The sequence below is a fragment of the Manis javanica genome, chromosome 7 (assembly GCF_040802235.1).
Source record: "Manis javanica isolate MJ-LG chromosome 7, MJ_LKY, whole genome shotgun sequence".
NCBI classification, from domain to species: domain Eukaryota; kingdom Metazoa; phylum Chordata; class Mammalia; order Pholidota; family Manidae; genus Manis; species Manis javanica.
The window spans coordinates 12,229,521-12,373,699 of NC_133162.1; the positions used below are offsets into that span (position 1 = coordinate 12,229,521).

At 39.5% G+C, this 144,179-nt stretch overlaps 2 protein-coding genes across 6 annotated transcripts; both read left to right on the plus strand.

Moving 5' to 3' along the window:
* The first annotated feature begins 38,968 nt into the window (after nt 1-38,968).
* LOC108389651 (uncharacterized) lies at nt 38,969-41,617 on the plus strand. Its single transcript, XM_017648099.3, has one exon. The coding sequence runs from the start codon at nt 39,959-39,961 to the stop codon at nt 41,615-41,617; it is 1,659 nt and encodes a 552-aa protein (XP_017503588.2). The 5' UTR covers nt 38,969-39,958.
* A 6,627-nt stretch (nt 41,618-48,244) lies between these two features.
* Nucleotides 48,245-89,952, plus strand: RAB11FIP2 (RAB11 family interacting protein 2). 5 transcript variants are annotated; one of them, XR_012132994.1, is made up of 7 exons: nt 48,247-49,180; nt 54,920-55,362; nt 56,071-56,539; nt 66,965-67,008; nt 80,037-80,082; nt 85,780-85,923; nt 89,621-89,952. XR_012132994.1 is itself a non-coding variant. In XM_073240328.1 (6 exons), the coding sequence occupies exons 1-5, from the start codon at nt 48,828-48,830 to the stop codon at nt 77,041-77,043; spliced, it is 1,338 nt and encodes a 445-aa protein (XP_073096429.1). In that variant the 5' UTR covers nt 48,245-48,827; the 3' UTR covers nt 77,044-77,075; nt 80,037-80,055. The 5 variants fall into 5 exon arrangements, 4 of the variants coding, with proteins under 4 accessions (XP_073096429.1, XP_073096426.1, XP_073096427.1 ...); XM_073240328.1 differs by lacking the exons at nt 85,780-85,923; nt 89,621-89,952 and adding an exon at nt 77,015-77,075 and having other exon boundaries at nt 48,245-49,180; nt 80,037-80,055; XM_073240326.1 differs by lacking the exon at nt 66,965-67,008 and having other exon boundaries at nt 48,255-49,180; nt 85,780-85,929.
* Nucleotides 89,953-144,179: the final 54,227 nt, after the last annotated feature.

The following is a 144,179-nucleotide window of genomic DNA, read 5'->3' on the forward strand; positions in this document are numbered from 1 at the left end:
GTAAACTGATTTTACCATTTCTTATTTTTTTATATATATTCAGACGCCTGGAGAAATTCAAGTGACTTGATTGTGGCTTTATTCTTGGTTTCTGGATATGTGCACATAGATGATCATCAGAGACCCATGAAAACTGGGATGTTTGAATATTTCACTCACTGCTATAATTTCAGGGCCTAAAACAGTCCCTGGCACACAGTAACACTCAATCCAAATTTGACAAATAAATGAATGAACGAATGAAGAGGATGGGTATTTTTTCAAATTTGTGCTCTGAATATGTCCATCCTCCGTCTCTCTCAACTGGACTTGGGGAAAACCTGCAGGGATTAACTGAAAAACAATGTAATCTTTTAGTCTTTCTATAGAATATCTCTCAAATTGTGTCCTCATCTTTAAGACAGCAAAAGGTGAATGAGCAAATACTCAAAATAAGTTAGGCAGTGGCAGAAAATAGATAGCCAAATAAATAAGGATGTAATTCTTCCTTCTTGACTCTTGAATTCTCCCATACCCAAGGCTATTTATACTAGGCAGAAGAAAATGAATGAATGAATGAAGCTGGGAAAAGCTATTTTATCTCCCCTTTGGAAACTTAATGATTATATTAATACTGCTAATTACTACTATAATCTAAAATGTACAAGTTGCTTATTTTGTGTCAGGCTCTGTTCTCAAGGCTTCATATGTATTGACCCAAGTAATTCTTCCAACTACCCTGAGAGAGATGCCCTTTCTGGCTCTATTTTGTGGATGTGGAAACTGAAATACAGAGAAATGAAGTGACTTGACAGTCAGTGGTGGAATCAGGATTCAAAGCAAGCAGGGACTGTGGACTCTACATTCTCAACCACTCTGGTCTACTGCCTCCGAGACCCAGCAAAGAAACATCTGTAGCTCTCTTTAATCCAGTTTCCCAAACTTATTTGACCACAGTATACCTATCAATGTGTCTGGAACATAATTTGGCAAACACTGAGGCAGAATATTTCTTTGGTGTCTTACAAGTCAGAATGCTGTAATAAGAAAATGAGTTTAATCAGAAATGTTCTGATTTCAGGAGAAAGTTAACAGGGGCATTTGAATTCTTATGTTCTCCATGCCACATTACTCGCCTATCAAACAAGGGAAGGAAGCTAAATGTTCTTTGCCAGTTTTTAACAATGAAACTTCCTTGACCAATATTTGTGAGATACATACCGAATAGAACTATTCAAAATGTGCATCCCTGTCAAAACAATGTGACAAATGATACCGTGAAGGTCATGAGGAAATAATGCTAAGAAATATTCAGTTCTCCAAAGTAATTGAAACCTGGGCTTTGCCATGAGCCATTCAAGCTGCCAGGGTCCTTCTCCCAGCCACCAGCAGGATCTAAATGGACCCCAGTGCAAAGTCTAATGCAGAAACTGATGGCTTGCACACGCCTGCATGTGAGCTTAAGTAAGGGAAGTGGGTGTGGCTAGGTAAGGATGTATTTCTTCAGAGAGTGAGGAAGGTGAGCTCGCCCTTCTGAAAGACACACAGTCCAGGTCTGCTGCTGAGAACAGGGAGTTTTGAGCATCTTGGGCTGTATTTTGAATAAGATTGAGTTTAAGGTGGGGAAGGGTGACAGGTGGGAATGATGGAAGAGAAAGGCCCACAGGTAGGAAAGGAAGCTGCCAAGTCGCTGTACCTTCACTCTCAGCTACCCAAGATGGACATCAATGCCAGCCTTGTCCTAAATGGAAGATCTGGTCAAGCAAAGCCTCTTGCAACACACGGATGGCTTTGACTTAGTTACACCATTACTCACAAGGGAAGGAATGTGGATTCACAAGGAAAGGGCTTAGTGAGCTGAGGTTGTCTGAGTTTTCCTTGGAGCTTTTTTATTAAAGTTCTGATTGTTGCTGGTCTACATGTCAGAAGCCAGAATATACATCTATGTTTTGTAAAGCACAGCATGCACACTGGACTGCGAACCATGTTTTTTCAAATAAGGAGTAGAGGAAAACTGGTTTTTAATTATTTCACTACTACGCTCTAAAGTTTATTTTACTAAATAACACTTTTAATGTTATAAATTGACATAACTTTTGAACAAAGGAAATATGTTGATGACTGTGAAGAATCACACGCATATCCATTCTCATAGTCTTCCAAAGATAAAGGTACAATATGAGACACATCACTGGAATAATACATAATGGAATCCTTGAATGGTTCAATGGATGGCTTGAATTAATAAAAGCATAGGGAAATTATTCTTTAAAACCATGAATTTACAACTACAAAGCCTATTTTGCCTTGCTATTATTAATACAATAAGAGGTTTTACTTTGACCTTAGAATCATAAACGTGGAAAACATTAGCAGTATTATATTGACATACTCTGAGCCTCTCTTTTTCTGCATTAAACTGAGGCTTCTGATAAGTTTGGAGGAGCCCCTGTGGCACCAAATAAAACTAAACAATTCGTACAGACCAAGATCAAGGAGGTCTAGTGAACCAAAAGATCCCAGCTCCTCGATAAAAGAAGTCTGTCTGAAACACTGGCAATTATTAATGTTTTAAAAATGTTTAATTTAGGAAATCATTCTTTGTAAAAATAAATATTAACCTTTTAGAAAATCTTCCCTGTATAATAAGCTATACAGCAGGGTTTTCAAAGACATTTCAGACTCACGTTGATAAAAATGTCTTCAGATTATTAACTTAGCCTTTTTCCTTCAGCCAGGACACATTTAAACTGTCCAAGAATGAATTAGAAGGCTATAGGTGTTTTTAATATAATAGTACATCCCCTATAATAACTAAGCCACCTTTTAAAACATTATGATTTTTCCTAGAGATATTTAATACTTAAGTTTGGGTTTTGGCAACATAAAATAAAATGAAATTTTTGTCCTCCAGATTGTCAATTAGTCTCTTCTGGAGCAATACAGTGGCAACTTGCTGGGAGCTGGGAGTTTTGCAAGGCTACTCGGTAACATTGCAACAGGAAAAACGCATGTGGAGTCATAGATTGAAGAGGAAGACACAGTGCTGCCTTTCTCCGGCTTTTCAGTCTATAGGCCAATAGCCATGAATCATGCCTGGGATGGACCATACTCCACAGACAGGTTTATACAAAGAGACGTAGCTAGGAAGCACTTGTAACTGGTCATTTGGTGGTGATATCCCATTTAATGCTAGCCTTCTCCAAATAGGATAACAGGATAGAAACTTGGTTTGAAGCCTGTCACTGTCTGAAAAGAACTCACACAGATCCAAATGCCTGTAAATGTTGCTGACCACCCTTCAGCTCAGTCTTTTGACATCACATTTTCTTAGACTTCCTGCTGAAGGTACCACTTCTAGTATTCTTTAAGGATTTGTTACCAAGTTGCTCTTTTTTGCATAATTCTTTTTGTATGGCTAATGTATTTTGAACCTGAGTTTCTCCTCACAGTTAGTATAGGAATCCTCTCTCAGCATCTTCACTTCACTTCCGCACATTGACATACAGTTCAGAGGACATAGTCCTGTGATTCCTATGAAAAAGGAGGATTTCAGCAAATCATGTGGTTGAAGTGTTTTAAACAGTTTATCAAAGTTTGGCTTTTTGTTCAGTTTTAATTCTCTGTTCCCTTTGCCCTATAGCTATTTACTGCTGACAGGTCAGTGCAGTTCAATTATGTGTCAATTCATTGAGCACTTCTCAAAAGTTTAAAACACATGCAAATGTTCATATTGTGGTGGGCTGATTAACTAAGGGGTGAATTAGGCAAAACAGAAGGCTGGATTGAAAATATGTTAGGAGAAAAACCCATCTCATTGTTTATAAAGCACAAGACAGTCTACAATTACATTTGTGGCTTGAAATATGCAAGTTACAAGATATTTTTATTCTGTAAAGTCAGAATATGGTGAAACCTATGACATTGTGGTCTGGCTAATCACTGCAGTTGCAGATAAACTGAAGGTAAATGAAAGCTTTAAGAGAAAAAAAAAAAATCCCTAAACTGTGGGAACCATCTCATGCATCCTGGTCATTGATAGTATTAGACAAAATTAATGGAAACTATTTGATTTTTAGTAAATTGCTTATTTGACAGATTGGTTTTCTAGCAAGCTGATTTTTCCCCTTTCCCTTTCTGAATCTGTGTACCACAAATATAAATCAATGTAGAAGTTCAAGCAAGAAGGTAAGCACATTGGGGAACTGTGAGTTATTCAATTGCATATCATCTCCACTGTTGAAAATTAGGGACAACCTCTCAGTCAGATAACATGATACGCTTGCCATCTGAAGAGATGTTCAAGTTGGAAAAATTTTGAGCTTAACTGAGGTTACTAGTGACAAATCTAATCTCTATGGGAACATTTTTTTGTGTTATGTATTAACTAGAAGGATAGCTTTATTCAGCTGGACATTTTAAAGCACTCAGTAAAACAGCTACTTGACATTTAACATTTTTCCCTCTTGAAAACAAATTTATCTTTATAAGGGTTTGAAGTGATAAATATACTGAATGTAAATGAATACTTCACAGTGACTTCACATGGTTATCCAGCCTGCAGCATTAATGTGTAATAAATAGATGTTTTAAATATTTGCTCCTAGAGGTCTCTTCTTGAACTTAAGCATAAGTTATCTAAACAGTTGAAAAAAGATTTATAGTTATGAAGAGGCCTGTATGTCAGGGAAAGTTTTATGATATGTTCCATAATAAATTAGCAATAAATGGATGCAGGTGACTGTGGAATTTATGACCTTTAATGTTTTAATACTGCACTAAAGAAAAACTAATTATTAAGGTCCTAAAGGGTAATATAAGAATACCATCTACAAATTGTCAAATTAAGCCGTTAGTGCTAGGTATTTGAGATAGATGCTTTTTATGTGGCTCAACCACGGAGGAGATGCAAATAAATACAAGAAAACTCAATGCCATTTTGTAGAAAAGCAACAGGTCAGATTTTCTAGCTGAAGCTAAAGAATTACTTCCAAAATTTCTTCTTCGGCTTGAAACTAATCATTATTTCAACACTTCAGTGAACTACTATTTATACTGCAAAAAATGGCTAATTTCATTAGATTATTTCACAGCACTTATTGCACATTTCCCCCCACGTGCCCATGAAGATGTTTGAATATAAAGAGGTTTCCAGAAAAAGTTATCTGACTAAAAATCAAATTTAAGCTACTTGCAGGTTCTCAACTGTCCTTTCCGTAAGAAATTTCAATTAAAGCCCATGTTGTGGTAAGGCATCTCCACTTTCATCTTTAGTTTCTCATAAGAAAAAAAGAACTCACCCTTTTATGCCTAATTTGAACCTCACCAGGAGGTAGATGAGTTTATTTCCTAGAGGGAAGAGGCTATTGTAAAAGTCAGCCGCTAAAGCAATCTTCCGGTTTCCAATCTCCCAGTTTTTTAATCCATTCTCCACACTGACACCAGAATGGTCTTTATTTTTAGGGGAAAATGTGATTATATCACATCTCTACTTAAAATCCTTTAACAGGCTCCAACTGCCTAACCCCAGCCGTAAGCACAGCCAGTCCCCTGGGACCCGGTCCCACCCGTCTCTCCGGACTCATTCCCTCCCGGACGTTGGGTGTGTGACGGGTCACAGGCCTGGCCTGCGTGGCTTGCCCAAGGCTCTGAGTGATTTCACCCTTTGCTTCTACGAACTGAACACCCTTTCTCTTCATTCTTCCATTTCTTTCAAGGGCCAGCTCAAGCACCACTTGCTGTGACCTGTCACAGATACAACAATCGTCCCATCAGATCCATTGCTTTCTCAGTGTCTCCATGTCATTGTTTTCCTTGCATTATGGAAAATTGTGTTGGTGTTTGTCTTGTTACTAAATTGAAAACCATGGAAGGCAGGGACCTCCTTTTTCTGCGTCTTTTCATTTGCAGCATCTGAGTGTGCAGGGATGTCATAATGCTCTGCTCAGTTTTATTGAAGTAAAAAGCTGAGGAAAGTGACTTGAAGAGGGAGAGGTGATGGGGGGTGATTATGAGCCTAAGACACGGGTCAGCAAATCTTATTTCCTTGTCAGCCCAGAGTTCAGGGGAAGTCTTGTACAGAAACCAAGTTAGCCCTTTTTTGTCTGCTTCCCCATTTCCTTTAGAGGCTACTAAATAAAAGCATAGAAAAGAATATACATTATCTGAGATGGAAAAGTATTTATGTGTGGAGAAATTAATAAGGAAATTTTAACTATATTAATAGGAAAAATCAGGTGAGGTCTTTAAATCTGTAAGACTGCTGTTTTACAGAGAAAAGGATTTCAAACTAGAATCAGTAGACTGAGGTGGAATTTCCCCTTACTCTACTGTCTGGTGGAAAGTGTTTGCTTATTCTTACTGTTCCCACTTCTGTAAAAATGGGGATAATAATTGATACTAACCAATGTTTCTATGTGTATTAAAGAAGATAATATAAGTGAAATTGTAACAATACCAAGAATTTATTGAAGATATATGTTTTAAATACTATATGTGCTTTATATAAATTATCTTAATTTCTAAAAGTGTACATGTATTTATAGCCATCCTGTTTATCACACAGATATTCGTGCTTTTTCTAAACAGGCATGCGTAGTTTGACTTCTTCAGGCTTTGTAATATCAGATTCTGAGGCATGAGGCGCGCTTACTGGATGTCTTTTCCTTAGACAAAAAACACCCCATAAACGATTCTAGTGAATGCAAGTGGCTAGTGTTTAGCATTTTAGCCATATGCTTCCTTAAATACAGGCCAGCTTTAGTCAAAACTGTGAAAAAGGCAAAGATTGATGTCATTTCCCTACTGTGGTCCCTCTCTCCCTTGTACCCACTGGCAAGACCAAAGTGTCTGTGCCCCAGGAGCCTTCCTGGCCCACACAAGGATTCCATATCTGGTGCTTGAAAATGGCCTCTTCTTTCCCCGACCTAGTAAATGATCCAGAGAAGCTGATGAAACTAATTCACCCCATGGCAAACTGTAGCTGTCTTTCTGGATGGGAATTTATAAGTTTAAAGAAGGATACAAATGAAATAATCTATTTAGTTAAAAGTTCTTAGTTTAAGACTAATCCAGAGGGAGAATTTATTGTGAATTGATGACACTACACCTTTATTATCCTTCATTCTCTTGATCCTCTTTCTAAAGGAATTTTTACCCAAATCATTTATGTTTTAGGCCCCTTAAAACTTGGAATAACCCCTAAACGAGTCTTATCTAAAAGGTTCTGGCACCATTCTTCTCTGCAGGTGGCTTTGTCTTTGGGATTGGTTCACTTCCTTCCCAACCATTTCCCACGACGATCTTTGATTCACCGTACATGCCTTGGGTAAATCTAAGGACTTACAGGGCAGTAATGGTTATCACCAGACAGGCCAAATATTACACCAGCTCTCACTGGCTCAAAGCGCACCCTCCAACTCCAACTCCTGGAAAATTCCATCCTTTGCCTCTGAGTTTAAAAGAATATGTTTATGATCACTCTGCTAATAAAATAAATTATTAAAAATATACAATGCAACCTTGTATGTTTCTTTGTAGTGATGGAGCAGCTCTTTGTAGGATGGAGATGGTGGTTGTATGAATCTGCACATATGATTAAATTTCATAATATTATACACCAAAAAAACACGTGCATATAAAAACCGATAAAATCTGAATAGGGTCTCTAGTTTAGTTAATAACATTGTACACAAATATCAGGGTCATGAGGTACTGTGGTTATAAAAATTGTTCTTTGGGGAAAGACAAGTGAACTCTCTCTACTAATTTTATAACTTCTTGTGATTCTTAAATGATAGAAATATAAAAGATTGAGAATGTATAATGGATTATTTCTAAACTTATCTGAATAGTCTTTTCAAGTTTGGGGCTTAGTTGGCAAAACTGACTAACTGGGAGAAACCGGTGTTAAGACACTGGCTTCACTCTACTAAGGCTGCTGCCCTCTTCCAAAAAATGGAAGACTGAACAACAAATAATGTCAAAAACTCTCCATTTTTAAGAACACATTGTTTTAATTGATATTCCAATGTACAATAAGAAGTCTGATTTTCTTGCACACATCTGCCTTTCCCTAAGTGCCAGAAAGGTGGATGGCAAATTTGGGGGGGAATCTCCTGCTGCCACCCACTTTCTCACCTATCACGAAGTACATGCAAGAGTCAGGAAGCTCTCTGAAGGCTGGAGGTGCAACAGGCAGATCTTATGTGAGGTGGTTCAAAGAGGATGCTTCTACTGAGCAGAAGGTTAGACTAGCTCTGTGATTTCTAAGACACACAGATGGTGCTGCCATGATATGAAGATTTCTGCTGCCTGCTGCTAGATAAGGAAAGCAAGAAGAATAACGTTTTATGAAATGGTGATAGTAGTAGATAATTGTTTAAACTTCTTGGCAAAATCAAAACCTGGCATTTCTAAGTCACTGTCCCCATTTGTTTTCCTTCCAATCTCACTGATTTGTAAAATTCAATATCCAAGAACTGAATTAAATGTCTTTAAAGCATTTTTAAATTCTAATCATTGTTCATTTGCTTAGTTGTTTATTTGGGGGCCTATTGTTTGCAAGGCGCACTCTTGGGCATTATGGGATTCTTCCCTCCGAACACTAAAGATAAGACAAGTGTAGCAGTAACGGTAATACAAGGTGGGAAGTGAAATGTGCTGTGCAAAGTTTGGAAAATGAGCTGAAAATTTATTCTGACACCTATAAATAGAGACAAAGCCAGAAAAACTGAGAACGGAGATGCCAAGTGGCATGAAATTCACTGGCTAGACCTTTTGATGGAAAGGGAGCCTCGTATCAAGGCTGACAGGACTGAAGGCTGCAGGAAGGCAAAGGTTGGCCAGCTTGGAATAAACACGCACTATTCTGGAGCAAGTTTAAAGGGGCTCAGACATGAACCAGAACATGTGTCTTCTGGGAATCCTCATAGCACAAAGGAATTAAAGTCATTTATCTCTGTACCTTCATGCAGTTTAGCAAGGACACTTTTTTACACGCTGAATTTGCAAAAAATACTGAGTACAACCACAGAATTATTTGATGGTAGATTTTTTAAAGTTGAGTCCTTAGTGACAGTAAAACTTCTTAAAAAAGCAGCATCTCAATACAGAGATTTGTATAAATGAGCAAAAGGAAAAAGAAAAGCAAGCAAGCAAGAAAATATGAAAGGAAAAACAAATCACCAAAGTACCGCTGCAAGACTAGGGGGAGGAGAGCAGAGAAGGGTTGATGATGGAAGAGAGAGTCAGAAATTCATGCTGTTGAGTGGAAGGGTTGGTTTTCTCACTTCTGATTGTCATTTACAGCCTTGTTCATGAACTTGTAAACAGCTGTGAGTTTGGAAGTTCCAATGTAGTGGTTGTATTTGTTTTAGTGTCTACACAAGTGAAATTCCAATAGTCAGACATTAATTATGCTCAATATTTTGTCCAGTACATTTCTAGGAGTTTCAAAGCTTAGTCTGTTGGTTTCCCTCAGTTTCTGAGGCTTACAATCTTGAAGCTATGTTACAGAGGCTATGTTATAATCATAACTATTTCCTATATCACTGAGCATCATACTCTATAATACGTCTTTCTACTATGGTTATTTATAGTGCCAGGAACTGGTAATTCAGTTCTCTACTCATAACTTTTGTCCCTAATGACATCTAGGTCTATTTCAAATGTGTGGGCAGTATTTCTTATCTATTGCTGTGTAACAAACTACTGCAAGTGTAGCAGCTTAACACAATGCACATTTATTATCTTAACCCTAAGGACATTCTTGTGGTTTGGGAGTCTGGATATAGCTTCTCTGGATCCGCTGTTAAGAGTCTAGCAAAGCTCAAATTAAAGTATAGGCCCGGCTGAGTTCTCATCTGGAAATCTGACTGAGGAAGAATTTGCTTCCATGCTCATTCAGGTTGTTGGAGAATTCATTTCCTGGCCTATGTGACCAGGCCCTCAGTTCTTAGAAAGAACAACAACAAAAAGAACAGACTGAGAGAAAATACTGGCAACATATTTAACAGGGAGAGAATGAATATCTAAAATACACAAAAAGCTTCAACAAATCACTAAGGGAAAAAACAAACAACCCCACCCGCCCGCCAAAATGGACAAAATATGAACAGGCAATTCACAAAGAACTTGTATATTCAATACAGAGCTAAATCATCAATTGGCCTAGTAAATAAGTAAATAAATGAACAAAATAGCAATAAGATATAAATATCTATTCATGCTTGTAAAGATAAAACAAAAAAAAATCGGAAATTTTCAAGAATTTTCAAGGATGTGAGAAGATGGGCACTTACAGTTTGTGAAAAAATAAGCTTTTGGAAGGCAATTTAGCAAAAACATATACATTTTTAAAAAATGTTTACTATTTGACCCAGCAATTTCATTTCTGGGAAACTATCCTTAAGAAATACTCCCACTGTTTACAAAGTAATACAGAAGGAAGTTCACTGTTGGCTTTTTATCAGTAAAATACTGGAAATAACTTGAATGTATTATGATAGAAAACAGAATTACGATAGAGCCATGCTATGAAATTCTATTAGCTGATAATAGCAAAGCAGTTGATGTGTACTTGCCTAAAAACTGCTCTATGACATATTGAGTGAAAAATACCTGAAGAACAACATATAAATTACGATCTTCTGTATATGACAACAAGATATGTATAGACATGTACATATATGGGAGAAACACACCGAAAGGAGGCAGAAAGCATGTACCACCAGCTGGGGACCACCCACGCCTTTCAGCGAGATGGAAGAGTAGGGGGTGATTATGCTTTGTCTTGTGTGACTTGATTTCGCTTGGCTCATGCGCACGGAGCATGCACAATGAGAACAGAAATAAATGAGATGCAAAAAACATTTCAATAATTAGAAAATAATTAATATTTTAAAAACCAACCACCTAAATTTACTTTTGTCTTGCTGATTCAGCTAATTTTGTGGCATATGATAAATGTAAACAAGTGATTTAAAATTAAGGGGAAAGTTCTAGTATCTGTCAATCAATCACCTCTCTCTCTACCTAATGATTCTCTACCCCCACTATTTATATTCTTGGCCGTTCCTAAGTATTTGTACAGCCCTTCATGCCAGTTCTAAAATGTATCTGTTTTCCCCTTCAGAAGGTTTATTTTTCAAAATCCTGAAGTGACAAGAATAGAATGGAAAACAACGAGAATACACTAACAAACATAACAATAAAAATAGAACCCCTGTGTCAAAATATGGCTTCAGAATTTCGGCATCATCTGAAAAACCTTTTTGCCTGCGTGTCACTTTCATGCATGAAAGGCTCAGTAGCTCTGTTTTCTTAGCAAAATGATAAGCTGCAAGGGGTTCACTATATAATTCTGATTTATGTGACAAATTTTTTAACATGACACTTTTGGCTGAGATGAGTGTTCATTGCTATGGTTGGTGCATTCTATTATGATACAAGCAACATTTTTTTAAAAGCTAATATTTCTTTTATATCAAAAAATGCAACTAAAGAGCTTAAAAATTAAACAAAAAATTAGAAACATATGGCTTTGGGTCTTTGGATTTGATTGGGTAAATATGTATATAAATTATACTTAGACCTGACGGTCCTCTTTGAGCATTTTTCCTTTATGATTACCTCAAGCCAGTGTAGTGCCTTGTAAAAATGTACCTTTGCTGCAGCCATTCCATAAACTCTGTGAAATAAAACACATCTTTCGAGCTCAGTGAAGCTCAGAAAATCTGGGTCTTCGCTCCTATAAATGTATCATATTGCATTTACTGGCTAATAAAGTCTCAAAGAACAAGATTGCCCTTCTTTTCACAACTTGATCCTTTACAAATTTACAAATGTAATGCTTTAACCTACTTGAACTCAACTCTGGCTCCCCGAGGGAAGATGCTAACCAAGTGTATGTGTCTGTTCTGGGTTAGCTGGGCCTGGGCGAGCGGCGGCCAGCCAGTGTCAGGAGAGGGTGGCCAGATGCCTGAGGGATTCAGCTGGCCTCCTGGTCTCCTCAGCTGGCCTCCTGGTCTCCGCTAGGGGTTTGCGTAGCCTGAGGTAATGAGTCAAAACAAGAAGGCCAAAGGAGAGAGTGGATACTGAGGAGACAAAAACAAGGACCTGGTACTGGCATGTTAGGTCACAGGCAAGGGCAAGCGCTTATCAAGGTGGAGGCCAGCTCCTAGAAAGCCAAACAGAGATAAAATGAAACAAATAGGTGACATTCTTCAGAACCAAGGTATTTGTTCCTTCTTAGCCATCAAATTCTTGGAGAAAAATTTCTCTGCAGAACTTCCGTATTTAAAAAATCCTACCCATCTTACACCTGAAGAGGGGTGTGACATTCAGGTGACCTTGTGTGTGGGGGGGTGGGGGGTCTTGTAACAAAAAGCTCTTAGTGAAAGCCCACTTAGAACAAGTCATTTCAGTTTACTTCTTGTTCAAAGGTATAGTTAAGGAAAAAAGACTCCAAAGGAGGTAAATATATGAGAAACTGTAACAACATTGCAGGCAGCGACTTGAATGTGACCTTGTCTAAAAATGGAAATTTCTTTATCAAGTGGTGAAATGTTTTGTCTACACTAGTCCAAGCACTCTGAAGTTGAAACATTAAAACAATGAGTTTGCACAGGAAGTAGAGGGTAGGTGGAGGAAAGTAAAGACCAAAGAGAGAAGAAATGAGGAAGAAAAGGGAAGGCTCAAGCATTGGCTCTCAGAAGCAGCGGCACCTGTCCCTGCTACAACCTTAAAGGTTTGAAAATTATCCTCGTGTGAGACTATATATTTTCTGAATTTCCTGGATGTTTGAGATTGAGTCCATTCACTTAGTAAAATGGGTAATGAAAGCTGTTTACTAAATAATTCAAGTTATTGCTTTGGTTTCGACAATACCACACAAATGCAATACTTACATTACCTTGGTAATTTCAAATCAAAGCATTTGTATCTAAAATAATTACCTACTTTCCCTTTCAGCTCATTAGTTGATCCTCACTGGGAAAAGAACAAATGTGTTCTTAGGGTCTAAAATGATACCCCATTTGCAATGAAGTTTTTAACTGGGCAGATGCACCCATCCATTACTTTGGTTAGGAGCCACCTCTAACTACCTTGCTGTCCCCTCAAGATAAAAGAAACCCACAATCACCATCAAAATGCTGACAATAAAATCTGTTTCAAAACCTGGCAAAGACCCCACAAAAAAGAAAATTACAGACCAATATCCCTGAGGAACATAAATGCAAAAATACTCAACAAAATATTAGCAAACTGAATTCAAAAATATATCAAGAGGATCATACACCATGACCAAGTGGGATTCATCCCAGGGATGCAAGGACGGTACAACATTAGAAAATCCATCAACATCATCCACCACATCAACAAAAAGAAGGACAAAAACCACATGAGCATTTCCATAGATGCTGAAAAAGCATTTGACAAAATTCAACATCCATTCATGATAAAAACCCTCAACAAAATGGGTATAGAGGGCAAGTACCTCAACATAATAGAGGCCATATATGACAAACCCACAGCCAACATCATACTTAACAGTGAGAAGCTGAAAGCTTTTCTGCTAAGATCAGGAACAAGACAGAGATGCCCACTCTCCCCACTTTTATTCAACATAGTACTGGAGATCCTAGCCACGGCAATCAGACAAAACAAAGAAATAAAAGGCATCCAGATTGGTAAGAAGAAGTCAAACTGTTACTATTTGCAGATGACATGATATTGTACATAAAAAACCCCTAAAGAATCCACTCCAAACTATAAGAACTAATATCTGAATTCAGCAAATTTGTAGGATACAAAATTAATACACAGAAATCTGTTGCATTCCTATATACTAACGATGAACTAGCAGAAAGAGAAATCAGGAAAACAATTTCATCAAAAAGAGTAAAATACCTAGGAATAAACCTAACCAAAGAAATGAAAGACCTATACCCAGGAATTTCACTCCTAAGAATTTACCCAAAGAATGCAAGTTCTCAGATTCAAAAAGACATATGCACCCCTATGTTTATTGCAACACTATTTACAATAGCCAAGAAATGGAAGCAACCTAAGTGTCCATCAGTAGATGAATGGATAAAGAAGATGTGGCACATATACACAATGGAATATTCAGCCATAAGAAGAAAACAATCCTACCATTTGCAACAACATGGATGGAGCTAGAGGGTATTATGCTCAGTGAAATAAGTCAGGTGGAAAAAGACAAGTATCGAATGATTTCACTCATCTGTAGAGCATAAGAACAAAGAAAAAACTGAAGGAACAAAACAGCAGCAGACTCACAGAACCCCAGAATGGACTAACAGTTACCAAAGGGAAAGGAACTGGGGAGGATGGGTGGGAAGGGAGCAATAAGGGGGAAAAGGGGCATTACGATTAGTACACATAATGTAGGGGGGTGGAGCACAGGGAAGGCAGTATAACACAGAGAAGACAAGTAGTGACTCTATAGCATCTTACTATGCTGATGGACAGTGACTGTAATGGGGTATGTGGTGGGGACTTGATAATGGGGGAAGTCTAGTAACCATAATGTTGCTCACATAATTGTACATTAATGATACCAAAAAAAAAAGATGAAAAAAAATCTGTTTCACTGCACTTCAAAATAAACCACCTAAAGCACTTGATGACCATTGGCCACCTTGTGCTATTTTTTTTCCTCTTTTAACCAATTAAAATCTATGGAAGGCAAGTAATTTTCATCAGAATGATTGCAGCTCTGGCTGTCCCTTGGATGAACATGCAGCCCTGACGAAATAACATTGCATAAGGTCCCCAGTTGCCAACATTTTAACCCAGGTGAAAAATCAAGTTACACCAGTCTTTGTGGCAAACCTAAAGAATAAAAAGGAGGTCAGCTTGAAGGTGTTCTGTGGGGGTGAGGAGAGGCAGGCGAGGAAATATTGAAAGGCCACAGGTTCAGAAGAATGTTCTCAGGAAAACATGCCCCTGACCACCACCGTCTTTTCAATCCCCACTCTACTCCCTGTGATATGAGATGTTTCACTTTTTCCTTCCCTTCCCTTTTCTTTCCTTTTTAGCATATATGAAGTATCAACTTCACCATACCCTGAGTTGCTCTCTTAGACCTGCAGGGCAGGGGGCTGAAACAACCATCTTTGATTAACATATGGAGAACAAAATTCACCTTATGTTTTGAGCTGAAATGCTGGCTGGTTGGTCTTTGTTTTACAAATGTTTCTGTCATTTTATCTTCATTTCTGATCCAGTTGGGACACAGTGATTTTCTTTTAAACTTTTTGAACATAGGAGAAAAGATTTCCAGTGAAAAATCTTTTTGCAGTGGTAATGTGCTTGCCTGAACATTTTGGGAAATATTTGCTTATTCTGCACAACGAATATTGGACAGAACAACTGTATCTTAAAAGGTAATTTTAAAACTCTGCAGTGGAGAGACTATTATCTGAGGATGGTAAACATTTCAATTCAACTCAATGTAGCATTGAGTTCTTAATCTCTGCTTGGCACACTCTAAGTGATGGATGATACACAAGAAGTGTAAGAAAGAGTTTCAGCTTTTTTTGTAATGTTATTAAAGAGAAAAGATAGAAATAACACACTGTTAGAGAACATATAATTAAGCACCAACATGTGTCATGCCAAGAACGTATTCTTGTCTTAACATTAAAGGAAAAAATAAATAGTACTGAAGCTCTGCTAAGAAAAATGGCTAAGCCCTGCCTTCTTTGGAGGCAGTGGGGTAGAGTGGGGGAAAAAAAAGCCACAGAACTTAAAGTCAGACAGTGCCAATCCAGGTAATCAGTGGGGTGCAAATATCTCTCAGATCTGGGTTTGATTCCTGACTCCTCCACTTAGTTTTGTGACTTTGGACACGTTTTTAACCTCTTTGAGCTTCTGGTTGCAAATGAGGAATAATGACTTAGTGTAATTTATTTATTTCAAAATCTCAATGAAATGGCTTATGAACATCAAGTGATACAATTTTTGTCCAATCACTACTTTTAATACTGTTGGAAAAGTCTACCTTTCTCATGTGAGACAGAATCCCTTACAATTTACCATGCCTGCAACAAGCAGTGGTGAGACCAGGAATGCTCTCCTGTCCCTGTGGTAAACAATACTGAGATCAAGCAAAATAATTGGCTGCTTGATCCAGAAAACAGTGTTGCTGGAAGATCATACTATAAACCCATCCTGGAAGATAAGGCTGCAAACTGAACAACTTGCTGATCAAACCTAGCAACTTGTTCAACAAGATTCACTTGAAGTTCCAGCCTTGTTTTGCACTTAATCCACAGCTATAATGTCACAAGCTGTCCAACTTCCAAAAACCCCAACTCCTGCCCTGCAACAGTCCCTCAATGTCACCTGCCCAGACCCTCATATGCTTGCCCGACTTCCCCACTTTGAGGCACTGCTGAGACTGTGTCAAGGTGGTACTCACCCTTACTGCAATAGATCTAATAAACTTCTCTTGGCTTGACCACCTGGTTTTTCTGGTGGTTTTTAGACATTAATGGTCAACACATCCCTTAATAATATCCTCATTAGGTTTCATAATATTCTGTCCCCTCTGGAATTAAAACACATTCATTCCTACCTGGTCTGGCTTACAAAGTTCAATTTACATTCTCTTCAAAGCATTCACTCAGCCTTACCTCACCCCAGAAATGTGGCTCAAAGATCTTGGGGTGGGGAGGCAGGTTGGCCTTCTCTTTACATGAGGTTGAGACAGGAAGGGAGGGAATGTGTGGTTTGAGAAGACCCTACCCCGTTTGAAGACTTAACACCTTAGTGGGGGAAGGATCTTCCTGGGCAACTGGTCACTGGTCAGCAGTAGGGAGTGATTCATTGTTTTTTTCTGGTTGGTTCCCTATGTAGCTATGTCCACCAGTATGGCTGCACTCCTGTAGATGGTACACATGGCTTTTTCTGGGCTTAGTCGGCAGTGTACTGACCCCTCTATTACTGATACCCCACCCAAAGAGGATCATCTTCTCCATCAGTTCCTGGCTCCAAAACCTTTCTTGGAACAGTGTTGCCCTGTTCTGCCCCCTCTTGTAAACCTTGTGCTCCTTCCAAAGGAGCCATAGGAACCACAGAGAAAATGAGAATAAAGCGTTTAATTCTAACATTGTAGTAAGAATTAAACACACTGCTAATATATGTGGCCCACAGACAATTACTAGTAATCTTTCTTCTCGATTATATGCAGTGTATTGTGTTGGCGACACTATTGCAATTAAGAATGAAATGTGAGAATATTGCGTAAATGTATTATTTTTAACTGTATAAGAAAAGGTGTGTATTTATACTTCACAACCAAAAACTAACCTGCTTCAAGTCTATCAAACTACAAACTAATGCAAGTTTCCCATCAAGTATTTTAAAATCCTAGTCCAGACCAATAAGGAAGAAAATTTTGATGCCAGAGTGACACTCTGTTTTGACTTTTTTTGTTGTTGTCACCTCTTAATGTTTAATTTGGTGTCTTAAAAAGAGATACTTCATTGTTAATGTGGTTAGACTCTATTCAAGGTGTGAAATTATTATGAACCAATGCAAAAAGGGGATATTTCTCTTAACATTCTCCATGACATATCTGAAAGACTATCACTATTTGGGGGAGTCCCGAAATAGCTGAGTGAGAAATATTTATGGCATATGAGTGTAATAAAAAATGTAATCTTGAACAAACAATACATTAAACTTGTAGGACACAGTTTACTTTAGATCACAGGAATGAATATCAAAAATACAGTCAATATTTTTGAAAAAACACTCAGCAGTGAAAAATTTATTTATAATACAAACCAGACATAGCAAAATAATTTGTGGTTTACTTAATTCTTACCATTCATCCTATATTCTTTTGAATAAGCTGAAGGAAGGCACCCGAGTAACTACCTCAGCTGTTTTTGATTTGATTCTGAATTTTCAGTGAGATGAAAACACTCTATATAACAAAGAGAGACGGCATGTGATTTTTAGAAATTTGGAATTTTTCCCCCTCACTGTAGATATACATTAAAAGTATTACAATAAATTATTACACTTCCAAATTGTCTCATTATTTCTGAGCAAACAATAATTGCATATAAATTCTGCAATTATCACATTGCATCTTTTGTGCTCTGCAATATACACTTATAGAATATCATTACAGTAACAAAAACAGCTGCATGAAGTAGAGAGGAAATGATTTACAATGTTACCATGAGAAACTCCTTTATATTATCTTGAAAATAACAGAACTGAATATCTGCAGGACAAACAGAAGAATCCAGGAAATTCCAAATGCAACTCAGCTGCTTTTTAAAAAAAAATAGGTATTAATGCTGCAAGGTGATTTGAAAGGCTACTACTTTAGAAAATATTAGCAATTATCATTTGCAGTCATTATTAGTCCAATTGAAAGAAAAAATATACAAACATTACTATAGAAAGACATACTTGTAGTAATATGGGCTTCTACCACACAACATCTTGTTACAAGAACTTACACTAGTGGTTTTGAACACTTCATTTCATTTACACAGATAAGTAAACTGCATTTGTGTTTCTAAATGAAGCTTGACCCTGAAATGTGTATCTCACCTGAAGTCTTCAGTGTCTGTGTTTGAACATGATCTATATGCCAGTCATCTCATCTGCCTGGTGACAGCCCAGTCCAAGTGAACTGGCCCCACACCCCCACCTAATAAAGGAGGATCTTATGCAGACACCAGATCTCCAGCTTTCTCTCTGCACATGGCCCAAGACGTAGGTGAAGGAGCCAGAGCTCCTATGAGATGGCCTGCCTCAAAAATTTGAGCTGAGCCTGTAAGACTTCCTCTCAGCCATGAAGTTCAGTTCTGGCAAAGAGAGAGAGCATTAAGATAAAGAGGCAGAAGGTGAGTAGGAAAAGCTGTGAGGCAGAGATAAGACACTGAGTCCAGGGAAAGAGTGAGTAGATGGCCATACAGGGAGAAGCAGAAAGAACCTGCAGAGAGAGGCGTGCAATGGGGATTCCCCCATCTAATCCAGGAACTCCAGCCACCAAGGATCCCAAACCTCCCAAGGTCCAGGAGGACCCTGAGCCTGGAACTGGCTCCTGGGATTAAATACCCATGCAATTCCATCTCCCTAATGTTGTTCCACAAGTATCAGAGCAATAAAACCATCCTAAACAAATTAAATGGTCTGAGTCCCATGTTCCTGCAGCCAAAAAATCCCTATAAAATATATACATATGTGTAAGATTATACACATTAACTATATATAGCCTGTAAGTATATAATAATTTCATATTACATCATGTAATTACTTGTTTTATATTTATAATATAGTGTAGTATAATATTTATATATATTTATAATAATCTCTGATAGTAAACATATAGTAATCACATATATATGCTATACATTATATAGAACATTGTAGGTTACTATATATATATATCACCAACCAGAGAAAGGTCCCAGGACCCAAATATTTATGCTTGAAGTCCAAACTCCAAGTCCCTTGTTAGAGCTATTAAATTAGAATTCTTTTTAATGATCATACTTTTTAGGGAAGGAACTAGCTTAATTCATCCAATAAATGTTATTGTGGGAGTAGTGGATGAATATAAGACATATTTTAAACATAATTGGGAAAATATACTGAATGACTACAGTAAAATGGATCTTGGTTTATGTTTTCATTTCTTATCATCAGTTGTCACCATGACATTACAATACACAACTACTACAGCAGAGTAGGCCATCATTCTGAACCTTGGTGTTCTTCTCTGATGTCATTGCTTTATGAATTCATGCTTGAACACCAATTTTATCTAATGGATGAAAGATGTAAGTGATTAACTGTATCAAGTGCTGCTAATCGGCCAAATAAGATGAGGCCTGAAAATCGACCCTGGCAATATGTTAGGTATGCACTGGTAAAGACAAAAATCTGATTGGAACATGTTGAAGATAAAATGGGAAACAGAGGGAGCAAGTATGGACAGGTCTTTCAGGAAGTTTTTCTCCAAAAGAAACAGAAAAACGGGGTAATAGCTGGAGGGAATATTGGGTTAAATGAGCTGTTGTTTAATATTAGGGAATGGCTATGTTGATGAGAAGAAAAGTAGAGAAGAAAATAATTACGGATGCAGGAGAGAGAAGGGATAATGGCAGATACAAAATCTTGAGACAACGAGAAGAGGTGAGACTCATCACCTGTGCAGGGGAACTGTCCTCACATGGGAGCACAGAAGGTGGGCCACTGCCACAGGAGAGGAAAGGGAAGAAGAGAAGTGGGACACCTTTAGGGACTGTATTTCCATTAATGCAACCAAAATTTGCATTAACTTTGCAGGAAGCCTCGATATCAATTTCTACTGCAGGTAGAAGCACCCAAGGCCCCAGATGCTTTCCTTGTATGCTGTTCAGAGGTCGTTCAATCCACCTGCAGATGATTTTTAAAACCAGGTTCACTAGAGACATCACTTCAGGTTAATACATTTTAATATGTGTTACAAATGTTAATACATTTTATCATTTAGTCTTAATGTACCATGATAAACTGATGGAAAGGGGATCCAACATCATTTTACAATATCATGGAGAAACCCCTCAATTCCCTGAACTCTGGCAATCACCCCACTTTGCTTATACTGTATTATCTCTTTGTAGCAGGTATAGCATTTCAGGCTACATACTTAGAAATGTAACTCTGTTTTCCTATTAGTCAACTTCATCTCTATTTTGATTCCTCCATTTCTATTCCTCTCAAGATTCATCCAGAAAACATCGTAACTATAAAAACCCAAGTCATTTCAGCTTTTAAACTCAATAAGTAAGAATTTCTGCCCCCCTATCCTTCTGCCTAGAACAGGACTGGAGTTGAAAGGCTGCCCAGAGTTAAGGCCTGCGGGGAGGAGCCAGACTGAGTCTACCGCTGTCAGCATCTATTCCCTCTGGCACCTCTTTGTGAGCAAAAATACGTGTAGGTCCCATCATGGGCAGTTCCTGGTCCTCGATCCTTGTGTTCCAAATCTTCTCAATCCTAGGAGGCTCATTTTGGCCTTCCTGCGTTTTCTTAGTCATTTTCATACCTTTCTGCAGAAGATGAAATTCTCAAGGTTTTCTGGAGCCCCTCTGATGACAGGAGGTTCAGGGGGTGGCCTCAGATCTCTGCCTAAGCTCTTCCTGCCCTGCTATTCTAGGCCGCTGTTGCTGTTCCATGTCAGCACAGTGCAAGGGACAAGAGAGAACTCAAGGACCTTGCTCACTTTCAAGGACCTCCTGGGAGATAAGACACAGATGACAACTGCTTTGGGTGCCCAAATTGGTCTGGAGGCTTCATCAATAATTTGCCCAGTTCTCATGATCAATAGGGAGGGAAGGGAAATGTCTTGGAGGCATTCACACATACCCAACAAGCTTGGCCTTCTCTACCAGTCTCCTTTCTGCCCCTTCTCCCTTGACCGGTGAAATCTTTGTCATCAATTGAATTCTTTTAAAATTCTTCATTTGCTGCATAAATGTTGGCTTTTGTTGCCTTTATCCTTACTGGCTACTTTGAAATGGCAGCACTGAGAATGGACCCTGGAGCAGCCAGTCTGGCTTGCTGCCTGAAACCTGGAGGCAAGTCACAAGGAGACCTAGTATTATTCGGAATGTAATTATTATCAACATATTATCAACCTTACAACTACATGAGCTTGTTAAGGTGTGTGTTTCCAAGAAGGCACAGGGATTTTCATTCCACAATGAATTTTGTGTGCCTTAATACAGTATAGTCTGTTCTGTAATACTCAGTTTTGACCCATGACGTGTATTTATCTACTTAGTTGTCAAGTTCTTATTATTCATTACCTTATAAAGCTGGTTGGATTTAACAAGATTGAATGGCGGTGGTAAAGTAGAATTATATTGCTTTTACAACTGTCCAACTCTTATCATTTAAACATCTATTGATGCCACAGGAAAAAGTGTGAATGCTAACAAATATACATTTAATAGATTAAAGCCTAAAAATTATGATAAAATTTAATATTTGTACAATTATTTATTGTTCACAAATGCCTTTACTTACATTACTGTGTTTTACTCTCCAGCAAATAAAATAAACATAACTGGTAGATTGAGGTGGCATGTGAGCCTTGGGTCTCCTGAATGAAAACCCATTATTTTTTCCACAAGAGAGACTATTAGCATTTTTGTCCTTTGTTATGAAAGCACAAGAATTCAGTGACGTCAGAAGTGATTTCTTTTTTCAATGTATAATGTTCCCTAATACATTTAAACCCCTCTGCTGTTTATGAATTGCCAAACACCACAGTACAGGCTGCTGCTTCACCGAGAATGCTGGTAAATTGCAAAGCAGATCAATTGTCTTTTGCTTGTCTGCACTTACACCAAAGCAGTGTTAGGCTCTGGGATTGTGTGGAAGATGCTATGATAATACTTAAAGCCAACTGAAGCACGAGATTGTTCAATATGAAGGATTTGGTTTCCAAGTTTCCTGCCTCATCCTGATGTGAGCAATGCCTAAAGAGGAGAGTTCCCATACAATCTTTTTCACTCTTTGTGATGGGATAGGAAAAAACAATGGTAATGTTTGTGTTGGCTGTAGTTTTATCTCTTTCAAATGAAATATTGTGATGTTAACGCTTTAAGCATAAGGTGAGCAATCAGCAAATATTAGCTGTTATTATTATTAAAATAGAGATAACATGCTTAAAATTAGAGTGTTACAAGGGAGTTAGAAAACGGTGATTAGTTGCTGAATGTTTGTTACTAGGTGAACCAAAGGGTGTCATAATTTTGTTTTAAATTCTTCACAACTCTAAGTGAAAATCTAGTATATTAAAATATCTGCAGTATAATGTATTACTTAATTTCTAATTCAGCTCTGTGGAGATGGAAAGTATATAATTTAGGGAGTCCTTGTTATCTTTCTGCAGCTCAAGAATCTGATTAATTCTTAGAAAGTTATTAATATGATACTTTAAAAAGTCATTGTTAAATTTTAAATGAAGGTTTGAAATACTCTTACGGGATTATTTAAAAAAAATTTTTGTTTGGAAAAAGTGTGTAAGAACATTGGGCCTGGCTTGACTCAAAAGTAACTCAGGGTCTCCATTTGTTGGCTCTCACCAGCTTGGTTAGGGAGGCACCTGCTGCAGCCCCAGACCTTAATTACTTGTGAAGAACAGCCCAAAACTGTGCTGCCTAGTTTTTGCATTTAGATAAGATGAAAGCAGTTGTGAAGAGAGATGGAATTCCAACAATCACTCAATAGCAATAAACATCTTTTGACTACTTCGTATGTGCCAGGCTCGCTGTACGCTTTACCTGACCCCTCATTTAATCCTCCCAACAACCCATTTTGTAGATGAGCAACATACATTTAGAGAGTGAACATAATTTGCCCAAGGTTACACTGGTAGTTAGTGCCCAAGGGACAAAACCTAACCTGAGATGGGCACACAACAAAAGTTGAGTTGAGTACTTCTAAGTGAACATCTGTATCCCAGGAACTTTGGGAAGAAAACCTTGTTTTAGAAAATGTTGCAAGCCCTTGATTCCAGAGGTATCCATTGCACCGGACTTCACTTTTATAAAGCTGGTTTGCTTCATTCATTTCCAGTGTCTAAGTATATACGCAAAAGGGAAACAAAACCCCTTGAAATTACAAAGGTGATTTAGTTACAATTTTAACTTAGAAACTCATACAATGCACTTCATACTTAGAATAGGAGATTTTTTAACAACTGCTTTAATTTTTCTTTCTTTTTTTTTTTTTGAGGGCATCTCTCATATTTATTGATCAAATGGTTGTTAACAACAATAAAATTCTGTATAGGGGGGTCAATGCTCAATGCACAATCATTAATCCATCTCAAGCCTAATTCTCGTCAGTCTCCAATCTTCTGAAGCATAACGAACAAGTTCTTACATGGTGAACGAATCTTACATAGTGAATAAGTTCTTACATGGTGAACAGTACAAGGGCAGTCATCACAGAAACTTTCGGTTTTGATCACGCATCATGAACTATAAACAATCAGGTCAAATATGATTATTCGTTTGATTTTTATACTTGATTTATATGTGGATCCCACATTTCTCCCTTTATTATTATTATTATTTTTATTTTTAATAAAATGCTGAAGTGGTAGGTAGATGCAAGATAAAGCTAGAAAACATAGTTTAGTGTTGTAAGAGAGCAATTGTAGATGATCAGGTGTGTGCCTGTAGACTATGTGCTAATCCGAGCTAGACAAGGGCAATAAAACATCCACGGATGCAGAAGATTTCTCTCAAAACAGGGGGGGTGAGGTTCTAAGCTTCACCACTATTGTTCCCCAATTTCTCACCTGATGGCCCCCCTGCGACTGTGCCTGTCTCAGGTTGTTCCTCCCTTGAGGAATCTTACCCGTCTCTGGCTAACCAGTCATCTTCCGGGGCCATACAGGGAAATGTAAAGTTGGTAAGTGAGAGAAAAGCCATATTGTTTGAAAAGGTTAGCTGTTTACTTCTTTGCAGATTTATGCCCTTTGGCTTCTATGCCCAGCACTTGTCTCGAGGTATCTTTACCACCTGGAGGAATTATGATACTCCGTAAATTCGATATGAGGCACGAATTCTATTTAAGGGTTGTAATTAGGAAGGAAGAAGAAAAGCTGTAGAGGTAGCATATGGAAGAAAACCTGGGAGGATTGATTATTTCTTTGACATATCTTCTTGTAGAGTAACTTAAGCATGTATAGGTTTTAAACTACTAACTAACTTGTGCACACATATTAACATAATAGGAATACGGTGACATAAACAAAGCAAATCTATAATTACCAGCCATCTCCAGTGAAGCCAAGAAAACCATTTAGGCACCCTAGGCATTTGTGAAAATTTATCTATGATATGATGGATATTGTCCAACTGTACTTGAACAGTCTGAAGAAATCAGACAAATTAAAGCAACCCATTTCTGGGATCTGTTCACATCCCATATGTTCTTTTAACAGTAGATAGTCTATAGTTGTAAGATTTTGGAGTGCTACAACTTGCACCCCTCCCAACTCCTGGTTGAGTTCCAACAGTACAGATCTGGTCAAATTTGTTGTCTCACTGTATGCACATGCCAGCTTAGACATCTCCCTCCTCATTCCTATGGCAGGTCCAGGAAACGGTGGGCTGGACGCGGCCACAACCGCAGCATCACCCGGATCCCTGTGGAGGCTTTTTGATGATCATCCCCCGGCACGAGTCCTCCAGAGAGTGCTGAAGCCGGAAGCTCCTCCTCATATCTTATCTTAGTTCATTTTCTGGGTAGCCAAGCTAGGCCTTGATCTTCTGCATAGAAACAAACAGACCCTTTGCCCACACTTTGACATGCCCTCTATACCACTGTGTAGAACTCACTGGAGGTCAACACACAGGAACTGATTTTTTTTTTTGAATCTTTAATCTACACTTACATGAAGAATACTATGTTTACTATGCTCTCCCCTATGTCAGGTCTCCCCTAAAAACCACATTACGGTCACTGTCCATCAGCATAGCAAAATGTAGAATCACTACTTGTCCTCTCTGTGTTGTACAGCTCTCCCTCCCCTTTCTCCCTCCCCCCAACATGCATGCTAATCTTAATACCCCCCTTCTTCTTCCCCCCCTTGTACCCCCCTGCCCACCCATTCTCCCAGTTCCTTTCCCTTTGGTACCTGTTAGTCCATTTTTGGGTTCTGTAATTCCACTGCTGTTTTGTTCCTTCAGTTTTTCCTTTGTTCCTATACTCCTCGGATGAGTGAAATCATTTGGTATTTCTCTTTCTCTGCTTGGCTTATTTCACTGAGCATAATACTCTCCAGCTCCATCCATGTTGCTGCAAATGGTAGGATTTTTCCTCTTCTTATGGCTGAGTAGTATTCCATTGTGTATATGTACCACATCTTCTTTATCCATTCATCTACCGATGGACATTTAGGTTGCTTCCAATTCTTGGCTATTGTAAATAGCGCTGTGATAAACATAGGGGTGCATCTGTCTTTCTCAAACTTGATTGCTGCATTCTTAGGGTAAATTCCTAGGAGTGGAATTCCTGGGTCAAATGGTAGGTCTGTTTTGAGCAGTTTGATGAACCTCCATACTGCTTTCCACAATGGTTGAACTAATTTACATTCCCACCAGCAGTGTAGGAGGGTTCCCCTTTCTCCACAGCCTTGCCAACATTTGTTGTTGTTTGTCTTTTGGATGGCAGCTATCCTTACTGGTGTGAGGTGATACCTCACTGTAGTTTTAATTTGCATTTCTCTGATAATTAGCGATGTGGAGCATCTTTTCATGTGTCTGTTGGCCATCTGTATTTCTTTTTTAGAGAACTGTCTGTTCAGTTCCTCTGCCCATTTTTTAATTGGGTTATTTGGTTTTTGTTTGTTGAGGCGTGTGAGATCTTTATATATTCTGGACGTCAAGCCTTTATCGGATCTGTCATTTTCAAATATATTCTCCCATACTGTAGGGTTCCTTTTTGTTCTATTGATGGTGTCTTTCGCTGTACAGAAGCTTTTCAGCTTAATGTAGTCCCACTTGCTCATTTTTGCTGTTGTTTTCCTTGCCCGGGGAGATATGTTCAAGAAGAGGTCACTCATGTTTATGTCTAAGAGGTTTTTGCCTATGTTTTTTTCCAAGAGTTTAATGGTTTCATGACTTACATTCAGGTCTTTGATCCATTTTGAGTTTACCTTTGTATATGGGGTGAGACAATGGTCCAGTTTCATTCTCCTACATGTAGCTGTCCAGTTTTGCCAGCACCATCTGTTGAAGAGACTGTCATTTTGCCATTGTATGTCCATGGCTCCTTTATCAAATATTAATTGACCATATATGTTTGGGTTAATGTCTGGAGTCTCTAATCTGTTCCACTGGTCTGTGGCTCTGTTCTTGTGCCAGTACCAGATTGTCTTGATTACTATGGCTTTGTAGTAGAGCTTGAAGTTGGGGAGTGAGATCCCCCCTACCTTATTCTTCTTTTTCAGGATTGCTTTGGCTATTTGGGGTCTTTGGTGTTTCCATATGAATTTTTGAATTATTTGTTCCAATTCATTGAAGAATGTTGCTGGTAATTTGAGAGGGATTGCATCAAATCTGTATATTGCTTTGGGCAGGATGGCCATTTTGATGATATTAATTCTTCCTAGCCATGAGCATGGGATGAGTTTCCATTTATTAGTGTCCCCTTTAATTTCTCTTAAGAGTGACTTGTAGTTTTCAGAGTATAAGTCTTTCACTTCTTTGGTTAGGTTTATTCCTAGGTATTTTATTCTTTTTGATGCAATGGTGAATGGAATTGTTTTCCTGATTTCTCTTTCTATTGGTTCATTGTTAGTGTATAGGAAAGCTACAGATTTCTGTGTGTTAATTTTGTATCCTGCAACTTTGCTGTATTCCGATATCAGTTCTAGTAGTTTTGGAGTGGAGTCTTTAGGGTTTTTTATGTACAGTATCATATCATCTGCAAATAGTGACAGTTTTACTTCTTTTTTACCAATCTGGATTCCTTGTATTTCTTTGTTTTTTCTGATTGCCGTGGTTGGACCTCCAGTAGTATGTTAAATAACAGTGGGGAGAGTGGGCATCCCTGTCTGGTTCCCGATCTCAGAGGAAATGCTTTCAGCTTCTCGCTGTTCAGTATAATGATGGCTGTGGGTTTATCATATATGGCCTCTATTATGTTGAGGTACTTGCCCTCTATACCCATTTTGCTGAGAGTTTTATCATGAATGGATGTTGAACTCTGTCGAATGATTTTTCAGCATCTATGGAGATGATCATGTGGTTTTTGTCTTTCTTTTTGTTGATGTGGTGGATGATGTTGATGGATTTTCGAATGTTGTACCATCCTTGCATCCCTGGGATGAATCCCACTTGGTCATGGTGTATGATCCTTTTGATATATTTTTGAATTTGGTTTGCTAATATTTTATTGAGTATATTTGCATCTACATTCATCAGGGATATTGGTCTGTAATTTTCTTTTTTGGTGGGGTCTTTGCCTGGTTTTGGTATTAGGGTGATGTTGGCCTCATAGAATGAGTTTGGAGTATTCCCTCTTCTTCTATTTTTGGAACACTTTAAGGAGAATGTGTATTATGTCTTCTCTGTGTGTCTGATAAAATTCCGAGGTAAATCCGTCCAGCCCCGGGGTTTTGTTCTTGGGTAGTTTTTTGATTACCGTTTCAATTTCTTTGCTTGTAATTGGTTTGTTTAACTTTTGTGTTTCTTCCTTGGTCAGTCTTGGGAGGTTGTATTTTTCTAGGAAGTTGTGCATTTCTTCTAGGTTTTCCAGCTTGTTGGCATATAGGTTTTCATAGTAGTCTTTAATAATTCTTTGTATTTCTGTGGAGTCTGTCGTGATTTTTCCATTCTCATTTCTGATTATGTTGATTCGTGTTGCTTCTCTTTTTCTCTTAATAAGTTGGGCTAGAGGCTTATCTATTTTGTTTATTTTCTCAAAGAACCAGCTCTTGGTTTCGTTGATTTTTGCTCTTGTTTTATTCTTCTCCATTTTATTTATTTCTTCTCTGATCTTTATTATGTCCCTCCTTCTGCTGACTTTAGGCCTCATTTGTTCTTCTTTTTCCAGTTTCGATAATTGTGATGTTAGACTATTCATTTGGGATTGTTCTTCCTTCTTCAGGTGTGCCTGGATCGCTATATACTTTCATTTTAAGACTGCTTTTGCTGCGTCCCACAGAAGTTGGGGCTTTGTGTTGTTCTTGTCATTTGTTTCTATATATTCCTTGATCTCTATTTTGATTGTTCATTGATCCATTGATTATTTAGAAGCATGTTGTTAAGCCTCCATGTGTTTGTGAGCCTTTTTGTTTTCTTTGTAGAATTTATTTCTACTTTTATACTTTTGTGGTCTGAAAAATTGGTTGGTAGAATTTCAATATTTTGGAGTTTACTGAGGCTCTTTTTGTGAGCTAGTATGTGGTCTATTCTGGAGAATGTTCCATGTGCACTTGAGAAGAATGTATATCCTGTTGCTTTTGGATGTAGAGTTCTATAGATGTCTGTTAGGTCCATCTGTTCTAGTGTGTTGTTCAATGCCTGTGTGTCCTTACTTATTTTCTGCCTGGTGGATCTATCCTTTGGGGTGAGTGGTGTGTTGAAGTCTCCTAAGATGAATGCATTGCAGTCTATTTCCCTCTTTAGTTCTGTTAGTATTTGTTTCATAAATGCTGGTGCTCCTGTGTTGGGTGCATATATATTTAGAATGGTTATATCCTCTTGTTGGACTGAGCCCTTTATCATTATGTAGCGTCCTTTTTTATCTTTTGTTACTTTCTTTGTTTTGAAGTCTATTTTGTCTGATATTAGTACTGCAACCCCTGCTTTCTTCTCACTGTTGTTTGCCTGAAATATGTTTTTCCATCCCTTGACTTTTAGTCTGTGCTTGTCTTTGGGTTTGAGGTGAGTTTCTTGTAAGTAGCATATAGACGGGTCTTGCTTTTTTATCCATTCTATTACTCTGTGTCTTTTGATTGGTGCATTAAGTCCATTTACATTTAGGGTGACTATTGAGAGATATGTACTTATTGACATTGCAGGCTTTAGATTCATGGTTACCAAAGGTTCAAGGTTAGCCTCTTTAGTATCTTACTGCCTACCTTAGCTCGCTTATTGAGCTGTTATATACACTGGAGATTCTTTTCTTCTCTCCCTTCTTATTCCTCCTCCTCCATTTTTCATATGTTGTATGTTTTGTTCTGTGCTCTTTTTAGGAGTGCTCCCATCTAGAACAGTCCCTGTAGGATGCACTGTAGATGTGGTTTGTGGGAAGCAAATTCCCTCAGCTTTTGCTTGTGTGGAAATTGTTTAATCCCGCCATCATATTTAAATGATAGTCGTGCTGGATACAGTATCCTTGGTTCAAGGCCCTTCTGTTTCATTGTATTAAATATATCATGCCATTCTCTTCTGGCCTGTACGGTTTCTGTTGAGAAGTCTGATGTTAGCCTGATGGGTTTTCCTTTATAGGTGACCTTTTTCTCTCTAGCTGCCTTTAAAACTCTTTCCTTGTCCTTGATCCTTGCCGTTTTAATTATTATGTGTCTTGGTGTTGTGTTCCTTGGATCCTTTCTATTGGGGGTTCTGTGTATTTCCGTGGTCTGTTCGATTATTTCCTCCCCCAGTTTGGGGAAGTTTTCAGCAATTATTTCTTCAAAGAGACTTTTTATCCCTTTTCCTCTTACTTCCTCTTCTGGTACCCCTATAATATGAATATTATTCCTTTTGGATTGGTCACATAGTTCTTTTAGTGTTGTTTCATTCCTGGAGATCCTTTTATCTCTCTCTATGTCAGCTTCTATACGTTCCTGTTCTCTGGTTTCTATTCCTTCAATGGCCTCTTGCATCTTATCCATTCTGCTTATAAATCCTTCCAGGGATTGTTTCACTTCTGTGATCTCCTTCCTGACATCTGTGATCTCCCTCTGGACTTCATCCCAGTGCTCTTGCATTTTTCTCTGCATCTCATCCCATTGCTCTTGCATTTTTCTCTGCATCTCTGTCAGCATGTTCATGATTTTTATTTTGAATTCTTTTTTAGGAGGACTGGTTAGGTCTGTCTCCTTCTCAGGTGTTGTCTCTGTGATCTTTGTCTGCCTGTAGTTTTGCCTTTTCATGGTGATAGAGATAGTTTGCAGAGCTGGTATGAGTGACCACTGGAATAGCTTTCCTTCTTATTGGTTTGTGGCCTTCCTCTCCTGGGAGAATAGCGACCTCTAGTGGCCTATGCTTGGCAGCTGTGTGCAGACAGAACTTCTGCTACCTGCCCATTTGCTATGGAGTTTATCTCTGCTGTTGCTGTGGGCGTGGCCCGGCTGGGGCCGCTCCTCCAAAATGGTGGAGCCCCGTTGTAGGGGGAGTGGATGGGAGGCTATTTATCTCCGTAAGGGGTCTCTGTGCTCCCTGTTGTCCAGGGGGTTAGAGTGCCCAGAGATCCCCAGATTCTGGGCCTCTGGTGTAAGTGTCCTGTCCTGCCCCTTTAAGACTTCCAAAAAGCACTCTCCAAACCATAACAACAACAGCAACAATGAAAGAGGAAAAAAAAAAAAGGAAAAAACGCGCGATTTTCTATGTCCTCAGGCGCCAGTCCCAGGCACCCACTCACCGGTCCTGCTGCCCTGCCTCCCTAGCACCGGGGTCCCTGTCCATTCACGGCTTCCAATAAGCATCTGCCAAAAAAAAAAGGGGAAAACCCGCGATATTGTTTGTCCTCAGGCGCCGGTCCCAGGCACCCGCACCCCGGCCCTGCCACCCTGCCTCCCTAGCACTGGGGTCCCTGTCCCCCTAAGGCCTCCAAAAAGCACTAGCCAAAAAGAAAAAAAAAGGGAGAAATGTGTGATTTTCTTTGTCCGCCAGGCACCTGCCCACTGCTCTTGCTGCCCTGCCTTCTTGGATTTGGGGTCCCCGTCCCTCCAAGGCTTCCAAAAAGCACTGGCCCAAAAAAAAGGGAAAAACGCACGATTTTCTTTGTCCTCAGGCACCGGTCCCAGGCACCCGCTCACCGGTCCTGCCTCCCTTCCTCCCTCGCATTGGGGTCCCTGTCCCTTTAAGGCTTCCAAAAAGCACTCACCAAAAGAAAGAAAAAAAAAGGGAAAACCCCCCGATATTCTTTGTCCGGCGCCGGCCCCAGGCACCCGCCCACTGGTCCTGCCACCCTGCCTCCCTATTATTGGGAAAAGTGCGCGATTTTCTTTGTCCCCAGGCGCCGGTATCAGGCACCCGCTCACCAGTCTTGCTGCCCTGTTTCCCTGGTATTGGGGTCCCTGTCCCTTTAAGGCTTCCAAAAAGCACTCGCCAAAAAGAAAAAAAAAGGGAAAAATGCGCGATTTTCCCTGTCCCCAGGCGCCGGTCTCAGGCACCCGCTCACCGGTCCTGCCACCCTGCCTCCCCAGTACTGGGAAAAACACGCGATTTTCTTTGTCCTCAGGTGTCTCAGGCACCCGCTCACCTGTCTTGCTGCCCTGTTTCACTGGTATTGGGGTCCCTGTCCCTTTAAGGCTTCTAAAAAAAAAAAAAACCGCTCAGGTTTATTTCCACCTGCTGGGAGCCGGGGGGAGGGGTGCTCAGGTCCCGCAGGGCTGGGGCTTGTATCTTACCCCCTTCGCAAGGCGCTGGGTTCTTGCAGGTGTGGATGTGGTCTGGATGTTGTCCTGTGTCCTCTGGTCTCTATTTTAGGAAGAGTTTTCTTTGTTATATTTTCATAGATCTATGTGGTTTTGGGAGGAGATTTCCACTGCTCTACTCATGCCGCCATCTTGGCTCCACCTCCCCTTTAATTTTTCTTAATACCTTAGGTTACAAGAACACAGTTACAGGCACAAATTGCACAATCTAAGTACTTTATCCTTCTGCATAAACCTGATATGATAAACAACCACAGTAAAAACCAGTTGCTCATTGACGTGAGTCTACTGAAAAGCTGTTCTGGATAATTTGAGATTGAAGTTTGGAGGTAAAATAAATTCACAAATTGCTCTTTTACTGAGGAAGAATTAAAGTTGCTCAAGGTCATACACTCCATTAGTTGGTTGAGCCAGATGAGTTCTTTCAGTTCAATTCTCCTTCCATTACACCACTTAATTTCCTCGAAGCAGGTATTTCTTTTATATTTACTTGCCAAGTTAAGTCCTCGGATGAATTATGGCTATGTAGATGATTAATGATTATTCCAATAACTAGAAAATGATTACAGCACCATTTTGCAACAGTCCTTCCCTGTATCATAACCTGTAGGTTCTCTGAAGGTGACCTAATGCAAACTCTGTGAAAGATAAGCCTCCAGTTCTAAGCCAAAACTATTTTTATTATCAGATACTCAAATGGATTAAAACGTTGTTCAGGTTCGTTGAAAACTTCTTAGCCAAAATGGTTTAATTCTGATCCTGGATCAAAAGAATTGGATCTATCCGTCAAAATCATTTTTTCCCCAGGGCTTTATACCAAACACACAAAATACAACAAACACTTTTAATGTCCTTCATTTCATTTAGCATAGATTAAATAAGGAGAAAGGGGGACAGTACTAGATCTTAGGTAGGGAGTAAAAAACTCTGCCACTAAATGTTTTTGCCAGCTGCTTACCAGTTCAATGCTTTCCAAATGAACATATATATTAGCTCCACAAATAATATAATTCTTTAGCATTTAGATCTAAAATATTCTCCATCTTGGATTTTAACTGAACATGAACAAATGTTAACAGGTATTTAGAAAGTACATGGCTGATAAGCTTAAATAACTCTGATAAACACTTCTTTCAGTAATAATCAAAATCATCTAGTCCTTTTTAACCTCCACATGAATCCATACAAGTAACAATGTTCTAGAAGATTTCAGACTCATGACAATGAGACAGTTGAGTCCTGAAGACAACCAAGTATTCATAAAATCTTTTTCCAATAACAATAATCTTTGCTTTTCAGTAAATTGGTTCATGTTCTGTGCATTAACATGCATTGATTTTGTTAGGGGAACAAAAATTGCACAACATAACAGTATGATACCATGAAGAGGAAAGAAAGATATCCATACAAAATATCCTTCCTTATGTGCAAGTATGTATTCTGGTCTTTAAATTCTTATTCCCCTCATCATGTCTTTATAGCCTGAAAAGCTACAAATAATATGAATGGGAATTATGTTTATGACTACAAGTGAAAAGTTTAAGGCTTTTCAAAACCACTAACACTTAGATATAAAATTTCTTCCAAATATTAAGCTGTTAGTGTCAATTTCCTCATAAAAGGTCTATTAACAAAAATTATATTTACTTCCTTTCTATAATGATTTTCCTTTGGGAGAAAAAGCTCTCAGGACATTTTGAAGATTTTTTTCTCCTGATTAGAAGATCCTTCAATAGTAAGTTATATAAAAAGGGAATCTGCTTTAGTATAGGGACCAAATTCAATTAGATAACTATAATGCAATTTGTTTCTTTGTGTTGAGGATGTACTATAAGAATTATTAAATGTTAGAGAATGCTTTCGTGGTTCCTATTATAGACTCTTATTTTATAGATGAGGAAGTAGAGGTCAAAGAAGGAAAATTACTTTCCTAAAGATATGTAGCTAGTAACAGGCAGACCTCGGATTAAGACCTGAGCTCTTTATAGTTCATACCATATGCTTCTTGTGCATCACGAACTGTCCATACACTGCCCAGTCCCAGGAGACAAATTAAGCAATCCAGTGATGAAAACAAAATAATGGCCAAATACTGGTTGATTGTGATTATAGTTTCGGATCAACTTGCCAAATGCTTTTTTTAATTTTTGACTGTATGTGGAGATTAATCTATGTATGTATCTGTAACATAACTCTGGAGTTTTGCCATATGTGTATATGTATACATATTATATATAGTTGAGTTGTATATGTGTGTGTGTGTGTGTGTGTGTGTGTGAAATATGTGGGTGTGTATCTGAAGTCTGAAGATTGTAATAATACTTTGGGAATGCTTCTTGTTGCCCTTATGTCTCTGAACCTCTCCAACTGGAAAATAATTAATATCTGTTCCATGAAGTACATGGGAGTGTTAACACTCTTGACCTGGTGGGTTATCTAAATACTAAGAGCATTATAATTGTCCTGCAATAGATTTGCAAGTTGTGATTTTTAGAGATGCTGACACCCAAAGGGGAAAAAAAATCTTTCCCAGTGCTCAGAATAAGTCTCCTTAAGGGACTTTACCTGAAGGTACAGCACTTTAGTGAAATAGTCACAATAGTGAAATATTTGCAATAGTGAAAGCCTCCACCATTGGAAAACAAATATTGATTCTTTTTACTTTCTTGTCAAATTGTTCTTCTTCATTGCAGCAGGCATTGTAACAGTTTAGAATTAGAAATTTCAGCATTTTTCTTCTTTTTCTTATTAAGGTATTATTGATATACACTCTTATGAAGGTTTCACATGAAAAAATGTAGTACTACATTCACCCATATTATCATGTCCCCACATACCCCAGTTACTGCCCATCAGTGTAGTAAGATGCCACAGAGTCACTATTTGCCTTCTCTGTGCTACACTGTCTTCCCATGATCCCGCCACAGCATGTGTGCCAATCATAAAACCCCTCAATCCCCTTCTCCCTCCTTCCCCACCTGCCCTCCCCACCTTTGGTAACCACCAGTCCCTTCTTGGAGTCTGTTAGTCTGTTGCTGTTTTGTTGCTTCAGTTTTGCTTCGTGGTTATACTCCACAAATGAGGCAAATCATTTGCTACTTGTCCTTCCCCGCCTGGCTTAGTTCACTGAGCATAATACCCTCTAGCTCCATCCATGTTGTTGCAAATGGTAGGATTTGTTTCTGATGGACACTTAGGTTGCTTCCATATCTTGGCTATTGTAAATAGTGCTGCAATAAACATAGGGGTGCATATGTCTTTTTGAATCTGAGAACTTGTTTTCTTTGGGTAAATTCCTAGGAGTGGAATTCCTGGGTCAAATGGTATTTCTATCTTTAGTTTTTTGAGGAACCTCCATATTGTTTTCCACAATGGTTGAACTAGCTTACATTCCCACTAGCAGTGTAGGAGGGTTCTCCTTTCTCTGCATTCCCCCCAGCATTTGTTGTTAGTCTTTTCCATGCTGGCCATCCTCACTGGTGAGAGGTGATATTTCATTGTGGTTTTAATTTGCATTTCTCTGATGATTAGCGATTGGAGCATCTTTTCATGTGCCTGTTGGCCATCTGAATTTCTTCTTTGGACAATTGTCTGTTCATATCATCTACCCATTTTTTAATTGGGTTATTTGCTTTTTGGTTGTTGAGGCATGTGGGTTCTTTATATATTTTGGATGTTAACCCCTTGTTTGATATGTCATTTACAAATATATTCTCCCATACTGTAGGATGCCTTTTTGTTCTGTTGATGGTATCCTTTGCTGTACAGAAGCTTTTTAGTTTGATGTAGTCCCATATGTTAATTTTAGCTTTTGTTTCCCTTGCTTGAGGAGATGCGTTCAGGAAAAAGTTGCTCATGGAGAATTTTGCCTATGCTATCTTCTAAGAGTTTCACGGTTTCATGACTTACATTCAGGTCTGTGATCCATTTCAAGTTTACTTTTGTGTATGGGGTTAGACAATAATCCAGTTTCATTCTCTTGCATGTAGCTGTCCAGTTTTGCCAACACCAGTTGTTGAAGAGGCTGTCATATCCCCATTGTATGTCCATGGCTCCTTTATCATATATTAATTGACCATATACAGCATTTTTCTTCTTTAAGATGAATTATTTCCCCAAGCCCTTGACTTTGGAATTATACCAAACATTTCTGGACATATCATTAGTCATAGGGTAATAAAAAAAGTGACTCTCTTCAATTCTGGTATGTTGTCCTTATATATATAATCCTTCTTCCTATTTTAAATTACTGTCCATGTATACCTTAAAATTAAGTAAGAATTTTTAAAACTTTAAGACAATAAACAATTTTGCAGAACCACTTTGATCCAAGATCTTATATAATTGCCATTATTTTTCACTCCAAGCCAACCATATATTTGACCCAACTGACATGCTTTTACTCTCTTAATACAAATAATCAAAAAAGAAAAACATTTCCTTATAGGAAATCATTTAACTTTCACAATGCAATTCTGAATTCTATATAGTTCAATTTTTTTTATCCAATCCTCTTTTTTCTCAGCTCATTTTTTGTTGTTGTTTATTTGCTTTCCTGGTGCAAAAATATGCTATTTTCTTATTTTAGCTTACAAACATTAAGTCGTAATTTCTGATCTTGCCAGATAGTAAAATGAAACAATTTTGGCTCTAGCCAGGTTTTGGGAAAACTCCAAAGTAATTTAGGTGGGACAGGAAGAGAGGTTAGTAATTCCAGCTGTTCAGCCCCTTCCTTTTAGAGTATTCCCTGAATTGTGTAGGAATATGTATGTTATTTTATTGCTGTGAACTAGTGATGCCAGTTTCCACCCTAGAGATGGCTGTATTTCAGAGATGAGTGACTTGATACTTGTAAACAAGTTCATAATCATTAATAAAGCTTACCAAACAATTTAAGCTCTTTAGAAACACACATCCACTATTATAATTAATTGCCTAGTATTTATTTAATTATACCCTTTAATAGAGGCATGAAGACTTTTACAATGCAATTTATAAAAATTCTAAACTTCATTAAATTTGTTTTCATGATGCTTATTTTGTTTTTGTGAGTTTCAGATGTCAAATTATTTCTCCCTGGGGAGCCGGGTTGTAATTCCACCACTATTTCGATGCACCCTTTAAAAATCCCTATCAATATTTTTCTTTAAAGTTGACAACTGCCCAGTCTGGGATCCAGATGCTGTATTCACAGGGCAATGATTTTGTTGTTTTCCACACATGGCCTTTTCCTACACTGTCTCTCAGAGATGGAAAATTCTGCCTCTTTTTTTTTTTTTTTAACATTTTACAGGAAACTTTCATTAAAATGACCTAAAGCCAGGTCCTTTCATTCTGTATGGTATCTAGCTCAGGAGTACTCAAACTTCGTCTGTAATTTGTTTCCCTGAAAATCTTGGTGGTAAATTAATCCAATGTTTCTTTTTGGAATGTCTACTTCAAACAGAACTCACACCAGCCACTGTGCTTAAACCACACTAAAAAACTGGAAGTTTCCAATAACTGAAAGGAAATCTACAGACACAGTGTCAGTGGGTCCCCAAAAGAATGTGCTAGAATCTGGGAGGTCTTTGAGGTTTGTGGTGTTATCCTTTAGAGACAGGGAAGTATCTTCCTTCTATAAGATTAAAATAATGCATGATATCTCCTCTCTCCCAAGGTTTTTCATCTCTTTGGCTGTGCTTCTGATACAAATATATTGGGCCCTGACATACCTCAGTTCAAAAAATACTTAATGAGAAGACCTTTGTTTTAGTTTTAAGTGCTGCAGGTAGCATTCCTATAAACATGGGACACTAAGAAAAACACAGAGACATAATACCCTCCTCAAATGGAATAGGTTTAAACCTTGCCTGAAAATAATAAACACAATGCCTTACACTTTTTGGCTGTTTTAAGTTGGAAAGCATATGCACATCTATCATGTTGTTTTACTCTCAAAATCAGTCTCTCAAAAATGGACACAAGGCATTAAGTCATTCAATATGTTGTGCCTACTGCGTGCTAGGCAGTGTGAAGGGATGGAGGATCCATGATACACAGGCAGACCAAAGAACAGAGAATTTCCTTGGGAAGATAAAACAAAACAGAAATAAATTCAATAAAGGTAGTATGTAAATATCTCTTGTAACTGAGAACTAGAGGGGCAAAGGGAGACTTAGAATTATGTGCTATACTGTGCATTACCTCATAACCATTCCTCCTAACTCTTTAAATAGCTATTTATAGGCTCCTGAAATCTAAGTTGTTCGCCTCAGGAAGTTGAATGCCCATCACCAGCTATGTACTGATTTTCCGACAGAGCCAGGACATCAAGCAAAGCTCCTGACTCATCAGCATTACGCATACTTTTCCCACTAGGTCAGGCTGGGTCGGAAAACGGGCAGTATTAACGAAAGTATCCCTGATTTCTCCTCTCAACAGTTCTTCCATTCGCACAGCGCTGGTGTCTCTCAGGCGCAGGTCAGGCAATGTCTGTTGCCTTTGATGAAAGAGGCTCTTTGCTTTTCTTAGCAGACACAATATAGGCAGAATTGTTTCTGGGTTTGACTTTCAAGTTGTGTAGCCTACCAGACTGTGAGTGCCCAGGCAGTTCTTTTGGCCTTGAGGTCCACAGAGTTGCAATGGCGTTTCAGGAGTCTTCTTACCTATGAGGAAATGCCATAGGAATCATGCAAGAGAAATGATTTGCCCAAGGTCACACAGACCAATGGTGGCAGATTTGGGATTGGAAGCAGGTCTTCCGATTCCAGTCCAGTGCCTCCCACGGCCTTTATCAATTCCTGTTTGAAATCTTTGCTTCCCTCACCCTTAGTGTGGGGGGATGGGGGTCATTCTGAAAGACCCCCTGAGAGATCCCTCACACCCACACTCGCAGTAACGCCATTTCGTCCCCCAGCTAGCAAGGACAAGATATTCTCAACACCAGGCCAGGCCCTACCCCGGGAAGAGGGCCAAACAGGATATCGGCGGTTAAGCACCTGGACCCGTTTCCAGGAACAGAAACCAGCTACATCCTGGATAAACAGACCCTTACCGCCCTCCCGAGTTCTCGGAAAGTCCCCTCTGAGCTCAAACCCTGTATTGTTTAAACCATCCAATGAAACCCCTGTAACCATGCTTCTCGCTTCTGTACCCGCGCTTTTAGCTACCCTATAAAAACTCCCTGCTTCCTAGCTGGGGGGAGTCTTCCTCGAGACTCCGCCGTCCCAGGTACCTGTGTGACTGAATAAAAATCCCTCTTGCTGATTGCAACCGGAACGTGAGCTCGCTGATCCTTGGGAGGGTCTCCTCAGATAAAGACACCACACTAAGTGAGGTCTTTCATTTGGGGGCTCGTCCGGGATCGAGACTCCTACCCAGGGACCACCGACCCCTCACCGGGAGGTAAGCTGGCCAGCATCTGTGTCGTGTGTTTAGTTGTCTCCGCCTCGTTTTCGTGTTCGCGCTCGCCTCTTAGTCTCTGTAGGTTGTCAGCTGACCAGGTATCTGTATCTGGCGGTTCCGTGGAGGAGCTGACGAGCTCGTACTCCCGGCCGCAGCCCTGGGAGACGTCCCAAGGGCATCTGGGGTCCGATCCGGGGCCCAATCAGCCAGTGTCTAAGACACAGTCTGTGTCAGACCGATAGGTTTTGTCCTAGTCTGACAGATCCGAATTTTTCTTAGAGCGAGAAAGTTCCGGACTCTCAAACCTTACTTTCTCTTTGGCACCTCGCCCGCGCTGCGATATTTCAGTGTTATTATATTGTCTCCTAACCCCTTGTCTAAGTTTCATTGTTTCCATTCCTATTTTTGTAAACCAAGAGTATGGGTCAATCCATAACCACCCCCCTGACTTTAACCTTACAGAATTGGCGAGATGTCCAAAATACCGCAAACAACCTGTCAGTGGACATTCGAAGAAAAAGATGGGCTACTCTCTGTTCATCCGAATGGCCTACGTTTAGCGTAGGCTGGCCCAGAGACGGTACATTTGACCAAAAAATTATCTTACAGGTGAAAGCCAAAGTGATGAACCCCGGCCCTTCCGGGCACCCGGATCAGGTCGCGTACGTCATCACTTGGGAAGCACTAGTCTCAGACCCTCTGCCTTGGGTCAGACCCTTCATCCTACCTAAACCCCCTCTTCCCCCGTCCGCTCCGCCACTTTCCCCCCCCCTCCTCCCAACCCCAGCGAGGCCTCCGTCCCGCTCCTCCTTATTCCCAGCCCAAACCGATCCTCGAAAACCGAAACTTTCTTCACAGGTCCTGCCCCCGGAAGAAAACCTATTAGTAGACCTCCTCAGTGAAGAACCCCCCCCATACCCCGAGCCAAATCCCCCGCCCCCGGTGGCTGACTCAACCGATGAGAGACCAGCCGAGGCAGCGCCAGCAGCACCATCCCCCATGGCGGGCCGATTGCGGGGGCGGCGGTCCCCCATGGCAGCCCGTCTAGGGGGCCGAGGAGACCAGCCGCTGACGGCAGACTCTACGGTCTCACAGACCCTCCCGCTCCGAGTAGGAGGAACCGGTCAGCTCCAATATTGGCCGTTCTCGTCCTCCGACCTCTATAATTGGAAAAATAATAACCCTTCCTTTTCCGACGACCCAATCAGACTCACTGCCCTGATTGAGTCCGTCCTAGTTACCCATCAGCCGACCTGGGACGACTGCCAGCAGTTACTCCAGGCCTTGTTGACCTCGGACGAGAGGCAAAGAGTCCTCCTAGAGGCTCGGAAAGCAGTCCGAGGGCCAGATGGGCGTCTCACCCAATTACCAAACGAGGTCGACTCAGCCTTTCCCCTTGACCGACCCACCTGGGATTACACCACGCAAGAAGGTAGGAATCACCTAACTCTCTATCGCCAGTTGCTTATAGCGGGTCTCCAAGGGGCTGGCCGACGCCCCACTAATCTAGCTAAAGTAAAGCAAGTCTTGCAAGAATCAGGAGAAGCTCCCTCTGCCTTCCTAGAGCGGCTCAAAGAAGCTTATCGCAGGTATACCCCCTATGACCCTGAAGATCCAGGGCAAGAAACTAGTGTGTCCATGTCTTTTATCTGGCAATCTGCTCCTGATATTAGACGCAAGCTCGAGCGCTTAGAAGACTTAAGGGAAAGTAAGCTTGCAGACTTACTGAAAGAGGCAGAGAAAATCTTTAATAAAAGAGAAACCCCAGAAGAGAGAGAAGATCGGTTTAGGAGAGAGGCAGAAGAAAGAGATAATCGGCTAAGAAAAGAAGCCGAAGAGAGAGAGAGAGAAAGAGACAAGAGAAGGCATAGAGAAATGAGCAAACTCCTGACCACCGTAGTGTCAGGACAGGCACAGGACAGACAGGGGGGAGACCCAAGGAGGCCCGGACCCCGAGTAGAGAAAGACCAATGCGCGTACTGTAAAGAAAAAGGACATTGGGTTAAAGATTGTCCCAAAAGACCCAAGGGGCCCCGGAAGCCGAAGCCCCAGACCCCCCTCCTGACATTAGACGACTAGGGAGGCCCGGGTCAGGAGCCTCCCCCTGAACCCAGGGTAACCTTTAACGTCGGGGGGCAGCCAGTCACCTTCCTAGTAGATACCGGAGCTCAGCATTCTGTGCTGACCCACAACCTCGGACCCTTGAGCGATCGATCCGCTTGGGTCCAAGGAGCCACCGGAGGAAAGCGATACCGATGGACAACCGACCGCAAAGTTCAACTGGCTACCGGTAAGGTCACCCACTCTTTCCTCCATGTTCCGGACTGCCCGTATCCGTTGCTAGGGAGAGACTTATTAACCAAACTAAAAGCTCAAATATACTTTGAAAACTCCGGAGTGCGGATCACAGGACCGCAAGGGCAACCCCTGCACGTGCTAACTCTCAGCTTAGAAAATGAATACCGGCTCCACGAGCCAACTGAAGAGCCCAGCCCAACATCTGACCCCGCCGCCTGGCTGGCTGAGTTCCCTCAGGCATGGGCAGAGACTGGAGGTATGGGATTAGCCACACAACAGGCCCCCATACTCATCCCGCTAAAAGCTGCTGCCACCCCGATCTCCATCAAGCAGTACCCCATGTCACTAGCGGCCATAGAAGGGATAAAGCCCCACCTCAAAAGGCTTCTAGATCAGGGGATACTAATCCCCTGCCGCTCTCCCTGGAATACCCCGTTATTACCCATAAAGAAGCCCGGTACGGGAGACTACCGACCTGTTCAGGATTTGAGGGAAGTTAACAAACGGGCAGAAGACATTCACCCTACCGTGCCCAACCCCTATAGTCTGCTCAGCGGGCTCCCTCCGTCTCACCGCTGGTATACAGTGATAGATCTAAAAGATGCTTTCTTCTGTCTCAGACTTCACCCTGAGAGTCAGCCCCTATTTGCCTTCCAGTGGAAAGATCCAGACCTAGGCATCTCAGGACAGTTAACCTGGACTCGGCTCCCTCAAGGGTTTAAAAACAGCCCAACCCTGTTTGACGAGGCATTACACAGAGACTTAGCAGATTTTCGGATCCACCATCCAGCGTTGATATTGCTTCAATATGTAGATGACCTCTTACTAGCCGCCCACTCCCGGCAAGAATGCGAGGAAGGCACAAAAGCCCTTTTGCTAGCCTTAGGTAGTCTTGGTTATCGGGCCTCCGCAAAAAAAGCCCAAATCTGCCAAGAACAAGTTACCTACCTCGGCTATCTAATCAAAGATGGGCAAAGGTGGCTGACCAGAGCTCGGAAAGAAACAGTCATGAGCATACCAGTGCCCAAAACCCCTCGCCAGCTAAGAGAGTTCCTAGGAACTGCGGGATTTTGTCGGTTGTGGGTTCCAGGGTTTGCTGAGATGGCAGCCCCCTTATATCCCCTTACAAAGGAAAACACCCTGTTCACCTGGGGCAAAGACCAGCAAAAAGCCTACCAAGACATCAAACAAGCCCTACTCTCTGCCCCCGCCTTAGGACTCCCAGATCTGGCTAAACCATTTGAACTGTATGTAGATGAGAAGCAAGGGTATGCCAAGGGAGTCCTGACACAGAAGCTAGGCCCCTGGCGGCGCCCTGTAGCCTACCTATCTAAGAAACTAGACCCAGTGGCCTCCGGATGGCCCCCATGCCTCCGAATGGTGGCCGCAATAGCGGTCTTAGCCAGAGATGCCGGAAAATTAACCTTAGGGCAATCTCTCACCATCTTAGCCCCCCACGCAGTAGAAGCCTTAGTCAAACAGCCCCCTGCTCGATGGCTCTCAAATGCACGCATGACCCACTATCAAGCTATGCTCCTAGATGTAGACCGCATCCGTTTTGGGCCCATCACAATCTTAAACCCTGCCACCCTTCTCCCCTTACCCGAGAAGGCAAGTGAACAGCATGACTGCCTTGAGATTCTTGCTGAGATGCACGGGACCAGACCAGACCTGACTGATCACCCTCTTCAAAATGCTGACTTCACCTGGTACACGGACGGAAGCAGCTTCCTGCAAGACGGCCAGAGGAAAGCAGGGGCCGCAGTCACCACAGAAACAGAAGTAGTTTGGACTGAGACCCTTCCAGCAGGAACCTCCGCCCAACGAGCAGAGCTCGTCGCGCTCACCAAAGCGCTCCAGCTGGCAGAAGGTAAAAACCTCAATGTTTACACCGATAGCCGTTATGCCTTCGCCACCGCCCATGTCCATGGAGAAATTTACAGGCGCAGAGGGCTCCTGACCTCCGAAGGGAAAGACATTAAAAATAAAGCTGAAATCCTAAACTTGCTGCAAGCCTTGTTCCTGCCTAAAAAGCTCAGCATAATCCACTGTCCCGGGCACCAAAAAGGAGAGAACCCCGAAGCAAGAGGAAACCGGATGGCCGACAAAGCAGCCCGAGAGGCAGCCATGCGCACACCCGTGAGTAACTCCCAGGCCCTCACCCTCACGCCGGACCTCACTCAGCCTTCCCATCCCGTTCAGTACACCCGAGAAGACACTGACTTATTAAAAACCATAGGAGCTTCACATGACCCCAACAGACAGTGTTGGGTTTTCAAAGGCAAGGTAGTAGCACCCATGAAACAGACTCGTGAATTTATAACTTACCTACATAAATTCACCCACCTCAGTCCTAAGAAAATGAAAGCCCTCTTAGACAGAGAAGAGAGCATTCACTACTTGCTAAGGCGAGACAAGATCATACAGCAAGTAGTAGACGCTTGTAAAGCCTGTGCCCAGGTCAATGCCGGACAAACCAAGTTCGGGGCAGGAGCCCGAATGAGAGGAAACCGACCAGGAGCTCATTGGGAAGTTGACTTCACTGAAATTAAACCTGGACAATACGGGTACAAGTATCTGCTAGTGTTTGTTGACACCTTTTCCGGATGGGTAGAAGCCTTCCCAACCAAGCAAGAAACAGCTAAAACAGTGACAAAAAAATTGTTAGAAGAAATCTTCCCCAGATATGGTATGCCCCAAGTGCTGGGGACCGATAATGGGCCTGCCTTCGTCTCCCAGGTAAGTCAGCTGGTGGCCAGGCTATTGGGGATTAATTGGAAATTACATTGTGCCTACAGACCCCAAAGTTCAGGACAGGTAGAGCGAATGAATAGAACCATAAAGGAGACTTTAACCAAATTAACGCTGGCAACTGGCACTAGAGATTGGGTACTCCTACTACCCCTAGCTCTCTACCGAGCCCGTAATACCCCAGGACCTCACGGGCTCACTCCCTTTGAAATATTATATGGCGCACCCCCGCCCATTGTCAATCTTAGTGACCCCAACATTTCAAGCTTTGCTAACAAACCCTCTCTACAAGCTCACTTGCAGGCACTCCAAATCGTGCAGAAAGAAGTCTGGAAACCGCTTGCAGCCGCCTACAGAGAACAATTAGACAAACCTGTAGTTCCCCATAACTACCAGATCGGCGACACAGTTTGGGTCCGCAGACATCAGACCAGAAACCTAGAACCTCGCTGGAAAGGACCGTACACTGTGTTGCTGACCACCCCGACGGCACTCAAAGTTGACGGTGTCGCAGCCTGGATCCACGCCTCCCACGTGAAAGCAGCTCAGCCCGACGCAACCACACCCACCTCAACATGGAAAGCCCAGCGATCTCAAAACCCTCTAAAGATAAGACTCTTGCGTTCGTGACCTATCTGCTGTTATCACTAATGCCAGAACCGATCGCCCCCTCCCCCTCTCCCCATATCGTAGGAACCAGTAATTGGACCCTTACCGTAGCAGGGACAGATGTCACCCTCAGCGCCTCCTCCAAAACAGGGCACAACAATATAGGATGCCCCAGTGAAATGAAAGTTGACCTAAGAACCTTATTCCAGGCAGTAGGAAATCCCGTCCGAGGTGTCGCAGCCGACTGGTATGCATGTCCTGGAAAACCCGCCTACCAACGCTGCTCACGCAGCACTGCAGCCCAGTATTATTGTGACTCTTGGGGCTGCGAAACCTCCTCCTGGGGGTCCCTAGCTGCCAAATGGAATACCCCCAGGGGTAGAGACCCCCTACTGATAACCTACTGGGACTCAGAGCCTTATCCGCACGGCCCTTACATAAAACTAACCTTCACTGAGTGCAGTGACATTCCCCCTGCGGTGGCGGGATCGTGGGGAATCCGGCATTACGACCCCACTGGCCCCGACTTAGGAGCAATAATTACCCTCAGCTACAAGTTCACCCCAAGCGCGCCGTCCCAATCAGTAGGGCCCAATAAAGCCCTCAAAGACCAGCAGCCCCCAGCCCGCCAAGCTACCCCAGCACCACCAGTGTCGAATTCCACCAGAAACCTAAATCTTACTAGCCCCCCCCCCCAAATACCAGGCTCCGGGAACAGACTATTCGATCTAGTACAGGGAGCGTACCTAGCCCTAAACCTAACTTACCCTAACAAAACCAAAGAATGCTGGCTTTGCCTTCAATCCAGTCCCCCTTACTATGAAGGAATAGCCATATCTGGAAACTACTCCAACCACACCAGCCCACCCACTCAGTGCTCTAACATACCCCAGCACAAATTAACTTTGTCTGAAGTCTCAGGGGCGGGGCTATGCCTTGGGACAATCCCCCCCTCACACAAACCCCTCTGCAACACCACCCTAAATCTGCCCCCAGGCAAATACTATCTAGTCCCACTAAATGACAATTATTGGGCATGCAGCACCGGACTCACCCCTTGCGTATCCTCTTCAATCCTCAATGTAACCTCAGATTTTTGCGTACTAGTTGAGTTATGGCCCAAAATCGGCTATCATGACCCAGAATATATTTATCATCACTTTGAACAGCGCCCACGAATGAAAAGAGAGCCCGTTTCCCTAACCTTAGCCATTCTCTTAGGGGGGCTCACAGCAGGGGGAATCACCGCTGGGATCGGGACTGGAGCAACAGCCCTCGCAGCAACTCAACAATTTAGACACCTTCAAAAGGCCATGCACACCGATATTAAAGCCTTAGAAGAAGCAGTCAGTGCCCTAGAAAAATCTTTAACCTCACTATCAGAAGTAGTTCTACAGAATAGAAGAGGACTAGACATCTTGTTCCTACAAGAAGGTGGCTTATGCGCCGCTCTCAGAGAAGAATGCTGCTTCTATGCAGACCACACAGGGTTAGTAAGAGATAGTATGGCAAAGCTTAGAGAAAGACTCAATCAGAGACAGCAGCTCTTCGAGTCAGAGCTAGGCTGGTTTGAAGGAATGTTCAACACATCCCCATGGCTTACCACTCTAATTTCCTCCATTGTAGGGCCATTACTTCTCCTCTTGCTGGTCCTGATTCTTGGACCTTGCATCCTCAATCGATTAGTTCAATTCATAAAGAGCCGGCTATCCGTCATACAAACCATGGTTCTGACCCACCAATACCACCAGCTCCAACAAATTGACCCTGAAACCACCAGAACAGAATCAGCTGAATAAAAGATTTTATTCAGTATAAAGAAAAAGGGAGGAATGAAAGACCCCCTGAGAGATCCCTCACACCCACACTCGCAGTAACGCCATTTCGTCCCCCAGCTAGCAAGGACAAGATATTCTCAACACCAGGCCAGGCCCTACCCCGGGAAGAGGGCCAAACAAGATATCGGCGGTTAAGCACCTGGACCCGTTTCCAGGAACAGAAACCAGCTACATCCTGGATAAACAGACCCTTACCGCCCTCCCGAGTTCTCGGAAAGTCCCCTCTGAGCTCAAACCCTGTATTGTTTAAACCATCCAATGAAACCCCTGTAACCATGCTTCTCGCTTCTGTACCCGCGCTTTTAGCTACCCTATAAAAACTCCCTGCTTCCTAGCTGGGGGGAGTCTTCCTCGAGACTCCGCCGTCCCAGGTACCTGTGTGACTGAATAAAAATCCCTCTTGCTGATTGCAACCGGAACGTGAGCTCGCTGATCCTTGGGAGGGTCTCCTCAGATAAAGACACCACACTAAGTGAGGTCTTTCAATTCCAGTCAAATAACAGCTTTCTCTCCTTTGCAAAAGAAAGAGTGGGTAAGGGCTTTGGGAGAAGTATGTTTTCGGTCAGTGAAGGGGACTGATTAATTCCACCACCATTTAGTGAACTTCCTGCCCGCTCTGTGCCAGGCTCCGGGCATCCAGGCTCCAGCAAAGCCAGCTTCCAGTGATTGAACTTGGGTCTCTCCCTAGGTCCGGCAGGTCCGGGGCTTTGACTGCCACCTCTCAAGGACTGTCCCCCAATCCGCACCAGGCTCTTCTGCCGGCCGGAGCAGGCCCACACGTCCCTGGTGGACAGCGCTGTGCCTGGTTGCAGCAGCGGGCGCTAAATCACGCGAGCAGCACGCTTGCATTGGGCGGGGAGCTCGCGTCGCGCGCCCGCGGTCGTCACGGCAACCGGGGAGGTGCTGACCCCTGACCCCCAGGCCCCGCCCCCTCGCGTTCCCGAGATCCACATGGAGAAAGCCATCCCGGAAGTGCCGCCGCTGCCGTCCGCCAGGTGCTAGGAGCCGCCGGTCGGCGAAGACAAGCTCGGTGCTCGCCGCCCTGTAGCCTGCGGACCGCCCCGCGGTCGGCCCGCACCGGGGCGGCCGCGTCCCCCGCCCCCTGGCCCACTCCGCCCCCAGGCGCCCCGCCCCTGCCCCCGCCCGAGAGGAGGAGTCGAGGCGAGGGGGAGGAGGAGGAGGGAGAGGTTTGCGCGAGGGAGTAAGGCCGAGCGGGCCGCCGGCGGTTCGTATTACCGGGGTCGAAGGAGGAGCCCGGCCGGGCCCGCCAGCGCGCTCAGGGTGGGCGGGAGTCGCGGGCGAGGCGGGGGCGACCCAGCCGCGAGGAGGCAAGCGGGGCTCCGGGGGCTGCAAATTTGGGCGAGTGAGCTCTGGTCTGTAGGGCGGGGAGGTGCCCCCCGCCACCTCCTCAGCCCTCCGCCTGGCCCTGGAGGCCAGGCTTCACTTGCCCGCAGGCCCGGGAGCCGCTGCCGCCGCCGAGGGCCCGTCTCCGGGCCTGCGGAGCGTGAAGGGGCGGACGCTAGGCGCGGGGGTCTGCGCGGAGGCCTGGACGGCGCGGCCAGGTGATGGTGGGCCCCTGTGCTTCTCCAGAGGAAAGGGGACCCCCAGAGCAGCCGTGCCCCCGGGCTGCCCCAGTGAGTTTTGACATCAGCTCTAGGGAAGTCGGGCACTTGTGAGTTTGCCTCTCGCGCTTAAGCGTACTTTAGGATGCAGTGATTGAGGAATTAGGCTCTCCCGGCCCCGGGAGGGGCACTGCCTGTGCATCTGAACTCAGTGTAGAGAAGCAGGACGGAATGATGCTGTCCGAGCCAGCCCCAAAGTGGTTTCCCACCCACGTGCAGGTCACAGTGCTCCAAGCCAAAGATCTAAAGCCAAAAGGCAAAAGTGGCACCAATGACACATACACTATAATTCAGCTGGGCAAGGAAAAGTACTCCACCTCTGTAGCTGAGAAAACCCTTGAGCCAGTCTGGAAGGAAGAGGCTTCTTTTGAACTACCTGGATTGTTAATGCAGGGGAATCCAGAGAAATACGTTCTTTTCCTCATAGTTATGCACAGGTCCCTGGTGGGTCTGGATAAGTTTTTAGGGCAGGTGGCAATCAATCTCAATGACATCTTTGAGGACAAACAAAGAAGGAAAACAGAGTAAGTTACGTAATTTATTTTGAATTGGGGGGAGATTAACAATATCTTATGGAGTTTCTGTTCTTGGAAATTATTTGTATAGCTGGGGCATTGGTTTTTGGATTGAAATATGACCCAGTTTTAAGCACCATATTTGCATGAATCTAAAGTAAAAATAGTCCTTGTGTAGAAACATTTTTTAAGTGGAGTCATTAATGATCCATTTCTCATTTCTATTTAAGTTAAACGTCTTAAACAGTTGAGTATTTTGCACTGGATTTTTAGTACATTTAAATTGTTTCACTACTTAAAAGAGATCTGGACCACAGTGTTCACCACCTAAAACTTAAGAGTAAATTGTTAACAATCATTAAACATAATAGTTTTCCAGGAAATGGGAACATCAGAAAATTAAATCTGCCAATATAACATGTATATATAGAATTCTGAAGCTGTCAAAAGTAAATTACCAAATTTAGGACTCACTGTTTCATTTGAGCATTGTAACACATTTGGCTCTTCGTTTAGCCTAACCATTTTTTAGGATCGGCACATCTTGAAGTCTAAAGCTGTTAAAAAAAAGTTTCAAAAGTATGTACAAATGTTCTCAACCTTGAATACACTAACATATTCCCTTGAGTTTTCAATCTGTTGGCTAGTGCATTCAGATTTTTTTCTGCAAAACTAGTGTGTTTTGACCACATTGAGTGCTGTCAGATTGGAGACATTAAATTCTTGTGATGAAATGGTTTAATGACATTGTCAATGAAAACATGGCTTTTTAAATATGACTTTCAAGTTTAGGGGAGATATATTCTAGGAAAACCTTAATATAAATATTAACGCTAGGATATTTGTGTACTAAATTGAAAAGCAGTGTGTTTTCAGAGATAGGTATACTCACCCTGTCCTTCAAATTATAATTTTTTTAGTCCAAGAGAACTTTAAGATTGAATTAGTGAGAGAAAAATTTATGTTGAATTTATCAGAGAACTTCATATTTCCAAAATAGCTTTGGTGTTTCTTTCAGTCAAAACTGAAATTTATTTACCCTGTTGAAAACTTTTTTATAATGGTAATGTTCTTGAAGTTCATGTCAGTTTCTCTATTTCAAAACATCCATCCTTTGTTATTTTTTATACAGGTCTTCCTGCAAGCTTCTGTGGAGTTTATGTTTTCATTAAAAATTTTTTCAGAACATAAAGTCTTTACCTAAAGATTAATATATATAGGATAAAAGGGTAGAGAGATACAAAATACTATATATTCAAGAGGAAAAATGGTAAATATTTAAACTAATTGAGATGAAAGTATTTTAAGAAAAATGAATGAAAAGGGTTCAAAGGAAGTGAAGTTGAATATGTATCGATGAAACTAATAAAACTGATTCCCTACAAAGTAGCATTCACTTTTCCCTGAGGGGCTCTTTATTTAATTTAAAATGAAAAATGGATAATTACCAAATAATTTGTTTCAGATTGCCAATTTTGGGTGACACTTCCTATATAATATTTAAAGTGTTTTGAATATAAACTTTTAAGTATGTTGTAGCTTCAGACTGCATACTACATTTTCAGTACTTTTAATGGTAGTGAATGAAGGATTACAGGCTTTCTCTGAAATAGAAATTTTCCAAGTAAAACTAGGCCCTGCTGTGGACCCAGAGATTCTGAGGGTGAAATAAGCTTTTAAAGTTTCCTCCTCTTTTACTTCTTATCTTTGGCAGCATCACAATTACAGTAAATTTGGCTGTAAGCAATACTCTAATATCATAGTCTCCCTACAGAAATTCTCTGGGCTACTATATAAAACCGATTAGAAGTTTTAGGGGAAAAATGCTTTTAAATGTTATCAACAGAGCTTGTGATGTTATTGCATTCAAAGTGATTTTCATATGTTATTAAATCCCTAACATTTTCTTTGTGAATAAATGGGGACCACGTATTTGATGAAGTATCTTTATTGGTAATATTTCTGGCTTTTTAATATATTTAATAGCTTCCTTTTCCAGCACAGCTGTACATATGGCACAGTAAGAGACAGAGTTGAGCCACCAGTGTATTGCAAGAAAGATATTTAATATTCTGCATGTTGCTGAACCTTGTCAGCATATTCCCATGTGCTTTTTGGAAAACCAGTATGAGTGATGAAGGCTAGCTATCAGATGATTTAGAAGTCCCACGAAGCTGCTGGGTGTGACACTTTTTACTTTTGACACTGAAGAAAAGTATTTACAGCTTGTCTTCTAGTTGTGTCTTGATAGGCAAAGAAGTGTGGTGGCTAAAACTATTATTTTATTATTTTTATACCTTGAAATTAAATGCCTTTTTTTTTTCTCTTAAGAAGAGGGGAAAAAGGGCCTGAGCCAGAACACTTTGAGTGGGGCATGGAAAGAGAACTTCTGTATCTCTCACTTTTAATGGGTGTCTGGGCAGGTTCTGGCACAAGATTTAAGGAAATAATACACTGTTTAATAATAAAATGGTTAAATTGTTCATGCTGTTAGGTAATACCAATTTTTTTTTTTTACAACAGCAGTGGGTGATGTTGATTTTTTTTTTTTTTGGAATGCTCGTGTAAAGTAATAGCAATCAGAGTCCCTAGAGTAGGTATGACTCAAACACAAGCAGATTTTGGTACTTTTGTGTGGGTCTCTGCTTTGCACCTGTGTTCTGGCCTCTGGCACTCTCACTGCCAATCTTGTTCCATTTCTGACCACACAGTACCAATTGCTTAGGAATAGTTCCCACATGTGTGGTGGTTTTTGAACATGGACCTGTGCCCACTAAAGATTGAACAGAGGCCATATACAGTTTAAATCCAGCACTCCAGAGGTGAAAAAAGTCAGCATTAATCCACTAAGCCCCAAATGCTGTGTCTTCATTTTATCTTTTCGAAGCCTGTGAAAACAAGTGCTATCTCTGGAATGATTCTTGAAGGTCTCATTAAGACTTCCCTATTAACGTTACTTTCAAAACAAAGCAGCTAAAGTTATTTGTCACACCACATTTTAAATTAGTGTATTTGTTAAAGTTCTTTGCAGTTTTTTCTTTTTTTTTTGAAGGGGGAAGGATAGGAAATATACTGTATTTACAGTTTGTATTCAAACACTTACTTTGTTCTTTAAAGCTTACCTAAGTCTTTAGCATTCCCAACATAAAACAAAAGAATGAAGAACACACACAGAGTTGTAACTTGGCTGTTTTAAGAATATTTTAGAAATAAAAATTCAGTGAACATTTATTTAGTGCAAGGCCAAGTGCCTTCAAGAAGTATACGCCCTAGCAGAAGACCTGCATTGCCTTTCTCTTTGGCTGTCATGTCTCCTGATTAAATACAGTGTCTTGTAATATATGATCAGCGATGCATTTAACCTTATTAACATGTGGTTCATCAGGTAGGAAAGAATTATTTTCATACAGATGTTAGTCATCAACTTTGGTTGTTTTCCTTACTAACTTTAATCTGATATTGGGAATCTTTGCCTCAGTTTCTTCATCTGTGCAATAAGGATGTTTAAGTAGTTGATTTATTTGGTCTTATATCTGAAATCGTGTGAATTTTGATTATCCTCATCTCCCCTTTCATTTATTGGGTTATCGGTTTTTGTTTTTGTTTTTTCCTTAAGTTTGCTTTGATGTGTCAGATACATGGAAATTCTACATGCTGGGGTTTTTTGTTTTGTTTTGTCTTTGGTATATTGCTTGCCAAGTGTATTCACTGTTTTTTGTAAAACCTGAGAGATGTTAGAGTATTTCTCATGTTCCATTCACCAGAAGTACTTCTCTCCCCTTAAAAATGTCTCTGTTTTCCAATAACTGGGCACTAACCTTGTTTGATTTCCAGGCTTTTCTAAGAAGTGCTTATTTTTGTGTTGGTCTGGGTCCTCTATTCCACAGGGTTGACTGCTGTCATTTCTTCTTCTAAGTCCTGTGTCTTCAGATTTCAGTGTTTGCTTCAGATGAGGGCTTTTCCCAGTTTAGGTTCTCAGCTTAATGCTTTCTATCATAAAATATTTTATTTTAAAAAATTGCTTGTTTTCGTGCAACTAGGTCTTAATAGATTGAATTACCCTAAATTAATCAAAGAAATATTTCCCTGTGTGTTACTGGCTAAGGTATAGCTGGTATACATATACTACATGCTAGTGTTCTTTCCTGCTTAGCAATACTTGTGCACTGCCTCCCACTTGATGTATAGTAAATGTAAGCTGCTTCTGGCATATCATGTTGGTAACAATGAGAGAAAACTAATGAAAAATTAGACCAGAGTTCTTTTGTAGCTATGAAAATTTGTTACATTTGAGTAGAGCTGTATTTAAATAATAATCTGTCTCCAGGAATGGGTAATATGCTTCATCGTTAAGCAATGTGAAACATTGTAGGAACTCTCTTCTAGGCTTGGTTTTGTAATTTTTGGCTGTTTTTCCTGTAGAATGACCTCTTATGACACCAACTGCCCTCTCATGGATAAAAATACTATAAACAAAACTAAAATAAACTGCTTCTTATAATCATCCCCCCTTATCCATGGGGAACAGGTTCCTAGACCACTAATGGATGCCTGAAACCAAGAATAGTACCAAACCATATTATATATACCATGTTCTTCCTATGTACATACACATATCTATGATAAAGTTTATTAGGTACAGTAAGAGATTAACAATAATTAAAAATAGAACAGTTATATTCTGTAATAGTAGTCATGTGAATGTGGTCTCCTCCTCCTCCTCTCAAAATATCTTACTCTGTGCTCACCTTTCTTTTTCTTGTGATGTGAGATGGTAAAATCCCTAGGTGATAAGATGAAGTGAGGTGGCTGATGTGGTGTAATGTTAGGCTACCTTCTGATGACATGTCAGATGAAGGATCATCTGCTTCTCCACCACAGTTGACAGTGTGTAACTGACAACATGGAAGCGGAAGCCTTGGATAAGGGGGAACTGCTGTACATCTTTTAACAATGGTCAGTGTAATACAGAGAAGTGACTGCAGAATACATTTGGCTCCAATTAAAATAATTGTTATTTGATATTGTCACAGTAGCAGTAGTCAGTGAAGCACATAGATTCCAACAGGAAGCGTGTAAGCTTGCTTTTTTCGTCAAAAACTCTACAAGATGACTATCTCATTTTCTGTACTTTATTCATGTTGCATTTTTTTGTTCAGGTAAAGGCTTTACCCATTTTATATGAATCTAAGCATATGAAATTTTTTTTGATTAGCAAACTATGTATTGGTCTCCAATATTAAAATTAATTTAAACATTTTTTACAGAAGAAATATTTTGGGGTGGGGCTAGATATTTATTAAAGATGTGGTCATTTTCATTTTATAGTGCTCAAAAATAGTTTGCATTTATGAATACGGTCAGAGTCTTAACCTCTGCCTCTTTCAAGTTAAGAAATGTTCTTAGGCCATTACCAACACTTATCCCAGGTGGAAACATAATGGCTGTCGTTGGTTAGAAACTTTTGATGATGAATGACTTTCAAATCCTGAAGGAGGTTATCTAAAAACTTTTTCAAACTTACTAAACCCATTCCTTTAGTATCTGTCACCACAGATACAGTGATGAGTTTTTTTAAAATTAAACATTGAGTAAAACCAGGAGTACTCTGGCTAACAGAGGCTCACTTATCCAGTGCTTAGATTGCTTTGATGTATAGTAGCTTTACCTAAATAGCTATTTGTATATAACAAAGCTCGATACCCTCTTCATTACATGTTACAAACCTAGTTTTTCCTTCTCTTTAAGGTGGTTTAGATTAGAATCCAAACAAGGAAAAAGAGCCAAAAACAGGGGTGAGATAAAGGTCAATATTCAATTCATGAGGAACAATATGACAGCGAGTATGTTTGACTTATCAATGAAGGACAAAACAAGATCTCCTTTTGCAAAATTAAAAGATAAGATGAAAGGTAGAAAAAATGATGGGACATTTTCTGACACGTCTTCTGCAATCATTCCAAGTTCTCACACACCTGATGCCAATACTGAATTTCCAAGTGGTGAGGTACCGATGAAATCCAAACCAAAAAAGCCTTTCCTTTTGGGTCCTCAGCGACTCTCTTCAGCACATTCAATGTCTGATTTAACTGGGGCCCACATGTCTTCTGAGAAACTGAAGTCTGGCATCGTTGGTCAATCACATCTTCTCGGACGCCAGATAGATTCCTTTGGAGCAGTTCCTGAAAGTGGTAAGTGCCACGTTCTTTCTAATTGTATCCTCAGTGGTCTACATTGCCCTTTTAATTTTAAAATTTAACTTCTAACATTAGGAAATAAAAATTGTAATTTTCTTGGTAGTGTTTTCTAAATTCAGCCATCAAATAGTTGAGTACCTACTACACTCAGAATTGATGTTTATTAAAGGCAGCACTTGTCTGCATTCCGTATTTTATTTATATTATTGGATAATAAAAATTGATTCCTAGTCACTTTTCATGGCCTGGCTGCTTTTCTTACTATTGTTTCTCTTGTCTCAAAAGTCTGATGCATAAAAGAATATTCCATTCAATCAGAAAATTCCCAGGAAAAAACCTTTTATTCAGAAGTGAGAAAGCAAATTTAATCCTAATGATGTAAAGACGTCTTTGAGAATTTATAGCACTGTTATGCCAAGCAGACCGTCTGGTTTTGACATTGTAGTTTGTTTTTGTGGTTGTTTCTTTCTGAGCTGAGTAAATTACTGATTATCTAGCAATATGCTAATTGTTACTAGCCTACGTTCTTAGGACTGCTACACCTTAGTATTTTAAGATTGTTTTCCTTGATTATTTTAAAGGTTAATATCTTTAAATAGCTAATTGCTCTCATTCTAAAAGCAGCAGTATGCACACAGAATGTGTCAAACAATGTGATGTAATGTGTCACTGATTATGTACTAACTACAAAATTGTTTGCAGGAAGTCTCAAATCTCCACACAGAAGAACATTAAGCTTTGATACTTCTAAAATGAACCAACCTGACAGTAGTGTGGATGAAGGTGAATCGTCTTTTGGAAGACGAAATGACCCATTTACAAATGTAACTGCTTCATTACCCCAAAAATTTGCAACACTGCCAAGGAAGAAAAATCCATTTGAAGAAAGCAGTGAATCATGGGACAGCAGCATGAATTTATTTACAAAATCAGTTGAAGTAAGAAAAGAAAATAAGAGAGAGAAAAGGGAGAAAGTTAGCCTGTTTGAAAGAGTGACTGGAAAAAAAGATAGCAGAAGATCTGATAAACTTAACAATGGGGGATCTGATAGCCCTTGTGACTTGAAATCACCCAATGCATTTAGTGAAAACCAGCAGGACTATTTTGATTATGAGTCAACTAATCCGTTTACAGCAAAATTCAGGGCTGCAAATATAATGCCATCTTCAAGGTAAGCTTCACATGGAAGTTGTGCTATTTTGAAAAATACTGCACTTGAAAGTATCCAGTATCTCTTTTCAATCCTTGAATGTTTTCAATTGCTTTTATTTTACTTGAAAAAAATCTTATCTTACTTTCATAATTAATTATGGAGCCAGGAAGCTTTGCATACATCTTTGGAATCAACCTTTTTTATCTTAGAAGGATAAAAGATTCTTAATCCCTATCCTAGTCTGTTTCTTTTTATGTAAAGAGCCAGAAGAAACTTGCTGAAACTTATGGAGAGAATGGCATAGCTTTTGATGAGACATAGAGGAAGTCACCAGTGAGTGTTAATTCGACCCAGAAATTTAGGTGACATGTTATGTTTCTAGATATTATTTTCCAGGGATCTGTTTATGGACTCTCTGGAGAGGATTAGTGGACTAATAGCAGCCCATGGGCTATCATTTAAGAAATAAGTTAAGTATTAATGATTTTCTTAATAGGTCTTACTATCCTTATTAAATGGCTATTTAGAAGTAGTTTTTATTTGCAAAGTTTATTGGAGTTCAGTGACCCTTGTGGGTACTATGAATACACCAAGGAGTAACTAACTGTATGATGATTTCTAGTCACAGGAATAATAATAAGATTTTTAAAATCTGAATTTTTGATTACATATATAGTGGTACTCCGTAGTACAAGTTGGAAGTCTATACATTTAAATAAAATTTGGATTTGTGGAAGTGAACAGTGGAATAGCTAATTAAGGAAACCTCAAGCAAAGAACGAGATAAATTTATTGGAATCTTAAGCAATTATAGAAGAAAGAGCCTGGCAGAATGTTGGTCATATAACAGGAGTTTTTCTTCGAGGCAATATTGTATAGTACACAGACCCGAGTGGCAGTCCTGTCTTAAGTAGCTTCATGATTTCTGTAGACCTTAGCATCTCCATCTTTGAACAAAGGAAGTGAATACCTACTTGGTAGAATTGGGTAATGATACGATAAATTATAAAATACATGGTACAATACCAGGCCCCAAATAGGGAGCCCATAAATGGTGGCTGATACTATATTTTATATACGGTCATGTCATATTTTATTCGAAAACTGTGTTTTGTCTCACTATAAACAGAAAATAGAGTATTAACAGTCACCCTTTTAGGCTGTTATCTCTGTCTTCTGACCTTTCAATGATGCATGAAAACATATATTTAAATTTTTCAAAGGGAAGTGTGTATTTTGTTTTGCTTTTAGCAATAAATGAGTATTTGCTATGGCTTTAAAATGTTTTCTTTATAGACTGCATTCTAAAGAAACACATTTTTATCATACGGTATTAATATTTTATTAAAGAATCCATAGTTCTGGTGTGTTGTTCTGAAATGTTTTATGTTGATATTATGCATAGTATACTTCATATTGCATCAAGTTCTAAATTATAGAGGTAAATAGAAATACATTTGCTTTTTCCCCTTTACTGAACTTTTTTTGAAAAACAATTGTAGAAAGCACCTGTATGAGAGATTAGGTAATTTATATTAGAGTCAAAATAAAAAAAAATGGGAACTGGTAAGGAAACAATATTTTTAACTTATGGCAGCCTATGGAAAAATAAGTATCCTCAGATCTTAAATTGCCTTACACTTGGGCTATTTTACATGGCTACCATGGGTTTATGAATGTGGTGTTTGCTACATCTAGACTTTGTTTTTTGATTACTTCAGTATTAGCACTGTTTTTATCAAAATTAGAGCTGTTATTGGTATGTGTATAAAATGACTGCAAAATAATAGATTTAAAAATTTTTAGATTTTCTCTTCATATTCTTTCATTTTCATATTCTATGAGTTGCCAGATATGCGGACTGAAACATTTATAGATTCTTGGGAAGTTACTCTTCCTTTTTGTCACAAACCGTCTTTGTGGTAAATGTAGAACATTTGCAAGAAGGAGTAGCTATAATTAATTGTATTAAAATAAGATTGAAGGATGCAAATGCAGTTCACATTTTTGGAAAGCAACTTTATCTTGAGTGGAATGTGGGAGGCTATGGTCAAGGTAATGTTGTCTTTACATAACTTGCACTCCTACCTATTTTCCCGTTAGCATCCCTTCGGTGTATGGGACAGATTAGGTTTCTCAATTAGCATCTACACCGAATACATTTTTGAAGCTATAGACTAGCACACATGCTGTGAATCTTTTTTTCCAGTAGTGCTAAATAGGTCTGTTTATAGAGTCTCCTGGACTCTTGTGACTGATGTTTGTGAGAATGCCTAACAAAGTTAAGGGTAAAATCTGTAGCAGTGAAACTGGATTTTGTTCTTTGTGAGTGACCTGGCTCAGCTGTGATTGCAGGTGCACGGGAACCATGTCCTTATACTCTGAGTGACTAATGTGTGTGATTAAAACTGGATAATTTTCCTTATGCCAAAAATTTTTAAAGTACTCAAGAACACTTTTCTTAGAAGTTAGAGTTTTTATTTTATAGTATAAGTTAAACCATCTGAAGAAACAACCTTAAAAGTCACAAAAAATACTGTATTTTGCTTCTGTTCTTGGAATAAATCCTGTAGTCGTGAATAAAACTGAAAGAGGAAATGAATCAGGCTTTTTGTTGGGTTACTTAACAAAGAACAGGGCTCTTGAAACACTTTTCCCTGCTAATAGCTACTAGATACTGACTCTCAGTCTCCTTCCATGCACCGCCTTCTCTGAAGCCTGTCCTGCCCTTGGAGGGGTTCGGAGCTGTCTTGGGTTGCGCCCTTTCCTACATGAGTCTTGCTTGCTTATGGGGCATCACCTTGTTGACTAATAGACCAGCCACATTTTTCCCTCCAGCCACCATGAACAACTTGAAGGCAGTGCCTGCATTTCATTCATCTTTCTGCCTTAATCTCCAACATGATGCCTGGTAGGTAGTAGGTGCTAGAAAAAGAGTTTTGAACAAATGAATACAGTATAGTGGACCTATTTCTTAAAATGCTGTTTTCATTCCCTTAGTCTCCTGCTTCCAGCCCAGTGTGGGTTGTGAAGATCTTTCTAATAGACTGAATAAAGGCAAATTTGTACACTTCTGTGTATAATTAAACATCATTAAATGTCGAAGTGAGTTTTAAAGGACTCTTAAAAGTTAGTATTCATACCCTAAACAGCATATTTCTGGAATTTATTAGAATTCTGTTTTAAGATAGGTTATCAACTGTGATAAAGAACCCCAGATCTCAGTGACTTGTCACAGTTAAAGTTGATTGCTCATTTTCACAACCTAATTCACCATGATGGGGAAGAGAGAAGTGGGTGCTTTGCTGTATGCATACAGTCACTCAGCTCCCCACGTTATCCAGGAACCAGGCTCCTTCCTTGTCTTAAAGCCACCATTTAACACCTGACCCCCAAGGTGGTGCAGTAGGGAGAATGGAGGATCCACACAGGCCGTCTTGGTGGCCAGGCCTAGCAGTGGTATGCATTACTTCCACATATGTCCCATTGGCCAGAGCTCAGGTATGTCCCAGCCTCAGTACAGCCAGGTAAGAAATAGGATTCACTATGGACCCAGAGGAAACAATCAGGTGCAGTGAGCTCAGTGTTCTGCTTGCCATAGATGCTGGTTCTAAGAAGTCCACACACTGTCTCACACGTGGCATGCAGCAGAACTCCTGCCACACTTGTAATGAAAGTGTAGTTGGGATTCTTGTACTTTTCAGTTAAATGTTTCATCAGTTCATTATTGGTATCGAGTTTGTGTTTTAAAATTGCTGCTGTTCTTTTTCATTGTAAATCACTGGTAGTTTAGCATCATCACTATCAACTATTTTGTTGTGTGGTTAACCCCACAATTTGTAAATACTGTTTTTTGCACCAGCAGTATATAATTTTTCAAAACCAAATATACCTGGATGTATGTTACATTTGTCATATCATTTTCAGTAATTTGTGCACAACCAGTTCTTTAACACTGGACTGTTTTTTCACTGGAAAGTGGAAATGTGTGTTCAGAAACCAAATTGTCATTCTTTTTTTTAACAGACACAGCTACACTCTTAGATGGAGACTCAACTAAGTTCTGGCTTATTATTGAGGAGTTAGTGGAGGAGATGTATTCTGCTTCCAGGTCTGGGTCCTGAAAACCTCCTTCACAAGCCTCCATTTTGCCTCTTTCTCCCTATCCTAGACCAGGGGTTGGCAAACAAGGCTTTGGGATCAGGTCTGACTTGCTGCCTGTTTTTGTAAATAACATTTCACAGCCCACCCATTTGTTTATGGTTCCTGTTGTGTTATGATAGTAGAGCAGAGACTATATGGCCTGCAAAGCCAAAAATATTATTTGGCCTTATACAGAAATAGTTTGCTGAACTTTTCACTAGCTGAATGGAGATCTTTATGAAGGGCAGACAGACAAGGTAGGAACAGCTATCTATTCTGGGTCCCTGAATATATGTGGAAGGCCGTCTAACCAAGGGTAACCTGTTAAACCTTGTGTAATTGATAGGTTCTCAAAATATTAAGTTAGTGCAGTTTTTGCATTTATTTATTTATGGCACTGAGCCTTACTGTTATTTAGCATGTAGGGCACAGCTACCATAGTACCTCTTGTTCTAAGAATGCCTAGTTCAAAAAAGTTTAAAAACTATAAACTTGCAACACCAAATCTCCACTCTTCTTTCTAATCTTCAAGGCTTGTTGAATGTTAGGCTTTTCTTACTTATCCAACTTTGTTCTATTCCTCATGTTCCGGTTCTAGCTCATTTCCTTATTCCTCCTCCACCCTGAGGCCCTGGCGATCTCCATGCCTCAGCTCACTGGTGGTGTGTGTGCTCTCTCGACCTGTCTGAGTGGCCAGGCCTGTCTTGCCTTGATGCTAAAATCTCTTTAATTCTTTCTTGATTAATATGATGTTTCCCTTCTTTGGATTTCTGCTGATACTGAAGAACATGATCGCTGTATGATGTTTATTGTGTCTTGGTTTTAGTCTTCCTTGTTAAACTATGTAAGCTTCGTAATTGTTTTGCTGAGTCTTCTCTTCTGAGTGGCCATGGCAGCCAGATCAATACATGTCTTCAGTGCTGATCATCGATGGCTCCTGGGGAGTTCTTGAGCTACAGCTTGTTGGGTCCTACCTCACACTGAGTTAGAATCTTCAGTGAATGGGCACCGAAATAAAAATCAACATTTAAAAACTTCCCACTGACTCTCAGGCAGGTTTTAAAATTGCTGAGCTAAATTATATTGTCTATTTCATGAGAGTTAAGTAAATAAATGCATAGCGATGAATAGGAATCAGGCAGTATGTGGGTAAACAGAAGAGACAACTTAGTCCCATTGGCTTTGCTTATAGGGGCCTAACTAAGGTGGAGGACGCAGTATGGAGATCAGCTTGACTAAAACAGGGATGTGGGGAGGAGTTTGAGAGCCCGCTGAATAGCTAAGAAACATCTAAATTATATATAGCCATTGAAGACCAGGCAGAAATGTCTATTAAATATTCATGGCATCTGTGGATGAATTGTCTCAGGATATATGTAAAACCTAGGCATCAGTAGTGATTAATAATACTTAAAGCATTAAAATAATGCTTGTTTTTGTATGCCACCTATAATGAATTGAAGAGAAACTATCTTTGTAATGTATTATTCTGAGGCTCCATGAACACGTTTAGGATGGAAGAACCTCTGCCTACTTCAGGGAATTCATTAATATAAGGAGAAACTTGGTTGTGTATGTCTTATGCTGAAATTAAAAAATAGTCAATAACATTGGCATACTCCATATGATGAGCTTAATGTTGCTTGAGGTTAGAGGGGCAGCTCATGGGAGAGCAAGAATTTATGGGAGATATTTTTTCCATAGAATTTTGTTTTTGGAACATCCTTTTACTTGTGCCTCTCAGAAAGAACATGCTTGCCCTTCATTATTTCCTGCCTTATTGTAATTGTGAATACCATGTAGCAAACTCTTAGTTGCTCTGTGATAACTTAATATTGTGTTTTATAATGTTCCTAGTATTACTGATTTTATTAGAGCATATATGCTCATATTTCCATAGGCTGTGGAAGAACCTGTCTACTTAGCTGATGAACCTAGGGCAGCTAGTTACTTTTTAGGGCAGTACAGAATTAGTGTACTATCAAGGAATTAGTGTCTAGGTAAGACCTCATATTTATCACTAGTATTTTATAATTTTGACATGATAGCATTCTTTTACTTTTGGGATCAGATTGACCTACTTACCTTTTTCCCCTCTGCCCTGCCTCCTTTTCTTTCCTTTAGTTAATTCCCACCTATGGTTGTATCATACCTTTCTTAGAAGCTACAAAAAACTGGTTACCTAGAATGTGTACTTAAGTGTGTTTTTAATTCTTACAAATCAAAAATCACTATAGGCTTATAAGTGTGCACCATTATATGAAGTTATATAACATGTCCATTAAAAAATGATAGACTGTTTACTATAGGTTTACATTTTGATTTTAAAAAGTTATAGTAAACAAATGATCCAAAGAAAAAATCCTGTTCATAGTTTTAAAATCTTCATCTTTATAATGTTCTTTATGGACTTTATTTTTCCTGTGTAAATTTAAAGCTCAGTCTTTGGCACAATAAATCTTAACATGCATAAGGTTTATTTTAATAGCTGTATTAATAGCAATATAATTTTTTGTTCATATCTGTCTAATACTAAACATAATTTGCTTATTCATGGTAGGCTATAAATCTTTTACACAGCTGAAAATTTGTAGCTTCATTTATGAGATAGAAAACAAAAACTTTTGAGATGATTTTTAGACTCATTAATTCATTAGTGCCCAGGGATTTACAGAATGTATCCAATGAAACAGTGACTGGGAACATGGAATATGCAGTGTGATTAGTTCCCTTAACACTAACTAGAACTTTTATGCTTAGCTCCCCAGATACTAGAAACTTTTTTACCCTTTGTCATCCTAATGCTCATTAGAATAGCTCTCATTAATTGGTACATCTCCCAATGGGTTAATTTGCAGATACCAACCATGCCATCCTTTTGCTAACTCACTAATGCAAATTGATATTTATAGACTTCAAAATTGAAAACAAAAAAAGCTCTATAACAGAAAAAGACAAACTTTGCTAAGTTGTTGTTATTATTATTTTGAGCTGAGAGATTGAGATACCGAGAGATTCTGTGAGAGAAGAAAAGCAGCCTAAAAAATCCACAAAAACTGTAGGCTAATAAACTGATGTGAAAATTTCTCAATTTACAGCACTTGACAGGTGCTAAAAGAAAAGCATCTTTAATTTTAATGTGTTGTTAGGACCTCTTTAGAGAGACTGTACAAGTTATTAACAAGGTCCTCTGAGACAGGAGACGGGTAATTAACAAGACCTATGGAGATATAGTTTAGGTAATTAACGAGCTCTTAGGACTGGACACAGGATAACACAGTGAGTCCAATAGTTAAAGAACAGGTTGTTATATTATGATCAAATTCCACATATAATATGTAAGTCCTCTTGAGGTTTCTGATAGGAAAGTATTAAGATTATATTCCAGTGACCCAATGTACTAATTTTTATATATCAATATGTAAATTTTTTAGTTTAACTTTTAAGATAGGATTTGAGAGGGTTTTTTCTTTGCAAAGCCAATAAGCAGCTAAGCTTGTTATATGCAGATTAATAATCTTTGTTAATTGCAATTAGTGAACATATGTATTTTGAGAACAGCACTTTGGAAAGATGTAAATTAATACGATTCTAAGTTGTTTTAGACCTTTACTGTTGTGTTTTTCACCTGTGGCCTGTTGGCTAAAATTGCCTACTCTAAATTGACCTAACGTTGCCGGGCCCCTTTAAAACTTTCAGGCTTGAGGCCAGAGAGGAGACTGTCCTTCACCAGCTTATTTTCTACGTCATATGCATGGATACCTCCACTCGTGCTATGGAACCTTCGAGTCTGAGACTTGGTATTCCCAATTTCAAATATTTGGTTTAGTTATTTTCTGTGTAAATTTGAAATTGTTGGGCTATGAATCGAGTTTTGGCTCAGAAAACTCCCAGCATCAGCAAACCTTTATCATAGACAAGTTATACTCTGAAGATTAAAGAGTATAAAGGAAGCCCTTGCAGTTCTGATTCATTCCATTCCCTCCTCAGTTTGACTGCTCTAGTCCTTCAAAATGATTTTTTGTCTCAATTTCAGATCTGATAATCAAATGATACTTTCATTTCCATTAGTTTTAGAATATTTACTAGGAAATCAGAAGTTATTAAGACATAAATCCTGTTCCCAGAGCTCATATAGACAGGCATGTAAATATTACGTCTGGGTTGTATGCTGTGGACTGGCCATTGGAGAACCTTGGAAGAGTTTTAAGTTGGATTGTGATACTATCAAAAAAGTAACTTAGATAGCCCTGTAGCACGGAGAATCTGCTAGGGACAGGAGTGGGAAGGGGAGGAGAGGACTCGGGGCAGGAAAACTAGGAAGTTAGTGTGATTGTTGAGGTAAGAGTTGATGAAGGTCACTTGGCAGTGAGAATGGAAGAAAAGAGAGTATCTGTAAGATATTCCTGGGCTAAACTAGACAACACTGTAAAAACTACACAGATTGCCTCAGATTTAGGATTTTTCCTTTTTTATGATGTCAAAGTGATAGGCATTCACTAGAAACCATACTTGCAGATTTTGAATTTGGATCTTTTACTGTGCTTGTGATTGTGTGATGCTCTCATAACTCCAAGCAGCAGCACTGAGCCCCAGTGTCAGCCATGCAATCACGAGGACAAACAACCAATATACTAACAACCATTCTGCTTTTCACTTTTAGTATAGTATTCAATAAATTACATGATATTGAACACTTTATTGTAAAACTGGCTTTGTGTTAGATGATTTTGCTTATCTGTAGACTAATGTGTATTCTGAACGTGTTTAAGGTAGGCTACTGAGCTATGATGTTCGGCAGGTTAGATATATTAAATGTATTTTCACTTATGGTATTTTCAGTTTTCAGTAGGTTTTTTGGGATATAACCCCAGTAATCTCATCATAAGCTGAGGAAGCTCTGTATTACCACATCAGGTCTGTAGTGTTTGAATTGAAGTTGGTGTTTTAGTCTTGATGGAGAGATTTGAGTTCTTTGTTTTTGTATTTAATGAGTTGCTGTCTTTTTAGAGTTTTGTTTTAGAGAATAGTTATTATGTGTTTTGAGTTGCTTGAGACAAGCAAGTTAGTATCAGCACAATAACGGTTCTTGAGTGTTTCTGAACAGTGAAAGACGTTTTGGCTTCCCTGAAACAAGAATGCACATTTTTGTAACTGCTTATGGATTCAATGCACTTAAAGTGTGTTCACCTTAACACTGTAGTTACTACATGTATTTCTCCTCAGTGGTGTTGACTTTACAAAGCTTTGTCCCTTGTTGGACACTTTCTCTTAGTGTCTCATCAAGAGAATAGCTTTTCCTTCTTCTACACTCAGCTCTTACTTCTATGTACATCACTTTTTCAGGCCTCCTACTTCTGTGTTTAGTATATTTCCTTTTGGGCCACTCATATTTAGAACATTTCCTTTTTGACCACATCACCTGGGGTTACCTGTTTTCATAACATCTAAGCTTAAACTTTGGAAATACAGGTGTTGTTTCTACATTTTTAATAAAAGTGGGTAGTGTTACCTATGGGCAGCATGTTTTAAATAGCTTCTGGCAATAAGAACTAAAGCAATTAATTATGAAATGATTTTCTTTATATGCATTTAACTAAGAATATTAGGATCCAGACATTGGACAGTTGTCTTCTTGAACTTGTAGTTTAAGAATAAATTATTTCTCTTTGATTTGATGTGTTAATTATAATACAAATATTAAAATACACAAATATTTATTGCATATTAAATATACATCAGATAAAAATGTTTTTAGAGTATCTGTTTTCAGTTTAGAAATCATTCTGACAAAGTGCTAATACCACTGAAATAGTAATTACATGTATTAGCTTGGCCTAGACTAAAACTTAATTCAAATTGCAGTTGTTAAAATTATTCTAACAAATAGGTATGTAAACCTCTACTAGGCCTATAGGGGAGGGTGGGTTGAATATAGGATTCATAGAGAACTGAAGTCCCAGTAGTCACACAAGCTGGTGAGGGGGATATGTCAGCAATGACCTGTAGTTCAAGCAGAATGAACTATGTTGAACTTCGAGTTGGAAATGTAGAGAGGAACAGTTTGCTGGGAATTGGGAAATGCTTCTTCAAGGAAGAGGCCTTTGAGCTTGCTCTTGACCACTGAACTTGATTTTATTAGTTGGAGAATGAATAAATAGGCAATTGCTAAGTAAATAGCAAGAAAGCTCATTTTAAAAATTGTGAGGTACACTATAAAGGAATATGTTCTGTGGCTATGTATTATTGTATCATTAGCCCTTTACTAACTACTTAGTAATTTTACCATTTCTTCTCTAGTTGGAGTCATGGAGCTGTCCTCTGTGTCTGTCATTCCCTGCCTGGTAGGTTCCCGGGGAAGTATATTTCCTACTTTAGGCTACCAAGGAGCCAATTAGTGAATGCCCTGCAGGGGCTCTGCATTAAGTATAATGACCTCTTTGTTATGCATCTTGGTGTGGGAATGGGGTGTTCAGGTTAATCACATATTTTGTTTACTTGAGGCTACAGTATATTTGCTTTATATAGTTTTTTTTCATTTTCAAAGAAATTAAGTGCCCGAAATAAGTTGGAAATCATACTGAACATAATTTAATATTTCATTCAGTAAATATATTTGATGCATTCTTCTTCCACCCAAGAATTTTATAGTGTGACATGAAAAAATAAAAATACAGTAATAGTATATTCTGAAGGGATTATAGGATAGGTATTAAGAGTTCAGTGTTAGGACTCAGGTCTGGATTTGAGGCTGCTGAATAGGTGTTTGACCATACTTAAACTTTCTAAGCCTCTTTTTTTCAACTGTAAAATGGAATAACAACCTTGGTGTTGTGGAAGAGATTAAATAATGTAATATGCATAAAGTGTTGAGGCTAGTATTTGCCACATAGTCTAGCAGTGGTAGCTTTCACTATGATCTTACAATGCAGCATCTACAGAATATATAACAATTGCTTTAAATAAGTTAAATGAAATCAGTTGCAAGTAATATATTCTCAACTTAAAGAAAAATCTTAAATAAAAGTAGAATTTAGGAGCTCATGCTTTCACTGGTCTATAAAGGACATATATATCGACAGAAAGCAGTGAAACATGATAGTTTTTCTAGTTTCTTTCAAGATGTATGTTCAGTAATAATCTTTGATGAAATAAACTAAACCACGTTGAAATTTAAAAGTATTCCCTGTATTAAATAGGAAATTAATTTTATTACTTTACAAGGCAAAGGCATTATAACCAATATTGCTGTTAAATTCTGTGTTCAGAAATTCTTGCATAGCACCGAAAAGGACATTGCAGGGTAGATATCTAAGCTTTGGCTTCACTTTAAAGCACAATGAATATTTCCTAAACTCATATCGTTGAGCTCAGATAAATTGTTGAAGAAGGCAGTTCAAACTATCATACTAAGCAGGATAAATGCTGTTTATGGAAAACTCAGAACATTTCAAAGCCCTTTTGGGAAGAGGGCCCCTGCCTCAGGAAGTTCACACAGGCACCAGTGTATCTCTTCTGACCAAGACTTGGAGGTTGCCTCCTTCATTTCTTTGTCAGTGAAAGTACCCTCTTCTTCTTTGTTTTTCACCAAGAGTATAAGATTCTACTTGAGTGGCCTGACTCAACAAGGTTCTTTATATGCCTGAAATAATGTTAATTGTATTTGCAATATTCTATCATTCTGGTTTAAAAAATACTCTTCACTTAACAGAAAAAAATATATAACCAAAACTTAAATGTAAGAAATTTTTGGAATATCGTCCATTTATTTTATGGACTATCTCTTGTCCTTACAGAGATAGGTAGGGTCTTAATAAAAAAATAAAAAATGAGTGATGTGATGAAAGTAAAATTTTAGGAAAACCCAGAGAACAGTGACATTGCTATTATATATGCGATAATGGACCTGAATAGGAAGAGACACACCTGAAGTCAAACCAGAAAGACTACATTTCTAAGTGCAATTTTAGATTCAGAACAAAATTTTTGCAATAAAAAGTGATTTTAATTATATAGCTTATAGGAAAAAGACAATGGGGAAATTATTATGGCATCAGAAATTTGCAGATATTACAAGGTACATTCTTTAAATCGGTGTGTACCTGTGTTTTAAATATTCTTGAGTAGTTTTTTCTTTTTTTGTAAAGAACCATTCAGAAAGAGCTGGCTGAAAGATACAGTATAATGTACAGTTTCCCATAGAATTATATAACCATCTAATGGGGTGGCTGGAGAGTGTATTTTTATACAAAATAATAATCTTTTCCTGCAAAGTTTATAATTTCATGGCCCTGCAAAACCAGCTCTTCATCGCCAAGAATGTTTTAAGGGTAGGCTTCTCAGCTTAGGGTGTGGAGTGGCCAGAAGTCTCCCAGTTGCCCCATCAGCTCTGCTTTCAAGGAGAAGCAGTCTGGGGTTTGTGTCGCCCAGTGGAGGGGCCCTGAGAAATCAGGCTGTCGTGGTGTCTCCCTTGGAGGAGCCACAGAAATGACTGTGCTTTCCGGCCAGGAGCCTTATTGTAGGCTGTTCTTCAACACCTGAGGCCTTCCTGATGACCAGAGGGCACCATGGCTTCATCTCCGGAACTTGGCTTTGTCCCAGGAACAGAGCCAACTTGGGTTACTCTTGGCTGAGGGGCATTGTGGGCTCTCTGGACTTTTTCTCCTAGTCCAGAGGGACCCAGGGCTAACTTGCCTCACCCCACCTCCTGGAAGAGTTCCTTTAACAGGTTGTCCTCGGCCTCTCCTCACAGAAAAAGGCTGATCAAGAGACAGACATGCTGTCTTGATGACAGAGACAGATGGAGCCTTTGCAGGGCCTGTCCCTGAATAGGGGCCTGGTGCCTGTTCTCATCACTCCTTCCAGAGTCACTGTTTACTTCTGAAATAAACAGCACTAGAGCCCCATCTCCCCCACCCCAAATAGGTGCTAGTGGGTGTATGGCAGGCAGTGGACCAGGTCTACTCAGAGCAACACATGAATACAGCACCACTTCCCAGAGTGACAATTTAACTGAAGATTGAGGGAGAAAAGATTCTTTTTAAAGAAGAAATAAGATTATGGTATAGAGTAAAATACAAAACTCTGCCTGAATTTTTAAGTTAAATTTGAGATGTCAGGGAAATTTTAGACTTGTTGCTGGATTTGTTCTCATGTTCTAGAGTCAGCTTAAGAAGCGTAGTTTAAAAGAAATGGAGAACTTTTGGAATCCATAGGGCTTATGCTTGGAAATTTGTGAATTTTTTTACTGTATTTAATAATTTATTTTCATCATCAGGAGAAATAGTAAGTTAAGCTTGATTGAATACAACATTCTTGATGAAACATGCCTTAATTTCATAGATGTCTTTAAGTCCTTAGGTTTTAGACTTCAACAACATTATTTATACTGCTTATGACAGAAAAGCAGCTGGTCTGAATTTTCTGTCCATGATCTTTGGTGTCACTGACCACAGTTTTTAATTGTCTTGCCTATGAGATCTCATAAAAGATATCCTGTGAGAATATTAATAAGTAAATTACTGTTAATCCCCATAGACATTTATGTATTAGGTTCTATTTGCCATCCAGGTATTAGTGTTGCATGCCCAGTCCCAGGAGAGATACAATATTTTAATCTATGATACCATTAATTTGATTTGGTACTCACTTTTTTCCTAAAAGGAAAAAAAAACAATGTTGAGTTGTGCCTTGCCTCTTAAACCCTCTGTGCATGTGTAATAAACATAACTATAATGTGCTAAAGGTTGTGTTTACTAGTAGAATCTCTCTTTGGACACACTAATTTTTTAGGACTTTTTACTTATGAAGAAGATGATTAAAGAACATTTCTTTAAACTCCTTTAACATTGACCCTCTATGGAATAACTTTTCAGGATTGACAGAAAATCTCCAATTAATCTGTATCACGGTCAAATACTTAAACTGGTATATAGATTTGGTTGGCAATTCAACTTGCTAGTTATATTGATTTTATTGGAAGTCACCAATTTGAAATTTATTTTAATTCATATTGGCAATTGTAAGTATCAGAATAATTCTATCTTAAAAAGAACTGAAAAACATTTCATTAATGTACTGTCAGGTCTAGATAAAAGTAATCATTATTCAGAAAAATGATTTCCTTTCTCTTTTGAGGACTTGATATCTTGTTGAAACTTGTATTACCCTATTCATTGATTTACCCAGTCAAATATTAGCTCAGTTGTTACAAATTTTTATTAAGCACTGGATATAATTTATTCAACATGCATTTGTTAAGCATCTGCCATGCCCTAGCATCTACTGTGCTGGATGCTAGGACTGAAAAGATTAATGACATACCATTTCTTCCTGCAACTTACACTTCAGCATGTAGTAGAAACAGGTGGGGGATCCAAGGATTAAGCTAGATACACAAAAGGCAAACTTTAAGAAAAAAATCTACTTTTTGGAACTGTTTTAGGCAACAGCAAAATTGAGTGGAAGATACAGAGATTTCCCATATACCTTCTACCCCCGCACAAACATAGCCTCTCCCATTATCAACATCCTCCACTAATATGGTACATTTGTTATAATTGACAGACCTACATTGATACATCATAATTATACCAAGTCCATAGTTTACATTAGGGTTCACTCTTAGTGTTGAATATTCTGTGGGTTTTGACAGATGTATGACTTTTGACAAATCACACATGCTCACCTTTATAGTATACAGTGTATTTTCACTGTCCTAAAAATCCTCTGTGATCCACCTATTGATCATTTTCTCTCTCCCAACACTTGGAAACCACTAATCTTTTTACTGTCTCTATAGTTTCTGCCTTTTCCAGAATGTCATGTAGTTGGAATCATACTATATGTAGCCTTTTTAGACTGGCTCCTTTCACTTAGTAATGTGCATTTAAGCTCTCTTCATGTCTTTTCATAGCTTGATAGCTCATTTCTTTTCAGTGCTGAATAATAGCATCTGGGTGTACCATAGTTTATCCATTCATCTAATGAAGGACATCTTGGTTGTTCCCAAGTTTTGAAAGTTATGAGTAAAACTTCTGTAAACATTTGTGTGAAGGGTTTTGTGTGGATGTAATTTTCAGCTCCTTCATGTAGATACCGTGCAATGCAATTGCTAGATCATATGGTAAGAATATGTTTAGTTTTGTTAGAAACTGCCAGACTGTCTTCCAAAGTGCTGTACCATTTTACATTCCCACCAGGAATGACAGATTACTGATAACCACAACTTTGCTAGCATTTGGTGGTGTCAGTGTCCTAGATTGAGGTCATTCTGATAGGTGTGTAGTATTTTTTCATTGTTTTAATTTGCATTTCTCCAATGTCGTGTGTGGAGCATCTTTTCATATACTTATTGCCATCTGTGTATCTTCCTTGATGAGGTGTCAGGATCTCTGGTGCATATTTAGATTGGGTTTTCTTACTGTTGCATTTTAAGAGTTCTTTGTATATTTTGGATAATAGTCCTTTATTAGATGTATCTTTTGTATATACCTATCAGATGTATCTTTTGCATATACCGTTGATCTTGAACAGCATGGATTTGAACACTATGGCATGGGTCCACTTACACATGGATTTTTGTCAATAAATATATGGAGAAAATTTTTGGACATTTACAACAGTTTGAAAAAACGTTTTCTTTTCTCATGCTTACTTGATTGTGAGAATAAAGTATATAATGCATATAGCATACAAAATATGTGTTATCAACTATGTTATTTGTAAGGCTTCCAATCAACAGGAGGCTATTAGTAAATTTTGGAGCAGTCAAAAGTCACTTGTAGGTTTTCTGCTGTGAGAAGATGGGGAGGTATCCAGCATCCTTAACACCCACATTATTCAAGGGTCACCTATATTTCCTCCCAGTCTGTGGCTTGTCTTTTCATTCTCCTAACAGTGTCTTTTGTAGAGAAGATTTTAATAAAATACAGCTTATCAGTTTTTTCATGAATCATGCCTTTGCTGTTGTATCTGAAAGTTATTACCATGCACAGGTCATCTGGATTTTATGTTGTCCTCTAGCAGTTCTCTTGTTTTGTGTTTCACATTTATGTGTGTGATCAGTTTTGAGTTAATTTTTATGAAGGATGTAAGATCTGTGCCTAGGTTCATACACTTTATATTTAAATAGCAGTGTGTCATACGAAACATTTCATACTCATTTTCTTTCATTCCTCTTTTAATTGTAATTCTTTGAAATAGGTGGTGGTGGTTCTGTTTCTTGATTAAAGATACAATATATTTAGAGCAGTTAAGTAGGTTGTAAATGGGTAGTAGGTAGTGAGCAGTAAGTTTGGAAAGATGAATTAAGTCAAATCCAGTAGGCTTTGAAAGCCAGGCTAAGTTTTGTTACTATTCAGGGAGATGCTAGAGGTCAGATGTTTTTTGCGTATAAATAGCAATGTGACTTGAGCTTTAGCGCATCCTACCCAGACATGTATAGGCTGCACTGGACCTTGGCAGAGACTGGTAAGAGGCTGTTGAAGTAGTCTAGGTTGGGGATAATGTGGTCTTGTGATCAGAAAGGTAGCAGGGAGAATGTTTAGCAAGGAAGCAATAAGAGATCTGCGTCCCGAAGCTGTATTGGGAGACTGGCAGCTTTTTGCTGAGGCATACAAGCTGAGGGCTGAAGTCAGGGGCGTTTCTGAGGCTTTGCCTTCGGTGACCATGAGGCTGGTTGTACCAGAAGGAGGAAAACCAAACAGAACTTATATAATGATGATGATGGTGATTGGTTTGGGACATGTTAACTTTGAGGTACAAGTTGGATACCCAGTTCAAAACTTAACCAGGCATTTGTAAAGGTGGTATTATAAAGGATAAAGGAATTATGGTTGAAGGTAAAAGATACAGCAGTAATCAGTCCATTTAGTGATGGTAGTTGAGTGGGAGAATATGAAATCACTGAAGAAGAGTAGAAAAGGAGGTGTGAAAAGAGAACTTTAAGAAATATCCAATGTTTCCCATGTAGGGATGAAGGGAGGAAGATACAAGGACAAGGAGTATTTAGAAACGTTGGAGAAAAATATGCTACCAGATATCACAGAAGAGAGAATCAAAAGCAAGTCATTGATATCAAATGGAGTTGAGGGGTTAAAGAGGAGGAGGCTGTTGCCTTAGCTAAAAATTGTTTGTTGGCGATCTTCATAAAAGTAGCAATGAGTACTGGAGTCGGGTGTTTCAGATTAGAGAACATGAGTGAGTAATGTTAACAGAATCAGCAGGGGTTTCTTGGGAGGGATTCGAGATTGGCAGTATCAAAATGGTAAAACGTCTGAGGGGTAGTGGGGCTGTGAATGTGCTCTGGTAACAGAGATGAATAAATACAAGTGGATTAGGAAACAACTGGGATGGTAGTGGGGTCTACAAAGCAGGTCTGGTGAGAGTGAGGGAGTGGGAGAATGAGGACGAGACACTGATCAGAGGGATTGGGATTGTGTGAGATCTCACCCTGAGTGACTGCATCCTACCATACAGGTAATTGTTCCTTTGGAAACATGTTTAAAGACATTCTCTTTGTGAAAATGTGCTTTTAATTGTAAGGCAGTATATAAATGTGAAGTGGTATTATTAAAATCCAAGTCACTTTGAGCAATTAAACTATTTCAAAACTCCACAAACACTCAGTCTCCCATAATTTAATCCCAAGAAAATAATTTAGAATGTAAAGTACTCTAGCTCTGTGAAGGTGAGAAGTGTCGTACAGTCAAGGCGAGGAACTTTTTTGTGGCTGGTACTGGTAGTGAATTATCATTTACAAAGTAGGAGACTATGTATTTGGGGAAGAAAAACAATGTTAAAAGTGCTAAAGTAAGTAGTTATGGAGCATAACCCAGAAATTGAAGGGGAAAGGGAAGTGTAGATACTTCATTTGAATAATCATGAGAGATTGTTTTCCTTTGTTTCTCTCTTCTCCCTTCCAAAACAAACGTTGTCCTTAACCACTTTAAATTATTAAGTGAATAGTGGCATTTATTGTGTAGTCTTGTATTCTCATCCCCGCAGGAAACAAATGACATACTCAAAACAGATAATTGAAGAAACTTTAGTAAAGAGGCCATTTACAGAGGGGTGGCTAGGACTGAGGACACCAAGGAGGGGTAGCATAGTGCTAGGGACCAGCAGTGTCCAGAAGGGCCCGCCATGCTGAGGTGTGGAGAGACAGTACACTGTAGCTGCAGCTGCGGCTGGTGGAAGAGAAGCTTTTGCCGAGGCTTCCCTGTGGCAGGGAGGGGCTGAGGAGTGGTAGGAGGGGATAGGCAGGGGTGAGATGCTAGGATGAAGTAGGTAAGTACCCTGTCTCCTCTTCGTTCTGTCCTCCCATCTCTTGTGGAGCCTCCCAGTGGCAGAGCATAACTGGAAGCCAGTGGGAACAGGGCCCAGTTATGTGCTTTCTGGAGGTCAGCCTCCCGGGGTGCACAAAGGGCAGACAGAACTAGTCACAGCTATTTCAAAGCCTATTGCTGTTCAGCTTGGTCTTATCTCTTTATGTCGTCTAAGGCTTGGACTTTTGGTAGTCGTTTCTGATTGGAAGAAACCTCAGGAAATTGTAGTGGACTCCTTGAAGCCAGCCATCTGAGCTCACGGTGGGCCTGAACGCTGGGAACACCTGTGTGGAAGAAGCGCGGTTCATGGCTGCAGGGGCTGAGTGTGGAGTCTGGCTCCTGACCGCCACTCAGTAACTCTGCTCTCCTGAGTAAGCTTTAACTCCTCTGTGCCTGTTTCCTCTTCTGTAAATGGAAATAAAAGTAGCACTCATCTCATAGGATTGTTACAGGATTAAGTGAGTTAACATGTAAAGTGCTCAGAAATGTGCCTGGTACCCTGGCTAAAGTCCAGTAAGAACAAATGGCATTTTTCTTTGGCCTAGTGTCATTATTCTTTGCCCTGGTTTCACTGTAAATGGGCTATTTTTCTTTTCAGACTCATTAAAGGGTTTATGTATTTTTACAGTTCTAAGTTTATACCTCCCCTCCCCCAACTACATTTGTCACCAAAGTGAAGGCCCAGGTCTCTAGAGCCCACTCTCTCAGTGAAACAAGATCAACAGGAGTCTTTCCTTTGAAAATAATTAATGGCAGAAGTTCTGTGATAGTTTAGTTATACTTATTTCCTGTACACATTGAGGAATTGAATGGTATTTGAGAAAATTACTCTTCTATCCCATCCCTTCTGCCCCCTGCCAGCCAGGTGGGAAACCTCTGGATTTTGCAGAAAATTTGAATTCATGTGTTAAAATGTGTTAAGTTGTAGGCCAAGTGGGCTTAGCTTTATCATTTCAGCAGGAATGGGGCTTGGAAATAGATATGGAAGATGTAATACTTGTTTTTAAATGCCTTCACAAGAGCTTCAAGTATTCTTACATGACTTCTCATTGAAAGAGTTAAAATCCTGGAGCCAGGAATATACACAGCTTCCTTGTCTTTGCGAACAAGACAGTTAATCAGTTTTAATAGATCTCTTTTGTGGGTTTTCTTTTTTTTTTGTCTTGACAACCACTTTTACACTCTCAGTAGTCTTTTCTCTGTCTTAGGTGTTCTTGCTCCAAAAGAATGTACTCATGTTTTAAAAAGAGAAAATAGGAACAAAGAAAAAAGCTCTGGCCACAGCCAGATAGATGCCTTAGTGATTTCTGCAGTGGTCAGTTTTACCACTTTACGAAGATTGGTTTGCTTTTCTGGCCTGTGGAAGATTTGTCCGTAGCAGAAGTTGAGAGACAGTTTTACATTCTTACCAATTGACATTTCTTTATTCAATGTTTATTCTCACTTCAAAATAAATTAAGTGATGTTATAGAAGAAGAGATGCTAATGATTCCTTGAGATAAATATTTGAGTTCTCTTAATTTTAAAATAAAAAATTAGAGTTTATTTGGAAAAATTATTTTAAACATTTGGAAATAATCGTAGTATAAAAAATAGACTTTACCTGAAAACTTCAGAATGGTAAGGTAAGCATTTTATTCCTTTAAATTATTTTTAAAATATGAATTTAAAATATTTTTTATCAGTTTAAAAGTTACTTTAAAATCCTATGCCATCCCGAAACTCCTTTCAGTTCTGATTTCTAAAATTAATTTTTTTAATTTTGAAATTTTAATTTGTATAGGCCTTTTCAGAGTGCATATGTCTAACTTTATTTTTACCTGATTAAAACACCATTTTCCTTAACTTGTCAACAACTCAGTTGAGCAGTCAGACTGTATTATACAATATCTTGTCTGACATTGAGGATAGCAGTCCAAAGAGAAAGATATCACAAATTGGTGCCACACTTCGATAAATAGAGACATTTTATTTTTCTCAAGCTAATTCAATCCAGTTCAGTTAACTCTTTTTTCCCTTTAAGGACAGATCAAAAAAGGCAGCCATGAATGACTGAGTTCATCATGTGTTTGACACGTCAGTGTGTGAGTATAAAGCCGACCACAAGGGAGGGGTTCTGCCTTTAGATTTCAGACAATGCCCAACACAAGAGCTCCCTCTCCCTCAGCTCTGCCCTGCGGATTGCTGGAGAGAGTGTCCGAGAACTCAGGTTACCTCAGGTATAATGGGGAGTCTCCGGGCCTTGCTACATTAGACACCATTTTCCCTTACAGTTGCGAACTTCTCACTTGAATCATTCTTAAGAAATCTCAGACATTTTTCAGGTTGTTACAAGTTTCACTTGAGGTCTATAGGCTAAATCCCCTGGATATGACATATTGTTAGTTTTGTGATTTTAATAAAATCTTTGTCCTAAATGTCTGTTCCTTAAAAACCCTTATGACAATAAATACTATACCAGTATTTCTATTTCTTAGTTCAGCAATTTAGTTCAAGCATTTAGAGGATGTTTATGAAAGGATTACAGCTGTCAAAAACTTGCCAATTGCTGTGAGAGTCAGGCCTGAGGGCCCCCATCTTTTCCATCCAAACCTTTCAAGGGTCCTTCCCAGCCGCTGCCTTGTGTCCCTGGCTCTTCCGTGTCCAGCAGCACCAGGCCATCACTTATGTCTTCAGAGTCCTCTTTCTCTGGCCTACCAAACCTATCCTTCATGTGATTTTAAATCCTACTTTTTCCTTGACATAAGCCTTCCTTGACTAATTGCTGTGGTAGAACATTTCTTTCCTCTGTGGAATCTAAGAGTTTAATTCTCAAGAGTGCTCCCCTCTTGCCTCCCACAAGTGCAGCTCCACGGTGCTTCCTCTGAACGAGGTGGTGTTTGCTTTCTGATCACTCCGTGGGTCCTCAGGTTCAAGTCTTCAGCAGTGCCGCCACGGCTCACTGAGTAGCTCTGTGTGCAGAGAACGGGGCTAGGGCTGTGTGTCCCAGATCAGAGGACAGATTTCAGAGCCAGAGACCTCCACCACTTACCAACTGTTTGACCCCACGCAAGTTACCTAACCTCCCTGTGACTCATTTCCTTATTCTGAAAATGAAGATCATACCTACCTTAATGGTTATAAAGATTAAATGAGTTAATTTTAGTCAGCTGCTTAGAATAGTATCTGGTACAGTCCAAATGCTATGGAAATGTTTACTAAATAACATGATTTATTGAACATGTTCTACTTGCTAGTCATAGAGCTAAGCTGTTGACTCATTTAATCTTCACAGTAGTCTTATATGGTGGATAATGTTGGGATCCCCACTTCACAGATGAGGGAACCCAGACACATTCAAAGGTTAGTAACTTGCTCAAGGTCCCACCGCGAGTGTAGGCAGAACCGGGATTTGAATTCATACTACCTGGCTCCAGCGCCCTCAACCATTTCTCTGCTTGTAACCACCGTGGTTTACCGTCAAAACTGAACATAAATCATTATGTTCTGAATATCACAGTCAGATGGAGAGAGAGGCAGGCGAGCACATTTCTTGACCTATTAAAAAGCAACATGCTGTGAGGTAATGGGGCAAGGAGATGTTAGTCCCACTGGACTGTGATGTTGACTGCCTTGAATTGGAAATCAGAGGATGGGAACTGCATGTGTTAGCAGCTGCTGCCATGGCACTCTAGGCCTACATGTGCTATATGATAATGGCTTTTTGGATTTTGTTTTTGTTGTTTTCCTTTAAGCAGTTCTTTTGTTAGGGCCTTGAGGCTTTGCTGGGACAGTGACTCCAGTCTGGGACTATACAGAACACCAAAAGATGGTGGGATATAGGAATGAGAAAGTGTCAGTTGCATCGGCCTATACATGGTGCACTGTAGGTATTTTAAACTACATTTCAATCTTCTCTACCATGTCACCCAGCTCTATGGAAATAACTAAATTTATCCACAAGAGTTTTAGCTAGAAAAAGTCAGCAACCAGTTCTGGAAGCTTGTTCTACAAATCTTAGTCATAACAAATGAAACCTTGGATATTTGAGAAATTCTCTTGAGGTGGTAGTTCCTTCATGTATGCCCTATAGATTTACAGCTTGGGATATATACCTGTAATAACAGATATTTTCCAGACGTTGTATCCAGTGTCCAGGCTTTTTGTGCACACAATCAAAAGTTGTATAATTGAATTTCTCCAAAGGATTACAATTATTTCACTGATAAAGTACAGATAATGAAAAAATACATTTTATTTTTTTTGAGGGGAGGAGATAAAAAACGTTCCTAGGACAGTAATGCTTTGTAGAGGTTCTAATGGCTAATACTCTTAAGTGCTGGGTAAAAGTTAAGCTTGAATAGCAACGATGAAATATTTACTCATCAGATGGCTTTGAAGTTTCGCTTCTTTTTTATTGCATTCCTCTTCCTAATGGACATGTTTAAAGAAGGAAGCGATTATAGCATTCAGCTGTGATGTTTTCTTACTCTTCATGGAAGATATCCATTTTGTTTTGGTTCATTTGGGTATTTAAATTTTGAAGACCAGCTACTTAGAAATCACATTAATTATAGCAATGGTTCGTACAACTCTGAATTCATTCACACTGATAGGATAATATTTAACAGTTAATTTTTCTAACATCTATAGAATTTTTTAAAAGATTGCTTTAACTTTTATGCTACAATATTTCCAATCTAAATTTATTTAATTCTCCATGTAGTTTTATGTCAGAGCGCCTAAGGTGAGTGAATGTGCTTATGTATATGAAATGAAAAAGGTGGCTAAAATAATTTATGTTTAAAGATGTGTAGAAACTATACTTCTTTAGTTCTGACAAATAACTGAAAGGTTTTACTTCAAAGTTTAAAACTGTAGATGCTTTAGAATGTGGAAGGAATAAACACTGCTTTTTTTCTACATCCTGGATTAGATTTCACTCATCTGAGAAAGACTTGAGAAATTGTTATTGCAATGTTGGTTAAAAATGTTCTGTTTTTATGTTTTCTTCCACGTCGACTATCATACACTTCTAACATTTATGTTTGTCTCTCATTACTCAGTTTTCATATGAAACCGACAAGTAATGAAGACCTGAGGAAAATCCTGGTAAGTTGCAGAGGGGGTTAGAGAATTACCAGAAAGTAAGCCACAAACCAGCCTTCTGTCCAGAACATGTTTCTAAAAAGGTCTTTATCTCTCTGAATCCCTCGGCTACCTGTGGACTACAGCTTAGCATGGTAATTTGGGGAGAAAGGAGAAAAGCAAAATTCAAACTTTGTCTTTAGTATATGGTAGGGTATGACTTAGGTAACGATCTGTGTAAGTTCTAGCAAACATAATTATAATTGAAGCCAATTTAGAATAATACATATTTTGTTTGCAGACTATTTAAATTAATATGAAAGCATGTCAAGGTCAACACTATAGTTATGAACTAAAAGTATGTGGAGAAAACACTTTGTTGTTTTGACAAAGTTTGAAGAAAAAATAAAACTGCCTGTTAACATTCAGGAATAGGAAAGGCATCCTGTTAAGAGATGCAGTTAACCAGGAAATGATTTGAAAGAACCTTTAGGACACTTAAATTCCCAGTCAGAACAAAACCAAATGTATTAATAGGCTTGGAAGCAACCAGCTAAATTAGCTCACATATTTTGTAAGGATTGTTCAGATATCATAACTTCATTTTATTGTTATTTGAAGTACAGGTTTGGATCTCTGTTCAGAGTTCCATTGCATCTTCAGTCAATGCTGAATGTATTAAACATAGAGAATAAGTTACTTTACAAAAATATGGGCACATATTCTTGGTAGAAAAGTAAATTCTCACTGAATAGCAGAAATAGGGCCTTTATTCCAAGAGACTGATGGTTGTTGTTTGAACCATCTGTCCTTAATGTGTGTGATCCAGATGTATAATAAGGATTTTTTAAAGCAGTAACGTATCACAATTTTCTATGATGTGATGTGCCTAGAAGAAACCATGGTGGTGTATAAGCCATTCTAAGTGTAGTTATTTGTCTTTAAAATTGTAGAAAATATTATGGAAGCAGAGGACTTTGTACTGTTTTTGCTATTTTATGTAAATGATTTATAAGTTTTGATGTTTCATAAATACTCAATTCTTTATAATATGGCAGTCTGGAGAGAAATGTCAGAATATATGTAATCAGCCTTTGATCAGATAGTAAAATGAATTCTATCAGGCAGTTACTTAATCTCAAACAAAATGCAACATCAAAAAATCAATTTAATATGCAGCTATTGTTTATTAAGTAACCTTAATTACAATTTCTATGTACTCGTAAATGTACTTTTCCAATCTTGTAATTTATTGCTGTAAAAGCATCCTTAGAATTCTTTAAAGAAATAAAATGTGAAAATTGTTTTAGTTAAAGGATTTAAAGGTGATAAAAGAATCCTTGATGTGTGATTATTTTTCTCTGGAATACTAACTATTCTAAATGACAGTTAAAGGATTACTAGGTGCTGTTAATTTACTGCAAGATACAATTAAGAGGAGAAAGCTCATCCTCATACTGATCGTTATTGAGGAAAAGTATTTGAACAATTTTTATGTTGAAGATTACAAGATGTTTGAAGTAATTTACATTAAGTTCTCCCATAATAGCCATCTACCAAGTTATTTTTTTCCCCCTTCTGGACATAGTATTTTGTAATTAAGTTTGTATGTCTTATATGCTAGTGCCAACACCTGTCTGTGAAAGCACAGTGTTTAAACAGGAGCAGTAGCCAGTTGAAAGGGCAGTGTGAGCTCTTTAAGGCCTAATTAAGAACTGAAAGGGAGATGAAGGGAGTAGGACAAAAGATGTGAAAGTAGCTGAGATGATATTCCCAGAGCAAAGTTCCTCATTAGAACAATAATGAGATGATCAGAGAATGCCAAGCCTTCATCTTATCTCTCTCTCTCTCCTCTAGTTGCCTTGGATGTCAGTTAGTACCCCACCAATATTTGGTTACCAGGACAACCTTTCTTTAAATCTTCAGTTATTTTGAGTCCTGATAATTTGCTTTTGTTTAAATTTAAATATTGTAAAAAATATACATTTCCTAGTTTAAAAGGCTAGACTGTGTGTAAAGTAAAAATAGATCACTAGTAATTCTCAGTCTTCTGTACAACTATATTCTTTAAAATTCTGATTAGAAAATTTCATGTAATGATTCTGTTACTCTCTCACCCAGTCCTTATTTTCTTATATCTGCATATGGAAATTTTTAACACCGGTTGGGTAGGAATAAAAAAGGATTGGTTGTGAAAAGGGAAGAAGAGAAGAAAAATTTGCATTAGATTTCAACATAAGAAGACATGTTAAAACCATGTGTACTATCTCTGAGGAGTGCTAGAGGAAAAAATATTGAGGACTTAGGAGTCAGTCCTGTTGTAGGTTATTTGAGTCTTTACCATAGTTTGGAGATTTCTCAGTTTAAGCAGTTTTTCTAAGAATCAAAAGTATCTTTTGAAAGAACAGTTTGTGTATTTTCCTGAGTTTTTTTCTTTAAGTGAAGTAATTTTTGTAACGAGAAAATGCTTTCATTTCCCATTGTATATGATAATCTTAATCTTTAGTATTTGATTTGGACTTATATCAACAAACAGAAGGATTTATATATTTATTGAGTATGTAAGTCAGTTTAAGAACCTTCTGCCTGAAATTAGGAGGTTTACATAATTTTCAAATATGACATAAAATCTGGAACTAAGCATAAAACTGTTTTTAATTATTTTATATTATTTTCCAGAATATGGTTTATAGTACATGTGTTTCTAAGATGTTTTCCTGCTTAGAAACTTGATGCAGAAATTTGGGGCAAAATTTTGACATGAAAGAACAATGGAAAATTTATTGAAAAGGTCAGAAGTGTATTTCCAGGAAATCTATCTATACATAAATATTAGATGGTTGTGAGGGAAAAAATAAGCCAAGTACTGGATTTGTGTATTCTAAATTATGGCTATAGTGTAGATAGAACAGTATTCTGGATAGTAATTGATTATTTTAAGAGATTAAATTGTTAGCTTGATTTGTATCATGGTATTAATTTAAACTACTTATATCAAAACAAGAATTTTTTGACATGTCTTTCTTCATTGTCTTTAGAGAAATAAAAAAAAATTTTAACTACATTATCTGGTCGTACTGATATGGTGTTAAATAATATAAATGATTGTCTAACTGTATATAATCACTTAATTTGGAGAAAAACCAGTTCATATATGCATAATTTGATTACGGTTAGAGTGACTCAGACCAATGCTATTATTACAATGCAATGTTTAAGAAAAAAAGTAAAACAGTCAACGAAGTAGTAATGAATCCCATTTAATTTCATTAATCTCTGCAATTCTCATAAGAACTCCTGTTTTTCAGTAAATATTTTATTAGAAAAATGAAATTACTTTAGTTGGACACTGTTATTTTTTCAAATGCAGTTCTGAAAAAATCATTTTGTAGACCAGGAAATTTTGGAATTGAAAGGGACCTTGGAGAACATGTCATTTATCAGATAAAGATTGAGTCAGACCTGGGTGGTTTCTGTCTCAAATCTGTGGAGAATTACTTGGCTTAAAGAAACTATATCTTATTTTTAGTAAATTAAAAAACTATATTTACCTCAATAGTATGTCTTATCTTTTCTGTAGAAACCTGCTTAATATAATAAATGTTTAATAAGAATGTGGTTAGGAAATTAATAAGCTTTATATTTCTAAACTACTCGTGATCAATTAAATTAACTAGTAAATACTGAGTTTGTATATGTTCTTATGCTTACAAAAAATTATTTGATCTGAAAGAGAAGAGAATAAATGTAAGATAACAATTGTCACCAGGATTGTCCTTTAATTTTTGCAAAGCAATATTCTGAAGTGTTCTGGGGATAAAGATGTAATACACATCTTAGAATTGTGTCTGTTCCAGTTTGCTCAAATAAGTTGTTTTAAATTATGTTACTGATTTGAACTCACTTCTCTTTAGCATCTCTCTATTCATTCTGTTAATCTAGTGGAGGCTCTTATTAACTCTTGTCTTTAATATTTCAAAAGATTTGTGATTCTTTGCAGCCCCTCCAAATGATCTTACCCACTGCTGACATTTAATTTTCCTATAACTTAGATTTAACATATCTTTCCTGTTTAGAGATCTTTAATGGCTTCCTAGCTCCCAAGCAATCAGTCTAAAAAGTCTTTAGTAATAGCATTCAATGCCCTTGATAATCTATTTGGAGCCTACCATTTCAGCCTCTGTGCCCTATCCTGAACTTTATTTTCCAGCCGTACTACACTGATTACTGCTGTTGACCACTATGCCTTGAACCTGTTTCCTCGTTTGAACAAGCAGAGTCCGCTGCTTGAGATGCCCATTACCCATTTCTGCCTAGCAAAATCTTTGAAGGCATTGTACAAGCTATATCTTCTCTACAAAACCTGAGAGATTTTATGAGATTGGGGAAGTTTTCAGTCCTGATTATTTTTTCCCTTATCCCATAGAAGGAAGCGTGCTTTGGTAACCCAAGCATTATATTGATATCTGTTCTCTAATTTGTCTCTCTGGTGTTGGAAATCATGGTGCCTGGGCCAGGGGCAGGGGCATAAAAAGTTGTACTTCAAAAAAATTTGCATAGCAAATTAAAATAGATACTGAAAATGGAAAGACAACTTTAATTTCTATGGAAAAAAATGGAGAAAAAGGTCTTCCTCTATTCACCAGTCCCCATTCTGCCTCCTCCACTAAAGACACTAGATAGAATTAGTCCTTAAACTCAAGACTAATTTCCTCAGTATTTTAGTTTATTTTCCTTAAAGCCAAATCAAACGTTTTGAAAGAGAGTGATGAAAACCATTTAAAGTTGCTGAGTTAAGTGACAGAGCTATGTATAAAAAGGCATAAAGGTTGCTAATTTATTTTTGGGCATTTATATTTTACATAATGAAAAATCTGTGCACTATGAATAGTTGACATTACAGTGCCTTTTTGAAGCCACTCCTGAGAAATAGTTTTCTTTCAATGTTAGAATGCTTTGTAATAATATTTAAGTCAGTGTCTTTTTCTTTTTTATTTATATTTTTGTGTAAAATGAATTTTCATCAATAGAATAAGGTTAGCAAAATAGTAAATAAATGAAATGGGAAAGAATGCAGATACACTAATCCTAAGTATTAACATGATCATTGTTGAACTCTGAGTTTCCTGATAACCATGGCAAAAAGGGAAATATGATTTAAGTATTTGTCCTAGGAGGAGGAAGAGACTAGTTAGAGAAAAAAGTTCTGTTTTCATCTAAATTAAAATAGAAGTTACTGCCATGGCATTTCTTAGAAGAATCCTCATTGATTTAATTCTGAATGCCTTCAACATAACATAGCAAGTTGGAGAAATAGATTTGGTACTGCTGCTTCTTATAACTGTCTTCAATAAAAAGCCAAGGGCATAATTAAGTCACGATTCAATGGAAACAGTTCCATGAGGACTACTGTGTAAAGTATATTTTTCTTACAGTCTCTAAGTTAATTCTTAGAGATCTTTAGTTTTTCTCTATTTTAGTTATTTATTGAAGAACATTTTTTCTCTTAATTTACTCTAAAGTATATGGTCAATCTCTTAGGGCACTGTACACATGGTAAAAAAGTTTTTAGGAGAATTCAGAATCATAACCAAGGCTTTCATATATTTGCCTTAGTCCTTGCCTCAGAACTAGCTAGCCGTTCTGTGAACTATCTCATTCGTTCTTAGTTTGTGCCCAATACTATAATCTGCTAAAGTGACAGCCTATGTCCTGTTCCAGGACAACAACCCTTTTGATGCCACTGCAGGGTATCGCAGTCTGACCTATGAGGAAGTTCTACAGGAACTAGTGAAGCACAAAGAGCTTCTTAGGAGGAAGGACACCCACATCCGGGAACTCGAGGACTACATCGACAACCTCCTCGTAAGGGTAATGGAAGAAACACCCAGTATTCTCAGAGTGCCATACGAACCGTCCAGGAAAGCTGGCAAATTCTCCAATAGTTAATAGGCTGATTGTACTGCATTTATAATTGGGGGAAAAAAGAAGAAAAACTTGTTACTGAAAGAGACTCCATTATCAGGTTTCCTTACATATTCTGCTGTGTGGTAAAAAACTGTTTTACCTGTAAATATTAACAGAGACTGTCAAGAGTGACCTTTGAAGTGAGCTAAATAATCTAAACTTTTAAAGTGAAAATGGGCCAGATTCTCAAAGAATTAGCAGTTTCTTAGGGTCCACTTAGGTGCTGGTGCTGGCCCACTAGTCTGCCATAGGCTCAGAAATACCTTCAGAAGTACATGACTTACTCCTCAGGCATCAATTTCTTGTAAAGCAGAATTGATACTGTGGTTGCTTTCTCTGAAGTTAATTTGTAGATGTATTTAGCTGCAGTTAAACACTATTAAAAAAAAGTCCATATTTTATATATATATACATGAGTATATGTTCATGTATCTGTATATTGAATAGATGCATATACCTCACATGTAAATGTGTTTTTAGAACATTTAAAAACAACTGGTTGCCCCTAAAATGAGGATACCAATTTCTTAATTTGAAAATACTGTGTTCCATCATTGCAAAACAAATTATCGTTGCTACCGTTATGGTTTGTGATAGGGAAGCTGCTTCAAATCACTCTTGACTATGTGTACCTTGGTTTCAGAATGAGCTGCTTCCATATATTATCCCAGTATCAAACTTTTACTCTTTTTCCAAAAATAGTGATTCAATGCCCTTTTTACTTTAGGAAGCTTCATTAGCTTCACAACAGCATGGATTTCTTGAATTAATTTTTTATCTTAACATTTGAATTTTGTTTAAGCTATAAGCAGAAGATAAGCTAATTTGTTTTGTTGAGATTCTGAATGCCTTTAAATCACTAGCAAGGAAAATAATAAGTTATATCTGAAGGTAATTTTTGGGAAAAAAGTATATCATCTGATGCCTGATAACCCAAAGCAGTGGGCAAATTCTGGGAATGAAGAATTAGGCTTGGTTTCAAGTTACAGAAGTAAAAGAACAGATGGTTGCATTAGGGTCTTGAACCAAAATAAGTGTTACTAAAGGAGTGAGTTTTCAGAACAAATCTTTACTAGCATGACATTATACATCCACCCTTAAAGAATTGATTTATTACAAAATTATAGGTTGGCTTTTTTTAAAAAGTCTGTTCCCAAAAAGTGTTGATTACTTCCACGAATTAACTATATTTGTACAAAATTAGTCTAAAATTTAAAGTGAAAAACAGTTGTGTAAAAATATTACCAATCATTCGCTAATTTTTTACTTTAAAAATCTAAAATATTTAACTATGAAACACTGAATATATGTCTTGAATTTAAAAAGAAAATTTCACCTTTATATGGAGACATATATTCCCTGATCTTTTAAAGAACCACATTTTTATCTGGTATTTATCTCTGGTATGTCTTCATTGAAAGTTAAATATACAGCTGATATAATGGTTTTGCTCATTTTAATATTTTAAATCAGATAGTGTCCAAGCTTATATTTGTCATCTAAAATCAGTTATTTGTATTTTTGTAGTTTCTTTAGTTTTCCTATGAGAGCAAACATTTTGAAATTCTGAAAAACTTTTCCAAATACAAAAAAATTATATAATGTTTTTAAATGAAGAAATGGAGAAGCAAGAATAGCTTCTACTAAATAACTTTTTCCTCTGCTTATAAATTCCTGTAGTAAATCTCTAAACCTGGAGTAGAATTTAATTTCCCCATTTGAGGTCTTGGTAATTATTATTTTTTAACATGGTACCATTTTTAGTTAACATTAAGTATTACAAAATTCTTAGTATTTGTTTTTTCTGTTGTTAATATAGTTGAAGCTCTTTTTTCAGTATTATGACAGATTATCTGTATGCTTTGGCCAAATTTGCTCTTTATAGAATGAACCAAGATGTCAGTTTTGTATTGGAGATATGTTTTATATAAATAGAGCTCAGTAAAAAGTGTGGTTCAAGGACTGCTCTTCTTTTTATGAGGAAATTCATTTTTAAGGAGAGATTCTTTTCATGTGTAAGAACTGTTAAAGATTAGGTTTATTCATACATGAATGATTTGGTTATAACTGAATCAGTATTTTTATCTTTAAATCTGAGGCAAGAAGTGTATTGAAAATTGAATCTACATTTATCACTGCCTAAAAATGTTCTGTTCTGATGTTTGTGAACTTTCACTCATAACCTAGAGTACAACATATATTTTCCCAATTGGTCAATGTAATTAACTAAAAACAAAAAGTAAAAATGAGTAATCATGTCAGTGTTTCCTGTATTTGGGCCAAAGTGCAAGCAGAATAGCTTTTAATTTCTAGCATTGTAGAAAAAAGGCCAAAAAGATCACCTTAGTTTATTTTTCAAAATGCAACTTTTAAGTGTTCTAATGGTATATTCTGTTAGTAGTTTAGAAATGGAAATAAAATACATGTACTCATTAAGTACTGCACAACACAATAGACTTTCAACATTTTACTTTTGCTTTTATGATTTGAAAAATGCATGCTCAAAAATATTTCCACCAATAAGGATTTTTTAAAATTACAGAATTGATATTTATCTCACACCTGTTTTAAGCTAATACATTTTTGTTGCATAATTAAAATGGCTCTGCTATAATTTTAAAAGAGCATTATTTCACAGCCAGTTCCCCTTCCACATCTGAAATTCCACTTCAAAGTATTGAACTTCCTACCACTTAAGCTTCAAGTTTCACTTACTGAATTCCAGGGTCATATCTTAGAATTGTACATAAAATGATGTGTTACCCATTCATGAAATACGTATTGCTTTTTGCTGCTATATTCTACATTAAGCCTAGATTTGCCATCCTCCCATGAATGTAGTATTATCCATAGATTATACATAACTACATCTATTGCTTTTGGTAGTAAGTGATTTAGTTGTAATTTTCCAGCTATGAAAATGTTGCCTTGTAATTAGAAGGGTCTCACAAATAGAAACCTAAGTAAAACTTAGCTCATCAGTGACAGACTGGCTTTCCTCACATCCTTCCTTCACCAACTCCAAGCACCCTCACACCCCCTTGCCTACCATCCCTACAAGGGTTCTTAATCTTTAGCAAGGGTAATCTTTAAAACAAAGAAAAAAACTATTGTCTTTACTATACCTAGTAATTGTCACTCTAGAGCTTTTATCTTCCTTTGTAACTTTTTAGGAAAAGCAGCCTCCCTTGATTTGTAATTCAAGCTACAACTTTTGATGTCCACGTGCTCTCATGTCTTATAGATACAGTAGGTGTCTCACATGTGTGTAAGTGAAGTGTAAAGCATGCTCTTTCACTCGATCTCCTTGAAGTAAGAGGTAAAGGATCACAGTGCTGCTGGTTCATGAGACGGTAGATGTCAGGGTCTGTCAGCACACTTTGAAAGCCCCCATTTTCACAGATTTATAACTTTAATAATCCATATGCAATCATTGAAAGTATTTAATATGCAATAGGTAGCACCTTAACTAATTAATCTGCAAATGAAGAGTTTTCTGATGTATTTAATAAGAAGTGTAGAAGCTCCTCAAGCATTAAACTACAGTTGACATTTTATTTCATTTATTTTCTATGTCAAAAACCTACTTTTGCAGTGGAACTGAAGTCTAAAAACAAGACATTGGGCCTACTAATCTTCAAAGCTTCCAGGTGCTTCATATTTTGAGGTACGAAAAAATACTGCAGACCTAGAGGTGTATATATTTAGCAGGTATGTGAAAGACAGAAGCATTGTTTTTACTGAAGAGTATCACACTCATTAAGTAAAATGCTCTTGTAACTTGTATATGTTTTTGCAGGTACCAACTCAAAAGAATGTAAGCATTGCATAATGTGACTATTGTATAATGTATGTAATTGATGCATGAATCAGATTTTTATATATGATTATTGACTTATTATAGTTGATTAAAGTGTTTAATCTGAATTCAGTGGTCATAATTTCTTGTTGCAGATGAAACAGTGTGACTGAGGCATGTGTATGTGAGTCCTTGTTCTTTAAGAATATTTTGGATGCTTCTTATTTGACATATGGCAGCAAGTATTCTGGAAGACCTACAAACCCACTTCACCATGAAAATAGTTTTGAGAAGTCACTCAGAGAGTGGTTGCTACTTACCTAGAACATTCTCCCATCAGTGTGTGAATGCTCTTTCTGTCTGAGACATCCTCTTGTAGGCACAGAGCTTATGGTTTGGTAGAGAATGACATTTGGGTATTTACATAGAGGCTAAAGCCTTTGCTCAGGGCTTTATATTTATGCATCGTTTCATGTGTTCCTCACAACAATTATGTGAGCTAAGGACTATTCAATCTTTCAGAGGAAATTTAAGACAACTAATGAAAAATCTATATGTAGATAGAACTCAAAGAGTAGTGTTGAGTTGGCAAACCCACAGCATTTCTCACCAGTTCTTACTGTCCAGCTCATGGCAGAAATCACCAGTCGATCACCACTTCCAGCCCTCTCAGCATAGCAGTCCATGTGTCCACCTGTCCGTCCAGGGTGTTGTCTGGGAACCAGGAATCCAAGGGCCTGGGATGGTGTGCGTGTGAGTGTGGGTTAGGCAGTTCCAGGATTCTGGATTCTGAGGTGTGATCCATATGTAGTCCTGGACATACATCACACACATTTGAAACAAGGGATTTCCCTGCAAGTCTGAGCACCTCCCTAGTCTCTAATTGCTCTCAGCTTCTTAGGGTCCATCTAATGTATCCCTTCACTTCCCCCAATGTATCTCTAGATTGTTCTTCTTTCTGCCTATGCCCAGCACATACATTAATTTTCCCTTAGTCTGCTGAGACAAAGATATTTGTGGTAATAGGGGAGTAGAAAGTTATTATAATATTGAAGTAGCCATTTTTACATAGTTTTTGTTTTAATGCAGTGCCTGTCTCAGAAATGTTTCTGTTCAGTTTTCAAAGTAATGGTCCCATGACCTGTATGCCCACATTCTGTTTTCCCCCCAAAATTTTGCATGATACCACAAATGTCATACTTTCTTTCACAACATTCTTTCACAAAGTCAATACTTAAAAGCAACATTTTTATATACCAGGAATCACATGAACTAGAAGTGCTTCATTCCATTCTTATATTCCTCACACCCTAAAATTAGGTTCTTAAGTTTTCAAAGCTTTCATCATTTGCTAGACATATTCCAAAGCCAGAATTTACACTGGGAAGCCAAAACCAAATTTCTCTCTCAGAGGTTTTCGGTTAGGGTGTGCTGTGGCGGTCAAATTTAAGATATAGTCCATTTTGTTACAGATATTGGTACCAAACTTCGCATATGATTTGTTTTCTTAATGGAACAGAGTGAAGACCATCACTATTATAATGTCACTTGTGTGCGAGTATGCTCTGGAGAGTGACAGAAAGCTGTAGGGACTGAGACTGCAGGTCGTTTGTAGTTCCCAAGAAACTTCCCTATTTGTGCCCCAGGCTTAGTGCAGGGATTACAGACTCTACTGTTTGCAGGGCTAGGTGGGTTCAGTGGGTAATAAGACAGGCCAGGTGTAAAAGAGTAGGAACTATTGGGGACACTGGCAATCTGGGAAGCCCATTTCCCCCACTAAAAGGGACCAGTAGCTGTTCAGCTCCAGCTCATTCTGCCCATGTAGAAATCGGGAAGGCCACGCTTGCTGAACTTTATCTTTCTAGAAAAACTTGAAAATACAGATCTTTATGTGAGATACAATTTCCAAGTGTTAGCAACTATTTCATTTTTTAAAAAAACAAAAAAAATTGAAGGCCACCAGTGTTCAATCTCTTCCTTAGTCACTGTTTCTGATGTACAATCAGTCATTGCTATCATCACCATCATCGTAACTGAAAGTTCAGAGTATAGTTATGGCTTACTTCCTCCACCAATGATTCTGTGTTGGTCACGGGGCACATGGAGGGTGTGTGATATGTAAGACAGAGACACAGCAAAGGCTGTTGGTGGGTGGGAAGGAGAGAGAGTAGCTATTCAATGGGTATTATAAAGTTTCAGGTATGCAAAATGAGTAAGTTCCAGAGATAGGTACATATGGTGCCTATAGTTAACAATATTGTATTGTACACTTAAAATATTTGTTAAGAGGGTAGATCTCAGGTTAAACATTCTTACCCCAACAAAGAGAAAAGACTCCCTGGGATGCCTGTCCCTGAACCTGATTACAGTTGCTTTTAAGAGGGAAAATAGTACAAGTAATCCAAGTTACAGTCTGAAGGCCACAGCTCTGCTCTAGTGTTGAGAGCATTTGGAGTGTTATTATGGGGTCTATTACAGTATGCCATTTCTGTGGTACTTATGAGCTTCCAACATCTCACTTATGATGGCCTTGCCTTTTGGTAGAAATCATGTAAAAACTATTAGTGTCCCAAAGATCAGTTTGGTACATCACATTGTGCTGTGTTAAGGTCAAATCACATACAGTTGCCAGGGATAAAAAGTCAATGTGCTTTATGTGATTTTTTGAGGGTTTATTTCAATTAATTCAGTGGCCATTGATTAATTCCATAGTTTGTTTAATATTGTACATTGGCCATTTAAAATTCTACCATATTTTTTTACTCCAACCAGGTTAGGAAAGACAGATGGTTTAGATCACTGGTTCTCAAAAGTGTTGTCCCCAGAGCAGCAATGTCAGTATCACCTGAGAACTTGTTAGAATGTAAATTCTCAGGCCCTATTCCAGACCCACTGAGTCAGAAACACTGGGGTGGAACCCTGAAAACTCTTTTAACAAGCGCTCTAACAAGCTGTTTCAAATATAGAGCCCCTCCTCCCAATCTTTTTTTCCCCTTAGCTTAGTGTAGTTTAGAGATCCTTTTTTTGACTTAATGCAACTTTCCTTGCCAGCCCTGAATTTATTTTTGTACCTGGTTTTTTAGTTTTTTGAGGAAATTATTGTTTTGCATTTTAGACTTCATCTTCAAGTCTGATGAAACCTCACGTGGATAAAATGTTCATAAGGCATGCACAATACATTATGCAGAGTAGATGCATCATAAATTCCTGTTGATTCATTGCTATGATGTTTTGCTTGTGCAGTAAGATTTGGTATTGTGGTTGAAAAGGCAAAAATGCATGGGGGCCTTAATGTAAAACTGAGAGAATGTTTTCCTTTTGTCCCAATTGTCTATGCCAAGTTGGGTTAAGGAAGGCATCTTTCTCAGCCTCACAAAGGCCTTTACCTGAGGTAAAAGTGCAGAAAAGGAAATAAGAGAATGCAGCTACATAGGTAATTATGGTACAATAAAGTTTTGAATATATATGTGAAATTGGATAATGAACCTTAATATGTAACAAATGAAGCCAACTTTTGACTTTAGGTGAGAGATTTTATTTAACAGGCACCTTGTCACTTTGCTAGTTACGATCATTTTGTCAAATAGTTCATAAAAAGCTTACTTTCACCATCAAAACTGGGTTGAGTTCTCATTTCTAGTGAAATCTAGAGTGAAATTTAAAAAGTCTTGTTAGATCTTGCATCAGATATTAGAAAAACGAAATGATTAGGAAGTAGCCATTACACATTAAGTTAAATAATGTAATTACAGTAAGGGTGGCATGAGAGAGAATACCCGCAGTGAGAGTAGCATTGCTGTTTATCCCTCCATGGGATAATGGCTAGAACATTAATAGTTCTAAATGTGGATTAAAGAACATCCGAGCACTGGCAAAAGTTCCCAGGTTTGGGGTTTCTTATTCATTTATTTTTAATCATCATGCAGACCCTCATGGAAACTTCAGTGCTAAAAGGGGACTGAGAGCACAGAATAGCAACATCACAGCTGATTCAAGAATCCTCAACTTGAACCTGTAGTTTCAGCCTCTTTCAGCAAAATTTTGCTACAGGTAGGCTAAAGACCAACAAAATTGGTTTATGAATTTCCTCTCCTGCCCTGGTTATGAAGGAGGTATTAACAAGGGGAACATGGCAGAGAAAGCCAAGGGGGGTGGGTGGAGACGGCAACAGTGGGCCAGGCCCCCAGGGAAACTAGTTGCCTACCTCAGATTAATTTAGGTTATAATCTGAGACCATACAAGATAAGCACCTCTTTTAAGAAATCTTTCATTTGTCATAATCAGTTGACTGATCCAATAGAGGCATTTAATGTTTTTATGTTTACATTAAAGTTTTTGTTGTTAATGTACTGTTATCGAACATCTTTCATGATTTATAAGCTGTAAAATATTTTACTCTTTGACTCTTTTGTTTACCAAGCTATTCACTTAATGCTATATAATATGTAGCGCTTGAGACCATCTGTTAGGAATATTTGAATAATATGCACGCTGTGAAGATACGTACAGCAAATAAGGCACAAAACACATGAAATATTCAGGAAGAGGTGTAAAGACAATCCATGTATTCTAATTAAAAAAAGTACGGTCTGAAATCTAGGAGTCTTTCTGAAAATGAAGCTCTCTTCTTATTCTGGGAAAATTGCTCTGCTGAGTGGCATTAAGATGTCATTTTGACTTTAAGTGGCTAGATTTTAAATAAAAATATTGGAATTCATACTAATTAGAATTGTGCTTATAAGAGCCCTTCATTAAGTGTGAGGCTTTACTGCAGAGTGACTACAACAGTTGGGAATCACTATAGGCAGCCTGTTTTGTGAAGCAGGCCAAAGAGAGGCTGTGACTAGGAGAGCTTGGCTATCCTGGGGTGTCATCCCTGGAGGAAGGGTTTGGGGGGATCAGGTTTGGTAGTCTTGGAAACACTGAGCTGGGTGCAGTGACTAGAATCCTAGGCCTTGAACGATATTTTAATCTTATTGGAGTTTGAGGCTGTTTCCTTCTTTCCTCTGAACTGGTGGAGGATGGGGGCAGGTTGGCACCACGTGTGGGTCCCCCAGAGCAAGGGGCCTTTGTTTTGAAAGATTGAGAACTGAGGTTTCCTGAGTCTCTTGGCTGCATGTAGACACCTGGGTTCTCACACCACCCACTTGTGTCAGCAGGAGTGGATTCTAAGGGACCTCGCTTAGTTCTGGGAGGTATTTTGTTTCTTCCTCCTTGATGAGCTGTAGGCCAGACATCCGTCAGGACGCCTTCTCTAGGAATATGCCAAAATGGTACGTATGTATATGGGTCAGAATTTAGTTCCCACCAGCCCAAGAGGATGTCCCACTGATTGTAAGTCTGAAACCAGGTATTCAGTCTTCAGTGGTGCCTTCTCTAACTGCTTTCAACTCTTGTATTTTGCTGCCTTAACCAGGCTCCTTGGATGAAAACTACTTTTTTAGTGCCTGTTATGTATTAGTCTCACATTAGCAGGAATGACTCCATTACGGGTGTTCCTCAAACTCCCAAAGCAAATCTCCAGTCAAAAGCCATCATAAGACCATAGCAATGTACCACATCTCAATTTCTGATTGGCTATTGCATATATTTTGCTGTTTTAGAATATCAGCATGTCATTTCAACCTTTTTTATGATCCTTACTCTAACAACATTGTTGCAGACTCCTTATTACCATTATTCATTACTATCCATGCAAGATAATTTGGGACCCTCCCTTCTCTTGATTCCCAGACACTGGCCAGTGGTGTTAAAAGTGCCTTTCAGCTGCCTTTGCACCGAGCTTGTCTTCAAATGAATCGATGCACTGAGCAGGTTTCACCTATGTTACATATTTATATTACTTTTATATCCATATTTCTCTTTGTCCTGACTCATTCATTTCATCATTCTGAATTGTATGTATTTTTGTACATCACCTCAAGTCTTTCAGGGATAGGGGCACCTATGAATACAGGTTTTAAATCTGGCTTTTCTTCCAGTTTGGCTCATTCCACTGCATGCTAGGTGGTCCATCTGATCTCTGCTGATGCCCTGCATGCTCCCATCTTACACATTTATTTGTCCTTGTTTTGGTGTCAAATGTTTTATAAAAATACTAAAGAATTCCTGAGTTTGAGTTTTAGCCTCTAGTCATTGTAGCTCTGGCATTGACATGTAGCAGTCCTGGTGTATAGTTGGTACTCAGCAAATACTTGTTTGAATCAGTGATCAAATTGTTTTTATTAAGATCCATATGGTTGTTACAAATATCATAAACAGTGATGTTATAAGGGAGCCCCCTTTGAAATGAAATAAAATAAGGTTTTTTAACAGGCAAGGGAAGTTGGATCTAGAGGAGAAATGATTGCCACTAAAACAACATTGCCAGGGTAAACTGGACACAGGCAGACGTAAATGTTCATCTTAAATTATAGGCAGTCTACCAAAATTTAATAAGCATGCTTAGTCAACTTCTTCATTCATTCCTTTTTTTAGTGAACGCTGGTCATATCCATATCCTACTGTAGATCTGCATTTCCTTGCCTGTGTTCCCTGCTTATCTGCATGCATACAGAACAGAACAAAATAGCTGCTCACCTGTGCTTGCCCAGCACTTACAAGTCACATATCACCTTCTACATCCTCAGTAAATGCATGTTAGAGAAAGGGAGTTTAGTGGCTGGTTCTTTGAAATATGATGTAAGAAGATTTTGCTTTATTGCATGTAATTTGGATGGCAACATGCTGAGATTTTAATTATCCGCACCTTAAAATATTGCAACCATGGCTATTATAAAAACACTCCATTGTCCTCAAGGAAGGGAGAAGCTCCCATTCTAATTTGACTGATATTTGTAATTAATGAGAAAGAAGGAAACCTTGAGTGGTCCCTAATTGAAAAAGGGAGTCCATCCATCCACTTTTGTTTAGGAGTCTTAAGGAAACGTCCTAGATAAAAAAAAGTGTTCTTAATTATAACATAATGAAAAAGTAAATAAATCATCTTGATGAGAACTCTAAGCAAGATAGGCTTTTCTTACTGAAGTGCTTTATTTAATGTAAATCTCTTTCATTGAACAGTCAGGAAGAATGAGTCCAGAGTAAAACCTCAGTGCAGTGTGGTAAATAGATTTCTTCTTGGGTGTTAAATTGATCAATCAACAGTTGCTGCTGTGCTGTGGAAGTTGGTGAAGCCTCATTTGGGCTCCCCCATCCATCCATTGATCCAATCCAAAATCCATCCATTCTTCCTTCCTTTCATTCAACAAATTGAATACCTGCTATGTGTAAAGCACTGTTTCAAACACTGATGATACAGAGTTGAACAAAGACAAATGGAAATAGTGCCATAATCAGTCAGTGGTATCTACCAAGGGCTCATGAAGTACTGCTTTTACTCTACCTCCCTTTTTTTTTTTTCTGGATTAGATGAAGTTTCTTTACTGAAGGACTTCTTAGAGCATTTAATACATATTAATGTACAAGTAAATATCTAAAAATATAGATTTAACATGAGTATGCAACATTTCCCAAATGTGCTTGGCCACAGAAATCTTTGTTTTCAATCATGTCAGAGAGAATAGTCATGCTCCTCAGAACTTGCCTTGTTCTAGATGTTCTAAATTTTATCCTTGGGTCAAACAAGGCCATCAGAGTTCTGGGCACTTGGCTACGTTACTCTGCTTTCCTTGTCATAGAATTACTTTAAATTTAAGATATCTGATTAGCCTATATGGAAGGGCATTGTAAAAAACAGTCCTACAGCACTCACTATTGTATCTGTATATAGACAATATCTGGACATATTGTCTATAGCCCAGCTAGTAACTCTTTGTGAGAATCCGTGGACACATTTTCTTTTTTTTTTTTTTTTGAGAGGGCATCTGTCATATTTATTGATCAAATGGTTGTTAACAACAATAAAATTCTGTATAGGGGGGTCAATGCTCAATGCACAATCATTAATCCATCTCAAGCCTAATTCTCATCAGTCTCCAATCTTCTGAAGCATAACGAACAAGTTCTTACATGGTGAACGAATTCTTACATAGTGAATAAGTTCTTACATGGTGAACAGTACAAGGGCAGTCATCACAGAAACTTTCGGTTTTGATCACGCATTATGAATTATAAACAATCAGGTCAGATATGAATATCCGTTTGATTTTTATACTTGATTTATATGTGGATCCCACATTTCTCCCTTTATTATTATTATTATTTTTATTTTTAATAAAATGCTGAAGTGTCTACCTCCCATTTTTTTAAGGAGCATCTTTTACTCTTTTAAGGCTTACTCAAGTTGAAGCAACAGTGAAGTGTTATTTTTCTTGTGAGGGTAAAACTCCATGTCATCTAACAAATACCCTGGACAATGAGTTAATGATAGATGTGTCTAGAAGCATAAAGAACTAGTGATGAGCTCACCTGCATTTTTTTCCATGACTCTCTTAGTTATGATTCCATGATTTAATTTTGAAAAAATGTAGTGGAAATCTGGGAGATGTTTCCAAACAAGATTGGAAAAAACAAAACAGAACTGAATTATCTCCAGGATAGGGACAATTCTTGAATAAAGTTAATGATGTAAATGGACTAATGTTATCCTTTTCAACATCTCAGAGAACCCATTATCATTCTCCACTTGGAATTGCAGCCATATCATAAAAGATGAATGCAAATAAACTTTATTTAAGAAACCATCAGCATTTAGGATACATGAGTTCTTTGGAGAAAAATAAGTACAAAACTTCTGAATGGATTGAGTTGAATATAACAAGAATTTTTTTTCTAGGAGCTTCTCAATTGAATAAAATGACTGAAAAATTTTCATATCCAGGATCTAATGATGTCTGATTTAGCCTTTTTATTGAGAATAATTACCTTTGAAAGATGAAAACCAAACATCAAAGCACTGGGAAAAAGATGGGCCAATCAATAAGTAGATTTAAGGTAACTGAGTACCATCTGGAAAAAATACAAATTCAAATCCATACCTCACTATACCAAAATAAATTCTATATGAATTAAAAACTTAAACATAAAATATGAGAAGCACCAAAAATATGTACCAGTTTTTGTTCTGTTTCTTGATAATCTCAGAACAGAAAAGGCCTCTCTCTTCACATCACAAAAACCTAAAGGCTATAAAGGAAAAGAGATATATTTGCCCACACAGAGCTTTTAAAACCTTTTAAAAGAAAACACTTTTATAAACAAAATCAAAAGGCAAATGGCAGAAATTGCAGCATGTAATACAAACAAAGTCTAGTTTTTCTATTAAATGAAGAGCCTCCTATACCCATAAGAAAAGACGAATCATTAGGAAAATACTCAGAAGACAAACAGGCAGGAGAAGAAATCCAAATAGCCTTATAAACATCTGCAAGTTAGAAAGCACAAAGAAGATGCCACATTTCACCCACCAGATTGTTCAGTGAAGCTAATGCCAGGACCTGGGTCCTCCAATAGGTCACTCGGAGAGCAACTTGAGACAGGCTCTTCGAAGGATGCGTTCCCAATATGTAATAATACCTTAAGTGCATACCCCTTTTGATCCAGAAATTTTATTCTAGGAATTTATCTTTAAAATGTTCTGGAACATACATAAACATGCTTGCCTGGATGTTGCATTGTTGGTAATGACAGAAAACAAAATCAATGACTAGTCAAACAAATTTTGGTATCTAATTGAGTACTTTGCAGCAAGTAAAAAGCCCAAGATCTGTCTATAAAAACTGATATACCAAAATATCCAAGATACATTGTTAAGGGGTAAGGGAAAGGGAACAGAAAAGTATTGAGAGCTCCAGTAATTTATAAATCAAAATATGTGTGGGTATGTGTGTATCTGCAGGAACTCCTGGAAGAATATATGAGATGGTGGCTATTTATGAAGAATGAGACTAGGTATTTGCCTGGGAGACAGATCAACTCATAAATTTCTTTTGATCTGTTTTAATTGCTCATCATAGGGGTGTGCCATTTTCAGAATAAAACAAGATCTGTCTTTTGATGGATTTGGGAAATATTTTAGTATTACCTAATTTTAGGTTTTTGCCACTCTTTACGTAATTTGGGGGTCAATATTCAGGAAATACTGTGTAGAGAGCCTCAAGTAACCACTGCCCTACTGAGGTGAGCAGTTCACCATCTGGCCAAGAAAAGGATTGGATGCCTGCATTTTTAGCTATCAGCTTCCCATCCACACATCTGGCATCCAGAACACAGGGCACCCTTGCTGTTAGAACCCAGAGTTCCTGTGACCCAGGTGTGCACGAGGACTCATGCCGCCTCTGCTGGGGAACCACCATCCAAGGTGCTGCCCATCATGTTTCTTGTGATAAGTTTCTGATAGAATTCAGTCTGGGAATTCCTTTTTCAGTTTTCTGTATGATTTGGACAGTTGAAGTTCTAGAATTCAGTTTCTTTACCAGATTGCTTTCTTTGCCTGGAATCTTAGCACCACATGCAGTGTTCAGTACATAACTGGGTGTTGGATAACTATGATCTGGTTTTGACCATGACATTCAGTGTAAATTTGGGGGAAAGAAACTATGACATCAAAGTGAATTATAAAGAAATAAATAGGATTAATGGCATTCTGAAGAGAACCTTTTCTGTCATGTCAATGAGATGTAAATATTAAGGTGTGTTTTCCTTCTAGAAAGGACAGTATCTCCTATGTAATATTCTTGCCAGGGATATTTGACTTGAATTCAATTATGAGAAAACAGTCAGGCAAATCCAGAATGTGGTACATGCTACTCAGCTGGTTTACAAAAAGTTTAGTGTCATAAAAAACAAACAATAAACACAAAAAGGGTTGCTTCAAATTGAAATATTCTAATGAGACATAATCAAATGTATTGCACAAATATTAGATTCTGGATTAGAAAAAATAGGCAAGGAAAAAAATCTGGGGGACAATTGAGGAAACAACGTGAACTACAGATTAAATAAAATTCATGTTGATGTTCTCAGGTATGTTAATGGTTATGCGACAGAAAGGCCTTAGTATTAGGAAGTGCAAGTTGAAGTATTTCAGATTGAAGCATTTTGGGGTTTACAACTTTTCATTGGCTCTGGAAAAAACATAGCTAGAAAGCTGAACAAGTGTAGCAAGACATTAACAATTTGTAAATCTAGGTGAAAGATATATGGGTTCGGAGGTATTCTTCCAACTCAGAATTCTAAGAACGTTTGAAATTTTCAAGTGAAAAAGTGAGGGAAAAAATCTGATGTGACTCCTATGAATTCATTGTGTTAGTAGAGATTGTAGCAAAAAGAAAAATTTAAAAGAAAAAAATACTTTTTTAGGCGAGGCTCCTTTACTTTCTGCCATGCCTCCTGATAAGACATTTATCCCTCGTTATTGCCAGGCGAGGACATGCTCTTGGTAGCGTCCCCAGCAGCTCGGCCAGATTTTTCCCCAGTTCACAGGGCCTCATGAGCCTGGCCCCCTGTGCCGCCCCCTCACAGCTCCCTGTCTGCTCTGGTTTCTGCCAGCCTCTTGGACCTGCCTCTTTTACACCTTATCCTGGCAGGGAGTGTTTCCATCAGTGTCCCAGGTGGCTTGTTTTTCTCAACCTTTGACCCCACCCCCCTTCTCTCCCGTTCCCCAGGTGTCTCTGCTTTCAGCCCTCACTCCGCCCCCCAAGCCTTTGTCTAATTAAACTGAAGTGGTGCCACCTGGCAAAGTCTGCCTTCCCCAGCCTCTTTGGGTGGGTTTTTTCCTTTCTGCCCTCTGGGGCTGTCATGAGTTTCTTGTCAGTGTCTCTGGCCTTGCCTGCCCTCTGTGTCCCGGAGCTGGGTCTGCGGTTGCCCCAGGTGTCCAGTTCAGAGCTGTGATGTCAAGTGCTGATGGCCTTCTCAGAATCCAGGAGGGCGCAGTTGAGACTGCCCCATGCCTCTCCAGATGCCAAACATCGGTGCCCCAGTGGGTGTTTTCAGTCATCGGCATCTGTTTTCTCTAGTGAGGCACGGCTGTGTTGAACCAATTCTCAGCAGCCTGTGTGGCTGGGAGGGTGCCCTCCCTCCCCCAGGGCCCTCCCGCCCTCCTCCCCCTTGTTTTGACCTTTTCACTTTCACACTTTGAAATTTTATGCCAAAACCTTTCCTATCATTCCACCAGAATCCCTAGGACCTCCAAAACAACACCCAAAACAAATACTTCTTGAACAGTTGAGCCCAATTAAATGATGTATGTTCTGGGTCCACTCATGCCACAAACTCATGGATCAATTCTTACCTGCATTTTCCAGATGTGGAATGGGACTATCAGTGCAGTGATTCCTCTATAATGTGAAATGTATAGAGAAGAGCAGTGAGAGCTGAGAACTCTGGGAAAAGTGGGACCATGCTTTGGGTTAAAACATGCTATCTACACCTTACTGTTGACCTTAAATACGTCAGCAAATGAGCACCACACCTAGAATACAGGTAGGTGGTGGCACTCACACCTTGACTCAGGCATTCTTCCCTCAAGTTCCCAACATGTGAGAAGCTGAGATTAATGAAGATTCATGGAGTATCTGAGCAACCCAGTTCTAGCACTGACTCATCACTGAGGAGCTTTGTGATTTCATGTAAGTTATTCAACTTGTTGGCTTTGTGTACCCTTTTTGTTAAATGGGGAAGTGGGTTGGGGGTTCTGGGAGAGCTGATGATCTCTAAAGTCTCCCCCAGCCCCCAAACTCCATGACCACAAATTGCAGCCATCTGGGGCTTTCCATCCTCTCTTCTGGTTTTTAGAAAATGCCTTTTAAACATTTACTGTTTTTCTAATTCCAGAGCTCAGTTTTGAGCATTCCAACCTGATTGGAACCCAGGGCTAGGATGATATAAAACAAACCACGTGAGGCTCAAAGACGGAGCATGGAGAGAGCCTGCAGGGCATCAGCACCCAGGTACCTTTCTTTCTGACCTGCGTGTCAGAGGAGCCGGTCTGCAAACGCCCTTGGACCCCCATGCCTGCATATCTGTGTTCTAATGCACAGCCATGCCTGGTTTCATCACCTCTCCCTGAGTGTTTGATGGTGGTGACTTTGATCTGAGCCCGAAACCCCAAATCAAAGTGATTGTTTGTTTAATATTTGTCACACATCCAGAAATTCTAAAACTCAAAACAGAATAGAAAGCAGTATAAGGAGGATTTTTCTTTCCAGCCAATTAAGGTCATTAAAGAACAGTGTCCCCATTCCATAGTTGCCTAAACTTAGAATTACTGAGTTTCCCCAGCAACAAGTTACAAAAAGAATACACCAAATCATGTCAGAGAACGGAAGGAACATGCAAACATACAAACAAAAGTATGATCGAGCAATTCCTTAGACAATAAGTATCTAAATAGAAGGTAGATTTGAAAGGCAGGTCTAAGCACTGCCATGAATTTTGAAGTTGGTTGGAGGGATACAGGTTTCCCCTTCAGTAAGCTAAAATGGCATAAAGCAAAGAAGTAATTACCATTAATTTACATGGAAAAAATGTTGAGCCTTCTCAGACTCCAAAAATAACCTCTTGGGTTTTTCTGATACCTTCCAACACATCTTGCTAACGGGTGTACAAAATAAATTGAGCTAAAGCAGAGATGCTCACAGACCCCTTTCAAAGCTCTCAGAGGTTCGATGCTGAGTGTGGTTCCTGGGGAAGGGGCCTGGCAGGCCACTCTTGCTACTTGGGGTGCATGTTCTCCTACAAAGGCTCACTGTAAAACCAACACTCAACACTATTTTTGCTTTTGACCTTTTTCATAAAAGTGAGAAGTCTCTTCAGATTTCTTTCAGCGAAAATAGGTGCTAATGTACGTATTTTGTAGAATCAAGGTGATTTAAGGCAAACTTCTGAAAAGCAGAGGTTACCTGTATTTGCTAACAGTTACACTCTGATTACTACAGTGAGAATAGAGTTGAGAATTCTAGCCTAGTGAAACCCATATAGAGTAATGAAACATACCATTTTAAAACCATGTTCCCACCAATTTTACTAAACATTCACTTCCATGGCTTTTTTTCTCCATAGAGTGGCAACAATCCCCACTCAATTTCTGAAAGGGAAAAGCGTTTGGAATGCTTCCCGCTCTCCTCTGCCTGCTCCCCTGCCAGGAGGGGGCGTGGCTCACCTGATGGGTGGGTTTAGGAAGGGGAGCTGAGCATCCTTGGCTCTGAGGCAGGCTGCCTCCAGGATGCATGTATTCTGGGGCATCTCTGTCATCTATGAGCTCACAGGTCGGCACCACGTCTGTAAGAGAACCTCTGGTTGGCCAGAGCTGTCCATGATTGTCAGGCCCATCCCATCTAATTCGGGATAAAGGATTGAGGAGCATACTCTTTATGCACGATGCATTTAGTTTTATCTTTAATAAAGGTGATATTTTTGTCCCAGCTGTGGGACTCCACTATGTGTCTCAAGTTGGGAAAAAAAGGGGTGTTACTTATTATGGCCACTTCAGTTCCAATGAGTCAGTTAGTACTTACCTGGGGGGAGCCAGGCTCATTTCCAGGAACTGAGTCTAGAGAAGGTTAAGCCTTGGTCCCTGTCCTCAGCAACCTGCAGTCTAGGATTAGGAAATTCAATTTTATTCCAATTGTGACTAGGGTTCAGCTTTACTCTTCCTTTGATCTCTGGATGTTATCATTCTGTCCTATAAATAAATAGCACTGTGTTCTAATATGAATTACGGCAGAGCTATTTTGGTCTTTGTATTACTGTTGGGTTTTAACAGCTCACATAGAACAAATTTGATTGTGTTTATATTTAAACCTTCTTAACAAAGGAAACAGAAGGATTAGATTCAATAAAAACAGAAGCAGCATTCTGAATGTGTTTAAACAAGTTTTCCCCACTGATAAACAGAACTATTGAGTATAATTTTCAACTAGACTGACAAGAAAAAAGTCATCAGTCCCCCTAAAGAATTTGTACAATGCTCAAGGCAAGTTACAGCTGGATCCTCTTAAAGAAATCCATCTTTTCTAGTAAATGACTCGTAAGACCATTTAAATCTATGAGGCTTTTCAGTAAATTTATTCAATTAAAAGAATTTTCACTATTTTAGCATACCTTAAATTACCCATAATATTCCTTCAATGTCAGAATGGAAAGCAAAACACACCACCCGACAGCCCCTCTCCAGAGCTGGCAGCCTGTATGTCTGTAATGTCTTTCCAGCCTTCAGGCAAGTCTGTCTGTAGACTGATGGAGTTACTTGGTGCACTGATGCTGACAAATTTACCTATCATTCATGATCATCGCCCCTGCTGCTTCAGGGAAAAAATGTTCTAAGCTCCTAAGTGTTGGGGATTACATTATGCCATACTAAAAAGGAAGAAAATGACTTCTCTAATGACAAGCTAACATCAGTCAAAACTCTCGACCAGATAGTCATATTATTCTCTTTTGAGAGTGACTTCTCTGTGGGCAGAGTGTATTTCATCTCATACTGAGACTCTGACACATTTTCTTTTTTGAAGTCATTTGAAAATGTTCACTTAATAGCCTAAGCTTTGGATTTCTATTTATGGAACATTCATTGTTTTTAATTGACAAAACATCCTAGTAGAAAGCACATCTTATTATTCTCACCTAAGAAGTACATTGTAGTGATTAGAACACTGAGTGGAATAAACAGGAATACAGTGACCAGAAAGACAGTCCTCATCACCTCTCTCCTTACCAGTAGGTGGAAGTCCAAATTTACAAGATGTTAGTCTCAAAGATTTCCGTCTTGTCTTTGGTGCGTAATGAGTTACTCATTCAAGAGTCTCCCCTTTTCACCATGAGATGTTACAGATGCCTGTTGGACAGCCAGGAGATGAAGTTACAAAAACAGTGGTTATATGAGTGTGGAGATATGAGTGGGCACGGCAGTGGGGGGAGAGTCAAGTTTGGAGGATAACCAACTGGTTGTCATCACCACCAATGCAGCATTTAAAGTTGTGGGGCTGGATGAATTCTCCCCAAGGAGAGTACAGAAGGAGAGAAGAGGAGGAAATGAGAAATAATCTCTGTTGAGAGGGGGAATGTTAATGAAAGATGAAAACTTAGGAAAATTCCCAGGCAGCATGCTTTCATGTTTTTTGCCTAGAACAATAGTCAACTGGATAAATCTCAGAAATATAGCACTGATCGCAAAAGGCATGCTGCAGAATGGCGTGTGTGGTATGGTAGCATTCATGACTGTTGAAAAGAATGTTCGTGATTATTTGTGATTATGAAAAAAATATGCAAAACAGTCCAATGTACTTTGCATGATGCATAAGGCAGAGCCTCTTGAAAGGGACAGAGGAGAGGGGACGTGGAGGGGACAACAGGACTGCAATATTCTATGATGTTCTCTTTTATTTTTGTTATTTTTTAATAGATATAAAAAAGTTCATAACTATGATAATGTGCATTAGGCCCACTATGTGCACCAGGCACCATGCTGGATTCAGGATCCACTGGTGAAAGTGAAAACAAAGCCCAAAGTCTCATGGGATTTCCAGTTCAGGAGAGGCAAGGGCCGACATTGAATGCACAGTAAGACAACTTGGTACATGACTACAAATTGCACCAAGTTTTTTTCTTTAGTAAGTATCATTGATATACAATCTTATGAATGTTTCACATGAGCAACATTGTGGTTTCAACATTCACCTATATTATCAAGTGCCCCCAACCCTATTGCAGTCACTGTCTATCAGCATATAAGATGCTGTAGAGTTACTACTTGTCTTCTCTCTGCTATACTGCCTTCCCATGACCTATCTGTATTGTGAGTGCTAATTATAATGCCCCTTGATCCCCTTCTCCCTCCCTCAGCATTCACCTTCCCTAACCCCTTCCCTTTGGTAACCACTAGTCCCTTCTTGGAGTCTGTGAGTCTTTTGCTGTTTTGTTCCTTCAGTTTTACTTCGTTGTTATACTCCACTAATGAAGGAAATCATTTGGTGCTTGTCTTTCTCCACCTGTCTTATTTCACTGAGCATAATATCCTCCAGCTCCATCCATGTTGTTGCAAATTGTAGAATTTGTTTCTTTCTTATGGCTGAATAGTATTCCACTGTGTGTATGTACCACATCTTCTTTATCCATTCACCTACTGATGGACACTTAGGTTGCTTCCATATCTTAGCTATTGTAAAAAGTGCTGCAGTAAACATAGGGGTACATGTGTCTTTTTGAATCTGAGAAATTACATTCTTTGAGTAAATTTCTAGGAGTGGAATTCCCAGGTCATATGGTATTTCTATTTTTAGTTTTTTGAGGAACCTCCTTTTGCTTTCCACAATGATTGAATTAGCTTACATTCCCACCAGCAATGTAGGAGGGTTCCCCTTTCTCCACATCCTTGCCAGCATTTGTTGTTCTTAGTCATTTTAATACTGTCCATCCTAACTGGTGTGAGGTGATATCTCATTGTGGTTTTTATTTGCATTTCCCTGATAATTAGTGATGTGGAGCATCTTTTCATGTGCCTGTGGGCCATCTGAATTTCTTCTTTGGAGAATTGTCTGTTCATATCCTCTGCCCATTTGTTAAATGGGTTATTTGCTTTTTGGGTGTTGAGCACCTCAATTATCTTTTCTATCTGTTAGCATCCTCATATAGTAATGTAGCATAGTAATCTACAATTACATGAAGAACATTTCCTTTGGATATGACAAGTTACAATTATGCAGGTTATATTATTTATTTGACTTTTGCTTTTCTTGTGACCTTTTGTCTTTCCAACATTTCTCTGTTATCTTTGCTTTTGCTCTAGCATTTTAAGCTCCTTCCTGGTATACCCCTTTGCCTGGGATTACTCTGTGTTTTCTATTTTACTGGCGTCAGTCTCTCTTCTTTCCTCCTGAACTTCCGACCGAACTTCCCACTCACGTGGGCTCCCCTTTATGCATCTCTCTATCCTTGTTTCCCTCCTATGTTATTGTTCCCAGTGGTTTCACCATTTGGTGTCAAAGTAGTGTCAGGATTACTCAACACTTAGTAGTCTCTTCAGTGCGCCATCAGCTGAATTTAGTCACATTATAGTCTAATTACTGAGCTAAGTGGATTATGATTATATACTTTACCACTTTGTTCTGTGAGGTATATTTTCAGTAGGGTGAAAACTACTACAGTATCTGGGAGAAGTTAAAAAAAAAAGTGGGTGCTAACTCTTTAACTAAAATAATACTCATCCATTCTTTTGTTGAATATTTCTTGGGCTTTATTATATGCTAGGCACTGCGCTAATCATTGAGTATAAACTGATGGATAAAACAAAAACCCTGCCCTTAAGGATCTTGGAGTCTAGGTGGGGACCCAGACATTAACAGGCATATACTTTAAAATTGTGGTGAGTAAATGGAGGAGACAACTAGCATGCTGTAGTTAAGAGAAACAGAGAACTATGGATGGCTGATGGAATTGCCAGATTTAGCAACTAAAAATACAGGATGCCGAGTGAAATTTGTATTTCAGATAAACAATGAATACATTTTTGGCATAAGTATGTCCACTGCAATCTTTGGGACTTACACTAAAAATGTGTTTACTTATCTGAAATTCAAATTTAGCTAGTCCTCTTATATTTTATCTGACCAGCTGGGTGGTCAGGAAAGGCCTCTCTTAAAAGGTGATATTTGAACTAAGAGCTGAAGGATGAAGAGAGCCCTGAGGGGAGGGCCCCAAGAGTGAGAGCTGGTTATGTTCAGGGAGCAGACAAGGGAGGGGTGCCTGTTTTGGGAGATGTGGGCAAGGGCCAGATCAGGAAGGGCTCTGGTAAGGAGAGTGAATTTTATTGGAAATACATTGCAAAGCGTTGAAGCATTTTAAACATGGGCAGGGGTGATAGGTGGATAGGTGGGGTGGGAGAGGGGGATAAAGAGGCACAAAAATATCAATCATATTATAAGTTTGTCACAGGGATGAAGCATGGAGAATACAGTCAATGGATCTGTAACATCTTTCCGTGCTGGCAAATAGTAACTGCACTAGTTGGGGTGAGGATTTAATAATGTGTGTAACTGTTGAATCACTGTGGGAGTTTTTTTGTTTTGTTTTTTTAAATTTATTATTTTTATTTTGTTATCATTAGTCTACAATTACATGAAGAACATTATGTTTACTAGGCTCCCCCCTTTACCATGTCCCCCCCACACACCCCATTACAGTCACTGTCCATCAGCGTAGTAAGATGCTGTAGAATCACTACTTGTCTTCTCTGTGTTGCACAGCCCTCCCCGTGCCCCCTCCCCCACATTATACATGCTAATCTTAATGCCCCCTTTCTTTTTCCCCACCCTTATCCCTCCCTTCCCACCCATTCTCCCCAGTCCCTTTCCCTTTGGTAACTGTTAGTCCATTCTTGGGTTCTGTGATTCTGCTGCTATTTTGTTCCTTCAGTTTTTCTTTGTTCTCATACTTCACATATGAGTGAAATCATTTGGTATTTGTCTTTCTCCACCTGGCTTTTTCACTGAGCATAATACCCTCTAGCTCCATCCATGTTGTTACAAATGGTAGGATTTTTTTTCTTCTTATGGCTGAATAATATTCTGAATCACTGTGTTTTATACTTGAAACCAATATAATATTGTATATCAACTATACTCCAATTAAAAAATAGACCTAAATTTTTTTTTGAATTATTTTCCTGGCTGCGGCATGGAGAAGAGATTGGAGGGGACCAGAGGGGACATGAGGAAAAATTGAGATGGATATTACTGTCATTCAGGGAGGGTGATAGCTGTGTGGATTAAGGTGGAGATGAAGCAGGCAGATTGGAGATATATTTTGCAAGTAGAATTGACCACATTGGGTACAGAAAACAGAGAGAGAGACAAATGAATATTTTTTGAATAGAGGACCTTGGTGGACAGTAGGTCCATTCCTGGTGTCTTTTCTTATAAGGGCACTAATTCAGTCATGAAGGCCCACCCTTATGACTTCATCTAACCCTATTCACCTCTCAAAGGCCACATCTCCAAATGCCATCACCCTGGGGTTAGGGCTTTAACCTATGACTTTTGAGGGGACACAAACATCCCATCCATAAAAAAGGTAAAATGTATTGGAGGTTAGAAAAAGCACTTTTCTTAATGCTGAGGATTCAAGTCAGTAGGAAGCTTAATGATCCTTAATTTGTAGCACTTAATAGCAGCTTCAAAATATATAAGGGAGGGGGGGACGGAGCCAAGATGGCGGCGTGAGTAGAGCAAAGGAACTCTCCTCCCAAAACCACATAGAATTATGAAAATATAACAAAGACAACTTCCTAAAATAGAGACCAGAGGACACAGGACAACATCCAGACCACATCCACACCTGCGAGAACCCAGCGCCTCGAGAAGGGGGTAAGATACAAGCCCCGGCCCGGAGGGACCCGAGTGCCCCTCCCCCCGGCTCCCGGCGGGTGGAAAGAAACCGGAGTGGTTTTTTCTTTTTTCTTTTTGGTGAGTGCTTTTTGGAAGCCTTAAAGGGACAGGGACCCCAATACCAGGGAAACAGGGCCGTAAGGCAGGTGAGCGGGTGCCTGAGACCGGTGCCTGAGGACAAAGAATATTGAACGTTTTTCCCTTTTTTTTTGGTGAGTGCTTTTTGGAAGCCTTAAAGAGACAGGGACCCCAATACTAGGGAAACAAGGCAGCAAGACCCGTGAGCAGGTGCCTGAGACCAGCGCCTGAGGACAAAGAAAATCGCGCGTTTATTCCTTTTTTTTTTTTCTCTTTCATTGTTTCTGTTGTTGTTTTGGTTTGGAGAATGCTTTTTGGAAGTCTTAAAGGGGCAGGACAGAACACTTAGCCCAAAGGCAGGGAGTCTGGGGATCTCTGGGCACTCTAACCCCCTGGGCATCAGGGAGCACAGAGGCCCATTACAGAGATAAATAGCCTCCCGGTGCTCCCCCTCCAACGGGGCTCCACCATTTTGGAGGAGCATCCCCAGCCAGGCCACGCCTACAGCAACAGCAGATATAAACTCCATAGCAACCGGGCAGGTAGCAGAAGCCCTGTCGGCGCACAGCTGCCAAGCATAAGCCACTAGAGGTCGCTATTCTCCCAGGAGAGGAAGGCCACAAACCAACAAGAAGGGAAGCTCTTCCAGCTGTCACTCATACCAGCTCTGCAAACTATCTCTATCACCATGAAAAGGCAAAACTACAGGCAAAGATCACAGAGACAGCACCTGAGAAGGAGACAGACCTAACCAGTCCTCCTGAAAAAGAATTCAAAATAAAAATCATGAACATGCTGACAGAGATGCAGAGAAAAATGCAAGAGCAATGGGATGAGATGCAGAGAAAAATGCAAGAGCAATGCAATGAAGTCCGGAGGGAGATCACAGATGTCAGGAAGGAGATCACAGAAGTGAAACAATCCCTGGAAGGATTTATAAGCAGAATGGATAAGATGCAAGAGGCCATTGAAGGAATAGAAACCAGAGAACAGGAATGTATAGAAGCTGACATAGAGAGAGATAAAAGGATCTCCAGGAACGAAACAACACTAAGAGAACTATGTGACCAATCCAAAAGGAATAATATTCGTATTATAGGGGTACCAGAAGAAGAAGAAAGAGGAAAATGGACAGAAAGACTCTTTGAAGAAATAATTGCTGAAAACTTCCCCAAACTGGGGGAGGAAATAATCAAACAGACAACGGAAATACACAGAACCCCCAACAGAAAGGATCCAAGGAGGACAACACCAAGACACATAATAATTAAAATGGCAAGGATCAAGGACAAGGAAAGAGTTTTAAAGGCAGCTAGAGAGAAAAAAGTCACCTATAAAGGAAAACCCATCAGGCTAACATCAGACTTCTCGACAGAAACCCTACAGGCCAGAAGAGAATGGCATGATATATTTAATGCAATGAAACAGAAGGGCCTTGAACCAAGGATACTGTATCCAGCATGACTATCATTTAAATATGATGGCGGGATTAAACAATTCCCAGGCATGCAAAAGCTGAGGGAATTTGCTTCCCACAAACCACCTCTACAGGGCATCTTACAGGGACTGCTCTAGATGGGAGCACTCCTAAAAAGACCACAGAACAAAACATACAACATATGAAGAATGGAGGAGGAGGAATAAGAAGGGAGAGAAGAAAAGAATCTCCAGACAGTGTATATAACAGCTCAATAAGCGAGCTAAGTTAGGCACTAAGATACTAAAGAAGCTAACCTTGAACCTTTGGTAACCATGAATCTAAAGCCTGCAATGGCAATAAGTACATATCTCTCAATAGTCACCCTAAATGTAAATGGACTTAATGCACCAATCAAACGACACAGAGTAATAGAATGGATAAAAAAGCAAGACCCATCTATATGCTGCTTACAAGAAACCTCAAACCCAAAGACAAGTACAGACTAAAAGTCAAGGGATGGAAAAACATATTTCAGGCAAACAACAGTGAGAAGAAAGCAGGGGTTGCAGTACTAATATCAGACAAAATAGACTTCAAAACAAAGAAAGTAACAAGAGATAAAGAAGGACACTACATAATGATAAAGGGCTCAGTCCAACAAGAGGATATAACCATTCTAAATATATATGCACCCAACACAGGAGCACCAGCATTTGTCAAACAAATACTAACAGAACTAAAGAGGGAAATAGACTGCAATGCATTCATCTTAGGAGACTTCAACACACCACTCACCCCAAAGGATAGATCCACCAGGCAGAAAATAAGTAAGGACACACAGGCATTGAACAACACACTAGAACAGATGGACCTAACAGACATCTATAGAACTCTACATCCAAAAGCAACAGGATATACATTCTTCTCAAGTGCACATGGAACATTCTCCAGAATAGACCACATACTAGCTCACAAAAAGAGCCTCAGTAAACTCCAAAATATTGAAATTCTACCAAACAATTTTTCAGACCACAAAGGTATAAAACTAGAAATAAATTCTAAAAAGAAAACAAAAAGGCTCACAAACACATGGAGGCTTAACAACATGCTACTAAATAATCAATGGATCAATGAACAAATCAAAATAGAGATCAAGGAATATATAGAAACAAATGACAACAACAACACAAAGCCCCAACATCTGTGGGATGCAGTGAAAGCAGTCTGAAGAGGAAAGTATATAGCGATCCAGGCACACCTGAAGAAGGAAGAACAGTCCCAAATGAATAGTCTAACATCACAACTATCGAAACTGGTAAAAGAAGAACAAATGAGGCCTAAAGTCAGCAGAAGGAGGGACATAATAAAGATCAGAGAAAAAATAAACAAAATTGAGAAGAATAAAACAATAGCAAAAATCAATGAAACCAAGAACTGGTTCTTTGAGAAAATAAACAAAATAGATAAGCCTCTAGCCAAACTTATTAAGAGAAAAAGAGAATCAACACAAATCAACATAAATGGAAAAATCATGACAGACCCCACAGAAATACAAAGAATTATTAAAGACTACTATGAAAACCTATATGCCAACAAGCTGGAAAACCTAGAAGAAATGGACAACTTCCTAGAAAAATACAACCTCCCAAGACTGACCAAGTAAGAAACACAAAAGGTAAACAGACCAATTACAAGCAAAGAAATTGAAACGGTAATCAAAAAACTACCCAAGAACAAAACCCTGGGGCCGGATGGATTTACCTCGGAATTTTATCAGACACACAGAGAAGACATAATACCCATTCTCCTTAAAGTGTTCCAAAAAATAGAAGAGGAGGGAATACTCCCAAACTCATTCTATGAAGCCAACATCACCCTAATACCAAAACCAGGCAAAGACCCCACCAAAAAAGAAAATTACAGACCAATATCCTTGATGAATGTAGATGCAAAAATACTCAATAAAATATTAGCAAACAGAATTCAACAGTATATCAAAATGATCATACACCATGACCAAGTGGGATTCATCCCAGGGATGCAAGGATGGTACAACATTCGAAAATCCATCAACATCATCCACCACATCAAAAAAAAGAAAGACAAAAACCACATGATCATCTCCATAGATGCTGAAAAAGCATTTGACAAAATTCAACATCCATTCATGATAAAAACTCTCAGCAAAATGGGTATAGAGGGCAAGTACGTCAACATAATAAAGGCCATATATGATAAACCCACAGCCAACATTATACTGAGCAGCAAGAAGCTAAAAGCTTTTCCTCTGAGATTGGGAACAAGACAGGGATGCCCAGTCTCCCCACTGTTATTTAACATAGTACTGGAGGTCCTAGCCACGGCAATTAGACAAAACAAAGAAATACAAGGAATCCAGACTGGTAAAGAAGAAGTTAAACTGTCACTATTTGCAGATGACATGATATTGTACATAAAAAAAACCTAAAAGACTCCACTCCAAAACTACTAGAACTGATATCAGAATACAGCAAAGTTACAGGATACAAAATTAACACACAGAAATCTGTGGCTTTCCTATACACTAACAATGAACCAATAGAAAGAGAAATCAGGAAAACAATTCCATTCACAATTGCATCAAAAAGAATAAAATACCTAGGAATAAACCTAACCAAAGAAGTAAAAGACCTATACCCTGAAAACTACAAGACACTCTTAAGAGAAATTAAAGAGGACACTAACAAATGGAAACTCATCCCATATGGCTAGGAAGAATTAATATCATCAAAATGGCCATCCTGCCCAAAGCAATATACAGATTTGATGCAATCCCTATCAAATTACCAGCAACATTCTTCAATGAATTGGAACAAATAATTCAAAACTTCATTTGGAAACACCAAAGACCCCGAATAGCCAAAGCAATCCTGAGAAAGAAGAATAAAGTAGGGGGGATCTCACTCCCCAACTTCAAGCTCTACTACAAAGCCATAGTAATCAAGACAATTTGGTACTGGCACAAGAACAGAGCCACAGACCAGTGGAACAGATTAGAGACTCCAGAAATTAACCCAAACATATATGGTCAATTAATATTTGATAAAGGAGCCATGGACATACAATGGGGAAATGACAGTCTCTTCAACAGATGGTGCTGGCAAAACTGGACAGCTACATGTAGGAGAATGAAACTGGACCATTGTCTCACCCCAGATACAAAGGTAAACTCAAAATGGATCAAAGACCTGAATGTAAGTCATGAAACCATTAAACTCTTGGAAAAAAAACATAGGCAAAAACCTCTTAGACATAAACATGAGTGACCTCTTCTTGAACATATCTCCCTGGGCAAGGAAAACAACAGCAAAAATGAGCAGGTGGGACTACATTAAGCTGAAAAGCTTCTGTACAGCAAAAGACACCATCAATAGAACAAAAAGGAACCCTACAGTATGGGAGAATATATTTGAAAATGACAGATCCGATAAAGGCTTGACGTCCAGAATATATAAAGAGCTCACACGCCTCAACAAAGAAAAAACAAATAACCCAATCAAAAAATGGCCAGAGGAACTGAACAGACAGTTCTCTAAAAAAGAAATACAGATGGCCAACAGACACATGAAAAGATGCTCCACATCGCTAATTATCAGAGAAATGCAAATTAAAACTACAATGAGGTATCACCTCACACCAGTAAGGATAGCTGCCATCCAAAAGACAAACAACAACAAATGTTGGCAAGGCTGTGGAGAAAGGGGAACCCTCCTACACTGCTGGTGGGAATGTAAATTAGTTCAACCATTGTGGAAAGCAGTATGGAGCTTCATCAAACTGCTCAAAACAGACCTACCATTTGACCCAGGAATTCCACTCCTAGGAATTTACCCTAAGAACGCAGCAGCCCAGTTTGTAAAAGACAGATGCACCCCTATGTTTATCGCAGCACTATTTACAATAACCAAGAATTGGAAGCAACCTAAATGTCCATCGGTAGATGAATGGATAAAGAAGATGTGGTACATATACACAATGGAATACTACTCAGCCATAAGAAGAGGAAAAATCCTACCATTTGCAGCAACATGGATGGAGCTGGAGAGTATTATGCTCAGTGAAATAAGCCAAGCGGAGAAAGAGAAATACCAAATTATTTCACTCATCTGAGGAGTATAAGAACAAAGGAAAAACTGAAGGAACAAAACAGCAGTGGAATTACAGAACCCAAAAATGGACTAACAGGTACCAAAGGGAAAGGAACTGGGGAGGATGGGTGGGCAGGGGGGCACAAGGGGGGGAAGAAGAAGGGAGGTATTAAGATTAGCATGCATGGTGGGGGGAGGGAGAAAGGGGAGGGAGGGCTGTACAACACAGAGAGGACAAGTAGTGATTCTACATTTTGCTATGCTGATGGACAGTGACCGTAATGTGGTTTTTAGGGGGGACCTGATATAGGGGAGAGCCTAGTAAACATAGTATTCTTCATGTAAGTGTAGATTAAAGATTTAAAAAAAAAAAGCAGTTCCTGTGTGCTGACCTCCAGTGAGTTCTGCACAGTGGTATAGAGGGCATGTCAAAGTGTGGGCAAAGGGTCTGTTTGTTTCTATGCAGAAGATTAAGGCCTAGCTTGGCTACCCAGAAAATGAACTAAGATACGATATGAGGAGGAGCTTCCGGCATCAGCACTCTCTGGAGGACTCGTGCGGGGGGATGATCATCAAAAAGCCTCCACAGGGATCCGGGCGATGCTGCGGTTGTGGCTGCGTCCACCCCACCGTTTCCTGGACTTGCCATAGGAATGAGGAGGGAGATGTCTAGGCTGGCATGTGCATACAGTGAGACAACGAATTTGACCGGATCTGTACTGTTGGAACTCAACCAGGAGTTGGGAGGGGTGCAAGTTGTAGCACTCCAAAATCTTATGACTATAGACTATCTACGGTTAAAAGAACATATGGGATGTGAACAGATCCCAGAAATGGGTTGCTTTAATTTGTCTGACTTCTCTCAGACTGTTCAAGTACAGTTGGACAATATCCATCATATCATAGACTAATTTTCACAAATGCCTAGGGTGCCTAACTGATTTTCTTGGCTTCACTGGAGATGGCTGGTAATTATAGATTTGCTTTGTTTATGTCACCGTATTCCTATTATGTTAATATGTGTGCGCAAGTTAGTAGTTTAAAACCTATACATACTTAAGGTACTCTACAAGAAGATACGTCAAAGAAATAATCAATCCTCCCATGTTTTCCTCCATATGCTACCTCTATAGCTTTTCCTCTTCCTTCCTGATTACAACCCTTAAATAGAATTCGTGCCTCATATCGAATTTAGCGAGTATCATAATTCCTCCAGGTGGTAAAGATACCTCGAGACAAGTGCTGGGCATAGAAGCCACAGGGCATAAATCTGCAAAGAAGTAAAAAGCTAACCTTTTCAAACAATATGGCTTCTCTCTCACTTACCAACTTTACATCTCCCTGTATGGCCCCGGAAGATGACTGGTTAGCCAGAGACGGGTAAGATTCCTCAAGGGAGGAACAACCTAAGACAGGCACAGTTGCAGGGGGGCCATCAGGTGAGAAACTGGGGAACAACAGTGGTGAAGCTTAGAACCTCACCCCCCCCTGTGTTGAGAGAAAGCTTCTGCATCCATGGATGTTTTATTGCCCTTGTCTAGCTCAGATTAGCACATAGTCTACAGGCACACACCTGATCATCTACAATTGCTCTCTTACAACACTAAACTATGTTTTCTACCTTTATCTTGCATCTACCTACCACTTCAGCAGTTTATTAAAAATAAAAATAATAATAAAGGGGAAATGTGGGATCCACATATAAATCAAGTATAAAAATCAAACAAATATTCATATTTGACCTGATTGTTTATAGTTCATAATGTGTGATCAAAACCGAAAGTTTCTGTGATGACTGCCCTTGTACTGTTCACCATGTAAGAACTTATTCACTATGTAAGAATTCGTTCACCATGTAAGAACTTGTTCGTTATGCTTCAGAAGATTGGAGACTGACGAGAATTAGGCTTGAGATGGATTAATGACTGTGCATTGAGCACTGACCCACCTATAAAGAATTTTATTGTTGTTAACAACCATTTGATCAATAAATATGAGAGATGCCCTCTCAAAAAAAAGAAAAAAGAGAAAAAATATATATATATATATATAAGGGAAATGTTGGCTGATCTAAAAGAGGAAATAGACAGTTGTAGTTGTTTTTCTGTAGGTGACTTTGCTATAAATCTTTTGTTTGCAATAGCAAAAATTAAATCAAACTAGCCGAAGTCAAGATTTTTCTTTGGTTTTTTGGTAGAAAAAGTTTTCTTTTCTTCAAGTTTTCTTCAGTGTTGCTAATTTGCATTCTTAATTTATTGAGTTTAATGTTCAGGTTTCTATCAAATTTTATAACGTGGCAATTATGTTTCAAATGTCCTTATATTCTTTCCTGATCTTGGCTGTTTACTAATGATTGGTAGTTTAGTTGTATAGATTCAATGCCTTCTTGATCTTCATTAATATGAAATCTTCTCACGTTTCCTTGCAGTAAATCTGAATTAGAGGACTTTCTCCAAATTCTTCTGGGGTTGATGTCCTCCAACTCAGCAGCCTTCAGGGAGTGACCTCAGACTTCAGACCTCACAATTGGGCTGCTGCCCTTGAAGAAACCCTACTGGGCTAGCCTCTCATGATTTTAATCTCAACATGAGCCCTTGACCTTTAAACTGGGGAATACCAGTGGGTGCATATTGAGGCTCATCAAATTCCTTCCTGGCCATTCTGCTTTCTCATAAAAAGTGGAATTAGAGGTTAGGCATTTCTTCCTGCTACAGTCCATCCAGCCTTATTAGTAGTCTTTATTAGGAAGAGATCTTGAAATGTTTGGTAAGGAAATGACACCCTTCCTAGTTTCCAGAAGAAAGTTTGTCTTTTTTTGGTTTTTTTTTTTTGATGCCTGGAGTTGGAAAGCAGTGGTTAATCACATGCAGGTTTTTCATTATCTTACTGGAGGCCTAACCCTAACATCTCAAACATCAGTAGTCTGTTCAGTCTTTTGTTTATCAAGCATTTATTGAGCACTTAATACATATTGGCCCCTATGATTCTCCCTACAGGTAAATAAGCTAACAAGACTGATACGGTCCTTACCTGAACAGCTTCCAAGCCTGCAGATTTCTTATGTCTTTCCCCAGGATCTTAGATAAACTCATTGCACATGGTAGAAAATCAGCATAACCATTTAATGATGATACACCACCATGTGTTGCTGCATATCCTTCCATGTTGGTCATACTATGTTCCAAGCACAAAAATTTCAGTACCATCCCCATGCCCCACCCTGATCCCATTGTCTATAACAAGCATAGAACTTTTCAGTGATTTAATCACTGTACTGTGATGTCAACATATCTGGATGTCTAAGTTTCCATTTCTTTTAAAGCAAACTGGATAGCCACACCCAGTGTACCCAAAGAAAGTGGGTATGCTTTATCCACTTGAAGTCCTGATGTGTCAGTTTAATGATCTTGCATCATTAAGGAGGTTTTCCTTCAGTGATGGTAGGGATATGCCTGATGAAGCTGACGATGGTTGGAACTCGGGTCCCCAGTAATATTAGTGATGAAAAATGAGGGAGGACAGCGTGACTCTGAACAACCAAATGCAGTAGCATTTAGCCAGGCCACAGAGGGAGGCCACTTCTTCTAGATTTTGCTGCAGAGCCTTCAGATCCAGTGCCAGAAGTATGTTGTTGGTGGAAGGTGCACCAGTGGCAGTGTAACCTTGATTCTTTTCTGTTACAAACTTGGAAGAAAATCACCTACCCATAATATTGAATCTCACCTGTGTAACTCTGCTACAAGCTCTCCAGATTGCCTTGTTTTCCATGCTTCTTAATCTCACCCAGCCAGCACTGTAGGGTTGGGGCTCAAGTAGGTGATGTTTCTGAAGGAAACAGGCCTCTTATTGGTCCCAGGTGGCACTGAAGCTTTTGATCCTAATACAACCATTTTTAAAGCAATGCCTGGGACTTGTAAAATTGGTCATTTTATTACAGAAATACATTATACTTTTGGTTAGAAAATACACTTGTTGGGAGCTGCCATCTGATTGGCCGATGATAGAGTCAACTTTTGCAGTCACTTTCTAACCAAATAATATGTTAGGTTTTAAAAACATTTTTGCTCATCTGGCTTTGGGAGAGAAAATCATTCTTTATGTATAGTAAGATAGTGCTTCGTTGAGCACACTTGGGCAAAGATATTATTCAACAAAGCCACAGTTAATTTTAAATTACTTCAAGACAGAAATGTGCTAGTTCATAAATCATTACTAACAATCATGCCAGTGCTTTGCAGTTATCCCTTGTTTACTAGCCTACCATCTTGCTGATCCTCCTGACGGCCATATGGGGTGTGAAGGGCAAGAGTCATTATGCCTGCTGGTCAGATGAAGAAAATGAAGTTCATGGACAGAAATGACCAAGTCTCATATGGCTATAGACAGAGGTGGGTCTAGAATTGATGACTTTCATTCCAATGACCTTTCCAGACCATTTGTTCTGAGTTCTTTCCAACGCCAACAGCTGTGACTCTGGAGCATCTTCAGAGGAGTCATACGGTCCCAGATTTGTAGATGAGTTGGTCCCTTCTGGGAGAGGGAAAACCATTAGGTGGTGATATAGGTAAGAAGGAGAAAAAGTAGAAAATAAGGAGACCTTTCCAGTTCTTCCTCTTTTTTATTTGTTTTGCTGGCTGATGAGAAAGTGGTAAAATTTTAAGACCACCAGAAACATACTTATCATCTGTTATTTTGCTTTTAAAGGACCAACCCCTTTTAGTGACCAGCTCCACTTGATCATCTTTTCCAGTGGAAATAATTCCGTTAAGAGCCATCCTTCTCTATGCGTGCAACTTTATGGAGCAGACCAGAGGGAAAAGTAATTGAATTTAATAAAAGCTGTTCTCAATATAAAGCCACAGGGAAATACATTTAACTTCAAAGCCAAGATGCATGGTTCCTAAATATAATTAATTGCCTGGCTGTTTCTTCCATCAAATCTCAATTTGACAGTAAAGAAATGAGTTCTTTGGCATTTTTTATTTTATAGAAACATGAATTCTCCATTGATAGTTATGGATAGATCGATAAAAGTCGTTCTCAGAAATGCCGTTCTTTAGATGCACCCGTGTTGCCACAGCTGCACGTTCTTACCCCATCTGTTTAGGAGAGCTACAAATTGTATTAGGTCATCTCAAAGGAGCTGTCAAAGGCGAAGCTTTGAGAACAGTGCTTTTTGCCTCTTAACCTCTCCACCTTCTTTATAAAACTTTCCTTCAAAAAAAAAAAATTCTTCAGGAAAAATTCTTCTCTAAGCATCTCCATGAGGAGAATACTTCTGGTTCTGGTGCCCTCGTTTTCAAGTGCTAAGAATTGGTTCAACATAGATTTATTTAGAAGTTAGGAACTTTGCTCATCACTGCCTGAAGCCCCCCAAGGGGGGCAAATGCCTCTAACTCAGCACACTAAGAAGGTGTGCATATGCTGTTCCCAAGGAAGGCAGAGCCCACGGGCTGCACCACCCTTGCTGGAGGGACTTCTGACCTGTGTGGCTCGTCACTCTTCTCTGGGGCAGAGCTCTTTCCGGTGACAGGCCGGTGTTGTCTCAGGAGAGGCCCCGTTCCACTCCCCCCCTCTTAACAGAGGGGCACATTTTTCATCCTATGAAGCTGCAGAATGAGGGAAGGTGGTTCTAAGAGGGAAAAGTTGTTGCAAGAGCTGAGACTGGAGACTTTCTGCCCCACATTTGCTTCCACAAAGCGAGAGCCCAAGACAGCCCAGAGGTCTGAAGGGGAAGTGTGCCAAAACAGCATCCGTATCTTCAGCATCACAAGTCATCATGAGAGAATTTTTCACCAAAAGGCAGCTTCACTCTACAGGGCTTGTATTTAAAAGTGTCTATAGATAAAATAATGAACAGTTGAAAAGGAGAGATGGTAACAAATGCATCAACATAGATATTAAAAGTTTTAGTATTATCAAATTTCTAACAAAATTGGAAAGAAAAAAATTTTTGCATGAAAATATCGATTGCAGGGATATCCATAATAGTAAAATACTAAAATCACATATATGTCCAAAAGAAAGGTATTGCTAAATAAATTATAGTACATTAACTTGGTAGTATAATAATGCAGTTACTAAAATGTCCACTATGAAGTCTGGGAGGAATATGGCAAAAGTATTTATGATATGATACAAAATTTAAAAACACAAGTATGTGTATGTATGACTGTAGCTATGTAAAAAAGTTTACCAGCAAAGACTAGAAGTAACTATATAAAGACACAAATATTTGTGTCAGGGTAGTGAAATTACAGGAGGTTTAAAACTTTTACCTTTTTATTTATAGCATGATTTTTTTTATAATGAAAAACTACAGAAAAGTTGAAGCTGCTGTTAAGTAGCTTCTCATCAAGAACTTTTAGCTTCAGGTGGCCTTCATCCATAGTTGACCGTTTGATTTCAGCCCCAGGCCCAGAGAGCTGGAGGGTCTGTGTATGATTAGGAAGGCATTACTTTCTCCGTCTGCCCTTTGATCCAGACAGACCCCTTCATTTCCTTCTGTCCACAGCTCTGCACTCTCAGAATTACCTAATCCTCAGGTGGTCAGGTAGATCAACAGTCGGACTGGGCCTCCTTTGGGTTTTATGAAGAACAAGTCTATTGGAATGGCCTGAGATTATTGAATGCTTTCTGATCACTTAGTTCCCATAGGGGGAATTTATGGTGAGCACTTTAAGAGCATGGGGGGACTTCTGGCCATGAGGATTAGCCAATCTACCCACCTTCCCTGGACATCGGCTCTCTGAGTGAAATCTCTGGAATGAAATAGGGTCCTCGGCCTGGAAGTGTGCTGACAGAGCCCTGCAGAAGGCATCTCCATCTGATTGGAAGTCTGGGAGTCCCAGGGTGCACACCTTCTGCAGCACAGCCTGGAAAGGACTGGCCAGTTAGCCTCCTCTGGGTCTGAACAGAGAGCTGAGCCTCTGATGTTGACCTAAGTCACCTGGCAAGAACAAAGGAAGCAAGCTGACGTCCTTCTTAGATCCACATCTGCGCAAATGTAGCTTGCAGTGTGGAAGCAGGGGCAGGTGATCTGGCCTGTGTCCACCTGCTCAGTCTGGCCTCATTCATTCCCCTCCAGCCCACTGAGCTTCACTCAGTTTATCCAACATGCCAGATACTTGTCCATGTCAAGGCATTTGCGTCATCTCTAATTCTGGGAAGACCCTTCCCTCCTTTCTTTTCTCCATGGCCAGCTTCTTTTCATCCTTCTTAATTTAAAGAGCCACTTGTAGAAGGGCTTTCCCTATTGCCCTATTTAAAATGTGCTGTCCCCAGTTAGATTATTCTCTCTTTCAACTTCTTGTTTGTTTTTATCAAGGCTATAGATACATGGTGTAATTTTTAATTACCGGCATGCTTATTGGTTTTCTGTTTTCCCTGATAGACTGTAAGCTTGCTGAGGACAGGGACTGTGTTCACCATCACCTAACAGCGGCCAGGGCAACGCCTGGCACATTGCAGGGGCTCAATGAATATTTGCTGAATAAATACGTAAGTGAACTCTTGGTGTGAGATGAACCATAAAAGCATTTTTTATATCAGGGTGCATCTCCAAAGGCCTGGCCTTGCCACACTCCAACCCAAAGCTTGCTGCCTGCGGCTCATGGCCACCGCGGCTTGAGGCTATACTTGTTCTCTGAGACAGTCCAAACCATCTGGGAGGGGCTGCTGTCATCCTGAGCCCTCCCGAGGGAGGGAGAATCCTAGCAGAGTGCTCTTTACTGATTTGATCTCTGGCCCAGGGCTTCCTGCACAACCTTCATCCTGGTGTGAGGTGCAGCCATCTCTTTTCTTTAAGACTCTTGACTCAAAAATCTTGTTCTCTTGCTTATGTAAACTTCTCACCGAAGATTTTCAAAAGGTTCTGCCAGCAAGTTCTCATATTTTTAGAAAATGTGAGGTTAGCATTACTTCCACTGTGCTCTTGTGGCTAGAGATCAAGGCAAAAAGAACATTGAAATGAACTCCGTTCAATGAATAGCCCAAACAGCAGATTTCTTATTTCTGATCTGTTTGTCTCATGAATGGTATTTTGGAAGGTGGAAGCTTTCTAAGCTTTCTAGCTTTCCAGTCTTATAAACCAACAGCCAAAGACTGTCTTTTAAAAATGGTCATGCCATCATTTATTTAACTATTTTCATATTGGAATATTCTGATGGCTTCTACTTATGCTCTTTGCATTTACACTGTAATGAACATCCTTGCATGTACATCTTTGTATACACATTTGTTCTCCTAGGAAACCCTTGGTTCCCTCTAAGAGTCAAAACATTTAAATATTTTATTATGAAATAGAGCACCAACATGAGTATATATGACACATGTGTATGGTTTTAAGCATAATCATGAAATTAACCCCTGTGAGTCCACACTGAAACTCACAAACTAGGATGTTCCAACCAGTGCACCGGAACCTCTCCTTCCCCGACTCTGGACCGCTCACTCCCTGACCCCTGATCTTGTCCTGGTCTCTCTCACCTATCAGAGATGATCACTCTCCTGAATTTTGTGATTGGCATCCCTTTACTTTAATTATAGTTTAAACACTCATGTATGCATTCCTGGAAAAAATATATATGCATATTTGTACTTTGCCTGTTTTGGCCTGTGTATAAATAGAGCCAGATCCTATATATTCTTCTCTGACATGCTTTTATTCACTCAATATTATGTTTCTAAGATTTATGCATATGGATCCATGTCATTACTATTCATTTCTGTGTAACATTCCTTCAAATAACTGTATCACTGGTTACCAATTTCACTATTCTTGGGATTTCAGTTGTTTCTAATTTTTTGTTCTACAAGCAATGTTGCTGTGACATTTGGTCCACGTCCCCTGGTACATCACATGCAAGTGTGTTTCTAGGAGTGAAATTTGGGTTGTGTTCATGCTACACATGTTCAAAGAGAATAGAATAGAATTTAAATCCATGTGTTCTATAATGAAAGCAGATGCATTTTTAAAGTAGCCAAGGGAAAGTTTCAGGGGTCACTTCTGGCCCTAGTGGGGGCCGTGGAGAGTCCAGCATTTTCTGAGCAGGGGAGTATGAAGTCTCCTGACTTAGTGACAAATGGGCACAATGCTTTGACCAATATTTGGGAACAGGACTAAGGAAACACATTTACCGAGCTGCTCAACTGTACTAAGCAAATTATATATATAATTTTTTCATCTCCTTTAATCTCTGCAGCTACTCTTGTCTCTGTTTTGTAGGTGGGCAAACTGAGGTTCACAGAGGTTGAGAAATTTGTTCAAGGTCACTGGCAGTAAGTGTGTCTTGCCAATGGGTTTCAGCCCCAGGCAAGTTCGCTATGGATTCAGTGTGACCAAAGAAAATGAGAGCAAAGCGTTCTTGGGGTGAAAGGTTTATACCCAACTTTATTTCCAGGTGGCAGGTCAGTCAGAATCCCGTTCACTCAGAGCAAGTCTGCATGCAGCAAGCTGGTCTCTGCCTCTGGGCCCCTCTGTCCGCACAGCTGTCCCACACAGCCATCCTCTGGGCCTCTGCCTGTACAGCTGTCCTCCAGGCCTCTCTGCACAGCCATCCCCCACAATCGGCCTGCACAGCCATCCTCTGGGCCTCTGTCCTTGGCACTGCCACCACTCCAGCCTCTGTTCTCCTGCAGCCTTGCAGCCCTGCTACCGTGTTGCGCCCAGAGCACTGGGTAGAGCTCTTTTTGTAGAGTCAACAGCCATGTATTGCCCACAGGTGTGCAGTGAGCTAGTTAACCAGGGCCAAGTGAGAATCCTGACCACAGGAACTCTTATTTTATCCATAAAGTGGAAAAGGTGGGATTCCAATCTTACCTCATCATTTCTTCCTGGAAATAATGCCTGGCACATGGTTGGTGCTTTGTAAAGACCTGCAAATGCATGAAGGGATGAAGAAACAGGTGACAATGCTTAAAAAACAAACCATACCAATCCAAAATTCTGCCAGGTACACGAGTCCTGTTTTAATGAACTGACTGCTATGATTGCCCCACCTCTCCCTGGACCTGATCCTTGTAGCAGAGCCACACGCAGGTCACAAACGCCAAGGTGTCTTTAAGGCTGCATGGAACGACCAGGTCTCTGCATGGCCACCTGTCTTGGGTGAATCATCATGTTTTCCGACCCTCAGAATGACCCAAAGCAAAGCAGCGGCTGGCAGGACACATGTTCCCCTCCCTGGGTGAGGACGCGGTACTGGCTGTTCTGTTCGCTCAGGAAGCCCCCTGACATTAGGCCAGCCCATGGTTTTCGCGGCAGGATTTCAAAGAGACTTGTAAAGAGGAGTCCCAAATCCACCCAAGCCCTGGGGAAGAGGTGGTATTATCTTCAGGTTGGGGTGGGGAGGGGCTGGTTCATTGTGGAAGTCATAAATCAGGGGCTGCGGAGCTGAGAGCAGCTGGTAAATCCTCAGCACTTGAGAGCCAGAAAGTGGGCGCAGGGTCCAGCTGCAGCTCTTGTCAGAGCGTGATTCCGGCACTTGCCTAAGGTCATTGGAAGCCTGGGAATGAGGCCCAGGTGTCTTCACCCTTTTGGTACCAAACGCCCATCCCTACAGGTAGCATGTCATTCCTCAGAGCTCAACATGCAGCCCCTGTGGGCAATTAGGAGAAAAACGAGGAAGCAAACAAACCAGGACCATTGTGATAAATTATATCGATGTTGTCATGGGAGGAGATGGTATGTCCCTTAGAAGACTTACACGAATTCTAAAACATGGATTTATGGCAAGGATTCCATTATCAGCCTGCATTGCTACTTGAAAGAACAAGAACATTTAATAGTAATAAGTGTGTGTGTGTGTGTGTGTGTGTGTGTGTGTGTGTGTGTGTGTATTTGTAATACATTATTTAAAAATTATCAGACCTTTCTTCTTGACCGAGGCAAATTCTAGCCTTTAACCTTGGCTGCCTGGGTTATAAAGTATGGTTCTGTCTTCTTATATATGAATGTGTATTAATGTATTTTTAAATACTATACTTTTATGTAAGTATATATATAGTTATATAATTACCTTTATGCTTTATATATAAATTTATGATACAATTATATATATATCACCATGTATTACATGTACTTTTATAGTCTACATATAAGTATATAAATATATTTTAGATTTTATATATTTACACTTACCTAATTTATATGTAAGTATATAAATATGAAAAATCTGTCTACATATTTACATATATTTAAATGTACAATATGAATTAACGCACCTCGGCATGGAGGAGTGGTCAATATCAATGGTTCACGTAGACATAAAGCTGGGTGATTAAAAATAGGAGTTGTAGGTTTCCCCTTCCTGCTGTGCCATAATACCTAATCTCCCAGGCAGCCCAGGGCCTGCCTCTGAGCTCTCCTCACTGGGCGTATTAGCCTTGCAAGCCGGGTAAAGCTGCAGGCTTGTTAATCTAGAAGGCCGTACAGATGGACTAACTGAAGCTTTAGTCATTATACTTAATTGGGCGAGTGGCCCTCAGAGCTGTCTATAAACTGTGTGTTCACAGTGAGGTAATTAATAACGCCACTTCCTTTCGGGAGACGTATCATTAGCCATTATTTCTAGAAACATGACATTGATCTCTTTATTCAGAGAGGTAATTGCAGGTTTCTGAAAAGAGTGTATGGTTTACCCAACAATTCCCCACAAATGACATCATCTCTGAAAAGTAAAACCCACAAAATCTGTCATTTTGAATCCATAGTTGGGATTTTGTTCCCTAGGTGGCAAAAGAAGACTCTGGAAAAAAAAAAAATAATGAACTATTTTGGTATGGAAATCAGAATGAAAGATAAGATTTGAGGGTTTTTTTAGATATTAATAATTTCTTTATGAGCCTGGCTAAGGGAGTTGAGTTTGTACCTGTTAGGAGTATATCAAGAAGCGAAACAAAGTAATGATAAAAACTTTTTTTTAAGGTTTACAACTGCCTGTAGATAAGTTTTCTTACTGTGTCTTACAACATGCTCACAAGTGAATTCGATTTCAGCATTAACATGTGAAAAACCGTGAGTTCCAAAATCCAATTCTTAACATTAAAAGGAAACAGGGAAATGCAGCACCGCACTTGACATTTTGCATTGATTGGATTCTATACTGTGGAGCAAGAATCAAAGGAGAATTTCAGAATAATTCTTACTAAAGCCTCTAGCTGACTTACCATCAACAATCCCACTTTCTGTGTTCACATTAAACTGAAAAAAAATCTAACTTGCCACATTTTACTTTTTAGGGACTTTATAAGGTAATGGTAGGATTAAAGGGAAACAAGACCTTTATTCATGTGGATTATTTCTTGCCAGTTTCAAATCCTTGCCTGGTTTTTAGAACAACCGAGTTCATTTGAGAAAGGAGAGTTTAGCAAATTAGAACAAGGTAGTTTCTTGAAATCAACTGCAAGATAATCTGCTTCCAAACTCTTGTAAACTTTACACTGTGAACCTTTCTAATGTTGACGAATTTTTTGAACCACGATTTTCCAAAGCATCTTTCTTTTTATAGACTTGTTTGGCACCACGTTCCCTGCGTTTTCAGGTAGAGTTCTAAATGGAAACTACAGAACATCTGAACTTGCCATAAATCAGTATTTCTCAATTATATTAGAGGGGACACCAAATGTGCAAGCTGCTGTAAATAAATTTAGAACATGATTCATTTTTCTGTTTTCCTCTTGGAAATTGCATGTGCAAATTGGAATATTAAAGGCCCTGAAAAGTCCTGTAGTAAAGGAAAGGAAGCTGCTTAGCTTTGTTTACCTGGAGGTATTTTTTTTTAAAGCTGTTGACTCTTTTAACTTCTCTGTCTATTTTTAAATGTTTATAATGGGATAAAGCAAAATAATTTCACTTTTTTTTTTGCATAATACCTATTAACTTCCTTCAGAGTCAGCATTTTTTAACACCCGTAGAAAACATGGTCCAAGTGACTCCATTGTCTTGAGTGACTCTATTTTTTGAGTTTCTCTTCTTTTCAGATAAGCAAGAGGATCATTTGGACATGGATTTACTAACTAAACATGAAAACACTACATTGGGAAACTACTGAATGGCACAGGTGTGAATTTATTTCTCAGGTATAAAATAATTTTCATCGTTATTCAAAGCTGGTAAGATGGTATTGGCAATATTGGATTTGCACTCGGTCTGAAAATAGAAGGGAAAAGATGTTTTACATTAAACCATTTTAATCAGCAATACATTTAAGTTCCCAGTAATAAGTTCAGACTTTCAGGAGAAATTTGATGAAAGAAAATATCTCTCTTTTAAATTTTAGGTTCAAATAAATGATGGAATGAAAAATGATGTTCAAATGCCTAATAAAATATTTTAAAGAAAATCCTAAAATGTCATTTAATGTCTAATACCAAATGGGTAGATACGGGATTGGATAATTTGGCATTTTAGGATTTGGAGATTTGGAGAGGGTATTTATGGCTTATGGGTTTTAAAGCCATAATCTCATGATGAATTTGGTTAACATTATTAAAAGCTACATCTTAAATATCTATGCTTTCTTTAATATATTAAATTTATTAGTACAGTTGTCTGTTGGATTTTATTTTTAACCTGGTAGAAGCATATGCATTTTAATCTAAATGCTCAAATTTATCTTCCAATGCTTTATGTAGTTAATTATGCAGACATATCTTGCTAATGCAGCAAAAAGCTCTATCCGAGATGTACTTTGGATGCCTAATTATCCATAGAATTAAAAGTCCTTTGATTAAAATGAACCATTCCCGTTAAGAATCAGAAACTCCATTTTCTTCTCCCAAATTCAGACCCTAACATGCCCTTGTTCATTGTGTCTACCACCAGTGGGGCTTACCCAGGGGGATGGGGACCCCACAGGAGAGTCCTGGGAGGGATAGCTGGGGCGAGGTACTGCAAAGGCTTCTCTAAAGGGCATCCTTCTAGAGTTTATTAGTTTTAGGGATATTAAAATGTACTGACAAATCTAATGCTTTCCTAGTGTTCTTGGATTATTCTATGTGTGACAAACAGTGAAAAAGTCTTCTAAGGGTATTTAAGTTAAACAAATAAATTCAGGCTATGCCAAGTTAGTGGATCAAGATGTTTTTGTCTTTGCTTTCCTGCCTTAGCAGGTCCGATAAAATCAGAAACGTCTCTACCCTGTGGATTTTTAAGCAGGAAAGAAAGACCAGATTTAGGCCTGGCTGCCTCTCCCTGGACCCACTGAACCCGAACCAAGTGGCTGTGGATTGCATGAACAAGAGGTCCTTTGTCATCTTCATTAATCAAATCTACCAAGCCAGATGAATGGGAGGCATTTTTTAAAGTAAAATAATTCACTAGAATTTGGATGTGTTTCTCTTTAATTAGTTTGATGAGCCCCAAGTCTGAGGACTTGTCAAACACCTGGTATGAAACCTGTGCTACTGACATAGGGAAATAGGCGTGGAGAGGAGAAGGGACGGGCAGGTGGAATGGGCTGAATGAGAGGCCTTTTCTGTGCCACCAGGGCTCCAGATGAAAAGAATCATTACTGCAGTGATACTTCTAATTATACTGTCATTAGGACACGTCTTCGGTTTGCTGTGGTGCAAGGAGCCTTGCCTTTAGACAACATGATCCCTGAGACAGTGAAAGCAGGGACACCTGGGAGGGACTTAACTCTCTCACTGGTTGCAAGACAACTGAAATCCTGGACATTAAACCCTAGAGTGTTTAATTTGCTTGCAGCTTGCTTCCCATGTTGCATGTAAAAAGTACAAAAGCACACAAGGCGTGTGTTGCTGTGGCAAAGCATATCAGGAAGAAACCCTTGGTGTGCCCGCCATCACCCACATCATTGGTGGCATTTCCATGTGCAAAGTTCCCCTCAGGCTCAGCCAATGGACATGCTTACTGTGCAGTATGTCAGCCTGACCCACTCTGCACCGCTGGGTGCCCACCAACCGAAGAGCGGAACTTGAGTGTTCCTAAATCTAGTGTGTGTTTACAAAAGCAAAACCCGGGACTATAGAGCTCAAGATATAGGTGGTGTGTTTATCCATGGAGGGAAGTAGCTCAGTGGGGACAAGTATGGGCTTTAGAGTTTGACGGACCTCAGTTTGGATCTCAGGCTCTTGACTTGCTAGATCTTTGGCTGAGAGTAGATTACAAACTTCCAAGTTCTAGATGTCTTCATCTGTAAAATGGCGATTAGTAATACTTCCTACTTCACAGAGCTGTTAGGAGGAATAAATGATACTGCATGTTCACTGCTAAACAGTATTTGGAAAACATGTATAGAACTTAGAGGGTTGTGAAATGGTAGTTTTAAAAATATTTTTTAAAGTAAGTTTATGTTTTTTATAATTATCAGTCTTTCAAAAGTGCCTGCCTACATCATGATAAAGAAATTCACTGACTGATTCCCTGTTTCGAGGTTCAGTGCTAAGTCATTGTCGGTAGATTCCCATCACGAAGTGCCTAAAGAAGGCTGGCTGGTGAGCTACATTCTTTTTTTACTAAGTCTGCTTTGAATACAAGCTCCTCAAAACTGTTTTGGTATGAGTACCTGATAAAATACCTTTTCCTAATAAGATAGTATATTTTATGTTGGTGACATTTGGATAGAATGATCTTACTAGGAAGAATCTCTGAATATTTTGGGGATTTATTCTTCAGGATAATAAACCGTGATGCTCTAAATGGGGTCATGGATTTTAGCACAAATAAATCCAATCCTGTTGACATCTCTTAAAAAATTGTGTCTGCCCCAACCTTCCATTGGAGCTGAGATTAGAAAAAAAAAATTCATTTCATATTCTTCATGCATATAAAAGGATTTGCACATAAGATGGAGAATTTTAACTATTTGGAAGAAAGGTGTTATTTATATTGGAAGTATTGCTATTCCTTTTAGAAAGCAAACATGTATATGTATTGACCAATAGTCTAGAGGAACAGCAATTTAAACTATTTCAAAATAAGTCAGTCTTGAATTTCACACTTTGAGGGTGTAGATTTTTCAGGGAGCATAATGAAGAGCATATATGGGGAGGAGTTATTTGACCGACAAACAGAACTGAAGACCCACTGTGGTGAGTGGTATGGGGCTAGTGCAAAGCAGCCAGAAGGCGAGTAGGTGTCATCAGCAGACACACGCATACACACTCACACACTCTATGCGAGTTTTACACAAGACAGACAGAGCTACAGCTCAGACAGTGTATAACTACATACACATCTAGATAATGATTGACCCCTGAAAAAAAATTTCTAGTGATTGTTGTCATATATTTATAACTCAGTAATGGGATTTTCATAGGTGAAACTGTTATCATTATTTATTTTTAAGTCCTTGAAGTGATTATGTTGAAGTTTATACATCCTGTGGGTTTTGGTATCATGGTAAAGTCAAATTATTGTGAACTCTGAAGGATAGCTAAATCCATGAGCTAGTTATTTCTACTACCATTGTAAAGATGACATTGTATTGCTATGAATTTTAATTAAAATAGCAGACTTTGTTTAATCCTTTTATTAAAAAAGCTCCCTACAATGCAAGTAAAAAGTTTATGTAAGAAAGCAGTTAATTTTTGAGATGTTTGAATATCTTTTTGTTCAAATCTCACAAACGTAGCCCTCCATCAATCCATTTTTTCCTTCGAAGGCAGTTTTCCACCTATTTTGTGCAAAAAGTAGAGCCTGGAATTTGCTTTAAGTATAATTAGGGCCTTAAAATGTATGGTTGCTCTCTGAAAACTCTATCTCCGAGCTCTTTTGCAATACAAGTTAATTAACTGGATTTAGATATTTGCAAGATGATATATTTAATGGGATTACTGCTCATATAATGTTCTCAGTGACTGATTTGCAATCTAAGCTCACGGAACCGAGTGCTGAATTTCCAGCTCTTTGAGAGTTAATGTTGTGTTAAAGAAAAGTACAATTTGAGCCTCATTGTTCATGAATAGGTGAGTTATTCCTGTGAAATGGAGCCGGACCCTACAAGGGCTGCAGGAGGCAGATGCGTGATTAGGAGCTTGCAAACCATCACATTCCAGCCACTGCTCCAGGTAGCTGGATCCCCACACCTGAACTCCCCACAAGTTCAAGGCAATTGCGTGTCTCGTCAGAATATAATGGCCCATTATTCACCGTCTGTCTCCCAAGTGGGATCAATTAGATGCTTCTGCTCCACAGGCTTAAACATAAACACCTATGTTTTGGTGGGTTGAGGGTTAAAATGAAACCATACATAAGCATTATTCTGCACCCCTAGATCTGACCATTGTGTGCACCAAATGTCCCAAATCCACCTTTTCAATGCAGCCATTCAAAATATTTGTGATTATTTTATCAGACTGGGTGGAGAGGTAAGTAATAATTCACTCTGACGGAAGATGAAAAGAACAATTTCAGCCTTTCCAAAAAAAATTCCTTCCTATTCACTCTTTTTTTTGTTAAGCAAATATATTTCTGCCCATCAGTTGGGTTCACTGTAATGTTATGGCTTTAGTCATTGAACATGACATCACTAATGATTACAATTGAAATCTTCCTGATCTAATAAGGACTACTGTAAAAATAGCATTTTAACTAAAATGTTGAAACTTTCATTAAATGTATGCATATTAGCTCAGTCAAATAACTATTAAGAAAATTTAAATTCTCCCTTGTTAGAAGGCCATATAATGGTACATCCAGTGCCTCGTTTTCATTGCGACTTACTGAGTGAAACGGTTCTTTTGACCTAACAAGATAATTTCCAGGGATCCATAGACACAGGCTGGGCTTTGTATCTGAGCCTCTGGATCACCACTGAACTCTTTTGAACAAAAGAATGACTTTAAAAGAAAGCAACTTTCCATACAGGCATGACAGTGTCCTTCCGTTTCTGGTTAGGACCTCATAAAGGTGAACTACTGGGCAAAAATGGAAATATAATTTGAACACAGGTGTCAAAAAGTCAGAGACCAGAATCACTAGACACAAAGGCTCAGTCAGCTGAGAGGTCATTTGGATGAGAAGGCTGTGACCCAGAGGGGAAAAGTGGCTTGCTGGATGGGGCAGCCGGAGCCTGGGCCTCACAGCTCTTGTGACAACTTGGGTGGACGGCCCAGGAGCGGCATCTGAAGAAGGGAGGGAGTCTGACTTGTACTCTTCTTGCTTCCCGAACACTCTGCAAAGCCAGAAGCAGCTCACGGGCACACGCTGCCCGCAGAATTGCCTCCTGCCCCCAACAAGCCCTGGAGATGGGAACCCCTCCACTGGTGGTGGTTGGGGGCATAGCCCTGCAGGGGTTCAGGGTCTGGCTCCAAGGGTTCCTGACCTATTGTTGGGGAACATGCCACTCCCCTCTCTTCCCTCTCTCTGCACTTCTTTCCAAGTCCCACTTAGGTGAGCAATCACTGCTTTTCTGTATTTTCATATGTTTTTCAGCTTTTGAGGTTGATGGAAAAAATTATTTTCCAATCTTACTGAACTTTTCCCAAGTCAAGGGAGTTGGATTCAACATCCCACGACTTTTCACCTCATTAACCTCTACCCTTCTTTTAGATCTCGGCTCATTTTCAAGCCTGTCCTGACCCTCACAACCAGGTCAATCCCTCCATCGTGAGCTTTGCTAATGTCTTGGATCTCTCCTTTGTTGCACTTAGCATAATTGCAATTTTTATATGTATTTATGTGGTATTTCTAATATAAGTTTTCATTTTGGAATCGTTAGGACTCATAAGAATTTTGCAAGTGAGTATGGAGAATTCTTGCATGCACTTCATCAGGTTCCCCTGATGGTAACCTCAGTGATAATATCATATGTAACCACAGTCTATTGTCAAGACCAGTAACTGACATTGGCACAATATGATTAATTCGTGAACGATCTCACTAGGAATTCAACAGTCTTTACAAGAGCATTATGTGTGTGTAGTTTTATGAAAGTTTAGATTCTAGTAATTCTTGCCACAATCAGGAAGCAGAGCTGTTCCTTCACCACAAAAGAGTCCCTCGTGGTACCCCTTAACAGCTGCCCCCATTCGCCTGCTTCGTCTCCTGGCAATCACTGACCTGTTCTCCATCACTCTGGTTTTTTTTTTTATTAAGGAATCATTGATATACACTCTTATGGACGTTTCACATGAAAAGCAATGTGGTTACTACATTCACCCATATTATCGAGTCCCCACAAACCCTACTGCCCATCAGTGTAGTAAGATGCCACAGAGTCACTATTTGCCTTCTCCGTGCTACACTGTCTTCCACATGATCCCCCCACCCACCATGTGTACTAATCATAATATCCCTCAATGCCCTTCTCCCTCCCTCCCCACCCGCCCTCTCCCCCACTCTCCTGTGGTAACCGCTAGTCCCTTCTCGGAGCCTGTGAGTCTGCTGCTGTTTTGTTTCTTCAGTTTTGCTTCGTGGTTATACTCCACAAATGAGGGAAATCATTTGGTACTTGTCTTTCTCCACCTGGCTTATTTCACTGAGCATAATACCCTCTAGCTCCATCCATGTTGTTGCAAATGGTCGGATTTGTTTGTTTCTTATGGCCGAATAGTATTCCCTTGAGTATACGTACCACATCTTCTTTATCCATTCATCTACTGATGGACACTTAGGTTGCTTCCCTATCTTGGCTATTGTAAATAGTGCTACAATAAACATAGGGGTGCATGTCTTTTTCAAACGGGGCTCCTGCATTTTTAGGGTAAATGCCTAGGAATCCATCACTCTAGTTTTACAACATTGGAAATGTTGTATAAATGGAGTCACATAGTATGTCTCTATACTATGTCATCCTTAGACAATAGCTTTCTACTCTCAGCCATTCAAGAGATACATCCCAGTCATTTGCAGGTATCAGCAATTTGGTCCCTTGTATTACTGAGCAGTATTTGTTGGTATGAATGTACCACCATCTACTTTTCTATTAACCTGCTAAAGGAGATTTGGGTTGTTTCCAGTTTAGGACTATGACAAAAAATATGCCCATACAGGTGTTTGGGTGACTATGCATTTTTATTTCTCTTGAATAAACACTCAGGAGTGTGATTGCTAGATTGTACATTAAGTATATGTCTATAAGAAACTACCAAACTGTTTTTTGTCAGGGCTGTCCCATTTTACATTCCTACTAACAATGTATGAGAGGTCTAGGTGCTCCAGGTCCTCATCAGCACTTGGTATTGTCAGTGTTTTTTTATTTTAATAATTCTAACAGGTGTGTAATGGTATCTTATTATACCTTTAATTTGCATACCCTTAATGGCTAATGATGTTGAACATTTTTTTATGTGCTCACTTGCCATCTCTGTATTTTTTGGTGAAGCATCTGTTTTCACGTCTTCACTTTTTCCAATTGGGTTACTTTCTTACTGTTGGATGTGTGGAGTCTTCTTTATGTATTTTGGATGCAAGGCCTCTGTCAGATATGTGATGTACAGGTATTTTATTTAAGTCTGAGGCTTATCATTTTACCTTCTTAAGAGGGTATTTTTGCAGAACTAAAATTCTTAATTTTGGTGAAGTCCAATCTATTTTAGCTTATATGGATCATATCTTTGATACCATATCTAAGATATCATGCCTAAGAAAACTTGGCCCAATCCTAGGTTACACAGTCCTCAGGTGATTCTGAACCAATGTGAACATCAAACACTGGGCTAGCTTAGGGTCCTTCATTTGCTAATACCTAGGATGTTAACATTTGGGTTCAGAGGAGGCACTAGCAGTCCTATACTTCATTACAACGCTTACTAAATGCAGAGTTTTTTGGGCTGCAAAGATGACATTGACTCTGCCTTTTGTAAATGTGTAGTTCAGTAGTGGCATCTCCAGTGGATAAATGGCTGTAACAAGGTGGGAACAAAGAAGAGCTATGCCAGTAAAGTAGGCAAAGGTCACATCTGTGAGGGGAATTAGGAAGTGTCTGGACCAATGGGATTTGAAGAATGCCTACAAGGATTGCAGCAGGCAGACGCCAGGAGTGGCAGGGGAACTCCTGGTGGAAAGGATGCTGTAACTGGAAACCTGCAGTTAGAAAGTACCAATCTGAGGCAAGATAAGCATCCAATTTGAGCCAAAGGGGAGGGAGAAGATGATGGAAAGGCGGTTTGGGAGCTTACTACTGAGGCCGAGCAGTCTCTACTTGATTTTCCAGGAATAGGTGGAACCCCTTGAAAACCTTTGGTCAGAGGATGGATTAGAGATGACTCTTGACTTGGGAATATGTCGCCGGCATGGTGTGTGAAGTGGTTCTTGGACTGGGGCAGGGAGAGAACACTGGCTGCTCAGCGGCCCAAGTAAGCAACCTTTCCTTTGCTCCGTGTTATGAGGGGGACTAATTCAATACAGCTTCATGGGAAAGAGGAAGAATTACAATTAGGGACTGGACATTAAATGCTCCTAATAGCTATTTGTTGAATGAATAAAAGTTGTGTTTCTCAAAATAGATTTATATTTGTCCAAAATATGTTACCCAAGTGATGTTTTGAGCAAGAAGAAGAAGTATGTCTGCATCACTTCTCCTGCAGCAAATTCTGTTTCCCCCCGTGTTCAAAACCAGGACAACGTGGCTTCTCTAAAAAAAGGAAAGGGATGAGACCAAATCCTTCAGGTTAGACCAAATTCTGTGTGGAGGGACGGTGTGCTGCTCATATGCCACAAAGGGCACAATCCCTCCTGGTGACCTTGGCAAAGGTGACAGTTGCCCACAGAGACTTCAGCATGACTCACACCAAGTTCAGCCCAAGCCAAGTCCACTGGGTACAGAATCCTTTTCATGACATGAACTCTAAGAAATTACTGAATTTTAAAGACAAAATTGTTAATTAAGTTTTTTAGGAAGAGAGAAAGAGAGAGGAAGGAAGGGAGGGAGGGAGAGAGGGAGGGAGAAAAGACCCTTATGCTCACGTATTTCCATATGTTATATATGTACTCCGCCAATGTTCAAATGCTTAGAGATGGCTCTAATAAAAAGTGTGCAATTATTCATCCTGTTATTTATGGGAAGTCAATCTAGCAGAGCTCACCATTTGCCCAGGGAGAGACTCGTACAACTGCGCACATCAGAGGGGAGGTGTCTGCACTCGCTGGCCTTATTTGCCCGATGACTTCAAACACATTCTTCATCTTAATTTCAAAGAGCCTGAAATATTGGTTCCCATATGACTCCCACCACCAAATCTCATCCCACTGAACTTTCCTAGTTGTTGGAAAGATGCTGATTCTCGACATCATCAGGGTTGAGGATTCATAGTCTTTTTTTTTTTTTTAGGAAGGGAAAGCATTATGGGACTTTTAGGGAACCCACACATGAGAAACAAAATAAGCCATCAAAATTCAACACAATACCGTGAATTCCTGTTAGTCATTTTTGGAAAGCGAGACAGGCATTGGTTACACGAAGATAAGGCCAAGATGCTTAACAGCAGGTAACTGAGAGGCTCTGTAGCAAGGGAAGGAGGAAATGGGGGCCCTGGAAAGATGACTTCAGACCCTGCCGGGGGGACACCTGTCATGTCTGTCCAGCATGCACTCTGGCATGTCTCTCTGTCGCCACCAATTTAAACACACTTCAGCGTCTTTGTGAATTTGTATCATGAGATGTTAGGGGAGAACAGTCCTTTAGTGTATTAATGAGCAAGTGGTCAGGTCACCTCTGCAAGCAACTACTTTAAAGAGAGAAAACCACTGAGGCTCAGCCTCTGCCTGAAGCAAGCACGTGTTGGCTCCTTCAGAGAAGGGGCTGAAAAGCTCACATTCAGGATACATTAATCTGAAAACAAGTGTACTTTTGTGTCTGGAGAGGATTCTTTTCATGGCTGTCAATTTAGTACATCGATGGACAGAGAATCCAGCTTCACTATCAGGTTGCCCTCCAAGCTGAGACCCCTCCACCAACCACGCTGAGTAAAGCTGTGTAACTTCTCTGATTTCTACCTACCTACCTTTTCTTTCTCTTTTCCTTCAGTGACTTGCACCAAGTTTGGGAGAAAAAGGGACCTCCAGGTACTACAAATAGTTATTCAGCTCTTTTGATAGTATGTTACCTGAGGGCAAACAGGACAAAAACAGAACAAAAAAATGCATGCGTACACGCAAGCCCAAGTAACAACCCTTTTGCACCAACACATCATGACCTGGAATCAGTTTTGGCACTTCAGGGATGACATCTAAGCATGTGCCAGCCGTAGTCCCTTTCTATCTTGCTATGAGTTTTCTGAAGTTGCTACCATGCTTTGAGCTAAATTCTACCAAAATTGAGGGAAAAAATGATTATTTCACAATGTGTACTCCTTGGTTGCTCGGAAATCTGTGCAGACATCTGAGGGGTTTTGTTTGTTTGGGTGCCTTTGTCTTCTTAGAAGTTGGAAGAGTTCAGGCCAGCATTTTCCACCCCGAGGTGGATGGCTGTGGGGGACGTGGCCTCAGCCTTCAGCTGCTGTGTTCCCCTGCCCTGCAACTCCTTGTGCCTCTGGGAACCCCAGGATGTGTGGGTACCTGTTCCCTGTGAGTAGGGAAGTGACTGGAGGGAGATTGCTTTTTCCTGTTGCTGCTCAGGCCACTTCTCGGACTTCCATTCATTCACTGATTTAGCAAGTATCTGTGGTGTCTTCCTTACAGTAGGTGCTGGGGATGTAACAGGAGACTAGACAGACATGTTTATGACCCACATCTGGTCGATAAAACTCCCTTCAAAATTCTGGCCATTTACTCCTTCATTAATTTCAGGCCTTCGGTTTACCCCACAGTCACTCTGTGGGCACCCAATCTTTAATCTGCAGAGAGAGCTGGAGGCAGGAGTAGGTACCTTTGTATCTTCACACACATATTCCCTCTGCGCTGGGGTGAGTTTTAAGCATTAAGGAAGGATCCCTTCTGCACGCACCTCCCCAACAAAATAATTTTACTTGGCTGTGCCAAGCTCAATGATTTTGTCCCCCCAAAATTTATATGTTGAAACCTTATCCCCGATGTGATAGTATTTGGAGGTGAGGCCTTTGGGAGTGATTAGGTCGTGAGGGTAGAGCCCTCCTGAATGGGATTAGTGCCTTTAAGAAAGAGATTCCAGAAAATCCTTTGTCCCTTCTGCCACGTGAGGACACAGTGAGAAGACAGCTCTCCAGGGACCAGCGGGCTTGCTCTCACCAGACATGGAATCAGCCTGTGCCTTGATCTTGGACTTCCCAGCCTCCAGACCTTGGAGAAATAAATTTCTCTTGTTTATAAGCCACTCAGTGTATGATAGTTTGTTATAGCAGCCCAAATGAACTAAGACACTGACTTCTAATCTGGGAAGATAGGGCCAGTGTCCCAGTTACCTCCCATGGCAGGTTTGCACATGTCCTCCTTCCTTGCCCAGGGTAATCTCCTGCCGTTCTGCTTAATCCAGCCAACACTGAGTACCTTCTGTTTGCAAACCAGCTCTATGCAAGGCATTCTACTTAACTGTGTTGTTCAAAGCAAGTAAGTGCTGTGCACAGGGCCTCGAACCTGTCCAACTACTCATTGTCAGTCAACAAATGCCCACTGACTGAGAACTTGAATGTGCAGGCACATTGGGTATGGCAGTGAGCAAGACAGACAGTCCCTGTCACAGTCCAACACAACTTATAATGAAAAGTCCAGACCTCCAGGGCCGTTGATATTGCCCAAGATGATAATATGAGAAGTGGGTAGCACTTCAAAAGTTACCAGAAGCACCTTCTCTTAAAAAAGTTAAAGTTTTCCAGTATAAAAGTAATACTATTCAGTAGATTTTTGAGAAAAAAAAACAAATAAGAACCATTATCAGCTCTAGTGCTACTACTTTCTCATCTCTTTTCTCTAAATTTTGTGTAGCTGTGCTCACAAAACCAACGTTTATTTTTAACCCTACTTTTTAGAGAACATTTGTTGAATATTTTTGATGACCACCCAGTATGCTAGAGAGCTCTCCATGCTTTGACAGACTATATTAGTTTCCTGTAACTGCTTGAACTAGTTATCACAAAGTTGATGGCTGGAAACAACAGATATTTATTGTCTCACAGTTCTGGGGGCCAGCAGTCTAAAATCAGTATGAGTGGGCTAAAATCAAAGTGTCAGCAGAGCTGTGCTCCCCCAGTGGCTCAAGGAGGCAGTCATTTCCAGGCCTTGCCCAGTTTCTGGTGCTGCCAGCATTCCTTGGCTTGTGGTCACATCCCTCCTGGCTCCAAGGCCAGAATCTCAAATCTCTCTCTGTGCTGCTTTTGTGTTACTTTCTTCCTGCACGTCAAGTCCTCTCTCTGCCTCTCTCCTGTAAGGATACTTGTGATGACATTGAGCCCACCTGGATAATCCAGGAAGATGTCCCCATCTCAAGATCCTTAATTTAATCATATATGCGAGCTCCTTCTTTCCAAATAAGGTATCATTTGGAGATTCCGGGGGTTAGGGCCTCATATTTTTGGGGGCCATTAGTCAGCCCACTACACAGACATGTGAGGAAACCAAATTGACAATGAAGAAACTACTGACATGAAGGTAACTAGCCAAGGGAAACAAAGTCCAGAGAAAGCAGGAAACAGTGGGGAAACTCCAGAGATCAATAAGGTCTTTGGAGCCCGGATGGAGGTGGAGGAGGGACTCAAGCCCAACCCTGAGGAGTGAGAAGTGGGACTTCCATCCCCTGGCCCTTTGCAGCTGGCAGCTTTCAGAATCATTCTTTCATTGTTTAGGTATTCCAGAGTGTTTATGAATCCAGCCCTTGGTGCTGAGTGTACCAGGCTTCATGTCACAGAGATACCACTTCCGGCTGGGTGACCGTGGTGGGCAGAATTTCATCACGTCTCCCAAGACTCCTGCCTCCTGGTATGCTTGTCTTCTAAGTCTCCCTTCCCTTGAAGTATGGGCAGGACTGAGTATAATGGCATTTCACTCCCAGGAGGAGTTTGTATTGTATGGCATAAGTGAAGGGGTTTTTGCAGAGACAATTATAGTCCTTAATCAGCTAAATTTTAATTAATACAAAAGAAATTGTGGGTGAATCTTTAATCAGGTGAGCCCTTTAAAGAAGGATACAGACCTTCTCTGTATTTTTGAAGTCAGAGATTCTTCTCCTGTTCTTATGGAAGCAAATGGCCATGTGGTGAACTTCCTGCGCAGGACCTGGGGTGGGATCCAGGAGCCAGGAGTGGCCCTTGACTGATAGCCAGCAAGGAAACCATCCTCCAGCCACAAGAAACTGAATTCTCCAAGTAACCAATGAAATTGGAAGAGGCCCATGAGCCCCAGATGAGACTGCAGTCCTAGTTGACATCTTGATTTCAATCCGATGAAACCCTGGCCAATTCTTTAAGCTCTTAGAGTCTGTTTTCCTTATCTGTGGAACAGGGAATGATTGTACTTACTCTATAAAGTAATCTTGAGGGGTCAATTCAATACTACAGGTAACAGGCTTCCTCAGGGCATGACATGCAGCCAACACTCACAAAGCATTAGTTATTATTACCAAAGAAAGGCAACACCCAAGTGTGTATATTGCATTTTAGCATTTCTGAAATTGAGATGCACTTCATAGTCAGCATAGTATTTTTTTAACTGTTTTATATATGAGAACACTTAGCTACAGAGTAGCTGAGACTTGTGAACATAATATAACCAGTGACTATGCTCAATTAAAGATGGCTCCAAATTCTTTGCTAATCCTTCCACTGAAAGATGGAAACAGATTCTCTCCTTCTTGAGTCTGGACTGAACTTAGACCAGAGAAGGGGTTTAAAGTTGATCTGAGACATCTCAGGTTGTCATAAGAAGCCCTGCAGCTTCTGCCTAGGCCTTCCAGAAAACTCTCTGTGGTTGCCCTGAGACCCCATGTAAGAGATTTGACTATCCTGAGACCAATATGCTGAAGAAACCATATGTAGACCTCCAGTTGACAGTCCAGCCTTCCAACAATTTCCCAACCATGAGAACTAGTTGGAGAGAAAAGTGATGAAGAAGGGATGATATAGGGTGATAGATTGGGTATAGGGACTGAGAGAAGGAAAAGTCCCTAGAAATACCAAGGATTTTAGGACCTGAGATTGAAAGATTGGAGAGTGTGATGATTAACTTTATGTGTCAAGTTAGCCAGGCCATGGTATCCATATGTTCTGTCAAACATTAATCTAGATGTTGCTGTAGAGGTATTTTTTTTAATGAAATTAACATTTAAATCAGTAGACTTTGAAAAAAACAAATTTTTATCCATAATGTGGGTGGGACTCATGTAATTAGTTGAAGACCTTGAGAGGAAAAAGGTTGAGATCCCTTGAGGAAAAGCGAATTCTGTCAGCAAATTCTCTCTCTTTTTATACATATGTGTGTGCGCGCGCATGTGTGTTTATATATATACTATTAGTTCTGTTTTTCTGGAGAATCCTGACTACTACAGAGGGATATAGAAAAGAGATGATCTGGAAGTAATTCCTACTTGAACCAAAATATAAAAATAGGAAATGCAAGAAGTTCTTCAGAAAAGATGAAAACACACAAAATTTAGCAAAAGTGCATCAGAAACCCCAACTGCAGTTTCTTAATTGATGTTGATAAAGAAAGCTTTCACTAACGCCTTTATTTGAAAATGAGTAGTTGATGAAGATCCCAGGACAGAGTTAAAAGAACTCTGCAAGAGGCTGACCTGCACGTTGGCTTGACTGTTTCAACTTGCTGCAACTCATGAAATGATGAGGACAGAATTCCAGTTTATTCCAAGCGTCTTTCTAATGGGCACATTATTCAATGACTAATACAGAATATGATTCCACCTAATATTTGTGGTGAGCTACTCATGGGTTTCCATACTAATTCATCACCATATAAACTGTGATGATTTTAGGCTCCTTTTAATGTTAATTATGACTTGCAAGGGCATGGCGAAAAGTTTGCAGTGTGGAACCTGGCCCCCGAGCAAGCAGGAACTGCAGTCTGTCAGTTTTCCCTTAAAGTCAGCATGAACAATAACTGTAAAATCGTCCATTTCTCTGGCAGGTCTAATTTGGGGTGTATTTTATACAGAAGGTACATTTTAAAAATAACAACTTCCAGTCTATATAAAGGCTTAATAGCTTTCTCTGGTCTTGGATTCAATCTTCACAATGCAATTTAAAAATGCAGTAATAACTTTAATAAAGTACATATTAGAAATCAGTTTTTTTTTTTACCCCGCGTGTACATGAACTCTCATAAACCAAGAGACATTTTGTTTCAAACACTTTCCCCAGCTTCATCAGGTTTTTGGAAAGAGAGAGTGAGGATCAGCAATCCTACTTAAGTAAACTTTTACTGGGAACCAGCTCTCTGCCCAAGGCCAGGATGGGAGGATGAAGAAGCCAGTGAGGCAGCCCTCTGGCAACTCAGAGGGGCCTGGCAGGTGGGCTGCAGTGACAGGTCATGAAAGGCTCTCGGCCTGGAGAAGCACCGAGAAGGGAGTGCCTTTGGTTTC

Bases quoted from the DNA above. Each gene is read 5' to 3' on its own strand.
- LOC108389651 (XM_017648099.3), top strand. From the start codon at position 39,959: ATGGGTCAATCCATAACCACCCCCCTGACTTTAACCTTACAGAATTGG.
- RAB11FIP2 (XM_073240325.1), top strand. From the start codon at position 48,828: ATGATGCTGTCCGAGCCAGCCCCAAAGTGGTTTCCCACCCACGTGCAG. The intron at 49,181-54,919 runs GTAAGTTACGTA...CTTCTCTTTAAG, and splicing joins AAACAAAGAAGGAAAACAGA to GTGGTTTAGATTAGAATCCA. The intron at 80,083-85,779 runs GTAAGTTGCAGA...GTCCTGTTCCAG, and splicing joins AAGACCTGAGGAAAATCCTG to GACAACAACCCTTTTGATGC.